Source organism: Sarcophilus harrisii, chromosome 4, assembly GCF_902635505.1.
Source record: "Sarcophilus harrisii chromosome 4, mSarHar1.11, whole genome shotgun sequence".
NCBI classification, from domain to species: Eukaryota; Metazoa; Chordata; class Mammalia; order Dasyuromorphia; family Dasyuridae; genus Sarcophilus; species Sarcophilus harrisii.
In genome coordinates this window covers 358232396-358372403 of record NC_045429.1, presented here as the reverse complement: position 1 = coordinate 358372403, position 140008 = coordinate 358232396, and the positions used below count along the sequence as shown (strand labels likewise).

The 140008-nt window shown below is 44.2% G+C and overlaps 7 protein-coding genes and 2 long non-coding RNA genes across 20 annotated transcripts; 4 read left to right on the top strand and 5 right to left on the bottom strand.

Moving 5' to 3' along the window:
- The first annotated feature begins 26598 nt into the window (after positions 1-26598).
- MEX3A (mex-3 RNA binding family member A) lies at positions 26599-32891 on the top strand. The gene is given in 3 exon segments (XM_031966750.1): positions 26599-26890; positions 26892-27112; positions 31519-32891. Coding segments are annotated over 3 exon segments (1581 nt in total). The 5' UTR covers positions 26599-26660; the 3' UTR covers positions 32649-32891.
- Positions 32892-38514: 5623 nt separating this feature from the next.
- On the bottom strand, positions 38515-57787 carry RAB25 (RAB25, member RAS oncogene family). 2 transcript variants are annotated; one of them, XM_003768088.3, is made up of 5 exons: positions 57479-57787; positions 51701-51896; positions 42308-42501; positions 39606-39686; positions 38515-39064 (listed from the first exon to the last, which is right to left on the bottom strand). In XM_003768088.3, exons 1-5 carry the CDS (start codon positions 57519-57521, stop codon positions 38937-38939), a joined length of 642 nt encoding a protein of 213 aa, XP_003768136.1. In that variant the 5' UTR covers positions 57522-57787; the 3' UTR covers positions 38515-38936. The 2 variants fall into 2 exon arrangements, with proteins under 2 accessions (XP_003768136.1, XP_031822609.1); XM_031966749.1 differs by having other exon boundaries at positions 39606-39653; positions 57479-57779.
- Positions 57788-59297: 1510 nt separating this feature from the next.
- LAMTOR2 (late endosomal/lysosomal adaptor, MAPK and MTOR activator 2) lies at positions 59298-61582 on the bottom strand. Its single transcript, XM_031966748.1, has 4 exons — positions 61395-61582; positions 60755-60917; positions 59827-59916; positions 59298-59502 (listed from the first exon to the last, which is right to left on the bottom strand). The coding sequence occupies exons 1-4, from the start codon at positions 61460-61462 to the stop codon at positions 59446-59448; spliced, it is 378 nt and encodes a 125-aa protein (XP_031822608.1). The 5' UTR covers positions 61463-61582; the 3' UTR covers positions 59298-59445.
- A 1610-nt stretch (positions 61583-63192) lies between these two features.
- UBQLN4 (ubiquilin 4) lies at positions 63193-76851 on the top strand. Its single transcript, XM_031968679.1, has 11 exons — positions 63193-63378; positions 64284-64435; positions 68680-68942; positions 69728-69990; positions 71060-71218; positions 71731-71956; positions 72798-72937; positions 73108-73191; positions 73639-73754; positions 74367-74550; positions 74949-76851. The coding sequence occupies exons 1-11, from the start codon at positions 63193-63195 to the stop codon at positions 75099-75101; spliced, it is 1926 nt and encodes a 641-aa protein (XP_031824539.1). The 3' UTR covers positions 75102-76851.
- Positions 76852-78147: 1296 nt separating this feature from the next.
- Positions 78148-80383, bottom strand: LOC100922055. Its single transcript, XR_001120977.3, has 3 exons — positions 80261-80383; positions 80002-80130; positions 78148-78679 (listed from the first exon to the last, which is right to left on the bottom strand). It is a non-coding gene; the product is annotated as an uncharacterized LOC100922055 (long non-coding RNA).
- Positions 80384-83733: 3350 nt separating this feature from the next.
- On the top strand, positions 83734-91590 carry SSR2 (signal sequence receptor subunit 2). Of its 3 annotated transcripts, none has more exons than XM_003768084.4 (6): positions 83734-83816; positions 85136-85290; positions 87155-87253; positions 88029-88137; positions 89714-89791; positions 91045-91590. In XM_003768084.4, the coding sequence occupies exons 2-6, from the start codon at positions 85136-85138 to the stop codon at positions 91153-91155; spliced, it is 552 nt and encodes a 183-aa protein (XP_003768132.1). In that variant the 5' UTR covers positions 83734-83816; the 3' UTR covers positions 91156-91590. The 3 variants fall into 3 exon arrangements, with proteins under 3 accessions (XP_003768132.1, XP_003768134.1, XP_012403627.1); XM_003768086.2 differs by having other exon boundaries at positions 83762-83796; XM_012548173.3 differs by having other exon boundaries at positions 83764-83858.
- Positions 91591-94359: 2769 nt separating this feature from the next.
- ARHGEF2 (Rho/Rac guanine nucleotide exchange factor 2) lies at positions 94360-135758 on the top strand. 9 transcript variants are annotated; one of them, XM_031966744.1, is made up of 27 exons: positions 94360-94778; positions 100872-101149; positions 102944-103058; positions 104582-104696; positions 105368-105410; positions 106706-106817; positions 122512-122656; positions 124747-124814; positions 125126-125189; positions 125646-125775; positions 126278-126387; positions 126517-126663; positions 127407-127657; positions 127872-127997; positions 128218-128335; positions 128425-128673; positions 130084-130160; positions 130408-130577; positions 130921-130988; positions 131551-131751; positions 132015-132134; positions 132478-132545; positions 132696-132731; positions 132953-133003; positions 133216-133668; positions 134003-134198; positions 134537-135758. In XM_031966744.1, exons 1-27 carry the CDS (start codon positions 94650-94652, stop codon positions 134608-134610), a joined length of 3714 nt encoding a protein of 1237 aa, XP_031822604.1. In that variant the 5' UTR covers positions 94360-94649; the 3' UTR covers positions 134611-135758. The 9 variants fall into 9 exon arrangements, 8 of the variants coding, with proteins under 8 accessions (XP_031822604.1, XP_031822605.1, XP_031822603.1 ...); XM_031966745.1 differs by lacking the exons at positions 94360-94778; positions 100872-101149 and adding an exon at positions 101200-102078; XR_004233916.1 differs by lacking the exons at positions 94360-94778; positions 100872-101149; positions 102944-103058 and having other exon boundaries at positions 134537-134704; positions 135351-135758.
- LOC116423348 lies at positions 100569-100950 on the bottom strand. The gene is made up of 2 exons (XR_004233917.1): positions 100834-100950; positions 100569-100724 (listed from the first exon to the last, which is right to left on the bottom strand). It is a non-coding gene; the product is annotated as an uncharacterized LOC116423348 (long non-coding RNA).
- Positions 135759-138036: 2278 nt separating the features above from the next.
- Positions 138037-139203, bottom strand: RXFP4 (relaxin family peptide/INSL5 receptor 4). The gene is given in 4 exon segments (XM_031968677.1): positions 138037-138394; positions 138396-138438; positions 138441-138558; positions 138561-139203. Coding segments are annotated over 4 exon segments (1074 nt in total). The 5' UTR covers positions 139116-139203.
- Between the last annotated feature and the right edge of the window lie 805 nt (positions 139204-140008).

Below are 140008 nucleotides of genomic sequence, written 5' to 3'. Positions count from 1 at the left end.
CAACCTTAAGCCATGGGCATCTTGGTGGAGGAGAAAGGGTAGAGGCCATCTTCAATGCCTGGATAGAGCAGAGCTGGGAGTTAGATTTGGGTGGGGCTGGGTGCCTGGGGGGAAGAGGGGGATGGTAAAAGGATGCTCAACTGAAGCCAGATGTGGCGTGTGTGGTTGTGTGTTCTCACTGCTGCTGGCACGGCAGCCCAGCCACTGGGAAAGATTAGTCAGCCTGCAAGGGGAAGGCTTAAAAGGGGGAGAGCCAGTCCTCCATTCCAGCAAAGGAAGTTAAGAGTTGGGGGGCAGTATGGAGAAAGTCTAAGGTGGTTGGGGAAACGATCCTGTGGACAGCTAGAATGGCAATGATCTGTGGCAATAGGGAATGGTTCATGGAATTAGACTACCTCTTTCCCATTTTGGGGTTTCTTCCCCACACCCAGAAGCTTTTTACCCCGTAGCTCTTTTTACATGGAGTTCCCAACTACTCAAGAAATTCTGTGAGTCCTTTTTTACATGGATCTCTATGTCTCAGTCAAACCGAGACCAGTTGAAGACTTTAGCTTAAAAAGGTCAAGGTCTCCCACTACATCCAAGGCCATCTCCAGTCATCCTGATCTATATCTGACCACTGGATCCAGGTGGCTCTGGAGGGGAAGATGAGGCAGGTGACATTGCATAGTTCTCTCTCACTCAAATCCAGTTCACTTGCACATCATGGCATCACCTCCCTGATGTCATGGTCCTTTTAAAGAACAAAGGACAAATAACATCTCAGTTTGATGGGGATATACCCAATATCAGTCTGGCAGAGAGATTGGGGAGATCACTGCTCTCTGAGATTTGGGATAAGAACTGGGGAGGATTAAGAAGAGATGAAGTGCTGGAACTCCCTCTACTTTAGAGTTAAGATTTGCTACACAATTTGTAATGCAAAAAATTGTTTTCATTTCAAATCTGGAAACCTCAGACCATTGTTCTTTTATCATTTTGTGTTAGTGTGAAGGTAGTGAAGGTTTGGGAGACTTTAGGGGGTAAAAGGAAGGGAGAGGCTGAAAACAGGATCCAGAACAGGAAAGCTTCTTTGGGGACAATAAGTAGACTGGAATCCAAGATTAAAAAAAAGGACATCTCAGAGGATAGGGTGGAGGCAACTGGTATTAGGTATTAGGTAACTGGAATGATACCCTGGGCAGGATAGGTATCAGGATGAAGAAGGGACTGGATGAATGGAGAGGGCTCCATCTCTTTAAAAAGACAAATGGACCCTGCAGTTGCCAGAGGTAAGGGAAAGATTATACAAGTGAATCTCTTTCTTTAGCACAATGTTTCTCAAACTATGCTGAAATCCTACAACACCCCAACTGGTTTTTAAATTAACTTTATCTTGTTTGACAATAGATATTAAAAAGAATAATTTTAGAGGATTTTGCTCCAGGAGTCTGCCAACGTTTTGTTAAAACTGTAGGATTCTACTATTTTTTAAAATTTGAGAATCACTGATCTAATAGGAGGTTAGTGTAATATATGCAAAGGAATATTGGTCCTGAGTAAGAAAGGTCTGGGTTCAAATACTACAAGAGTTAATAATGTCTGTAATGTTTATTAGGTTGTTTGTAAGGATCAAAGAAGATTATATAAGGTATTTTATACATCTTTAAAAAAATTATATAAATGGAAGTGGTGGGCAGGGTATAAGGCCTGACATGAGAAGATGTAGTTCTAATCCTGACTCAACTGTTTGCTATCTGTGTAATCTTGGGCAAATCACTTCTCTCTGTGACTCAGTTTCCTCATCTGTGAGTGAGACTAGATGATCTCCAAGTCCTCCTTTAGCTCCAAATCCTAAATATAGAATGTGTTGAGACTAACAACCTAGCAAAAGAGATAGATTGTAGGATTTTAGAGTTGTTGGGGAGCTTAGAGGTCATCTAACTGATCTCTCCCCTAATTCCAAAGCAGCTACATGGTATAATGGGAAGGGGTTGAGTTTGTAATCAAAACATTTTGAGTTCAAATTGGGCCTGAGGTACTTACTAGCTTTGTGACTTGGGGCAAATCACTTAACCTCTGTTTACCTCAGTTTCTTCATCTATAAAATGGGAATAATAATAGAACTCAGCTCCCAGGGCTATTGTGAAGATCAAATGAAATAGTATTTGTAAAATGCTTTGCAAACTTTAAACTACTGTATAAAAGCTTATTGTTGTTACTATTAATTTAGTTCAACTAAATAAATATTTATTAAGAGCCTATTATATGCCAAGTACTCAGCTAGGTTCTGGAAATATGAAAAGGGAGGTTGCATTTTACAGATAATGAAACTGAGGTTCAAAGGGAGTAGGATGATTGATAGCTCTTTGCATGGGTGTTAAGAGGCTGCCATATTTTCTGACTTCAAATGCAGTAAAGCTTTGAGATTAAGGAGACTTGGACTAGATTGTTTCTAAAGGGTTTTAGCATCTTTAAGATTTCTTGAGTCAAAGTTCTTTGAGTGACTGGAGTTTGGGAGTGGTCAAAAATTGGGATAATTCTTCCCACACTCAACGAAAAGTTTCAGTGTTTTCCCTTCATGAATTTACCACCTAATGATATTACTCCTTACTATTCCCTGAAAAAAGACACTGGATATTCCAACTTCCAACAATACATTTTCATAGCTATTCCTTTTGCCCTAGAATTCTCTTCCTTCTCGTCTCTGTCTCCTGTTTTCCCTGGCTTCCTTCAGCTAAAATTCCACCCCAAGAAGCCTTTTCTGATTCCCCTTAATGCTGATGGCTGCCCTCTGACATTACCTCCAGTTATACACATATGTACCTTATTTTTACATAGCTGTTGAAGTGTTGTCTTTCCCATTAGACTGTGAATTCCCTGATACCCAGGAATGTCTTCTGCCATTTTTTGTATCTTTAGTTTAGCACAGTGCATGGCACATAGTAGGCACTAAGTAAATACTTATTGACTTGACTTGGAACTATTAATGTAGGATTTACAGAAAAGCCACACCCAGAGAGGATTAAAAAAAAAAAAAAAAAAACAGATGGAGAGAACCAATGGAACCCTAGGCTGGCAACTCCAAGGATGTTATTTTCCAAACTTTTAACGGAAAGTTTGAAAACACACACACACACACACACACATACACACACACACATGAAAACGTGACTCACTGCCCCCCTCCTCACTTCCCTCCCCTTTTCCCCAGGCTCTATGATTTTCTCCCAAGAGTTAATTCAAATCACATTCTCAAAAATGCTAAAACAAGACGTTTAATGAGAAGGGGGTGTGGAAAGGCGGCTAAGAGACGCCAAAGGGCCCCGGGAGGAACTCTGGTTGAGAATAAAAAATGGAGCCGGTTACTACTCCATAAACAAAGTAAAGTTAGACCATTGGCAGTACCTGCCCCATGATCCATGAAGGATTTTGGGAGGGGGATGATCCTGAAGGGCTTATGGTTTTACTTCTTAAGCTTCTTTCCAAGAAGAAGAGGATCAAAAGCTTGGAAAGAATCTTAGAGGTTACCTAATACAACCTCTCATTTTATGGATGAAGAAGATTGAGTTGTCCCACACAGGTAAGCAAGTGACTGACAGAGCTGTGACATGAAGCCAGATTTTCTTAGAGTCCAGTGACATTAAAAAAAAAATACTAGTTCTCTTTATTGTATCCATCCTAGTTGCTGCTCATGGGCAAAGGTCCATAATTGGTCAGCCCAATAGTTTTCATTTGATCCATTTTTCTGTTTTGCAGAACTGTGCCTTTTCTTAATGGTCCCAGTAGCTCCCTCTCTCCTTAGAGAGCCTGATAGCTCTAGGGACTCACCATATTACTTTTGGACTTAGTGGGGATGCCTGATTGGCGTGGCCTATTTCATCTCAGAACTCATGAGCCCAAGGGATCAACTAGTCTCAGCCTCCTCAGTATAAGAGATATCCAGCACCCTGCCCCATTTTCAATGACTTTTCTTTTTCTTAACTAAGCCAACCTGCCTTCTCTCTATTATTCCAGAGCTAAACCCAAAATATCAGCTCCTCTCTATCTTCTTTGGTCTGGTTCTGACAGAACAGAGGTCACTTTTAAGGGATGGACCTTCACCTAGCCTCTCCCTGGTTGTTTTCATGGTCTTATTTTGTAAAAAATCTCTCCTTTTTGTGTTTTAGTTAGGTGCTCTCATAAGATCCCCTAGGGCAGGTAGTAGTCAAGTGAATAGTGCATGGACCCTGGAGTCAGAAGGACCCGAGTTCAAATCCAACCTCATAGACTATTTATGTGACTAAGCAAATCACTTATTCCAATGACCTCCAAAAGAATAAAAAGTTGTTCCCCCACACTTTCTAACAGAGAGTTCTCTAACAAGATTTCTCCAGGCTTAGGAATTCTTATCCCAATCCTCAAAGTATCAGGAGAAAGAGAAGGAATTGCCTCAATTTACAGATGTGTGACTATGAAGCCTATATATACCCATCCCTCCTCAGATTTCTCAATGCCCCTGGCCTGAACATCAACTTTGCACTTGTCTCATTCTCTCTCTTGCATTATCATTAATTGTGTATATATCTTATCTCTTCTTCCCTGTTGGATTTAAAGGTCTTAAAGAGTATGTTCTATCCATCTTTGTATTCCCAGCACATGATAATCATATTTATGTAACACTTTAAGGTTTACAAAGCATTTTATAAATATTATTTAATTTGATTCTCACAATAACATAAAATAAGGTATTATTATTATTACCATTTCACAGGTGAGGAAACCAAGGCAAGCAGAGATTAGACTTGTCTAAGGTTATAAAGTTAAAAGTGCCTGGGACAGGATTTCAACTCCATTTCTTTACTACAAGTCTAGCTCTCCATCCAGCTGTAGCACCTTGCAAATGGTAGGTCATTGATACACATTGGTTAAATTGAATTGAATTCTGTCATTCTACAAGTAAGGAAATAACATTGACTTTTTTTTTTTTTTTTAAATTTCTTTCTTTGAGAAGTGTATGTACATATAATTCTGGTTCAATTCTTCATATTCTGTTAGGTCTGTATGTTATTTTTACTTAGTTGCTTTTATTCTCCCCTATTTAAAAAAAATTCTTCATTACTCTATTGGACTACTTGCCATCTAGGGGAGGGCATGAGAGAAGGAGGGGGAAATTGGAACACAAGGTTTTGCAAGGGTTAATGTTGAAGAATTGTCCACACATGTGTTTTGAAAAATAAAAAGCTTTAATAAAAACAAAAATTCTTTGTTACCAGGAATAACTTGCTAACTAAAAGAGAAGGGAGGGGCACATTCAGAAATGAAGGTGATGTAAAAACAAAAGATATCAATCTTTTTTTTAAAAACCCATGATCATTTTCATATGGTTCTTTATAGTTTCTTTTAAAAATATTGTCTCATTCATTATCTCATTTAATTTTCACAACAACCTTATGAAGGAGGCAAGACAGCTATTATTATCCTAGCTACTATTCCTATAGGTAAGGAAGTTGGGCAAAATCATTTGCTCAGGACAAAATCTGATACCCAGGTTCAAAGTTTTTTCTAATCCCTGCATGTAATCTTTCCCAGAAATGAGATGATGGTACAGGAAGTGTGAGAGAGACAGTTGATGAGAGAAATTGATGCTCATCAGCTCAGCTCTTCTTAAGTCTCTCTTAGTCCTTGAACCTGGGGCCAGTGATCCAGTCCCCCTTACAGTGCTAATTGATACATTCCTTTAATTGCCTATCACAGAGAGGCAATTATGTCCCATTATGGAGCACGAGTTAATTAGTACTCATGTCTCCAGCAGCCTCTGGGCACCCCTCATCCCTAGGAGATCTGGAGAAATAAGGCAGTCATCTCATAAGTCCTTCCTACACTCAAGGAAAGGAATTTCCCCCACCATCATCCATGGCAAAAATAATCTTTCCAAATGTGCTTTGCAAAGAGGTGAGAAGTAAGGCATTCTCACCATGCTTTTATCACTAGACCTTTCCCAGTCTCACCTAATAGGGAGATAATTGATTTTTTTCAGGAAAGAAAAGATTGCGTTAAAGATCTCACAATGGTATCTATAGCATACAAATAGTCATTCTTAGAAGCCTCCCTATTCTCTAACTCTACTAGCCCCAATAGAAAGTCATCTTTCGTTTGTCTGGAAGCTAGCCTCTTCCTTCTCTAATTCTCTACTTGAGAAGCAGTTGATCTGGATTTTAGTCCAAGTTGTTCTATTAGCTCACTGTGTCACCTTAGACAAGACACTGATCTTCTTGAGAGCCTTAGCCTTAGCCAAGAAAAGGGGAGGCTGAAATAGATGATCTAAGTGACACAACAGCCAGAGTTCTGGACCTAGAGTTAAGAAAACCTAAGTTCAAATTTGATTTCAGGCAATTTACTAGCTGTGTGACTCCGGATAAGTCACATTCTCCCTCAGCCTCAGTTTCCTCATCTGCAAAGTGGAGGATAATGATTGAACCTACCTCCCATGATTGTTGTGAGAATAAAATGACATTATATTTGAAAAGCGTTTTGCAAACCTTAAAATGTTCTATAAATATTAATATTATTAAAGTCCTTCTAGCTCAAACATGTTGTGATTTCTGTAACTTAAAAGTCTTATGGAGTAGTAGAAGGAAAAATGGATTGAGGATCAAAGACCTGGACTCTAGTCTTGGCTTCCCCAAGGTCCCTTTTTCACCATCAATGTTTTCAACAGTGGAGTGGAAATAATAATACCTATGCTACTTATCTCAAAAGATTGTTATGAAAATCAAATGGAATAATGTATTTTTGCTTAAAGTGTTTTATAACTAAGAGCTTATTAACTCCAATCTTTCTACTTCAGCCTGAAGATATTTCTCTAAGTTTTGGGTGGGGTAGGGACTTTCCTCTTTTATGGCACCTGTCAGCAAGGCCCTGGAAGAGGGGATTCCCATTTTCTCTTGAAACTGGGGTAGACAAAAGACCAGTGAATGAGGAAGAATCAAACCAATCTTTTTGAAGATTGTGATGGCATGATAGGACCATGTGGAAACTCAAAAATTCTTAAGAAGGCAGAGACTTACCTCTCTCCTTACTTTTCCACCCCCACTTTCATACCCCTGCCCAGGGAAAAGGGAAGGAGATATATGTGGGGGCAATGTTGTTGAGATGCCATTTCACTAGAAAATAAGATAATGGTTTTCTACAGTAGGTTTTATGGGCATCAGACAAAAAAGTATTGCTTTGTTTTTAAAATTCCTCTTTATGTAAGATCTATGGTCATGAGCAAATAATTGTTTACAATAATTTATGAATTATCATATTTCAAATTTCTGGGCAAGTAGTAGTTTTGATATGATTTCATTTTGTATAGAGAGACATTATGATATATTGACTAGAGGGTTCAAGTTCTGTTTGTATCACTTTCTGGCTCTGTGATTCTGGGTAAATTACTCAGTCTCTTGGTATTCTAGACAACTGTCTAAAAGTATAATTTCATGGAAGATGCTAACCTATATTAGTAAAAGGAGTTTATTCATTTGGAAGTTCCCATTATGAATGAAATTACAAGTTCAGTCTCTAATCCTTCCATTCTGTGATAGCAATAGTCATTCTTATTTATTTGCCATGTGCGATGGTATGATGTAAGACCTTGATCAAGTGATACCAGATTGAGCTGGTTTCCCTACATTTAATTAGTTCTGTCTGTTAAATGCTAGATTTCACACCATTCACGTTTCATTCTTCTCTTTTGTTTTAATTCTGTAGATTTTAAGAATAAATGTTCCTCTGAGGAAAGTTATAAAAGTAGTTGCTTTTGCGGAGTACACTTCAATGACTATTAGAGATATTGGAGAGATTATTGGTGTGGGACAGTCAAACAATTCAAGAATCATTCAAGCCACAATGAACTGAAACAATCACACTCAAATATAGTTTAAAATAAAGAACTTAACTATTCCCGAAAACAATCTAATTCATTCTCTGAAAACAAGAACAGATCTTCAAAGAAACCTGGCAACTGAAAGGGTTGGCATTATTGATTCCTTTATAGGATGACATATGCTTTTCAAAATTGGAAAAACAGCCAGGAGATCAGTAAAAAAAAAAAAAAAAAAAAAAAAAAAAAAAAAAAAAAAAAAAAAAAAAGAAACAACAAGCTGGTGCTATCCATTGCTGTGAAGAAAACATACTTGTAAATGGAAAGATGACACAAAGATGTATTAAAGATTGAGAAAAGGGTAATTTTTAGCGATGAAATTCACTTCTTCATTCAAGATTATATCAAAGCTATTGTCAGAAGTCCAAGTAAATGTTTAAAAACTGTCCATCTTTACCAGATTGTAAAATATCCATTACAAAAAAATTTGGAGAATTTTAATGGTAAACTCTGACAAATATATTGATTTTAATCAGAATATTTATCAAATATATAGATAATATGAATCAGAATTTCTCCAGAAATTCCTAAAGATTAAAGTGGAATGGTAAAATACAATTTCACTCCGTGCCACACATCACAAAAGTTAAAAAGTTTATCCAAAAGATGGGAGATAAGCATGCTTGTATTGCCTAGGAACTGACATGATTTAAATTACACTGAAAACCTATAGACTATGGACAGCTAAATAGTACAGTAGAAAGACTGCACTGGGTTCAAATCCAGCTTCAGACACTTGATCTTAGGCAAGTCACTTAACCTCACCAAAAAAAAAGGAAAACAAAACCTACGAATATATAAAATTAAGGTCAGACTTGGAAAATGTCTGTTTGGCAAAGTTATCTTTACTATTCAATTTCACAGTGAAGAACTGAAGCATACATGTGGAAATCTTGTGAACTCAAAGCCAAATTATGTAAAGCAAGTGGTTACAATAAAGGGAGGACATGTTAGATAATAAAGATTCTTAAAGACATAAGAAATAAGATTCACTGTTCACTTCAATAAATATTATTTTTGCTCTGTCCCAAGTAATGTGAACTCCTCTATACTGTATTCTAATAGACAGACTTAAACAGGTAAGGAATGCTGTGGGAGTACCTAAGGAAGAGATGTCCTTCATAGATCACTTTGCTTCAATGGAGAATGTGGAAAGTGCCTTGCATTTGAAATCAAGGAACTTTACTATGAATACTATCTCTGTTTGCTGCTGGGGTGAAACTGGGTAAATCACTTAATCTCTTTGGGCCTCGGTTTCATCCTCTGTAAAATAAGGGGGCCTGCATGAAAACTTGATTCTTCATCCCCATCCCAAGGAGCCTGAGACAGGGGAATGGAGAATGCAGTGGATGAAGGAGCCAGAAAAGCATCGGGTTCCCCCAAACACCCTGCTGCCCCTGGCAACCCTTCCTTTCCTGCAATGAATCACAGCCCCACAACCCAAGGGACCCAGGAGTCCCCTCCTCTCCACAAATACCACCATTTCCATAGCAACAGGGCCTCTTTCCTTCCCTCTCTGTGACTGGGTTTTACCACCAACCCTATTTCCCCAGAGGTCTGAGTTCCTAGCTTTTTTTTTTTTTTTTTTTTGGTAATGAGTTTTGTTTGGTCTTAGCCTTTGACTCATTGGGAATCTTATTTGAATATCATATGCAGAGTCTTTTTGAGTTGCTTAAAAAACACCCAGGCTCTTTTCTCTTTTTCAGTCTCCCTCTGCCCACTAAGCTTCTGTCCCTTTCTTGTATGTTCCCTTCAGTTCCTCCCTTTTTTTTCTGAGGTGTGCTCATATCTATAAGACACATAAAAGGGAAAACTTGTCCTGAAAGCCCCAGTTGTACTGTCTTGCTTATGGCAACGCCCTGTCATTCATTTTATCAGATTTCATGTCTTAACACCCCAACTTTCCAATTCCTTTTAGTGAAGAGGCAGCACCTTGGCCAGCAGCCAGATTGGCTACGCCACCTAGAGGCTCAGGCTCAAACCTTAGTGGCTCTCCCCGGTGGGCTCCACCCCTCCACACCCATCCAGCACACAAAGTGAAACCACCTGTCCACTCTTCTCACTCTTCAGCCCTCTGTGGGCGAGTTATGTGGTGGATGACAGGGAAAAACTCAGAAGAGGAAAACACAATATCTGATTTCACAAAGCCTCTAGTGTGATGGGAGACATGCAGCTCTTGCTCTAAGGAATCACATTCACAATCTTAAAAAAAAATCCCTGCCCTTGGGGAATTAACCAGTCTAATAGGGAATGCTCCGATCACAGTCGTTAGGGAATCCATAATCTGATAGAGAAGATTGGACTCTAAAATAGAAACAAAGACAGTTTTAAATGTAGCTTTATGTATCTTGCTTGAGGAGGAGGGCTAGAAAGGCATAACAGAGTAGGATAGGAATTAGCTATAATCTGAGAGGAAGGCTTTCTGGAGAAAAGTAATATCAAGTAAGGTTGAGAAAATGGATAGAATAGTGCTGAGGTAAAATAGAAACAAAGACAGTTTTATATGTAGCTTTATGTATACATAAAAGCTTGAGGTGGGGAGGGATAGAAAGGCATTTGGAGTAACAGAATAGGATAGGAATTAGCTATAATCTGAGAGGGAGGCTTTCTGGAGAAAAGTAATATCAAGTAAGGTTAAGAAGGTGAATAGAATGAGAGAGGACAAGAGAAAATTCACCTAAAATTTATTCTATTTAGTGGACACAGCACTATACTAGGCAATGAAAAACTGAAAGAATGGAGAAAGTCATAGCATGGTGTGAGAGAGCACACAGACTTGAAGTCAGAAAGATTAGCTGAATAGAAAGTAGCTTAACTTTTTCTAGTCTATTTTCCCTCTAAAATGTACTTGATACCTAGACTATCCATGTCACAAAGCTATTCTAAGGAAAATATTTTGTAAACTTTAAAACATTATAAAACAGGGAGTCAGCCAACATTTAAAAAAAAAAGCATGTTGGCATAGTGGATACAATGCTGGATTTGGAGTCATGAAAACTCAAGTTCAAATTCAGCTCCGACATTAAAAGCAAGTCACTTAATCTTCAGTCTCAGTTTCCTTCTCTGCAAAATGGGAACAATAATATCACCTGCCTTCCAAGGTCGTTGTGAGGATAAAATGGGATATTTGTAAAGCACTTTGCAACCCTTAAAACACTATATAAATGCTATTATTGCTAAAATATTTTGATAACTATTTCAATATAATTGGGTTTTTTTTGTAATGAAATGTATTTTATCTTATGAATTTAAGAACATTACTCTGAGAAAGGGATCATAGGCTTCATCACACTGTCAGTAGGATCCATGATCCTAAAAAAAAAAAAGTGTTTTAAAAGACTATAAAATCTGCTATAGAATAAGGGATGGGCAGCTGTGAAGAGGGAGAGGGAGGAATAAGGAAAATTTAAATGCTGTAAAAACAAAGGATTAATAAAATTATATTTAAAAACACTAGAAATATGAATAATTATTCTTCTTCCTGCTTTATAAGCGACTGGTGTGAATGGAATGAATTTATCTAAGTCGAGCTGGAGGGGAAGAGACACAAATTAAAGGAAAAAGAGAGAGTGCAAATATCTATTGAAGTTCAATGAAGCAAGGAATGTGTTTTTCCTAAATGCTACATGTTTATGTGGGCCACGGCTGGCTGGTATAGGGGACAGACTGAAGGAGGAATGGAAGTAGAAGCACATAATTAGACTGAAAAGGAAGGAAAGTATATAGAAAGCCTTGTGCAGAGTTGAGATCCTCTAGATTTTTCCTTAACCTTCATCTGCCTTCATGCTATCTCTATTCTAAGATCTATAAAATATGATCTTTGTTCTCCCCCTCCTCCACTTCATCCAAAGGTCACAATCACCTCTTTAACTTTGCTTTGCTTATCTATAAAACGAGGGGAAGTTTGGAATAGATCCCTTCCATCACTTCCATGAGTTTTATGGATCTATGGTACTCAGACACTGGGGACCACCAAAGATGAGGGCTGACTTAGGACATTACCAGATATCCTCAAAAGGAATAACATTGTGTACTGGAAGAAGAAGTCCACATATACACATTACAACAGAAGTTGAGTATGAACTGTCTCTGCCCCAAGGTAGTCCCAGATATTGGCTTACACTGCCACCTGGTGGACACATAGCACTCTCCTTCCCATCTTTTCCCTCTAGAATCCCAGAATTTAAGCCAGCCAGCCGATCCCAATTTGGTTCATTCCCTCATGTATAATTTTTCCAGATATCCTGGTTCCTCAGGCCCTCATTTCTTTCATTCAAGTTTAAAATCCCATCTTGTATAGGAAACCTATCCAAATTACATTTAATTCTAATGCTGTCCTTCTAAGAGAGATCCTATTTTTCCTTTCCATATACATTCTAATTTGCCTGTTGTTTCCCTCATTAGACTGTGAGCTCCTCATGGGCAGGAACTATTTTCCTTTCTTTGTGCTTAGCACAATAGCCAGCCCATGGCAGATCTTACTAAATATGTCTTAGCTTTTTAGTTGTTGTTTTAATGTAATTAAATTAAATTTAATTTGTGATTCAAAGACCAGCTAAAGAAACCTTGGTTGCCTCCAGCCCATGCCTATTTCTGCTCTCTTTGAAGCCATTTATTTGGTATTTATCACAATAATGTGTTGTGTGTTATCTGGAAATGTGTGCTTTGTCTCCTCAAATAAAATAAAAAAGTTGGGATATTTTATACCTCTTTATAGCTCCCCATAGTAACTAGTACAGTCCTGGGTACAGAGAAAGTGCTCAATAACCCTTGTTCGAGCAGTCTTTTATTAAGTACTGTATCAGGCACTGTGGTAGGTTCTAGGGTACAAAGAATGACACAATCCCTATTCACCAATGAGCTTACATCACTTGCTGACTAACTTATTGACTCTTAGCTCAGAGATTCTAATTCCAGCCCTGTCTTTCCTCCCTAAGGAACAGTCTCCATCCCCAGCTGGCAGCAGGTATCCAGGTGCCTAGATCCCTGCCCTTCCCCTACACCCCATTCCCCCAGGCCGAAACTAGAGCTGGCGCCACTAGGTGAGGAATCCAGGGACCAACTGTCACAGCGCCAGTGTCTAGTGATGATGGGAAACCCCAGTCTGGGCTTCTCTTCCCATAAGGGGGTCTCGCTAACCAGCTGTCCTTCAGGGGATCTGGCCATCCTGCCCCTGGCATTTCTCTGAACTGTTTTCCTTCGGGAAACTGTGGTGGGGGTAAGGGATGTGTTAGACAATGGAGGGGAATAAGGAGAGAATAAGTATGAATGTCTAATGGGTTAAACCCAAACTCTTTATCCTGGCATTCAAAGCCTTCCATAATCTGACCCCAACCTAATCTTCCAGGCTTATCTCCAGCTCTTTTCTAGCCTTCTATTGCCACTTTTTGTTCATACCCCTTCTTCCTGCACAGAACTCATCCTCCAAGAAGATCCACCACCCAAATAGTTTTGACTGTATCATTTGCCTTTCCTGATCCTCAGTTTCCTTGCCTGTTAAACAAGATGGCTGAACTGATCTAAATTCTCTGTGAGTTCTCAGTGTTATAATTCTTGCTATCAGAACTACAGCCAATGAATAAATTGTGGTATATGAATGTTATGGAATATTATTGTTGTGTAAGAAATGACCAGCAGATGAATACAGAGAGGCTTAGAGAGACTTACATGAACTGATGCTGAGTGAAATGAGCAGAAGCAGGAGATCATTAATCACTTCAACAATACTATATGATGATCAATTCTGATGGATGTGGCTCTTTTCAACAATGATCCAAATCGTTCCAATTGATTTGTAATGAACAGAACCAGCTACACCCAGAGAAAGAATGCTGGGAAATGAATATAGACCACAACATAATATTTCCATTCTTTCTGTTATTGTTTGTTTGCATTTTTGTCTTTTCTTCCCAGGTTATTTTTACCTTCTTTCTAAATCCTATCTTTCTTGTGCAACAAGATAACTATAAATATGTATACATATATTGTATTTAATATATACTTTAACATATTTAACATGGATGGGACTACCTGCATCTAGGGAAGGGGAGAGGGGGAAGGAAGGGAAAAGTTGAAACAGAAGTTTTTGCAAGGGCCAATGTTGAAAAATTACCCATGCATATGTTTTGTATATAAAAAGCTATAATAATAATAATAATAAAGAACTACAGTCAAAATATATTGTCTCCCCTATTAGAATGTGAGTTTCTTGAGAGCATTTATTTGTCTAGTCGAATCCCAAGCATTTAACCTAGTGTTTGGCACATAGTAAATACTTATTAAATTTGTTTTAATTCATTTATTTATCATGACCCTTAGCCTTCTCTAAGAACTTTGGACATGGACAAGCTCTCCCTCTTTTCCTTCCCTTCTGTTCTTGTGAACAAAACTATTTATTTTCCTTCTTGGTCCTAGTCTGCCTTTTATAGCTCTGTTTCGTGTACAAGTCCCACTTATATTGTTTGCATAACAATGTATGATTTGAATTTGGGTTAGGTGCTTTAGTGGATAGCATACCAGAACTGGAGTCAGGAAGACCTGAGTAAAAAAACCTTATCTCAGTCATTTATTAGCAGTCAAGTCACTTTAGTGACGTTAGTTTCCTCATCTGTAAAATGGGGATCACAATAACACCTACCTTCTAGGGTTATTATGAGGATCAAATAAGAAAATATTAGATTTAGCTATATAAATGTTACCTCAATAATTATATTGAATGAATACTCATTCTCAACAATTTTCTATCCATATGCTTACTAATAAGACATCAGCTGAAGTAACCCTCCTTTTGGATCCACACCAGTTTAGAATCCCTAACTTTCTTGGAGGTTAAGTTGAGTGTCAGAACCAAATGTAACCCTTCCTAGTCTACCTGTCACTGGGATCTAACTTGGGATCAATGATTTCCATAACTATTTCAATCAAATTGCTGTCCTTTGTAATACCATGTGTTTTATTTTATGCATTCAAAATCATTATTCTCGAAGTGTGTCTTCACCAAATTTACAAAGAGGTCTATAATAATAATAAAAAAAGATTAAGTTCTGCTCTAAGATGTTACTGCTTTCTCCTTCCTCAATTTATGTCATATATGCATATCTCTTTAAATGTTCTATCACTTCCAATAGAAGGTATACTCCTTGAGAGTAGCAACTGCTCTTTTGTTTTATTTTTGTAACCTCAGTATATAGGAGAAGATTAACAAATGTTTGAAAGGCAGCTAGATGGCCCAGTGGATGAACTACTAAACCTGGAGTCAGGAAGACCTGAGTTTAAATCCAGCCTTAGATATTCCCTAGTTTTGTGATGGTGGGAAAGTCATTTTTGCCTTGCTTTCTTCATCTGTAAAATGGGGATAATGATAGCGCTTGATTCCCAGGTTTGGGCCCTTGCCATCCATTATATAAATGCTAACTATTTATTATTATTTAAAGGGCTATCATGAGATTAGAACTAAGAGCAATAGTTAGAAGTTGCAAATTCATATCTGATGTAAAAAACCAAAACCTTATGGTAATGAGAGATATCTCAAAGTGGAATGGGCTATCTTGGTAGGCAGTAGATTCCCCCTCATCAAAGTCCTTCAAATAAATCAAAAGACAGAGTGTTGTTATTGGGATTCTTTTCTAGGTATGGTCTAAATGACCAATAAGATAGGATTCACTACTCAGCTACTTACTGACAGTGTGACTATGGACAAATCTTGCAAATCTTTTAAAAATAGGCTTTATTTTCCAGCTCTATAAAAGAAGAGGGCTAAGGATATGATCTCTAAGGTCCCTGACAGCTCTAAATCTAGGATCCTATGACTATCCCTAGAAATCAATTAACTAGCGGTATATATTCTTTTTTCCCTGAGGCAATTGGGGTTAAGTGACTTGCTCAGGGTCACATAGTTATTAAGTGCCTGAGGCAGGATTTGAACTCAGGTTCTCTCGACTCCAGGGCCAGTGTTCTACACATTGTACCACCTAGCTGCCCCTACAGGCTATCTCCATTGTATATTGACGAGAAAACTTCAAGAAGTAAAAGTTACACAACTGGACAGAGTTCCAGAAAACTCTATAAACAGAGAAGGAAGCAATGACCTCTTAAAGGAATCGTTAGTTTTCTAGGTAGGGGTTGTGTTGCAAGTTGTTAATGTTTCTGTCCTTCCCTTCTCAAGAGGCTCTGAGTATGGTGTCTCCAATGGGAGAAGGGGGATTCTGCCACTCCCATAGGTACTTTGGTGTCTAGACAGTAATTATAGGTGACAGATGAGAGAAGGGATCTAAGACCCACACACATCATCTATCTTCTACCCTAGTCACCTAAATGGCACCTCAAGTCAGGAAGACCGGAGTTCAAATTCTGATTCATATACTTACTTAATAGCTCTGTGACTCTAGGCAAGTCACTTAATCTGGGTTTATCTCAGTTTTTCATCAGTAAAATAACATTACTTAATTCTCGGGGTTATTTTTGTTTATTTGGTTTGGTTTTGGTTTTTTTGTTTGTTTGTTTTTGCTGAGACAATTGGGGTTAAGTGACTTGACCAGGTCACATAGCTAGGAAGTATTAAGTATCTGAGATCACATTTGAACTCAGGTCCTCCTGAGTATCCAACTTACCACTTAGCTGCCCCACTTAGGTGGGGTTATTGTGAAGATGGAGTTAGTATTTGTAAAGCACCTGGCACATGACAGGCACTTAATAAATGCTTGTTTTTTTTCTTTCCCTTTATAATTAACACTTAACTATAACAATTATAATACTTATAATTGACACAATAGAATATGTGAACCTGAAATCAAGCTCAAGACTAAAACTAGGACACCAGGATTTCCCTCACTACCCCATGCCCAAGTTTACTTTTTGTGTGTGTGTGCACACACACGCAGGTATGATTGTGACTATGTTGCAAAGTTCAATATAATCAATTAGGAATTAACTTTTATTTGGTATTTTCTATACTTTCTATTAACTTGCTTTGTTCAGAGCTAAAAGAACAATGGCTAATGTCTGCAGGGAGAGAACAATTAGGAAAGACAAGTTTAGGGTTTCTATTTAACCTTCTATTCCCAAAGCTAATTGTTTCCTTATGATTGTCCCAAAAGTCTTCCTGCAGTTTTAAGATATTAGCTTTTAATTTTATTTAATAATTATTTGATTTTAATGACTTTTAATTTTATTTAATGATTATTTGATTTTAGAAGTTTTTAATTTCATTAAATAATTATTTGGTTTTAGTAGCTTTTAATTTTATTTAATAGCTTAAAACTGCATGAAGCCTTTTAGGACACCTTGTGTAAGGACATCTGCTTTCATCAGAACTCTAAAAAGTGTGTGTGTATCTCTAAACACTCCCTTCCCCCAAAGTCAGTTGGATTGATAGGGCTCAGAATGGTTTGGGTCATTTAAGTGCTCAGAAATAAGCTTTGATACTACTCTTCCTTAAACCTACCCTAAACTGAAGGTTGAGTCTTGCTCTGATGCTTACTAGTACTATGATGTCTTGCAAATGAGTTCTCCCCTCTGGACCTCAGTTTTCTCACTTTTATTTATTTTTATTGATTTAACATTTTATTTTTCCAAATACATGCAAAAATAGTTTTCAACATTCATCTTTGCAAAACCTCATGTTCTAATTTTTTCTCCCTTTTTCTTCCTTTCCCTTCTCCCCTAAAGAGCAAGTAATCCAATATAGGTTAAACAAGTGTAATTCTTCTAATCATATTTCCATATTCATCATGCTGTGCAAGAAAAATCAGATCAAAAGGGAGAAAAAAAAAAAAAAACTTTTCACCTTTATATAATAGGGATAGATTAGGTTAGGATTTATTAATCTGAATTTTGTGAACTTAATTTTTTTCATTATAAATGGTTTCCTTTGTAATCCAAAATATTTTATGGTATAAACATGTTTCTGAGAAAGGGTTTTTAGGCTTCTCCAGATTGCTGACAGGGTCTAGGGCACACAAAAATGGTTAAGGATCCCTCAACTAGATGATATGAGGGATCTTTTCGGTTTTAAATCCTATTTTTCTTTTAACAGTGATGCTGTGACAGAGTTTGGCTGGGATTTACCACAGACCCACCCCCAGCCACACAACTGGTAATGCTGGCCTAGAATACAGTGTCCCAAAATTATTAATGTAGTTTTAAGTTTTAACAGCTTGAAACTGCACTAAGACTTTTTTTTTTTTTTACATTTTCTTGTGCAATTATCTTTTTTATTGTGCTGTGTTTTTGAAATGCATATTTTATTTTATTTTTTAAATAATTATAACTTTTTATTGACTGAACCCATGCCTGGGTAATTTTTTACATTATCCCTTGCACTCACTTCTGTTCTGTTCCAACTTTTCCCCTCCCTCCCTCCACCTCCTCCCCAAGATGGCAAGCAGTCCTATACATGTTAAATATGTCACAGTATATCCTAAATACAATATATGTTTCACTAAGACTTTTGAGACAGATTTTGCGTTTCATCATCACCATCTAGTAACAGCTGACATTTAACATAGCACTTTAAAATTTGCAAATTTACAAATCAATAGATCATTTGCACGCCTGCCCCACACATATATAACCAGTGCATATACACAAACATATACAAATACATGACCTATATGCCTCCGCATGTCAGTATGTACATGAACATGAATGGAATTAACTTACATGTGTGTACATGCATGTGTACCTGCACGTGTGAATGTATAAGATAGCTAAGAATGTGATGGAAGAGGAAAAATTCTTTTCCCAATAAAAGGCTCCAGGACTTGGAGTCAGAAGCCACTTGGATTCTATTCCTAGCTTTGACACTTCCTAATTATGTGATCTTTAGTAAATCAATTCCTACCCTTTAATCTCAGTTTCCTTCTCTGCAAAATGGGATTGTACTTCAATTCAGTGAAAAAGTATGGAGCCTCTACAGACTCAGTGTTGTAAATACATGAAATAAAAGTGAGCAGTTCTGTAAGGGAGCTGGTGGTACAGTGGACAGAGGGCTGAGCCTAGCATCAGGAAGAGTTCAGATTTGACCTCAGACATTTATTTAGGCAAATCACCAAATAGTCTGCTTGCCCTTTTCCTCAACTGTAAAATGGGGTTTATAACAGCACTTGTTTCTCAGGGTTGTTGTATGGATCTGATGAGATAATATTTATAAAGTGCCTGGCACATAGTAGGTATTATATAGTAAGTACTTATTCCCTTCCCTGCCCTTGACAAGCTTATGTTCTACTAGGCAAGGGGAATATAATAAATACATAGACACAAGACCCTCTGAGAAGGAAATGAGTATAATCACTAGAGATGATCCCACCAACAATCTGCTATAAAATGAACAGGCAAAGGAGAAAGAACTCAACCATAGAAAGGTATGGTAATAGGGAAGACTGAGGTTCATCTTCAGAAAAGGATACTGAAATAAAAGCATCTCCTACCCCAAGGAATAATGTCAAATGTCATTTGCCCAAAAAGAATTCATAGAAAAACTTTCAAAATTGAATGAGATTAAGAAATTTTCTTTTTAAATTAAGACAATCCAAGAATTGATAAAAGGATTATGTAAAGAAAGGCAATCAACTAGAAAAGGAAATCCAGAATCTTAAGAAAGAAAATGACTTCTTGAAAACTAGAATTGGAGAAGGGGAAGTCAGCAAAGTTATGAGACCAATAAATAATAAAATATAAAGAATGAAAAAATAGAAGAGAATGTGAGACATCTCATAAGGGAAAAAAAAGACAGAATTGGGGAACAGGTGAAGAAGAGAAAATATAAGATAATTAGACTAAAAGCTATGACAAAAAAAAGAATCTTAATATAATAACAATAAATAATTAAAGAAAATTGCGTCAAAGAGGACAAGAGGAGAAAATAGAAATAGAAAAAAAATCCACTAATCACCATCTGAAATAGATCCTACAAAGAAATCCAACAGAAACATTATAGCTAAATTCCAAAACCCCCCAATGAAGGAGAAAATATGGACAACAAGAAAAATACAATTCAAATATGATGGAGCCCAAATCAGAATTACATAAATCTTAACAGTAGCAGCTACATTAAAAGACTGCAAGTCTTAGAACATTATATATGGAAGAGCAAAAGAACTAAAGTTGAGGCCAAAAAATATCATACCCAGCAGTTAAGCACAATCATGAATTTAAAAAAAAAAAGGGGGGGGGGAATATTCAATGAATTGTCAGACTTTCAGAATTTTGCTGCAAAAAGACCTGAATTTAATAGGAAATTTGATATATAAGATTGAAGAGAAATATCAGGCAAACATCAAAGATTAATATCAAGGGACTCAAGAACAGTGTTTATACTTTATGGAAATGTAAACCATATGTCTAAGATTATCATTAGTAAGTGGGTAATTCGAAGAAAGATTGGGGTGTAGCTGAGTATGAGGAAATTCTAAAAAACAAAGCTATGTAGGAAAAGGTAAAAAGAGTAATTAGGTTATATGGATGAAGTGCAGAAGCAAGAACTGACACAGGAATTAGATGGGGGAAGAGAACTGGTAGTTTTGGAATTCTACTCACATTGGGAACGGGTTAAAGAGGGGATAATACACATATATCTAAAAGAGTATAAAAGTCTTCTAAATTTATAAAGAAATAAAAAGGGGGAGGAATAGGTTAAGTGAGATATAGAAAGAAGTATAGACTAATGGGAATGGAAAAAAGTGTGTAAATTAACAAAAATGGGATAAAGAGGAAGGGAAAGGTTAGGTAGGAAGAAAAGATTTGGGGTAGAGAATAAGAGAAGGATCCTGGGCAGGGTAGATTATGTAATTGCAAGGTAAGGTACTGAGTACAAATAAAGTAGAGGAGTCAACAGGGATAGGAACCAAGAGATATACACAAATAAAATAATGATCAGGAGTAGAATTTGTTAGGAAAAAAAAAGCAGGAGTAGGAATTTTTGATTTCAAAGAAAGTTAAAGTTAAAATAGATTCAATCAAAAGAGAAAAAAAATTAGGGAAACTATACATCAGTCATATTAATCACTGTTGTTTTAGGCTATTTAAGACAACTAGATATATGTTGCTGTAATGTAGGAAATAAGGACTTGGTGTATTTAGAAAAGTATGGAAAGACTTGGACCTAAGAAGGATGTTATTCACCTCAGAGAAACAAAGGACAAACAAGTGTACTTACATACATGTATATGAATGTATATGTGTAAGATTATAAATATCTGTGTGTGTGTGTGTGTGTGTGTATGTGTGTGTGTGTGTGTGTGTGTGTGTAGGTCTGTGGGTGTGAGTGTGTGTGCCCTCTTATATCTACAAGTAACTGTAGCCTACTGGGGAGAGGGAAGAAAGGGGAGAAAAGGGGAAAAAAAGAATAAAATCAAAAGTGAACAGCAGAGAACCAAAAAACCTTACAAGGAAGCAAAGAAAAAATGAACAGTTTTGAATACTATGTCTGGTATATTATTGAGATTGGAAATTGAGATGGAAATTCATTGTCTATTTTGAATCCTCTCTTATGTTATGCTATGCACATAATTTTGTTTCTTCTTTTTCTATTTTGTATTTGTTTTAAATAAATAAAAATATTTTAAAATAATAAAAAGAAGAAATAGTCTCAAAGGAAAAAGAAAAAGAAGAAAGTGGGAAGGGAGTAAAGAAAAGCTTTAGACTATCTTCCTCCTGTGAGTAAAATACTTCAAAAAATTTAAAGTGCTTAGATGTTATTATTAGGTACAGCTACACATGTGCATACATGTAGCACACATTCATGCATATCTGCACAAGCCACAAAAACACACAGCCTTGCACAAAAATGCAAAATATACTTGCAAGCACATATACCTCCTAATGTGTATGTATGTGAATACAAAGCCTAGGCTCAAGCAGGTGCATCTACATGTATACATATATTATATGTATGTTTATTCATGTGCATTAACATTCCATCAAATTCCTACACCTCTCCCATGATCTTTTTTTTTTTTTTTTGAAACTTTTCAAAACATATGCAAGGATAATTTTTCAACAATATTCCTTGCAAAACATTGTGTTTCAACTTATCCCCCCTTCTCCCCACCCTCACAGTCTTTTTAATAAGAATGCCTTCAATGATCCAGCATTTAGATTGTACAAGGACTTCCCATGCATCAATAAAATATCCTTAGTCTACCTCTAGGGGACATCCCCTCTTATTATTAAAGTGAAATTTTCAAGCGCCTGCCAGGAAGGACCCTTGTCCCTGGAGATCTCCAGAGACCTCCCTGAATTTCAGTTCTCCTTCTTGGGAGAAAGAAGATTCAGCAGATGTGTTCCCTCTTTCCCATCTCTCCCCACTTTGTTTGCCTCTTGTCAAATCCCCTGGTCATAGTTTTAGTTGTCATTAATCTGCAGACTTTAATTGGCTTGAGACAAGAGAGTGGAGGACAGTTGAATCTCCAGAGCAAGAATCTGGAGGAAACTCAAGGGATCAAAAATGAGGTGGAGGGCAGGGCTGCATCTGGCAAGTGGACAATTACAGTTAGCAGCATCCACTAAGGGTGGGTCCCATTAACTGTAGAGGACTTCACCCTTTCCCACTCTTGCCCCAAGGGACTGGAACAAGCTCTGAGGATTTCTGCAGACACCTCTATAATTTAAAAAAAAAAAAAAAAAGGCATTATGTGTGCATATATGATCTACTGTAACTTTGAGCTGGCTCACATTTCTGGCAACTCTAAAGCATTTGCTAGCCTGGTCCCTTTGTGTTTGCTTTCTATACCTAATATTTTTTACCTGACTGTCCCATTTCCATCATTCTCCCCTCAACTCTCTCTCAGCCCCATTTCCTCTCCATATCCTTAGTCTTTTCTCCAATGTGAACTGTTCCCAATATGTACTGAGTCAAGAATGAACCAGAGATTTGTCAGAACAAGAATCTCCATGCAACTTTACCCTCAGCTGCTAATGTTATGTGGTCCTTTTCTCTGTCTCTCAACTGTGCTCATTTCTCCCTTCATTCCTGGGTCCCACAGGTGTTCATTTTTATTTTCTTTTAAAATAACTGGTACAGACAATCCATTCTTGGAGCTTGTCTCTAAAAAAGGCAGAATACAAACACGACCTTCTCATCCTGAAAGAAATCCAAAAGAGATCCAGACATCAGCTTGCTAAACTCTTAAGTGGCCCAATTCCATTTCCAGTCCTGGGCAGTACCAAGAGTGGAACACCCAGATCTCATTGATAATTTCATTCTTCTGTTAAAAAACAAACAAACAAACAAAAAAAACCCAATAACAACAAAATGGTTCCCTATTGTCTACTTAGTAAAGTTCAAATTCCTTTTCCTGACATTCAAGGCTGTTCACAAAGTAATTCATTCTATCCAGTTTTTGGTGTTTTTTTTTTTTTTGGCAAGACAATTGGGGTGAAGTGACTTGCTCACAGTCATACAGCTGAGAAGTATTAAGTGTCTGAGGCTGAATTTGCGTCTCCTGACTGCAGGACCAGTGCTCTATCCACAAGTGTCCCTTTAATCAATCTTAAATTCCTTTTCATGCATACTATGGTCTAATCAAACCAGCCTTATTCCTTAACCCCATCCCCAAATGTACTGCATTTCACCATTTTGGTGTCTTTGTTCTCTGAGTCCTCTGAGCCTGGAATGTCCTCTCCAATTCTTTATTCATTTAATGCTCAATTCTTTAAAGCTCAATTTATATACTACTTATTTCATAAAGCCTTCCCCTACCCATTCTATAGATTATAACTCTTTACAGAAAGGACACTGACAAACTGGAGCCTATTCAGACATGAGCAATAAGAATGGATGGTAAAGGGACTGGAGACTCTACCATATGTGGAACAGATAAAAGAACTGATGATATTTTGCCAAAAGAAGACAAAATTTAAGTGGGACTTGATAGCTCTCTTCAAATATTTGAAGGGCTGTTGTGTGAAAGAGAGATGAGATTTGTGCTGTTTGGCCTTGGATGGTTGAAATGGGAACGATGAGTGGAAATTGCAAAGAGACAATTTCGTTTCAATGCATGCCTAAATTTTATGAACAATTAGTGCTGTGTAAAAGCGGAATGGGCCGCTTCTTGGTCTTTGAAATGGAGGTTGAATAACTAGATTCCCTCTGGAGTCTTTTTCAACTCAGATTCTAAAAACTTCCCTAATCTTCTCACTGCCCCATCCTGCCTCACTCTCCACCCCCAATATACAACACTAGAGAAACCTTCTCTCTCAGACTTCATGTAACACTGTGTTTTGCACAGTACTTATCATGTAATATATATTTCATGCACTACTTTGGAGAAGTAGTTGGCATAGTGAATAGAATGTTGGACTTAGCATCATCAGAAAGACCAGAATTTGAATCCCACCTCAAACACTTACCTGTTTATGTGACTCTAGACACCCTCTCCCAGCCTCAGTTTCCTCATCTTAATAGCATCTACTTCACAGGGTTGTCAAGGGATCAAAGGAGATAACATGTGCAAAGTGTTTTATAAATTTTGAAGTGGGATATAAATGTTAGCTATTATCCCTTTTCTGGATTGGAAACTTCATGGTTCCCTCAGGGACTGTGTCTTATCTAAACTTTTAGTCTCTCCCACAATTGGATACAGTATCTAATTTATATTTTAATGTACTTAACATCTACTGGTCATCCTGCCATCTCGGGGAGGAGGTGGGGGGTAAGAGGTGAAAAATTGGAACAAGAGGTTTGGCAACTGTTAATGATGTAAAGTTACCCATGCATATATCCTGTAAATAAAAGGCTATTAAATAAATAAAAAGGAAAAAAAAAGAAATAAAAAAAACCAATTGGATACAGTATGTTTAATAAATGTCTGTTATTGAATTAACGGAATTACATTATTCTTCAATCACCTGAGATGACCTCTTTTTTAAAGCTCCCCCCCCCCCAAAAAAAATATCTCTCCAGCCCCAATTTTGAGTTACTCAATTTAGAAGTTCTTTTCAGGTCTGTCTGACCTTGATCCCTTATGCTATAATTACAAGGCATCCCTCCTCTTCCCACCCCCCACCCCCAACCCTTTGTAGGGGAGTTGGTAGATGGTAGTTCTTTCCTTCAGAAAAAAAAATAGAGGAACGCTGGGGGGGAAGGGGGGGGGAATATCCCATATCCCCCACCCCACTCCCAACCTAATTTTGTCAAATCCCAAAAAAGTCAGAGAGTCGAAGCCCTGACCCGGGACTCAAGGACCAGCGTAGGAGGAAGAAAAGTTGAATACGAAGGATAATCGTGGGAAAGAAAGTGCTGATCTTTTCTGGATTTCAGTTCCATTTAAAACCCAAGCCTGAAAGCCCGGATTCCGAGTTATCATACCTTTTGCTTCCCTCCCATTATCCACCCCTCCCTCCCTCCCTCTCTCTCACTCCCACTTTAACTCGATCACTCACTATCTTTTCAGTTCTCCGAATAGGAGCCCCCAGATTTTAATCACAATCCGGCCCCCCAAGCAACTGATCAGCTCACCTTTCTGCCTGTGGACGGCTCCTTTCGAGTCCCCCAACTTGGGAAGAGGCGATTAGGGGGTCTTCCGTCCTCGGTCCGCGGTCCCCCATTCCAGCCAGCCTGGCCCACTCTCCGTCTCCCTCTCGCCTCTTCCCCCCCGTAGCCACGGACCCCGGAGCCCGCCTCCCCCCCATCCCTCAGCTTTGTCTCTGCAGGGCGCCCGGAACGGAGGCCGGGACCCGGGCTCCAGTTCTGTGAGCGAGAGCGCGGGAGAGGGGAGACAGAGAAAGGGAGAGGGGGAGAGGGGAGAGGGAGAAAGCCGCAGTGCCGGAGCCGGACCGCTCCCTGCTCCCGGGCTCCCCCTCCCTGCTCCCGGGCCGGCCTCCTGCCTTGCCTCATTTCCATAAGAAAGATGGGCCTGGGGCCGGGGTGGAGGAGGATGGGGAGGGGGTGTTGGGAAGAAAGGAGGGGGAGAACGGCTGCCTTCTGCAAACACGGGCTGTTTGTTCACACGCCCTCTCGGCAAAATCATAGCGCCAGCTCCGGTCCGCTTTCGGCCACTTAGTCCCATCGAGATGCTGCTTTTCTTTTTCATCCGAGATAGGGATGCGGGGCGCATCTTTCTTTAGCTTGGGTCAAGAAATGTGTTCCCCCAGTCCCTCCCCCGTCCACCTCGCGCTTAGCTGGATCAGGGAAACTACAATTCCCAGCATCCCTCGGGGCCTCCGCCCCCCTCCCCCTCCCCTAGTCAGTCCCATGCTGCTCTATCCAGTTCATTTAAAACAAAAGAGTTTGAGAGCTGGAAGGGGCTGGGCTCTATTGGGGGCGACGGAGAGCCGCTGGGGGGCTTGGTGCTGGGAAACCTAGCCGGGGGGGCGTCTGGACTGTGAGTGTCTAGAGACTCTGGATCCGAAGCGGGTGGGGTGGAGGCAGAGATCCCGCAACCCCCCCGCCCCCCCGCTACCTCCACCTTCACCCCCAGAGAGGGGAAGGAAGCTGCTCTCTTGAATTTGCTACAACTCCCCCCACCCCCCCCAGGGGGCTGGGGGAGAGGGGAGTCGGATTACAGGGTGCTTGGGGAGGGGGGTGCAGGGGGAGGGTCTATCTTTCTGTCTTGCTTTCTTCACCCCCTCCCCAGTTCTTTGTTCCCCCCTCCCCACACCACACACCCCCTCCTTTCCCTTTCCCTCCCCTCGCTCTCTCTCTCTCTCTTTCTCTCTCTCTTCCCCTCTCTCTCTCTCCCCTCCCTCTCCCTCTTTCCCTCTCTCCCTCTCTCCCTCTCTCCCCCCTTCTCTCCCCCTCTCTCTCCCTCTCTCCCTCTCTCTCAGCTTTTGTTTCGCCATGCCTAGTCTAGTGGTATCTGGAATAATGGAAAGAAATGGGGGATTTGGGGAACTGGGATGTTTCGGAGGGAGCGCGAAGGACCGGGGTCTCCTGGAAGACGAGCGGGCCCTCCAGCTCGCCCTGGATCAACTCTGCCTCCTTGGTTTGGGGGAGCCCCCCGCCCCCACAGCGGGCGAAGACGGGGGAGGCGGGGGGGGCAACGCCCCCGCCCCGCCAACCGCCCCCCCCGCCTGCCCCGCCGCCGCCGCCCCCGGCGCCCCCGGCGGCGCCGCCGGCCGCCCCCCCGGCCCAGCAGCCCCAGCCGCCGGCGGCCCCGAAAGGGGCAGGCGATGCCAAGCTCTGCGCCCTGTACAAAGAGGCCGAGCTGCGGCTCAAGAGTAGCAGCAACACCACGGAGTGCGTCCCCGTGCCCACATCGGAACACGTGGCGGAGATCGTGGGCAGACAAGGTGAGTGGGGGACAGGGGGGAGGCTCTGGGACCCTGCCATCGCCGCCCGCTCCGGCATCCTCCTCCCGGGCCGGGAAAAGTTCATTCCCCCTTCCCAGTCCCCAGCGCCGTCCCTTCGCCACAAAGGGGGACCCGCCTCCGCCCCCAATTTCCAAGTGACATAAAGTTCCCTTCGGATCCCCACCGGGACCGTTCCGGGGGCACCCCCTGGATCCTCCCCTAAGACAAAGACACTACCAACAAGGGAGTCGGGGTTAGTGGTCTCGCCGCCCAGCCTGGGTTCTCAGAGGGGGCGTCCCTTCTAGGCTGGAAACGCCAGTGGAACGTAGGGGTAGGCACTCCTTTGCACCTACTCCCCCTTGGCGAGGGGGCGGGGATTAGAGGAGGGGTGCCCAGCAATCGCTCTGGCCCCCTGAGTTACACACTTTTGGGGGAGATGAAGCTTGGGAAGCTGGGACTGGGTGTCTCTTTGTTGGACTGAGTGTTGGAATGGAAGGGGGTGTGGCTGGGGGGGAAGGGCTGGAACCTGGGGGAGGGGCAGGAGGAGGGTGGGGGGGCATAGACTACAGGCGGTGGGGGATTCAGAACACCGCTTCCCCAAAGTTCCGAGGCTCTGTTGGGGGCGGCATGGGGCGGGGGCTCCCTCTAAGGAGGTCCTGGGCCTTGGATCCTGGTCCTGTCCCCCACCCCTCCTCCCTCTCTCCTTCTCTTGCTCTAGCTTTTGTTCTGGGTTGGCAAGCCCAGGGGTGACAGGAGGAGCCTGAGGAGTGGGTTTGCTGCGGGTGGAGTGAAAAAATGGGGGTTCTGGGAAGCAAGAGCTGGAGACCGATGTCTGGAGTGATTGGACTCCGGGGAGGAGTTGAACCTGAGCTGGGGGGTCGATTTGCAGAATCAATCTAGTGTTATGTGTCTCTACCACACCCTCCTCTCTAGCATCCCTAAGCTGAGAGTTGGGAGGCAGAAAGAGTCCCAGAATGAGCAAACAGGGGTCTTGGGGGACCCTTCCTTCTGCAGGTTTTCCTCTGGGAGGGAGGGGGTGCATCTGGAAATTGCAGAGGGACTTTGATGAGAAAGGGGGAAGGAGAGGAGGTGGGGCTGTCCCATCCTTGGAAACAATGGAGGGGTAGGATTCTGACTGGGAGCTGGGAGGGGGGTGGCAAAAGGACTGGAGTCCTGCTTAGTCCTTATTTTTAAAAACTCCACCCTTGGAGCATGAGGGCTTAAGGGGAGATTGTGGTGGAGAACTAAGTAAAAGTATGAAGTCTCTTTTCATCCCACCCTCCCCAGACCAGGTGCTATTTCTTTGGGAATACTTGTTTAGAAAGTTGAATTTTCTGTTTTCTTCAAAACAGAGAAATCCTGAAAAGTGAGATTGTAGGACTGGAAAGCTGACATTTTTTTCAGGCAGAGGAAATTTTGAGAAGCTCCCCAGACTGACTGGATCCCCATGAGATTTTTTTTTTTTTTTTTTGTCTCTGTCTCTATGTCATATGGGCAAATCCTCAAGTTGGATTAGGGGAAAGTCTCCGATTCTGAAAGGATAGGGGATTCACTCAACCCCATGATAGTAATACTTCCCGTCAGTCTAACCTCCAGCCCTCCTGCTGTAGTACTACTTACTAATCCCTTCCAGTCTGTTTTGAACGCAACCAAAGGGAGTCTTCACATCCAAAGAATTCTCTTCTTGTGGTATATCTCTATGCATTTTCTCAGCTAGTCCCCCACCCACCCTTGCCAGCTTCCGAGTCCCAGGATTTCTACCTCTTGTTCTTAAATCATCCTTGCTTCTTCTTCTTTCCCTAGACCTTTTTGTAAGGTAGACACCTTACACTTAACGTTCTATATCCCAAACTTGGACACAGGTGTTCCTTCAGAGGTCTTTGCAGCCATCTCACTGCCTCTGAGCAGAGGTGCTGAGGAAAGAAACCTCTGACTATTCCCCAGGTCTCCCAAATACAGAATAAATAACTATGGATATTGAAGTGGGTGGGATAGGGAGCTCAGTAGCAAGTGGGTAGAAAGGATAAAGAAGACTATTTCTAGTCTTCCTATTCAAACTAGCTTGTAGGAGGAGACTGTCTGGAGTAGGACACCGAGAGACAAAAAACTGTGGACTAGGGTAGTGGGAGAACCAGTAAATAGGAGATAATCAAAAACCTTGATCTGGGTTTGTAAGTTAAAGAGAGTCAAGTCAAGAAGTGTTTATTAAATGCCTCCGATGTGCTAGGTATTGTGCTAAGCTCTGAAAAATACAAAGAAAGGTAAAGGACAGTCTGCTCTCAAGAAGCTCCCATACTAATGGGAAAGACAACATGCAAACTATAGACAAGGTAGATTGTAGGTAACCCGGGGTAGGGGGGAGGACCTAGCTTTAAGAGGAACTGGAAAAGTTGTCTGGCAGGAAATGAGAGTTTAGCTGGGACCTGAAGGAAGCCAGCGAAAGCAGGAGGTAGAGATTAGGAGGGAAACAATTGAAAGCATGGAGGGACAGCCAGTGGAAAGTCTGGGAAAGTCAAGGTAGGAGAGAAAGGGTTCCTAGGGTTTCTTTCACTTCAGAAGTTCAGAAAACAGAGTGCACCAATGTATAGGAAATGTTCTGTGTTTGCATTGGGATGGGGAAGGAAGTGGATGTGTCTAAGGTGTGTGGATGTTGTATGTATGTAACAGGAGTGTCTATGGAGAGTATCTTTTGGCTTTATCTTAAATACACAGTTGATAAATGTAGGTTGTTTGAACATGTATATTTTGTATGCATATGTTTGTATGAGGAATTGGGGTGTGAATTTTGGATCTGTGTACATGTGTTTATGTATTTGTCAGTGATATAGTGTGTGTGTGTGTGTGTGTGTGTGTGTGTGTGTGTAGCTTGCCAGATGATGTAGTGAACTGTTTGTGATTTGTGTGGGGACTAAGGAAGCATTCCTGTCTGAGTCGTTCATATCAAGTGTCCTGTTCGTTCCCCGTGTGTCCATATCTTCTCCATAGGAAGAGGGGATACACATGGAGAAGAGAGGAGATAAGATTCTCTAGTCCTCTGGTGGGGGTGGGCTCTTAGTTTAGGTGCCCCCTCCTCTCTCTCTCTCTCACACACACACGTACTTTCCTTAGCATCTCCTTCTTTGTCTCTGCCTTTCTCTTGTTCTCCCTGTTTTGTACCCACCCTCACAGCTATAACACTTCTTACCTATCCCAAAAAGCTGAAGAGTTGCAGGGAGATCCATCTACCTTACTTTCCTCTACCACACATATCCTGGCCCCTGCTCTCTCCTCTCATCTTTCTTTGTGGGGGAGGAGGAGTGGGACGGAATTATATGTCCAAGATAACATCTTTTATCACTTCTCCCATTTCTCTATAACTGGTTCTAGGCTCATCTCTTTCTTGTTTATTTCTGTAAACTATATGGATTTGAGAACAGACAGGAGTCAGGGCTAAATTGGAGAAGTGACAGGACTGGAGTAGACAAAGATCAGCAGAGGGAGACAGTGAATGTATTGGGGAGAGTGTCTGAGTAGATTGCAAGGGGTCTTTCGTTGGATTGGAGTTCAGTAGGTAAATTGGGGCATCAATGGGTGAATATAGGAAGTTAATAGATTTTTAGAGGCTCATTGAACAGGATTGGGGGACTAACAGGTAGACTGGAGGATCAGTAAATAGATTAAGTGTCAGAAGTAGATGGGAGAACCAGGTAGATTAGAGGCTCAATGAAAGGTCTGGATGGTACATTGGGAGCCAGCAAGTAAACTGATTTGGAAGTTTTGAGTATTTTAGAGGAAAAAGAATAGATTGGAAGTGGATGTGCGTGCATATTTATGGTTGATGAATAGATTTGGAATAAGTGAATATTTGGGGATCATTAGATAGATTAGGAGTCATTAAATAGGTTGAAGACCCATTGGGAAAACTGAAGGATCAGTGAGTATCCATCAAGGCTCAATTAGTAACCTTTGGTGGATTAGTAGGTATATTCTGAGATGGTCAGTATGTGGATTTTGAGTCTGGTGGATTTGTGAGTAATTTGAGAAAACTGAATAATATTAAGGTCATTAGGAAAATTAAGGGTCAGTGGGTAGTCTGGGAGGATCACTGAATGGATCAGGGATTCAGTGACAGTTTAGAAAATATAGAAATTTTAGAAAGGTAGTGACCTTTCACTAAATGAACTTAGGAGGTTATTGGTTATTAGGTGAGGGTTAATTAGTAGATTGGAAAGATGGGTCAGATTGTCTTTGGGAAGAGTAAATAGATTGGGGATTGGGAGAGACTATAGCTGCATTGGGGACAAATAAAAATATTATGTAGTCATTACTTATTAGGTGGTCTCTTCTTGGTCCAGATTAATCCAAATTTTCTGTCTTAATAAGGTCTCCTACATTTCCTCTCTACTCTCTCTGTCCTTTCCCCTTAGGCTGCAAGATAAAGGCACTACGAGCAAAGACCAACACCTACATCAAGACACCTGTCCGAGGTGAGGAGCCAGTCTTTATGGTGACAGGACGCCGGGAGGATGTGGCTACTGCCCGACGGGAGATCATTTCGGCAGCCGAGCACTTCTCCATGATCCGGGCCTCCCGAAACAAGTCAGGGGCTGCCTTTGGAGTAGCCCCGGCTCTCCCTGGCCAGGTCACTATCCGGGTCCGAGTACCATATCGTGTAGTGGGGTTAGTGGTAGGGCCCAAGGGGGCCACCATCAAGCGGATCCAGCAGCAGACTAACACCTACATCATCACGCCCAGCCGGGACCGAGACCCTGTCTTCGAAATCACCGGTGCACCAGGCAACGTGGAAAGAGCCCGGGAGGAGATTGAGACCCACATTGCTGTTCGCACTGGCAAGATTCTTGAATACAACAATGAGAATGACTTTCTGTCGGGTAGCCCGGACCCTGCTCTGGAGAGCCGCTATTCCGAAGCCTGGAGAGTCCATCCACCAGGGTGCAAACCCCTTTCCACCTTCCGACAGAACAGCCTGGGTTGTATTGGGGAGTGTGGTGTTGAGTCAGGATTCGAGGCACCGCGGCTTGGAGAACAAGGGGGTGACTTTAGCTATGGTGGCTACCTGTTTCCCGGCTATGGGGTTGGCAAGCAAGATGTATACTACAGCGTGGCTGAGAGCAGTCCTCCCCTCTGGGCTGGCCAGGAGAACGCCACCCCTACCTCCGTCCTTTTTTCCTCTGCTTCCTCGTCTTCCTCCTCTTCAGCCAAGGCCCGGGCTGGTCCCCCAGGGTCACACCGCTCGCCGGCCCCAGCATCAGCATCCTCAGCCGTCCCAGAGCTTGCTGGGCTTCCGAGGCGACCACCTGGGGAGCCCCTCCAGGGCTTCTCCAAACTTGGGGGTGGTGGGCTGAGGAGCCCAGCGGGAGCAGGGGGCGGGCGAGACTGTATGGTGTGCTTCGAGAGCGAGGTCACAGCAGCCCTGGTCCCTTGTGGACACAACCTCTTCTGCATGGAGTGTGCTGTACGAATCTGCGAAAGAACTGATCCTGAGTGTCCTGTTTGTCACATTACAGCCACACAAGCCATCCGAATATTTTCCTAAACACCCCTCCCCAGTTTTGGCTTCCCTCCCTGCTTTGGATTGAGTTTTCCACCAGGGTCCTTTAGAAATTGGCAATCTTGTGGGGACAGGGTGTTTGAAGATCCCCGCTTTGGGACTTGGGAGGGGGAAGTCCTATGGGAGTGGGGTAGGACGTGGGTCTTTATGCCCTCCCAATGGTCCCATCTTGGGGAGATGAGGGAGGGGCAGATGGGGAATGAATGATGTTCCCTTTGAGAGTTACAACTCTAATACCTCAATAGACCCTCAAATCTGGAAGCAGCTAAGAGAACCTTTTATATTTTGCTGGGGGCAAGAGTTTTCACCCCATCACGTCACTCCATTCCTTCCCTCCCTTCACTAAGTCACCCTTCCCCTTTTCTCGGTGATTGTTGGGAAGACAGGGAATGGAAAGTAAAGACACCATCTGAAATTTGGAAGGGCTACAAAACCCCTAGAGCCCAGAATGCTTTAATTCCCCTAATCCATAATTCCAAACCTTCAGCCTCTGACCTCTTAATCTACCCTAACCCTTGTCACCTTTTCCCACCCCTAGCATCCAAAAGACACACATATATTTAGGGAATCTAAACTCCCGGGCCTTTCCTGCCATCCTACTTTGGATGAATTTTGTTTTTGGATAAGGCAGACGAGAAAACCTCTCATAGGAAATTCCATCTCTCCCCTCTTCTCTTTTAGAGAATTGTTGGAGAGAAAGGAATAATGGGAGGCTAGGGTTTGGAAATTAAACTGTCCCCTACAATAAGCACCAAGAGGAACAAGTGGGGATATTCTATGTCTCTCTTAGCTGTTACTTTCATATACTTGTCCTTTTCTCTCTAGTCTCTATAATTGTTTCTCCTTCCACTCTTCATTTGTGCTGTACTTCTGTTTGCTCTCGTCTCCCCTTGTCACTCTCTGCTCTCTGTCATACTTTCTCTCCTGTCTCTTTCATCTCCTTTCCTTCTATACCCTATCATCTCTCTCTTTCCTCCTCCTCCTTTCCCTTCTCCTTCCTTCCCTTTCTTCTGGTTAAACTCAGCTTTTGGGAAGCCATGTTCCTCTGGAGGGAGTTGGGGGAAGGTGGGAGCACGCCTCAATGACTCTTTCACATTCACATTTACTAGATCTCACCAACTGCCTTCCATTCCCAGCCCCACCCACCCCCCAGCCTCCACCTCTCTCTCCTTACAAAGGAAACACTGAATGCCCAAGAGAAACTAACCCTGCTCTCTTCGGCATCAGCAGGCATCTGAGGGGCATTGGGGGAGGCACCTGCACTCCTTGACCATCTGTTGGCATTAAATTTGTGTATCTGTTGTGTGTGGGGGGGTGGTATTCATCTGAGGGGAATGATTGGTTGGCAGCAGCACGGATGGGGAAGGAATGAAAGCTGATGCCCCCAGAGCTGGGGATCCTAATTGTTCTGTGACCTGGTAGGGGCAGAAAACTGGGTGGAGGGACAAGAGTGAGAGCCCTATCCAGTTGTGGGAATATGTGCCCCTGCCATTTTTCTATCTTCATTCATCATGCTAATCTCAGAACCTTCCGTCCAACAGTTTGGGAGTAGGAAGGTGACCTGAAGAGGGGGCCACGCAGGATTAGTTGGAGAGGGGACCTCTCACTGAGAGCTGTTCTGAGGGTTATCCGGTTGGAAGAGAGGGTTTGATACATCACCTTTTCCCTTCCCTCAGTGCCCATATCAGGGCTACTGTTGACCTCTTGACACTCCCCTAGTTCTGCTGGCCAGGCTGGGGAAGGAGCAGGAGGGGAAGAGTTCTAGATGAACCCAGAGACTCTTGTACTTAATAGGGTGGGACTATTTAGTGATCTCTAAGCATTTAGAGAGAATGTGAATCCCATTCTTCCTGCTTTGTAAGGAGGTAGAGAGATAGAGAGGCAGGGAGAAACTCCTTTCTCCCCTTCTCCTTATCATGAATTAACTCATCATCTTCCTCCTCTCCCCTTTCCTTCCCCAAGTCAGGGAAGGGAAAGGAATAAGATATATATACATATATATATATATATAAAAATCCATACTGTGATAACTTCCATCCTTCTCATTGTCATGAGCCATCCCAAGATGCGTCTGTACAATAGCAACCAAAACCAAATTGGGACCCTCCGTTGTCGAGGGTGGGGAATGGGAGGGAGGGGTGGGAAGAAGGGCTGTCTGTCTCCACCCCTTGCCCCCTTCCATTCCTTATCCCATAAAGGCAGAAGACTGTTAATCTAGTGAGCTCGAAAAACCCAATCCAGCCCCCCTACTTCTCGAGCTAAACCTAGAAACAAACTTAAACGCAGAGTGAGACAAAAGAGGAGAGGCAGGAGAGCAAGTGAGAGAGGTGTCCAATACAGAGGAGAAAACAAAAATAGCAAAAAAAAAAAAAAAAGCAGTTCTTTATAATTTAATATTCTATTTTAATAAAGGCGTTTATTACCATATAAATGTAGCAAAGAACCTGGGCTAATATGGAAAAAAGACTTTTTATTAGGTAATTTATTATATGAGAAGGATATTTTATTTTATGATAAAGTGATCCTTAAAAAAATAAAAAAACTTTAGAAGGTTTAGAATATATGTAGGGAGAGAAGAAAAAATAATACATTTGTATTCAGAGTTAAAGCTTAAAAAGTGTTTTTAATATATGTTTGGGTTTATGTTCCTTTTTCTTTTCCCCAATTTTTTCAGGGGGTGGGGTATGTCATTTGGTTTTCCAGAAGGTATTTCAGAAGTGTTTAAAGCAGGCCTGATCCCTCCCAAAACATGGGAGAGAGGAGGCAGGGGAGAAAGTAAGGTTGAGGAATTAATCCCCTCTCCTTGGCCATTCTTCTGGGAGAGTCACCAATAGGTGCAGATAATTCAATTTCATTCAGTGAGCTCTCCCAGCCCCATATCTCCCCTCCACCTCCCCATCGGGGGTAGCCAGGCTGAGCCAGACAAAGTAGGGGATGAACAAGAAATGGAGAGAGGATGGGGAACTCTCCACTGTACCCCCACACTCTGAGGGGGTTATGGGAACAATGTAGAAAAGGAGGGGATCCCTGCCCTGGGGGGGGACCCTGAATGAGGGACAAAGGTGAGAAGATTCAAGAGAAATAGACTTTTTTTTAACCAAAAAATGAGAGAAGAAAGAAGTCGAGGGGTTTAAAAGAAAAAATTACTACAAAATAATAATTATTAATAATAATTCAAATTTATTTCATATAATCCTAGAGAAAAAAGAGAGAGAGAATTACTAGTTACTGAGTAGATGATATACAGATAGCTTAAAGTTTAGTAGCATTGAGGACCTCTGGGTCCAGTAGAATGTATAAAAGACGTAAAGAAACAGAAAATAGAGAAGGAGGGAGAGGTGGCCATGTCTACCCTGAGTCCCTCCCCTCTTCAGATACCCAGTGGGGACAGTTTCCTGTCTAGACTTAGGACTTCTGGGGGGGAGGGTGGGGAAGGGAGGGAGTTAATTCTGAAAATTCCTGTTTTCCATTTGCAGGGTAAATTGGGGTTTGGGGGTAAAGGAGTTTGGAGGCTCCTTGGAAGAATAGACACTGATTTTGGAACTAGATGAGACAGGACTGGATGAGGAGAACAGGGGAGGCAATTCTTTAGTTTTTTCTTCACTCTTCTAGTCCCCCACCCCTGAAATTATGGAGGGACTATTGAGTCCTGCTCTCTGTTCCCACATTTGGCAGGCAATTACATTAGCCCATTCCAAAAGTATCTTTTTTCTCCTTGATCTTGTAAGAAGATATTGCTAACATAACTTTGAAGGTGGAAAGTCCTGAAAGTTTGACCTCCATCCCACTTTAGACCCTTTCCCCACTATATCACATCTCCTTCTCCCCACCCCCACCTGTCCATCTATCACAGTCCTGAAAGTCCCACTTCCGGGCTTGATAGGTCATCTTCCACCCCACCTTTATCTTTAACTTCAAAGTTCCACTGGGTCTGAAATGACTTTTCTCCCCAGATCCTTGCCTGATCCACCTAAATTAAGTCAACATTGCAATAAGAGGAATGGATGTTAAATTTTTAGGAAAAACTTCTGGTTGGGTCTTAGGCTTAAGGTCTCCTTCCCTAATGACACCCACATCCTGGGCTGAACCAGAGCCAACTGGTACAGAAGCAGGTGAAGGGCAGTAATCGCTTCAGAAGGACCCTGTCACCCCTCTCCGATTCAGCAATATCCACGAATCCTTAAGTTGGGATGTCAGAGGAATGAGCCAGTTTGGGGAAGCAAGTGTTGCTTCCTTCATCTCAAAGGTACCTTCACCTTGCCTCTCAAAGTAGGGGCCCTGGCTCTTTTAACCTTTTGAGACTTGCATCAAGGAGGAAACTGATTTCTTTAGTACTTGCCTCTCTTCAACCCCCCAATCAAATCAGGCCCCTTCCCTCCCTTCCTCTTCCACCACAGGAAGAATTCCCCCTTCCCAGGATGGGGTTAGGTGAAGGAGTAGCCCTGTTTCTCCCTGTGCCCTGAGAGGGAAGGGAGGGATGCTGGGTTGCTCCTCATGGCCCAGATTCACACATCCCCATCTCCACCTTCCCATTTAGTCCATCCTTTCCACCAGGAACAGATTTTTCCATCCACTCTGTGCTGTGTATCCTGGGAACCTCCAATAATTTGAGATGGTAAGGTTTTTACTCCCAGGACAAGGGGAGGGGATGTCTTCCCACTGTAGAATGTAGAAGTAGGATTGTGGTCAGACTTAATTTGAGGCATCTAGGGAAGACAAGAATTCATATTTGCGAAGGAAAAAGGAAACAAATAGGGGCAAAATAAAAATTTAAAAAAAAAAAAACATGAATGGAGTCAGGACGATGTTGCACAAAATGCAGAGAAACCAAGAAAGGGGTGGGGAGTTAGTGTGTTAAATGTGCTATTAAGAACTTAATTTTATTAAAATTATTATTACTTAAAGATCCTGCCTCTTTTCTGCTCCAACAAAGTGTGAGTGTGTGTGTGTGTGTCTTTAGCGAGGAGGGCAGGGAAAACAACTTGAGGGGTTCTACATTTTGGTTTCCTCCCTTGTCTTTCTGTGGGGACCCCTTATCCCCCTCCTTCTTTCCTTGTCCTCTCTTTACTACTTTGCCTTCCCTTCAGATCACTAAGTAGTTAATGGCCCTCATCAGCTTCCTTCCCAACCCCAACCTGTAGAGAAGACTTTAATGCACCAAAAGACATTTGGACACAGTGAGCCCTATCTTCCAGACACCTGGTCCAACTTCTTCCAGGATCCCTTCAGAGACACAAGATTGACTACTTGGGGGAGAAAAGGAAGGAGATGGAACACAGTGCTTAATCCCACGTGCACCAAAGCTGTCAGCGCACCTCTTTATTGTTGAGGAAAGAAAGTGACCTTAGGTGTCCTGCCTCCTGAACTCCCCCCTAAAGATAAGGGTCTAGGTTCTCCATCTGGCTCCTTTCCCTTCTTTCCCATCTCCAGCTGGGGTTTAAGGTGCCTGGCCCCCTGGAACCCTTTTCTCTACTCTTCCCACTGCTGTATAGGTGACCTCAGCTCTTGGCACCAATGCCCAGGGCACCAGATGGTTCCTGCCAACGCTGTTTCCTTTGTCTTGCCTTCTAGGTCCCCTTCCCTCCTCCCTCCCACCTGCCCTGAGGGTTGGCAGAGGGGAGGGTGGGCACCTCCCCGCCTCCTTGGCACCATCCCCAGACCATAGGACTCCAGAGACAGCTGGCACTGGGGGACAGCAGGCTCATGGGGAGGAAGACAAAGGCTTGGGGGCTTCAAAGAAAAGACTTTAGAGAGGGGTCTTGAACTAGACAGAGAAGGAAGGATGCCGAAGACCCATGGGTGGGTGGGAGGAGAGGGGGAAGGGATAAATACAAGGGAAGAGCAACAGGTGGCCCTTGTTACAAAACAGTTTTATTGGTTGGATCTTGTGGGAGTGGGGCACTGCTGGAGGGGCTCAAGGGAACACAGCAAAAAAAAAAGCAGGCAACAGAATCCTGGATTCCTGGGTAAATGAGAGCAAAGTGCTTATGGCCAGCTGACCTTTTCAAAGGGCACAGAAATATCCCAGAAGCTAGTTAATCTTGTGTAGAGGAGGGGGACATACAGAAATAATAGGGAAGGGGTGTGAAATTAGGTTATAGAAACTCCCCTAACAGTCCAAGAAAGTGGTCAGTCACAGACCAAGAATGCCTTTCTAGACTCTTGGGTCCCCCCCTCATCTTGTAGGGCCGAGACTCACAGGGAGAGTATGATAAGAAATTCAGGTCAAACAAAAGAAGCTTCAGGACATGGTACTCAGATCACTGGCTGTCTTCAGAGGCTGATACAGCAAGCCTTCTTCTCCTCAGATCCCAGCTCTTGGCCAGGCTGGGCACTGCCCAGAGTGATCGCATTGGCACGGGCATTGTTCTGCCGCTGCTTGGACACCTTGGTGAAGATCTCTGGGAAGGCAAAGAGTGGAAGTCAAAGATCAGATCATTCACCTTTATCTAATTCCCTTTCTGGAGCACTAGGAGCAGCAGGATTTGAAAGGAAGTTACTTTAAGAAACAGGAGGATTTGGGTAGCTGCATTCTATTTCTGGAAGCTACAGGGATCAAGACTGCTGAGTTTTTTCCCCCAGCTAAGAGGCAAATTGTGAGAAGAATGGGTTAGAGGAAGCTCCCTAGGGAAAAGGAAAGGGAGAGAGAAACGGAGGGACAACAGAGAGCTGGAAAAAGACAAAGGCAAGTTTTGAGAAGAACAGGCCAGAGGAAACTTCCTAGGAAAAAGGAAAGAAATACAAATATGAAGACAGAGACAGAGACAAAGAGAAATTAGAAGCCCTAAAAGCTGGGTGTAGCAGGGGATTGGGCTAAGATTTTGGTGAGATACAGGAGGAATGCAGCTATCTGAATTGCTAGAGACCCAATCAAGCAAAGTCCTGAGAGCAGGAAGTGGGAAGGGATGGTAGCCTTAGAGACATACAAAGACTCATACGAACCTTTAAGGACAGTTTCGAAGGCCAGCTCAACATTAGTGGAGTCAAGAGCTGAGGTTTCAAGAAACAGAAGTCCATTATTTTCTGATACAAAAAAGGAAATCAGTAATTGATATTAATATTGATAATGAGAGGAAAGCCTTGAAAATTCTTAACAACAACCCTGGTCATTCCCAGTGAAAGTAACTTGTCAGGACAATGAGAACATTGATAATAAACTTATCAGTGGGGGAATAGACATGAGAAAAATGATGTTTAAGTCTTAAATGAATCCCTATGTTATCAGATTCTTCTGTGAATCTGTTCAAATGTTAATGTATCACTAAATAGCGATGATAAACAAAATGAATGTTTTTGTTAACAATATCGATGTCACACATTTTCCTTAGATACTAGTGTATCATAAAATGAACTTTCCCAAAGAGATCTTCCTGAAGCAAAATCTGGCTCATTGCAAAAGACTGCCCCTCTCGCACTCTTCCATTCAGCCAGACTAGCCTTCTTTCCCTTCCTCACTCACTCCATCTCCTCTCCCCATACCTTTGTACTAGCTGTCTCCCCTTCCTGAAATCTGCTTCTTTCTTACCAATGACCCTAGAGCCCCTCTTTTTCCTTAAGATGCACCTCAGAAACATCTTCTATACATAGCTTTTACTAATTCGCTATGCCTATTCTCGCAACTTTTAATTTTCTCCCCTCTCAGGGTACCTCAGTATTTAAGTACTTTGTGTGTGTGTGTGTGTGTGTGTGTGTGTGTGTGTGTGTGTGTGTATGTGTACACAGATATATATTTTTAAACTTCATCTTGGGCAGCTAAGTGATGCAGTGGAGAGAGTACTAGGCCTGAAGTCAGGAAGAGTCATCTTCTCAAGTTCAAATCTAAGCATCAGACACTTACTAGCTATGTGACCATGGGTAAGCCATTTAACCCTGTCTGCCTCAGTTTTCCCATCTGCAAAAGTTCCCATCTGAACTTAAGAAGGAAATAGTAAACCACTGCAGCATCTCTTCCAAGAAAACTCCACATGGGGTCATGAAGAAGTTGGATACAACTGAAAAATTGATTCAACAACAACATAAAAGTTTATATTTATGCTACATGAATATTTTACATGTGCTTGTGGTCTCTTCCATTAGCATGTAAGCTCATTACAATTAGAGAGATGATTTCATTCTTTATACTTCTATCCCTAACACTTAGAACAGTGTCTGGCACATAGGAGACACTTAATAGATACTTGATAGATTGATCGTGTCACTCTCTACAAACTCCAGTGTCTCTCAATTACCTGTACTATTAAATACAAACTACTACATTTGTTTTTTAAAGTCCCACACAATCTGGTCCCAAATCCCCAACACTTAATACAATGGTTTTCATGTTGTTGTTTATTATTGTTCAGTCATGTCCGACTCTTTGTTACCGCATTCGGGGTTTTCTTGGCAAAGATACTGGACTGGCTTATCATTTCCTTTTCCAGTTCATTTTTCAGATGAGGAAACTGAGGAAAACAGGGTTAAGTGACTTGTCCAGGACCACAGAGTTAATGTTATCTGAGGCCAGATTTGAACTCAGGAAGAATTCAGGCAGAGGCCCAGCACTCTGTGTCCTATGGGGCATCTAGCTGTCCCTTCCCATGTAGTAAGTGCTTGATATATGTTTCATTCATTTATTCAACCTACATCTCCAGCCTCATTATATATTTGTCTTGCACTCCATGGTTCAACCAAACTGTCCTTCTTACTGCATCTCACACTGCACTCCTCGGCTCCAACTGTTTGTCCATGGCAAGAATGCACTCTTTCCATTTTTTTGTCTCTTTCATGAGTCAGCTCAATCACCATTTTTAATAGGTACTTTCCTGACCCTGAAACACTAATAGGGAATTCTTAATCATTTTTGGCATCATGAATCCCTTTGGAAGGCTGGTGAAACCTAGGGATGGATCCCTTCTCATAACAGTATTTTTAAATGCACAAAATAAAAATACATAAGAGTACAAAGGACACTAATTATATTGAAATATATATTTAAGGGGCAGCCAGGTGGTGCAATGGCTAGAGCATCAGCCCTGAAGTCAGGAGGACCTGAGTTCAAATCTGATCTCAGACACTTAACACAGCCTGGCTGTGTGACCCTGGGCAAGTCACTTAACCCCAATTACCTCAGCAAAAAGAAAAAAGAAATATATATTTAAAAAACAAATTCACAGACTCCAAGTTAAGAATCCCTGAATGAAAATAAATAAATAAATAAATAAATAATAATAAAAAAAAAGAATCCCTGAATGAATATGTGCCTCCCCAAACTATCTGGTGTTTATTTTCTGTATGTATGTATGTGTGTGTGTGTGTGTGTGTGTGTGTGTGTGTGTATACCTTACAAAAATGCACAGATACATATCTGTTGATTGATATTTCACTTTTCAGGAATGGGCCAGCAGAGCATAAATTTGGCAGGACTGTCAGGGGCTACAGATTTACACTCCTGTGTGACCCCTCACTAAGTTTGAATGAGCAGAGCGCTTTTCTGACCGCAGTGACTTGGGAGGAGGGAGCAGGACATGGAAGAAGTTCCCCATTGAGGCAGTCACAGATCCCTGAGAACCTGAGTAACTTAGAATGTGGGAGTGGGGGAACCAGGGCCATGCGACTAGAAATAGCCTCAAACAAAGCCCAGCAGAGCCCCGGGGCTCGGCCCTCACCAGCAAACATGCGAGCCTCATCCGTGGGCACCTCTCTGGCGTGGCTCAGGTCACTCTTATTGCCTACTAGCATGACCACGATGGTAGCCTCTGCATGGTCATAGAGCTCCTTCAGCCAGCGCTCCACCACAGCGTAGGTCTGGTGTTTGGTTAGGTCAAATACCAGCAGGGCCCCAACTGCCCCTCTGTAATACCTAGGAGAGAGAGGGGGAAAGGGAATCATAATTAGGCTATCCTCAAATACAAAGAAAAGCATGATGGTATTGGGCCAAGGCGGGTGGACTGTCATTCAGGAGGACTTGAGTTCAAATTCTGAGTAAATGACTTACCTACTCTCAGCCTCAGTTTGTACATCTGGGAAATGGGGCTAATAACATCTATCTCACAGGGTTTTGTGAAGATGAAATGAGATAAACCCTATAACACAATATGATGTTAGCAATTTTTTTTAAACCTGACCTGTGATATTACTAGTATAGGGGGAACTACCAGATGAGGAAACTCCAAACAATGCAGCTGGGCAGATGCTCTATAAACTGCAATTTTAATTACTTAGACCACCATGTCAGAGGCAAGATTTGAACTTAGCCAATCAAAGATTGACTCTCTATCTGCATAACATGCTGCATTTCAAATAAATGTCAGCTATTACAATTTGGAAATTTGTACTACATCTTGGAAATTCAACAATTTAATTCAACAAATATATATCAGTGCAGTCGGTCTATTAAAGGCAATCAAGATTAAGTGATTTGCCCAGGGTCATATAGCTGGTAAATGTCTGAGACTGAATTTGAATTTACCATCCTCCTGACTTCATAGCTCCACTGTACCACCTAACTGCCCCCAATCAGTCTATTTTTTTTTTGTCACTCTCCCCACTTTTTTCAATTACATGTAAAGATAGTTTTCAATATTCACTTTTATAAGATTTTGATTTCCAAATTTCTTCTCCCTTCTTCCCTCCTCTTCCCCCCATATGGCAAACAATCTGATACAGATTATACATATACAATTATATTAAATGTTTGTACATTAGTCCATTAGTCATGTTGTGAAAGAAGAATCAGTATAAAAGGAAAAAGGAAAAACAAAAACAAAAAAACCCAGTAGAGTTGATGAGGGACCCCAAAAGTCCCAGACCAATGTTGTGAGATGTCTGAAAAGAATTTGCAGGTTTGAACCCATCTCTTAATCAAGGGGCAAAGTTTATTAAAAGCAATGTGATGTCATTAATGAGGGAATTGAATTGTAAGAGAATCCAGTTAAGAGACCGAATTTATACAGCTTTCAATCATAGATATGTTAATTCCATGATCCAAGACTAGGAAGTAATCTCCAGATGAATTAAGGGTGGTCTTCAGATAAGATTGGGTATGCTCAGTTTCCAGGGGCAGATTCCAAAGCCGGAAGACCAAGGACTCATTAGAACAGAAGCCCCAAGATCAAGGGACCCCAAAATAACATTACATTAGAATTAATATACTTCAATCTGCATTTCGACTCCATAGTTTTTTCTCTGGTTATGGATGGCTTATTCATCCCAAGTCTTTTCAATTGTCATGGACTATTGTATCGCACAGGTGTTTTATAGTTAATCATCACACAATGTTGCTGCTATTGCATGCCCCGTTTTCCTGGTTCTGCTCATTTCACTTTGCATTAATTTTTCTAAAATCTGCCTACTCACCATTTCTTAGAGGACCATAGTATTCTATTACCACAATTAGTTCAGCCATTTCCCAATTGCTAAGTATCCAATTCCTTGTCACTACAAAAAGTGCTGCAATAAATATTTTTGTATATGTGGGTCAGTCACCTTACTTTTTTTTTTAATAACAGCTTTTCATGTTTCAAAATACATGCAAAGATAGTTCTCAGAATGAATCCCTGCTTTTAAGTAGCTTGCATTATTCTTGAGGTATGGCTACAATATTTACCCATACATAGATATACACATTCACAGATAGCTAAACTTAAAATCATTTGAGGCCTGAGAGAAAACTTAACAACTAGATAGGTCAGGAAAGGCTTCTCCATCTTCCCCACTTTCTCACTTACCTTTAATCTCCCCTGCTGTGTACAAACATGCCCATCTCTTCCCCCATCTCCACTACCTATTATCCCATATCTCTCTTTCCTTCTGTGATTAAACTCCTTGAGAAGACTGTCTACAACCAATGCTTCCACCTTCTTTCTTCTCACTCTCTTTCTCCTAAGCTTCTGACCATCATTCAACTGAAACTGTCCTTCTCAAAATGACCAGCAATGTCTCTTTAAGAAAAAAATTACTTCTCTGTCCATTCATTTATTTATTTGGAGGCAATTAGGGTGAAGTAACTTGCCCAGAGCCACTAACTACTGTGGTGGTGGCACAACCACTAAATTTTTGAGGTCAAATTTGAACTCAGGTCCTAACTCCCGAGCTGGTGCTCTACCCACTGAGTCACCTAGCTGTCCCTCAGCAGTTTCTTAACTGAAAAAAATCTAACAGCCCTTTCTTCAATTCTCAACTTTCTTGTCCTCTCTGCAGCCATTGACCCTGTCGATCACCCTTTTCTCCATGTTTCCATGACATTCCTCTATCCTGATTTTTCTCCTTCTATCTGACCACTTCTTCTCAGCCTCCTTACTGAATTTTCATCCAAGTCACTCTCACTAAAGGAAGAGGTCCCACAGCGTTCTGTCCTGGGAGTCTTCTTTTCTCTCTTTATACTATTTTACTTGGGAATTCAATCATTATCTCTGATCTACTTGTCCAATTCTAATCTCTTTTGTAACCTCCAAACTCACATTTCCAGCCGCCTTTCTAAGATCTCAAATTGGATATCCTATAGATCTCTTGAACCAAAAACACGTCCACAAGTACTCATTATTTTTCCTCCTTAAGTCCTCCCCTCTTCCTAACTTTCCTGTAACTGGGAATGGAAGGTTCCATCATGCTTCCAATCACCTGGATTTACAACCCTGGGAGCCATCCTCAATTCCTCATTCTCTCTTACATCCAAAAGGCCTGTCAGTTCTGCCTTCACAAGTCCCAAATGTGCCCACTTCCCTCCTCTGATGTTGTCACCATCTTGGTAGCAGCCCCCACACCTCATGCTTACACTACTACACTAACCTGCTGGTTGGTCCTTCTGCTTCAAGCCTGTCCACCCCTTAGCTGTAAATTCCTAACCAGTCCTTTAACTAAGTCATCCTGTTCAATAATCCTCAGTGGTTCCCTCTCACCTCCAAGATCAAATAAAATATCTCCTTGAGGGCAGGGACCATCCTTTGCTTTTCTTTGGATTCTCAGTCCTTAGCATAGTGTTTGGCACAAAGTGAGTGCTTAAAAAATGCTTACTGTGGTGCAGCTGTGGGTAGAGCAGCAGCCCTTAAGTCAGGAGGACCTGAGTTCAAATGTGGTCTCAGACACAACATTATCTGGCTGTGTGACCCAATTGCCTTAGCAAAAAAAAAAAAAAAAAAAAAAAAAAAAAAAGATTACTGACTGCCTAATTTTTAATTGTCTGAGCTGAGCCTTGAGAGAATACAAGTGATCTAAGAGACAAAAATTAAAAGGGAGTGAATTTTGGGGGGCAACTAGGCAGAAGTGGATTGAGCACAGGCCCCAAGTCAGGAGGATCTGAATGCAAGTCCAGCTTCACATATTTACTAGATATATGATCCTGGGCAAGTCACTTAACTCTGCCTCCAAAAAATTAAAATAAAAAAAAAAAAAAAAAAAGAGAAAGAGAGAGTGAATTTTAAGCAAAGGGAAAAGCTATGCTTATAAATAGAAGCTAAAGCAGAGAGTTCATTTAAAAGCTCCTAAGTAATCCTGTGTGACTAGATTCTAGATTTTGTGAAAGGAAGTAGCATGAAATAAAGCTGAAAAGTTGGGTTTAAGTTATACAGAGAAGGGCATTACATGCCCAGCTGAGGAGTTCATATGTTATTCTAAAGGCAATGGGGAGCCACTAATGATTTTTGAGCAAGGGAGTAGCTCCCCTTTAGATGTTGTCTTCCCCCATTAGATATAAGCATCTTGAGGTGGGACTATCTGTTTGCTTATATATGTATTTCCAGCACTTACTATAATGCCTAGCATATATTAAACTCTTAATAAATGTCCTGCCTATCTATTTGGAAGGAGACTGAAGGCAGCTAGGTGATGCAGTACATAGAGCACTGGACCTGGAGTCAGGCAGATGTTAGTACAATTTTGCCCTCATATTTATTAGTTATATGACCCTAGGCAAATCGCTTAAATTCTACCTGCCTCAGTTTCCTTATATGAAATAGTAGCACCTATTTCCCAGGATTGTTGTGAGGATAAAGTGAGATAATGTTTATAAAGTGCTTCACAAACATTAAATCATTACATAGATGATACCTATCACAAAGAATATTAATAAATGGATAGACTATATATATTTTTATTTAATAGCCTTTTATTTATAGGTTATATGCATGAGTAACTTTACAGCATTGACAATTGCCAAACCTCTTGTATCAATTTTTCACCTCTTACCCCCCACCCCCTCCCCCAGATGGCAGGATGACCAGTAGATGTTAAATATATTAAAATATAAATTAGATACACAATAAGTATACATGACCAAACTGTTACTTTGCTGTACAAAAAGAATCGGACTCTGAAATATTGTACAATTAGCTTGTGAAGGAAATCAAAAATGCAGGTGTGCATAAATATAGGGATTGGGAATTCAATGTAATGGTTTTTAGTCATCACCCAGAGTTCTTTCTCTGGGCGTAGCTGGTTCAGTTCATTACTACTCCATTGGAACTGATTTGGTTGATCTCATTGCTGAGGATGGCCAGGGCCATCAGAACTGGTCATCATATAGTATTGTTGTTGAAGTATATAATGATCTCCTGGTCCTGCTCATTTCACTCAGCATCAGTTCATTAGACTATTTTTATAGTGATTAACCACTTCATGAAATATGCTCAGGCATAACAAATTAAACTTCTGAAAAGTTACATGGTTGCTAAAGTTTTGTAAAAGAAGTATTTCACAAGACACGAATCTCACCTGGATCCATTCAGACCAAGGCAGAGACTGAAAGCACAGTACTCAAAGAGTAATGGCTGCATCAGTTGGAGAATGGCTGAATAAGTTATGAATGTTATGGAATATTATTGTTCTATAAGAAATGACCAGCAGGATGATTTCAGAGAGGCCTGGAGAGACTTACATGAACTGATGCTAAATGAAATGAGCAGCACCAGGAGATCAGTATACAAGGAAACAACAAGACTATAGGATAGCTAATTCTGACCAACATGGCTCTCTTCAACAGTGACATGATTCAAAGCAGTTCCAGTTGTTCAGTGATGAGAGAGCCATCTCCATCCCAAGAGAGGACCATGGGAACTGAGTGTGGATCATAACATAACATTCTCACTTCTTTTGTTGTTGTTTGTTTGAATTTTATTTTCTTTCTCTTTTTTTTTTCCTTTTTGATCTGATTTTTGTTGTGCAGCAAAATAACTATATGTTTGCCTATATTTGATTTACATGTATATTTACCTTCATTAATTAACATATTATTAATTAATGATTAACATATATTGGATTACTTGCCATCTAGGGGAAGGGGTGGAAAAGAGAAGGGAAATTGGAACACAAAGTTTTGTAAGAGTCAGTGGTAAAAAATTATCTTTGCATATGTCTTGAAAATAAAAAGTTTCAATAAAATTTTTTTAAAAAGTAGTAGCTAGCATCAAGAAGCCAAGGATTTTACCTAACTATCCTCAAAGGTATTGTAATCACACATTGCTAAATATATTAGAGACACAGACTAGAACAAAAATTTCAGTAGAGTCAACATAGGTGACACGACATTTGGATGAGAATTGTGTAGACCTATTAATGTGTATTTTAGAGTTTCTAAGGTGGAGAGACTGCAGATACTAACAACTAAGAAAGATGCTAAAAGAAGGTAATCCCCAACTACAACTTGGAAGAGAACTGTCAGAATAGATGTTCAAATTTGTTGTCAAGATTTTGAACAAGAGGTTGGTTTAGTTCTTCTTCATGGTTACGATTGTGGAGAGACCAAACAATTCTCCTATTTTATAGGATAGCCTCAGAAACTAGTGGGAGTCCTATAAAGAGAATTTACCATAACCACTTTTACTTATAAGAGAATTAGTTGGACTCCCTGATGGGCAGGAAGAGACTGATGGTCATTTATCACAATGGATTTCAAGCAAAAAAGACCACCTATGAGGTTTTTTTTTCCTTCTTGCTGAGGCAATTGGAGTTGTGACAGCTAGGAAGTGTTAAGTATCTGAGGCCATATTTGAACTCAGGTCCTCCTGACTTCAGGGCTTTTGCTCTATCCATTGCACCAAATAGCTGCCCCTACCCATGAGTTTTTCAAAGACAAACTGAATCAAACAGTGACTCAGAAATAGTATTTCAAGTGAAGCAGTATTTGTAATTCAGCAACCAGTCCACAGAAGGGGAGAGGACTGAAACACCTTTCCTGCCTAGATGTTCAGTGATAAATAGTCCTAAGCTATAGCTAAGATATATCATAGATAGGGAGAAAGGGAGAGAGACAAAGAGATAGAGACAGAGAGAGACACATAGAGAGAGAGAGAGCAAGAGAGAAAAATATGTATTTTACCTATCTCCATCTTATATCTATATCAATATATATCACTACACAGAGTAATAGGCCAGCCAGCTTGTAGTGTCCATGCATTCAGTTTTAGGGATGCCGTACAGTTATCCCTTCTACATCATGGAGAGTTTACGATCTGGAAAATCTGCATAAAAATTTCTCATTCTCCCTTCAAATACTAGAGAAGAAGCCTGAATTTTTTCTTTTTCTTTTATGAGGTTTTACAGTACCTTATTTTAAAATTTGGTAGTAGGCTCTGTATCATCTTAGGCTCCTACAAAACTCCCATCTAACTTCTTATATTGACCCATAATACACATATACACACACATACACATTTATCTCCTACTAATTGGTCTCCCTGCTTTTAGTCTCTCCTCACTCCAGTTCATACTCTATTCAGATGTCAAATTAACTTCCTAATTAATCTTCTGACCATGTCACAAATCCAGGGACTTCTTATCACCACCAGGATCAAACATAAAATTCTTTGGTAATTACATCCCTTCATCACCTGACCCCTTCCCAATCTTTCCAGTCTTTTTTGGAGCCAATCAGGATTAAGCAGGGTCACATAGCTAGTAAATGTCTGAGGATGGATTTGAACACCAGTCCTCCTGATTTCAGGCTGGTGCTCTGTCTACTGTGCCATCTAACTGATCCCCAAAGTCTTCTTATTCCTTACTCACCCCCATGTACTCTGAGGTCCAGTAACATTGATCTCCTTGCTGTTTCTTAAACAAAATAGTTCATTTCTCAACTCCAGTCATTACTACTGGCAGTCCCCTATGTCTGGAATGCTCTTCCTCCTTACTTCTGCCTCTAGGCAATCCCCAGTCCCCCTTAATGTTATATCATCAATTTATCCTGTATTTATCTTGTTTGTAAGAAGTTATTCTTATTTTTTCTCCTCCTTAGATCTTGACCTCCTTGAGAGAAAACACTGTCATTTGCCTTTCTTTGTATTCCCATTGCTTAGCAGAGTTGCCTAGCACATAGTAGGTGCTTAACAAATGCTTTTTGATTAAATCTGGTTTCAGACACTTAACACTTCCTAGCTGTTGGACAAGTCACTTAACCCCAATTGCCTCCCCCCCCCAAAACCCAACAACAAATAAATGCCCTTCAATTTGACTTTTCTATGTACAAGTATGTTGCTATCTTGTTCTTGTGTTATTACTGCATGATATATTTTGCTGACTACACCTATTTGCTTATATAGATATGCATGCATGTACTATTGTTAACACATGCACATAATATGTCTGGCATCTGTGATTACTAAAGTTCTATCTAGAATTTGGGACTATGGACAAATATGCCAAAATGTGCTATGGTTGATTTGCCAAGGATAGTAAATGTTTAACTAGGAGAGTATAAGAGAGATGGTTCTTGAAAGCCCAGAACCTAATCACAGAAAAGAAACTGATAACAACTTGTTAAACTAACTAAAAATGAAGTTATGCCAGGTGATCTCTGTCTGAGGTAGGACCAAGTTCTTTGAGTGAATAATAAGCCACACCCCTGGGCAACTTTTAAAGATAAATCCAGATAGAAGCCAAAGAGGAACCCAGCTTATAGAGTGAGATAAGGGAAGTGCATGAAAAGCCCTATGGAGCCGAGGCTGGAAGTTTGGGAAGAAGCAATTGTCAAAAGTATGGGGGCCAACACTCTGAGAGGGAAGGAAAATTTTGGGTTAACTAGTTATGAAGAGTATCAAGATAGATGCTGAATGACAAATGTGGATGACAAATATTTGGAAGAATTACATGTTTAACCTTTATTAATTTGCTGTCTAGCAAATCTTTTGAAGATGAGTTTTGAAGATGAGTTTTGAAAATATCTTTCCATGTATTTTATTTTTTGTTTGCTTTTTACAATAGTTTTTTTATTTTTCAAAAGACATGCAAACCATAAAAATGTACAAATATGTATAGAAGAATTGCACATGTTTATCATATATTGGATTACTTGCCGTCTAAGGGAGGGGATAGGAAAAAGGAGGAAAAAAATTTGGAACACAAGGGTGAATGTAGGAAATTATCCTTGCATGTATTTGGAAAATTAAAAAAAAAAAAAAAATACATGCCAAGACAGTTTTCAACATTCACTCTTGAAAAACCTTGCATTCCCTTTGCATGTATTTTGAAAAATAAGCTATTATTATTTTTAAAAAAATAAATGCTGAAACTGTCCCTAATCTAAAGACCACAATTTAGTAATCTTTATCTCCTTTTTCCCCTGGCCATGAGGAAAGTCTATTTACCTTCTTTTTTTTAAAGATTTACTTTGTCTTTATAAATAGAATTAACTATAGGTCTTTGCTAGTCTGGATTTGCTTGTTGGAAACAAAGTTGAAAGACGAAGCACCCCTAGAGAAGAAAATAAGACCTGAGTCTCTGCCTAGAAGCTCAGAATTTAAAAAAAAAAAAAAAAGAAAGAAAGAAAGAAAGAAAAGAAAAAATTAAGAGAAAAATAACAGATTCTTTAATATATCTTTCTGGAGCAGAGAAGGGACATATGAGAAACCCATCTAAGCAATAATGGATAGTATGGTATATGTGAAGGTAAGGGCAAATAGGAGCAGTTGAGCAACTCTACTCACTATATTTTTCTACTACTGCTACATATAAAATTCTATGTAGATAGAAGCAATTGTTATGGTTCATTTCATCTTTCGTTTCCCTATTCCTAAACATAGTCTCCTATGTGTTTCTCCCTTGCTCCCATCCCTCAAAGACCCAAGACTCACGCTGAAGTGATGGCACGGTATCGTTCCAGCCCAGCTGTGTCCCAGATTTGGGCTTTGACAGCAGCTGTTCCTAGCAGCACAGTTCGAGTAGAAAATTCCACCCCGATGGTTGTCCGACTGTCATGGCTAAACTCATTTCTTGTGAATCTTGACAACAGGTTGGTCTTTCCCACTCCAGATTCCCCTATCAGCACCACTGGGAAGAGACATTGAAAAAGAGAATTGTTTGCTGTTGTTTTAAAAATTTTTAATGGTATTTTATATTTCCAAATACAAATACACATTTACTTTTCAACATTCACTTTTGCAAAACTTTTGCAAAAAAAAAAAAAAAAAAATTGTTCCAAATTTTTCTTCTTCTCTCCCCCCCTTCCTCCCTCCCCAGGGCAGCAAGCAATCTGATATAGGATAAACATGAGCAATTCAAAGAAGAGAACTGGAAAGAGTGATGGTGATTCTGGTGCTAACTACTTACTATGCAAAGAGTGAACAGCCAGCTATTTTCTTTCTGTATCTCTGCTCTTTCTTGGTCTTTTCCTGAGTATTTCAGTTAGTATCTCTCTCTGCCTTTGATTTTCTTTCTCTGTTCTATGCTACTTTCCTTTTTTTCTGTCTCTGCAGGGTTATAACTGTCTTGGAGTATCTGGGGATGGTATGGCCCAAGCTCTAATTATGGTATTCCTAAGCACCCCTTAACTCTCCTGTCTCTATTATAAATGATTCCTATCCAAAGCCTGCCTTACTGTCTGTGAATCGCCTGTCTCTGTGACAGAACAAAGCCCCAAATGCTTTACAGGAAGGCTGAGACTGCACTTAAGTTCTAGAGATACTATGGTTTTATCCATGACAAAGAGGGACTTTTAGTCTGATTGTCAAGTGAGGACTCTCTCTCTCTCAATATAATAATAGGTTTTTATTTTTCAAAAAAATATGCAAAGATTCAACTTTCAAAACCTTGTGTTCCAAATTTTTCCTCCTTCCTCCCCTACACAACAATTCATCCAATATAGGTTACACATCTGCAATTCTTCTAAGCATATTTCCACATTTATCATGTTGCACAAGAAAAATCAGATCAAAAGGGGGAAAAAATGGGAGGAAAAAAAACAAGCAAGCAAACAACAAAAAAAGGTGAAAATACTATGTTGTGATCCATATTCAGTCTCCATAGTTCTCTCTCTGGGTGCAGATGGCTCTTTCCATCACAAGTCTATTGGAATTGGCCTAAATCATGTCATTGTTGAAAAGTCACGTCCATCACAGTTGATCATTGTATAATCTTGCTGTTGCCATGTACAATGTTCTGTTGCTTCTGCTCACTTTACTCAGCATCAGTTCATGTAAGTCTCTCTAGGCCTTTCTGAAATCAGCCTAACTGTTTCTTACAGAACAATATTCCAACATTCATACACCATAACTTATTCAGCCCTTCCCCAATTGATGGGCATCCACTCAGTTTCCAGTTTCTTTTCACTATTAAAAGAGCCGCCACAAACATTTTTGCACATGGTGGGTCCTTTTCCCTTTTTTATGATCTCTTTGGGATACAGGTCCAGTAGAGACACTGTTGGATCAAAGGGTATGTACAGTTTGATAGGAGAGCTCTCTCTTCTATAGGTTAAAGATAAATCAGAGAGGGGACCAGAGGAGCAGAGAGAGAAGGAGAAGATTGGACTAAAGAGAAGGTGCTGAAAGCAGAGCTAAGGCATTTCTTGGTGTGTGCTGGGGGTCTAGGTCTGAACCTTTTAACACCTTTGACTATGTTTAGAGAAAAATTACGGAGGGGGACAATTGTCTAATTTTTCAAAAGAGCATATAGTAAGCAAATTACGAGAACAAGGGATAGTCACCTCTCATAGCTGTGAAAGAAGGAATTTATGGCCAAAGAAGTACCAGAGAACATTATAGAATGGATGATTTTGATTATATTAAATTGAAAGCTTTTGTACAAACAAAACCAATGTAGCCAAGATTGGAAGGGAAGTAGAAAACTAGGGAAAAAATTTTTTTGATTAAAGCTTTTTATTTTCAAAACATATGCATAGATAATTTCAACATTCACCCTCACAAAACCTTGTGTTAAAATTTTTTCTCACTCCCTTCTGTCTAACTCCTTCCTCTAGACAGCAAGTCATCTAATATATGTTAAATATATGCAGTTCTTCTGTACATATTTCCACAATTATCATTTTGCACAAGAAAAATCAGATCAAAAAGGGAAAAAATGAGAAAGAAAACAAAATGCAAGCAAACAACAATAAAAAAGTGAAAATTCTATTCTGTGATCCACACTCAGTTCCCAAAGTCCTCTCTCTGGGTGTAGATGCTTCTCTTCATCACAAAACCATTGGAAATGGCCTGAATCATCTCACTGTTGAAAAGAGCTACGGCCATCAGAATTGGTCATCTTATAATCTTGGGAAAAAATTTTTACATCCAAGCATTCTGATAATAGCCTCATTTCTAAAATATTTAGAGAATTTCTAAGAACACAAACTATTCTTCAATTGATAAATAATCAAATGATATAAACAGACAATTTTCAGACAAAGAAATGTCATTTCTAGTCATATGAAAAAATGCTCTAAATTCTATTGATTAGTGAATGCAAATTAAAACAACTCTGAGGTACCACTATCAGCCTCTCAGATTGGCTAAAATGACAGGAAAAGATGATGATGAATGCTGGAGGGGATGTGGGAAAACTGGGACACTAGTACATTGTTGGTGGAGTTATGAATTGATTCAACCATTCTGGAGAGTGATTTAGAACTATGCCCAAAGGGTTATCAAACTGTGCATATCCTTTGATCCAACAGTGTCTCTGCCAGGTCTATATCCCAAAGAGATCATAAAAAAGGGAAAAGGACCCAACATGTGCAAAAATGTTTGTGGCAGCCCTTTTTGTAGTGGCAAGAAACTGGAAACTGAGTGGTTGCCCATCAGTTGGAGAATAGTTGAATTATGGGATATGAATATTATAGAATATTATTGTTCGGTAAGAAACAATCAGCAGGATGAATACAGAGGCCTGGAGAGACTTACATGAACTGATGCTGAGTGAAATGAGCAGAACCAGGAAATTATTGTACACACCAACAGAAAGACTGTAATGACCAACTGTAATGGACTTGGCTTTTTTCAACAATGAGATGATTCAGACCAGTTCCAATAGATTTGTGATGGAGAGAGCCATCTATACCCACAGAGAGGACTGTGGGGACTGAGTGTGGAGCACAACATAGTATTTTCACATTTTGTTGTTGTTGTTGGCTTTTTTCTTCTTTCTTATTTTTTCCCCCTTTTTGAGCTAATTTTTCTTGTACAACATGATAACTGTGGAAACATGTTTAATTTAGAACAACTGCACCTTTAATGTATATTGGATTGCATGCTATCTACGGGAGGAGAGTGGGGAGAAGGGAGGGAAAAAATTTTGTAACACAAAGTTTTGTAAAAGTGAATGTTGAAAATTATCTTTGCAAGTATTTTGAAAATAAAAAGCTATTATTAAAATTTTAAAATAAATAAATACAATATTGTATAGTACACTTGAACCTGTGTATATATTTTATTTTTCTTTCTTTTTGGAGGCAATTGGGGTTAAGTAACTTCTCAGGGTCATACAGCTAGTATGTACCCGAGACTGGATTTGAACTCAGATCCTCCAGACTCCAGGGTTGGTGCTCTACCAACCTCACCTGTTTCTTACAATTATTAGCAAGTGTGGCTATTTATGCCTGCTTGCACTTGTGTATATGTAAAGGAAAGAGTACAATGTGCTCTTATATATATATGTGTGTGTGTGTGTGTGTGTGTGTGTGCGTGTGCATATGTGTTCACGTACACACACATGCTAGTAAGATCTCAGAATTTAACCAACCAACATTTATTCAGTGCTTGGTATTATTTACAGAATTTTAACTGAAAGAGACCCAAAGATCATCTGCTTCATTTTAAAGATGCAGATAACTATGAGAAATACTGGGATTTAAATGACTTATCAAATCACACAGCAAATTAGGAGTAAGATCAGAAAGTAAAGCTGGGTTCTTTGATGAAAAGAATGCTGGATTTTTAAAATTAGTATCTCATTTTACAGATAAGGAAATTTAGGCATGCAGAGATTAAGTGACTGACTCACAGTAATACAGCCAGTGCAAATCTGAGAATGTATTAGAATTCAGGTCTTCCAGGTCCAGGACTATCTTCAGTACTACCTAACTGCCTCTTATTTTACATATTATGTGCCCTCTACATGTATGTTATGTGAGGATACCATGCTTGCATGTATTTGCAGAGCTGTGCATATATGCATTCATATGTCTGTATACACATGGATAGTCATGTGTGTTTGTAGGCAGATTTACGTTTAAGAATCTCCATGTATATAAGGATTCTGGGTCCTTCTGTCTGTTTTACTCCATGTGAGTCTCTGTCCCTGTTCCTCACCCTAAGCTAAATTATCCTTCCCAAAGGGAAGGGCTCCTCTTTCCCTCTCCTGGGTACTATTGCTCCTCACCTTTTCTTTCCCACTCCCACCTTTCTCAGGAAAAAAGAGGTGCAGCTTCCCCTAGCTCCTGGGTAAATACCCCATTGCCCTCTAGGGAATTTGAGCTAGAGTAAGGGTTGGGTCTGGGAGAGGCTGGGTGGGTGGGGTGGACTGGAGAAGCCGAGTCTTACAATGTACACCCTGCCCTGAAGGGAGAGTAGGGTGTAAGAGAAGGAAACCAAAAAGGATGGCCACACATGAAAACAGGGAAAGAGTGGGACAGAAATGGGGAATGGGGACAGAATCTGCACAAATAGTTCTGAGAGGGCCAAGAGGAATAAGCAACAAGAGAGAAGTGGGGAGCTCAGAACCCAGATGCCCTTGTTTCTCCAGGGTAAGAATCTCCAGCAGCTAGCACAGTACCTGGTATATAGTGGGTGTTTAATAAATGCTGATTAGAAGCTCACTCCCAAAGTCTGAAGATCATACACTTAAGATTAAGTAACCTAATTCCTTTCTTTACATATAAGGAAATAGGTCAAAAAATGTCACAGGGTTGATAAACTAAGAGCCCTAGTTCTTTTCATTACACCATCATTGTTGTTGTTTGATCATTTAGATTGCCAAGAAGCTGTAATGGTTTGCCATTTCCTTCTCTAGATCATTTTACTGAGGAGGAAACTGAGGCAAACAGGGTAAACTGACTTGCCTAGGGTCACATAGCTAGTAAGTGTCTGAGGTCACATTTGAACTCAGGTATTCCTGACTCCCTGCCTAGCACTCTCCACTATACTCTATCAACTTTCTAATAAGCCCCTTTCCTTAATAGGGAAATGCAGGGTCATTAATCCCTCTCTTGGTTTCTATTGCAAGACAAAATAAGGAGACCCACCCTCTTCTATCCCTTTATTCCTTTTCTGTCTTCCCTACCCCAGATTCCTTTCTTTCTTTGGGGTAAGGGGGGCCTCAGTGAGCAGAGGAGTTCTAAAGTCTTACCTCCATTATTTAACTACAGATTCTGGGGCAGAGGTATGTGGCTAGATTTTTTTTCTGATTATAAATCCCACTCTTAAGAAACTACTATCATTATAACTAAAAACAGACAAATAGATGCAGGAACGGTCTCTGCTTCTTGTCATGTAGAGCCCTTTATCATCTGGTGGAATGACTAGCTGGGGGAGGGGGGAGGGCTCAGTGCAGAGACCAAGGGTCTCTTATTACAGTCTTCTTAGTGTCTAAGTTTCTCTTTCTCAGTACCTCAGTTTCCCCCATAGCCCCCGACTTACCCTTGAAAACAAAGTTATAATCTTCTTCTGCTCCGTTTCCCATCTTGGTCCCGCATCGAGTGTGTGAGTATGTGCGGTTGGAGTGAGGGGTGGGTGGGTAGAAAATGGGATTAGGGCGTTGGCTCTGTGCCCCTCAACCCTCTGCTCTCTGGAGGACTTGACTTGACCCTCTTCTCATTGAGGATAGTTGGCCTTTGCAGTGGGAAGGAACAAGGGCAGGCTCCGTCACTACTGGTGGGCTGGGGAATCTCAACCACTTAGAAAGGGGACGGGTCACAAGGAGAGGACGGAAGCAGCAAGGAACAGGAAGAGCCAGGTGACTGGAGACCTGGGGCCCAGGTGGGTGGAGAGAGCAATGACGTCACGACAGGTTGGACAGGTTGGGTGTCTCTCAGGCCCTGGCCCTGGGTGGGAAGCAGGACAGATTTCCCAGGACAGGTTGGGGAGGAAAATAGGACCCCAGAGACTGAACACTAAATTAGCATCAGCAGGCTTTCCTGGTCTTTGGTAGAGCTAGTTAACCCTTGATCTTAAGTTTGTAACAACCACATGGGGAAAACAAAGAAACCTGTCCCCATAATGCAGAAGCAGCTGGAGCAGCAAGCTAAAGGGGGGTGTGGGAGCATTTGCAGTGAAGAAGGATTGTTGGTGTGGGCTGGAAGCTTGTAATCTAGAAACACTTGCTGCTCTGGAGCAGCAAGGAGAAGCTTCAAGTTAACCAGGTATAGTTGCCATAGTAAAAACCCCTCCCAGGGAGCCCAGGGAACTGCCCTCAGGAGGTGAGGCTGGATTCAGGGCTCTACCCATTTTGGGAAACAGTCATTTACAGTAGGATTGATGGCATGGGGGCCAGGTGGTTTGGTGATGGGGACTCTGGAAGGCCAACTGAGAACAAGCAATAGATAAAACCATTGGGAAAGGTGAAGAGCAAGGTAGAGAGACAGACTAAGGTAGCTAGAAAAGAAACAAGTGCTGCGAGGTAGCATATATATGTGTGCACAAGTGAGTTAGGGGAGGATTTGGAGCTGAGGCAGTGTAGCCTGAGGCCTCTGATCAACCTCTGGCCTGGACCTTAGGTTGTCTGGATTCCAGGGCATCCCCTTCACTGGCTGAGACTTCCTTCCCAACCCCATACTCTTGACAGTACATTTGAAAACAGCTTGCAGATTCCAAGTTAAGAATGGATACATCTTTGTGTTGGGAGTGGGAAGGCAGTTAAATCCTTGAAGGAAGCCAAATGTCCCTGATAGCTCTCCCTCATCTTCTAAACTAAGAAATACATTCAAAATGGGTATGCCTGAAGATAGGGGTTGGAGAAAGGAAGTAAAATGGTCACATGATCCTACTGGGATAGGAGTTAGGACATTGAGCTCCCCATGTATAAAATGTGACCCTCCCTGCTAAATTCGGGCATTCATCCAGGCTTACTACAGATTATAAGTGGAAAACCACAGCCAAAAACCTCTTGGCTCCTGATGAGAGGGGAAAGAATTTATTAAAAATGCACACTAGAATCGATCCCTTATCCATCTCAAAATCTGGGAGCAAGAAGGGCCTTTAGCAGCTCTCTAGTTCACTCCATACATAAAGGAAAGAAATTCTCACCATTAACACATCCCAGAAGTGGTCAGTTTTTCTCTGCTGAGGAGGCCAGACAACCATTCTACTTCTGGACATATCTAATTATTTTTCTTAATCTGTGGGAGTGTAAATGTGTCTCTTTGAAACTTTCTCTCATTTATACCAAACAGAACAAATCTAATCCTTCCTTTATACCTCCCCCATTGAAAAGCTCATTAAAAAGACTCTAAGACATAAGACAGATGTTAAATAGTTTATTCAATGAGATTAGAAAATTTTCCCTTCAGACCTCAGGAAAGATTTCCTGAGGGCCCTGCCCCTACCACAGGATTAGCTCTCCACCCTCATGCCCCCCTTTATCTCAAACCCATTATCCCCTCAGACTGCTATGATGCTGCCACTTGAGTGAGGGGATCCTCCAGGTACTGGACCAGGGCCTGGGCCTGTAAGAGGGTTAGGTTAATTTAGCCACAAAAACAACAACAGACAGTCAGGAGCTAGGACATCCAGACTTCCAGTTCTACTCCCTCCCTCCCTCCCCCTCCTCATAAGTTTTTAAAAGCCATATACTCCTTTTCCCAGGGAATAGGGATGAAATGTCTGAGCTCATTAATACTCACTCTAGAGAAAGGTTGGGAATAGGGAACAGAGCCCAGAACTACCAAGATGAGAGCATGAAAGGGTAGGGGTTTAAAGGAGAAAAGGTAACCCTATGACATGGCAACAACAGGAGAAATTTTTAAAAAGGAGATGGGATAAGGGATCACCTTAGCCTTCAGCATTCCAAAGCCCACAGTCTCTTTGGCGTACATACACAGCAACAGGTTTGCCACCCGAGTGATCGCCACTCGGCCCTCCTGCAGGGGTGGGAAATATGAGATACTTATTGGCCCCCCTTGTCCCTACCGAGAATCAATTTTTTAGAATGATGCAAGTTTTCTGGGCTTTACTTTCCTTAGGGAGTTGGAAGAGGCAACCTCTCACACGTCTTCCAGCTCTAAATCGGAGATTCTATTTTTTTTTTGGATCATAAACCTCCATATAGTCAGTCTCCTGTACTGTTCTCAGTTTGATGTATTTAATTCTCAGCAAAACTATATATAAGCTGTTAGGGCAAAGATCTGGGTACTGGCATTTCACACGGAATGCTCTCTGGATGAGCCTTTCATCTCTAAGGTGAGATGGAAAGTTAAAGTCCCAGGTTTATACTCTCGTTTGGGGGTCTACTGGAGATTCCCTCCCAAGACTCTTGTTTGGATCCCACCTCCATGACGTGCTTGGGAGCTTGCGTCTGCGCCTCCCTCCAACCATCTGCTCCAAATCTAGTCACCTTGTTAGGGGTGATCAGTGCACAGTGGCAACAACACTGAATCTGAAGCCAGGAGGACGTAAGCTCAGGCTTAAAGACTGTTTCTACTGCTAGTTCTTGGCACAGGGTCTGTCTGGTACTTAATGATTGTTAAATCAAATTGAATCTCAAGATGTAGGCTGCGGGGAAGGCCTAGGCGTCCAAGGTGGGCCTTTTCTGCGTTTGGGCCCTGGGCCTTCCATCTGGCTCTGGGGTTTTGCATTCGCAAAAAAAGCTTGGATTAAAGGCCCTCCTCCAGCCCTAAACCAAGGACCCTAAGGATCTGCCCGCCTGGGGAATCTAGTCTCCGCCCCACCGGGTCGGGCGCTGGCTTCTTCCCTCCATACCATGCAGTCCATCAGAATGAATTTGAGATTGTCTTCGTTGAAGGCTTGGTTCCCGTTGCGGTCGTAGGCGGCCCAGATGTTGCTGGCGATGGCTGCGGTGACCCTGGCATCCGTGTCCCCATAACCAGAATAGGCCAGCAGGGAGCCCTCGTTGTTCAGCAAGCTGGGGGGAGGGGGATGCTTAAGGGATCCCCGAGGGTCCGGACCCCTCGCCCAAATCCCGCTTTCCCCGAAAGCTATCCGCTTGCTCCCCGCAGCCCAGGGCCGAGAAGCGCCGTTGTTCACCTCGCCTCCGGGCCCTGCCCCACCTCTCCTCTTCCTCCCTCCCTCCCCCGGCCGGGCCTCGCTCACCTAACACCTCAACCTGCAGGAGGGCAGTTAGTTTCATGTTTGTCTCGGAGCCCTCCCCGCGCCCCCGGCGCAGCGGTAGGGCAGCGTCTGCACCTGCTAGGAACGCCTTCCTAGAGGGGGGTCACTGCGTGACTGACACAGCGCCCCCTTTCTTCCTCCGCTTCCTGCTCCTGGGCTCACCCCCCTGCCTGGGGAGCCCCGAATTCCCGCTCCCCGCTACAGGGCCCGACCAAAGGGCCGTCCCCACCCCAGCCACGAGGGACCCCCCGCCCGTCCCCCCAACACTTACAGCGTACTCTGCACGCCTCCGGTGTTAGCCTGGCTTAGTACCTGGGTCAGGGCCTTGGGGCGAAGCATGACGGCGGGCCGGATCCCCGCAAACGGGTGGCCCTCCCGTGTCCCTGGGGTCTTCCTCCCGGCCGGACGCTTCCCGTAGCCAGGCTGCCCCCTCAAGGCATCCTGGGACTTGTAGTCTCCAACATGAACGATCCTTGCAGCCCTCCGCTGCATAGCATCCTGGAAATTGTAGTTCTTCCTCAGCCCGTGAAGCATCTTGGGAGCTGTAGTTAAATCTGTGTGGAGTAAAGACTCGAGAGGACTTATGACCGGTTCCGGGAAAGGGGACTGCCCTGGTCCCTGTGTAAGAAGCCATTCATTTCAGCGTTGTGTGCACAAATCCTTGCGCTTCGTAAAGCCCTTTCGTATAAGTCAACAAGCATTCATTAAGCGTTTATCCTGAGCCAGGCAGTGGGCTAAACTTAAGTTGCCCATAACAACCCTGTAGGATAAGAAGGACAAGTATTATTAATCTCCGTAGGATGAAAAGTTGTAATTTGCCAAAGATCCCGCAGCTAACTCGTGCTTGAGCTATTGTTTCCCTGTCTAGTGCTCCTTTCTCTCCAGCATTCTGTTTTTGTTTACTTACAGGAAGATTAGAATAAGAGGGAAGGAGGAGGAGGGGAGGAAGGCTGGGGGACGGTGAGAGAGAGGGGAGCCTGAGGGGAGAAGGGGAGGCTCTTGCATAAGACATCAGGCGTTAGAGTCCAATAAACAAGCATTTATTAAGCCCAAAATAGCCAAGTTCAAGTCCTGCCTCTGCCATACATTGCATAAATCTGAGCAAGTTACAGCCTCTTTTCCTGTAGGTTTCCTAAGGTTATAAATTGCAGAGAAGGTGTTGGCCTGCATTGGAAAAGGGAGGTCCCTGCACCAATGAAATCACAGCCCCCCATCATTATCTCTATTAAGGGCAAGATCTTCTAGACTTTAGAACTTAAATGACTAGAATTTAGGTGACCTGAGAGACACTTTACACATAAATCCAAAAGATGGAGCGACTAAGGCTATTTGATTCTGAAGGGGAACTAGACCTCTAAGCAGGGGAAAGAGGAATGATCCTCAGAGGAAAGATAAATGTTATCAGAAGAAAAGAAGGCCACGAAACAGAAAGACCATTGTTCTGGGTCTGGTCTTTCCCAGGATAAGTATTAGTTACAGCCTGGACCATTTTCTTGCTTCTGGGGGCTGAAACTCTTATTTTATGTGCTGTCTCCCTCATCAGAAGCTGAACTCCCAGAGATCAGACACTGTCTTACTTCTTTTCCCCCAGAGAATAACAGTTACGTTAATAAGTTACATATTTAGCACCTACTAGGTGTCAGATACCGTGAATTTTGCATAGAATAAATGTTTAATAAGCTTTTCGTCCATCCCGAGGTCATATTTGAATCCAGGCCTTCTGGAAGTCTCTTTGTTCAATGAGCTCCCCATCCAGTAAGTGGCGGGACCTCAGGACCCTTTTAAAGTCAGTGACTGTCGGACTAGGTGCGTTTCCTCCCATCCGCTACTAGCCCATTCCCCTGCGCTGCCCTGGCGCCTCCGCTCCATTGGGGGCGCTCTGGCAGCTGAGGGCCCGAGAGGGAGAGGCTGGCCGGGGCGGGGCGGACGGCGGTGAGGAGGGACTGAGGGCGGGCGGGAGGCTGGGTTGGGGGAGGGCCGGGGACGCCGTGGCCGGGCCGGGCCGGGCGGGGAGGAGGAGCCGGGGCCGGGCTGGCGGGAGGGCGGGCGGCGGCGGCGGCGGCGGCGGCATGGCGGAGTCTAGCGGAGCCGGAGCCGGAGCCGGAGCCGGCGCCGGCGCCGGGAGCGAGACCGGGTCTGGAAGCGGAGCCGGGACTGAGGCCGAGCCGGGGCCAGGGCCCCCGATCCGGGTCACCGTCAAGACCCCCAAGGACAAGGAGGAGATCGTGATCTGCGATCGCGCTTCGGTGAAAGAGGTACGGGCGCCACTGTCGGTCCTGCGGGCCGCGGAGGCAGGAGCAGCGGCGCGCTGGGGGCCGAGCCGGGCCCGGCGCGGGCGCGCGGGGAGGGACGGAGGGGGCGGGGAGGGAAGGCTGGGGGGAGGGGAAGAAGGGGGGGGGGCCGGTGGCACATGGTGGGGCGAGGAGGATGGGAGGCACTTGCATCCCTGGAAACTGACGGGGGTGGGGTGAAGAGAGTCTTCCCGGAGGGAGGTCGGAGGCCACCCTGACCCACGAGGGTCCGGGCAGGAGAGAAAGTGAGGGGGCTGTGCGTCCCCGTACCGGTCCTGGAGCTTGGAGGGGCGGGGTTGGGAAGGCCGGGAGCTAGCCTTAAGCCGGGAATGGGCGAGGATGCCCCCCTGCTCCAAATCTGGGGATACAGTTTTCCCTTTAAGGCCGTGGTTGCCCCCACGGGGTGGTGGTCGTAGGCTGGCACTACCCTGGAATGGAGTTAAAGGTAACATCCCCCCACCCCCACTATTGTGTATTTCAAAGTGAAGAGTAAGAGAAAACTAAAGGGGTGCCATGGGCTTGGCATCCAAGGGAGGGAAGAAGCGTTAGATAATAGCAAGGACTTTGGGGGGAGTGTGAGATGCTGCGTCAGGGACAAAAGACCCTTTCACCCCACTCATCTTCTGGGGAGGACCGTGAGCCATACCCTCCCTTCCAGCTCCAAATTCTACTATCAAGGAAGGACTAGCCCACCAGGACTGCATCTCAGCAGAGAGGTGTACGGCAGGACATAGAGGGGCTAGATTGGAAGAAGGGTTTTTATTACCTGGGAACTGGAGCAAGGGAGTGAAAAGATTCTAAAGCAAAATCTGAGCCCCTTGCTGTGGGCCAGGCCACACTGACCATGGACTTTTGACCTGATGTCACAGTTCAAAGAGGAGATTTCCCGGAGGTTTAAGGCTCAACAAGACCAGCTTGTCCTGATCTTCGCTGGCAAGATTCTCAAAGATGGAGACACATTAAATCAGCATGGTATCAAGGATGGGCTCACTGTCCATTTGGTGATCAAGACCCCACAGAAGTAAGTTTGAGATAACTGGCAGGAATCGCACTTTGGATGATCCTTGAAAGGCCACTGGGGTCAATGTTCCTGCTTTCTTACTTATCCTGATCTAGTAGGACTTGTTCAGAGGTCAGAGAAGGAGATACTGTAGTCTTGATTGCCATTTTGGGGTTTTTTTTAGTGCTTTGAATGTAACTTAACATCCTCTTAGTCTAGCTTTAGTTCTCTAGGAAAATGGAGGCTAGTGTCTTCCTTCCTTTTAAAATCCCTCCTGAGAAGCTCAGTCCCTTATTAGCTTTCCATTTTCTTTGAAAAACATTTTATTGATGATTTTTCTTTTCAATCTATGTTTCTTCTCAGTAATTCTGTCCTCCTCTGTCCCCTACAAAATACTTTTCCACGTAATAAAAAGTGTAGTAAAGCAAAACAAACCATCATATTGGGTATGTTTCAGCCAGATACCTCATTCTGTTTTTATAATCCTTCACTTTTCTGTCAAGGAAAGGGAACTATTTTTGACCAGTTGTCCTTTGAATAGATGGTATCAGGTAATGATAGGTAGCATTTATATAGGATTTTTAAGTTTTACAAGCCATTTTATCTCATTTGATCTGCAGTGTTGAAGATAAACAAGCTGAGAGAGGTTGTGTTGCCAGAAACTATGAAGTGCTTGAAGCCAGATTTGAACTTAGTTCACACCAAGTCCACTGCTTAATATTCTGATGGCTTTCATGGTTTTTCTTTTACGTGTATTATCATTGAGTAAAGAATCATAATAAACTTTTGGTTCTGATCATTTTGCTCGATATTAGTTAATTCAAGTCTTCCAAGTTTCCTTAAATTCTTATTTATCATTTCTTATGGTTCAGTAAAAGTCTATTATATTCATGGTACTAATGAAAAGAGCATACTGTATTTGAGTCAGAACATAGGTTCGAACCTTCTCTATTTGATCTTAAGCAAATCTCTTAGCTTCATCAAACTTTAGTTTCCTCTTAGTATGAAAAGTAAATGCCCATTTCTAAATATATGATTCTGTGCTCTGATTGCTGGGCATCCTCTTTATTTCTAGTTGCTACCTCAGAAAATATTTTTATGAATATTTTTGTGTATGTGGACCCTTTTCTTTTGTACTTGATTTCCTGAGAATATGTCAATAAATCAGTCACTGAGTCATTAAATATGTATTAAGTACCTACTATATGCAAGGCATTGCTAAGCCCTAGGATACAAATATGAAAAAGAAAAAAAAAAGCCCCTTCCCTCAAGGAGTTTGCAGTCTAAGGGGGTAAGATAATACACAAAAGGAGGTACCTGATGCAAGAGCATGGTAGAAATGCACTTTGAAACTAGATGTGTGAAACTAGATGAGAAATGAACTGTTCTGAACTGATCTCTTTTCTTGCATGGAGATTTGAAGGTTTATGGTATTACCTTTCAATCAGAAGGTCAGAGAATAGTAAAGAAATGGAGTCCCAAGACTGAAAAGATCTTGCAGGATAATGATATTTTCCCAATAATGAGCTTTTGTGGCCTGGTGGAGAAGTCACAGATGTTCCAGAGTAGTGCAGTCAGGTGAGAAATGAGGAGGCCCAATACTAGTATTACTGAGTGTGGGTATGGAGGGGTGGGAGAAGTGGGGGGAATATATGTAAATAGTTTAGTCACTTTTTCTAGTCCAGTTCCAAGTTGTTTTCTAGAACCCACCAGTTCAAAGTTCTATCAATAGTTCATGAGTTCATGAATGTGTCTCTTCCCTCATATCTTTGAATATTTACCATTGATCCTGTAGACATCTTTACTTGTGTGCTGGGTATAGGATAAAACCTTAAGAGTCTTTTAATTTTCATTTTTCTTTATTATTAATGATTTAGAGCTTTCTTTCATGTGGTTGTCAATAGTTTGCATTTTTCTCCTTATAACCTTCACTTTAATACATTAAGAAATCTAATTCTAACCTCTCCACAGTAAGCACCGCTTATGTTAGTCCCAAAGCTTGACTGGAGATCTTTCAAAAACATAATCAAGAACACTAGGTATTTCTCTAAGCTTTGTAGATTTTGAAAGAAAATTAACTGAGCATGAGAACTTGAGGAGTCATTCCATTCTAAAAGTATTCAGTCCGATTTTGCAACAGTTTTCCTATATATAGTGTGAAATGTCCTTTACTACCCCTCATTATTACAAGGGTCAGATTTGCCATCTGAAAAAAAAAATCTTTACTTTTTTTTTCCTATATAAATTTTTCTTTTGTATTTTGATAAACACTGAAGAAGCTGGAGCTGTTAAACTTTATCGCAGGTAAAACTCAGAACTAATTTATTTGGTATTGTGGAAACTTACTGCTTTAAATACACAATTAATAATTAGCTGTTTTATAAACTTGTTTTCAGTTTTCATTTCAACAAACAATTACTGTAATTAAAATTATTAGAATAAAATCTCAACTATTTTTTAAAAAATCTAATTCTATATATTTTTTATATACACACACACACACACACACACCAGAGAAGGTGGTGTACTCTATGAGCAAAGTGGAACTGAATTAGCTCATTAAAAATTTGAGATGTTCAAAATTAGAGAATGTACCCCAAATAGTAGTCATAGGGATTATTTGTGTCCAACCTGTGGCAGAGCATTCCAAGCTCATCTTGAACTGATCAGCCACAGTCAGACACAATGTAACTTAACTCTTAACATAGTGATGTCATTTTGGTCCTCTTTGAGAATGAAGGACAACCAACCAATACATAAACTCATATTTATATAATACATATAAAAGTGTATACATACCTGGTGCTGTTATTATTCCCATTGTACAGATGAGAAAGAAATGAGATTTAAAGTTGAATGACTTCCCAAGATCCCAAAGTTGATAAAAGTTCTCAGGAAGATTTTGAACCTAGGTCTTTCAGGGCAGGAATTTTATTTTCTCCCTGGTTGTCTATATGAATTCCTTCTGTATTTTAGACTTCTCTCCTTTTTTATGCGGCAATTGTGGTTAAGTGGGACTTACCCATGGTTAGATTTGAACTCGGGTCCGCCTGGCTCTAGGGTTATTGCTGTATCTACTGGGCCATCTCATTGCTCCTAGACTTTTCTTTTCTAGATTTGTTGTCCCTTCTGGCCCTTTTCACTTTTCTGGAACACTGAGAGTTGATAGAAATCAGTAAATGTTAAAAAGAAAAAAAAAAAATTAGTTAAATTCCCACGCATGTGTTGGAGATTAGAGTAAGAAGGAAAAGATATTCTGAGAGTGACTTGCAGAACAACAGGATGTTGGCAAAGAGAACATGGTCTTCCCTGGCAGGATAGGGATGTTGATGGTATGGGCCAAGAACAGTGAGTTTTGAGTTGAGAGTTCTGAGGTCCAGTTTTGGAACTTTTGTTCACTATCTTTATGCCTGTGAGCAAAAACATCACTGACCTGTTTAAGCCTTGGTTTTCCCATCTGTAACATGGGTATGATATATGTACTACCTCCCACAGGAAGTTGTGAGGGAGGAAGGAACACTTACTCTGTGGTGTAGGGGATGGAGAGTTAGGCTAAAGGCCAGCAAGCCCTAGGCTCAAGTCCTATCTCAGATACATATTGGCCACGAGACCCTAGATAAAGTCTCTTAGTGCTCTAAGCCATTCTTCAGGACTCTTAAGTTACATAGAAATTGTGGATCAGGCACTTAACCTCATAAAATGGGGCAGCAAGAGAACTCACCATTCAGGATTATTGTGAGGATCAAGTGATGGGATATGTTTAGTGTAGTACCTGGCACATAGTTTGGTGCTTAATAATTTTTTTCTAACTTGGTAGAGTAAAGTCACCATGATGTCACAACTCTAGTGCCTTTCCCTAACTATGTGCTAAAGCACTAGGAATAGATCCGCAAAAGCAATATAGTCTCTACCCTCAAAGGTCTGTGTGACCCCTGGATGAGAGATATTTTTAATGGGGAGAGAATACCTTCTTCCTCTTGATCCTTTTCTTTCTTCTCCTCCCCCAGGACTTAGAGTGACTGAATGATTTTGCTGGGGGTCATGTAGTAGGTTGGTTGTGGGGCCAGTTCTGGTACTCATGCCTCCTGAATGCCATGCTCGCCCTAAGTTAGCACTGCTTTGCCATCTGAGCCTCCTTGTAAATTGGAGGGGTGGGGGGTGGAGTCATTATCAACAGGATGTCTTCTAACTCTTAACATTTTATGCTTCTATAATTCTTTGATTCCTGGGTTTCTGGTTTAGGATTTTCCCTTCTCTGTCCTTAGGGCTCAAGATCCTGCTGCTGCCACCACCACCACCACCGCTGCTGCTGCTGCCGCCAACACCACTGCTGCTACTGCTGCTTCCTCTGCCCCAGATGCTGCTTCTGCACCAGCCCCCACAACAGCTTCCCCTGCTGCCCCGGCTCAGCCGTCCACCTCAAGCAGCACTACCCCTGACACTGCTAGTGGAAATCGGAGGAACAGTGGAGGTGGTCCAACCCCAGGAGCTGGGGATGGGCCTTCTAGTGGTCCTGCATCCATACTCTGTAAGCTACTCGGGGAGAAACTTGGGAAGGGAACATTCAGATGCTTGTGTTTCATTTTGGGTTTTGTAAGGAAACCAGAGGAAGAAATGTGTTGTTCCCTGCCCTTAAATAACTCCTCATGTAGTGGTATACTGAGGGAAATGTGGTATGTTCTCAGGTTGGGGGACAGGAGTTATACCATGATTATGAATGCTGGGAGAGTAGGGAGGAGATTAGTAGGGAGAGGTTGGGGTCAGTTTGGGAAAGCTTCCTGGAAGAGGGAAATATTAAGCTTCATTAGAGAAGGGAGGTTGGGGTTTCAGGGAAAAGCGGGGTGAAATTCAGGTATTTCAGAATTAACCAGAATAAGGATTCCTAAGAGATCAGTTATCAAACATTTCTTAAGTGCTTTCTTGCTTCTAGGCACTATGTTAAACATTAGAACTACAAAGAAAAGCAAAAACAATCTCTGTCCTCAAGGAGGATCCTGAGAGAGAATCTTTTAGGCTTCCATTGCCAATCTAGATTTGGACATTGGCAAAAAGGAAGCTGTGATATTTTAGAAAAGAGCAGGATGAGGAAATAGAACAGCTCTTAAGGGATTCAGGAATACGCTAAGGAGCAGTGTGATAAAGCACTCCAAGAAGACAGAGATGGGGACACAACTTATTAAAAGGAATGGGAAGAGAGAGAACAGCCATAACCAAACCTAGAAGGAATTAGTGCTATTCTGGTGGGGAAAAGGGAGGTGGGATCTATGGCAGTATGTCCATGCTCTCTTCATGACTTGGCTGCTCTTCCTGCAGCTGGCTTTGGAGGCATCCTAGGGCTGGGCAACCTAGGCCTTGGTTCAGCTAATTTTATGGAGCTACAACAGCAGATGCAGAGGCAGCTGATGTCTAATCCCGAGATGCTGTCCCAGATCATGGAGAACCCTCTTGTCCAAGACATGATGTCCAACCCTGACCTGATGCGCCACATGATCATGGCCAACCCACAGATGCAGCAGCTCATGGAGAGGAACCCAGAGATCAGCCATATGCTCAATAATCCAGAGTTAATGAGGCAGGTATGTATGTATTTTCTGGAAGCAGTGTGAGTCCATCCAACCCCTCTGTCCTTAACGTTGCTGTCACTATCCCTTCTTTGACATATGATTTCCCTTCCAATGCTGGACCCTCAATGGGAACAAAAAGAGGAAGGATTCCAACTTTAGAGAGCTTCAGGTCTAATAGGGAAAACATATGTCCCTGGGACACATCATCACCAGCACAGATACAGAAATTGCCAGTCCAGCTGGACAGACTTTTAGATATTATGGTGGAAAGTGGGTTGAGGTGGGGAAGTCTAATTAAGTCCAATCTAGCAAATATTTTGTTAAATGCCTACTATGTGTAAGGCACTAGAAATATGGAGACAAAATGAAAAGCAGTCCTTGCCTTCAAAGAAGTTACATTTTACTTTGGGAAGGGGGAGAAGGGGTATGAAACTTACTTAGAAGAGGAAATGTGGAACACAAGAGGGTTGGGAGATTAGGTATGGAAGGGTAGAGATTATCTGTCTATAATGGGGAGAGAGTTTAATTCACTTTTCCCTGATTAATGCTGAGGTTCTTGGGTTTGGGGTGGAGATCCAGAAGGTGAAATATACCTGGTCTCTGGTCCCTGGTCATATATGCTGGGAAGATGGGGAAGGAGTTGGTAGGATACTGTTGAGGTCAATTAGGGAAGGCTACCTGGAGAGGAAGGCTACTTGGAGAGGAAACCTATCAGGCTTTCCCATCAGGAAAGCCATCAGCCACTATCCCCGATCCTCCAGGCCAAAGATGGAAGGAAGGAGGCCACATATAACCTTGACTTTTCTTAACTGGGATTTTCTTGACAGTTTACTTTGACCTCAGGTTCCTTCCCAAACTTTGTCTCCCTTCTGCTAAATCCCATTATGCCTTGGTCTCCCCTTTGCTCTTAAATAATATTGTTGACTTAGCCAGCCTGAAGGAGGGAATCTGCTCTCGTACTTCTACTGCCTCTTACTTCCCAGTTTGCTATGTTCTTCCATAAAAGGCAGGATAGGATAGGGAGCTGGGTTTGGAAGAGATGTCTTCCCTGGTCCCAACCTAATTTTCTTTCTTCTGCCAGACCATGGAACTGGCTCGAAACCCTGCCATGATGCAAGAAATGATGCGCAATCAGGATCGGGCCTTGAGCAACCTAGAGAGCATCCCAGGGGGATACAATGCCTTGCGCCGCATGTACACAGACATCCAGGAGCCCATGTTCAGTGCTGCTCGGGAACAGGTGGGAGCCAGTAACTTGTGGGCTGAGGAACTCCGGGACCTCAGGGTCTTAGAGGGTGGTTAAAGAAAAGGTTTAAAAGGTTAAAAGGTTAAGACCTTTTATATCTGAGACTCAGATGATTGAGGTGATCATCTCTTGTCATCTCTCATACCCCAAAACTCCATCAGCTGAGTAATGGTCCCAGTGAAGGTATGGTATATACCAAGCCAAAAAGTACCCACTCCATGAGAGAATATGTTAGGCAGGATCCCATGTCCCGAGTGGATGAAATTCTATGCCAGGGCTAGAGATAGAAACTAGAGCATACAGACCCAGTGATGGTGGGTCAGCAAAAGAAATAAGAAGAGCAGAAATGTTGATACCAGTTATAGAAACAGATGATGCTGGATTATCTGTAGGCCACATTTAGCTAGTCTGTACTATTCAATAGATTTCTTTCTCCATGGGGAGGGGGAAGCTTTAGGGAAAGGTTTGTTTTCATTCCTTAATATGAAACTTTTCCCTCCTCCCAGTTCGGCAACAATCCCTTCTCCTCATTGTCGGGAAACTCTGACAGCTCCTCCTCCCAACCTCTCCGGACTGAAAACCGGGAACCCCTCCCTAACCCCTGGAGCCCCTCAGCCCCCACTTCCCAGGCCCCAGGGCCCGCTGGGGAGGGCACCGGAGGCTCAGGGACCAGCCAGGTGCACCCAACAGTCTCCAACCCCTTTGGGATCAATGCAGCTAGCCTGGGGTCAGGTATGTTGTGGAGGTTCGGGGGTGTTTAGAGGGGTCAACAAAGCATCCCTTTTACCAGTAGCAGAACTTTGTTCACCCCTTTGCAGGATATTCACATCTAAGGTTGACTTCTCAGCCTTGTGACTTGAAGTCCCTTCAGGATGGGATAGAGTCAATTAGAAAGCAACCGGTTCTTATCCCATCCTGGTTTCTTTTGATCTAATCTAACAATCCAATCCATAAAGTCTTTAGCATCTAATGTATATAAGAAACAGTGGTAGACCCTGATGAAGCAAAAATGGAACAGAAAACCATTCCTGTCCTCAAGGATCTTACATTCTGCTGGGGGGAATCTAATCCAGTGGGTTTGCTTTCCTTGACTATATAAAAGGAGTTGGAAATCTCCTAGAATCATTCTAGGAGAAGGGAAACACCAATCTCCTGATATGACCCAGTCTCTCCTAGATAGATCAGCCATTCATTAAGCATTTATTAAGCGTCTATAATGTACTGTATATAGCATGCCAAACATCAAAATGATAGTGGCTCTGGCCCTGCCTTCAGAGAGCTTGTGTTCAGTTAGTAACTGCAGTCTTATGCAGATGGGGGTAGGAAGATGTGTTAACTTTACATATAGCCCTTCTTCTTCGTTCCCAGGGAGTGGAGCTGACCAGACTCAAATCCCTGATGAATACTGATTAGCAAAGCTCTGAATGCGTACGGGAAGAAGGAAACCCTTCCAAGACAATATTATCTTATTGGTGTTTTTGAGCTATGAACATAGGAATGTGATGAAAAATGAAATACAACTTCTGATTCACATCTGAATTCTTGTTCTTTCTGTGATTTCTCCTTGTTCTAGGGATGTTTAATAGCCCTGAGATGCAAGGTCTTCTCCAGCAAATTTCAGAGAATCCCCAGTTAATGCAAAACATGATCTCTGCCCCATATATGCGAAGTATGATGCAGACTCTTGCCCAGAATCCCGACTTTGCTGCTCAGGTACTGAACTGGGGGATGTGGAGCTTTGATGGGGGAAGAGCTGATGCCTGAGCTGAAAAGGACTCAGCATCCAAGCTTGCTCTTAGGCTTCAGTTCCCAGTTCTCTTCTTGGTACTTGTATAGAGCCCAAATGTCTGGGTTTCCACTTAATAGGTTTCTTCTCTCTGCAGATGATGGTGAATGTCCCATTGTTTGCAGGAAACCCCCAGCTGCAGGAGCAGCTCAGGCTCCAGCTCCCTGTCTTTTTACAGCAGGTGAGATCCAGACTCTATAGGAATGGGTGGTGCTTGAATCCCTGAAGAGGATGATTACTAAGGAAGGAATACCAGTTGTATGGGCAGAAGACCTAGAGGATGCATATAGATATGTTTATGTGGGGGAGGAGGAGCCTTATGTCATGGCGGGAGCAAGAGATGGCCTAGGACAGTATTGTCAAATTCAAACAGAAAGAAATCCTTGGAATAGAATATTGACTCAGGAAACCACAAATTAATGTTGTCTGTTGTGTTGTATTTTTATTTTGTTAAAACATTTCCTGATTACATTTTAATGTAATTAAATTCCTGGGGAGTTTTGAGGCAAGAAATTTAATACGTAAGACATAGGGCTTCCCTGATTCGTCCTCGTTCAGCTCCTTCCCTCCCCCTCTCTCTCTGAGGAGTTTGCCCCAAGCTCCTCTTTTTTTTTTTCCCCATCACCAGATGCAGAACCCAGACTCGCTGTCCATTCTCACCAACCCCCGAGCCATGCAGGCCCTGCTACAGATTCAACAGGGGCTGCAGACGCTGCAGACGGAGGCCCCAGGGCTGGTGCCCAGGTGAGGCGACTGTGCAGCCTGGAGAGCCCATCTCCTCACCTTCAGATGTTAGAACTGGAGATGAAGACTTAAAGGCCATCTCCTTCCCCTTCCTGCCCCATGCACTCCATTTGGCAGATAAGGAAACTGAGGACCAGAGGAACTTGCCCAAATTCTCTTAGATTAAAGATGGTGCTAGGAGTAGAACCTGGTTTACAGTTCCCTGTCCAGGGCTCTTGTCCATTCCATCTTGGCATAATGGCAGTTAGTTATATAGCACTTTAAAGTTTACAAAGCGCTTAATGGATTTCATCTTATTTTGAACCTCACATCAACCAGGTAATATAGGGACTATTATCCCCATTTTGCAGATCAGAAAACTGAGGCATTAAGAGACTCACGAGGTCCTCTAGTCAGTTTCTGCAGCAGTACTTGAAGCATGCCTTCCTGTCCCTAAATCTACACTCTGTTGTGTTCCGCTTGGCTTCTGTCTGTCTCCCCCAAACTCTTGCTTTTTCTTTGTGTCTCTTTTCCATTTCTCTGTCCTATTTTCATTCTAGCTCCATCACTGTGTCTTTGGTGGCTCATCTCTCAGCCTTCCATGGACTGATTTCCATCTCTTCCTGCCCACAGCCTTGGCAACTTTGGGGCAGCCCGGATCCCACCTACCCCTGCAGGAGGTAGCAGTGGCCCAGAGCCCTCCATCACTTCCCCATCCACGCCAGCTAGTGCCTCTCCAGGGGGAGGCACGGCCAGCCCCCAGCAGCAGCTGATGCAACAGATGATTCAGCTTTTGGCTGGAGGAGGAAATTCCCAGGTGTGTTTGCTGGGCTGGGTTTCATGTGCTTCTGTGTGTGTCAGGGCAGAGTGTAAAGGGAATCATAGGATGTGGGCTTGTGGGGCTGGAGGCTTCAGTGCTCTCTACCCCAGAGAAGAGGGCTCCATAAGGCGAAGGTTGGGGCCTTTGAGGCCTTTCCAGCTCTGAATCCATGAATCCAGACAATTCTTTGAGATTCTAACAGAGGCTCCATTTAAATGTTTGTACCCACTGGATTCAGAAAACTTTAAGGCAATATTGAAAGATCATTATTTTGTGGGGTTGGGCACATTGTCCTCTTTTGGGGTGGAGTTGAGTCCCATCCAGCCACTTTGTGTGGCCAGCAGTCCCCAAGACTGCTTCAGGATGAGTCCTACCAACCAGTATCTTCCCTCCAGGTGCAGACACCAGAGATTCGATTTCAGCAACAGCTGGAGCAGCTCAACGCCATGGGCTTCATCAATCGAGAGGCTAACCTGCAGGCCCTGATTGCTACGGGTGGGGATATTAATGCAGCTATTGAGAGACTGCTGGGTTCTCAGCCCTCCTAATCCCTGAGACCATCCCCTCCACTACACCCCCCCATCTGCATATGCACACCTAAACACTGACCTCCCCTACATCGTTTGGTTCCTTTGACAGCTCCCCAATCTCTCCAAATCCATAACCTCATAACCTATGACTCTTCACTCCTGTCTCTCTGGTCTTCAAGTCTCTTCAAACAGCAAGGGGAGAAGCATTTGGGGCATGGCAACCTAACCCCATAGCTCTGTCTTGAGTCTCTTGGTTCTAATTGTACATCTTTCCTCCATTCTGCCCCGCCTGACCTTTAGCAAGAAATATTTAAGCAATTTTGACCTTTTTTTTTTTCCAGATTTCCCAACTCCATCCCTGACTGCTCCCACATTCTCCATAACCCACATTTACAGAACTGAGTCATAGAATGGCTTGATTGATCTGGCTTAATGTATCAGGGAATATTGGTCTGCCCCTTTGATTACGGAATCTTTTTGTTTTTGTTTCTGGCCATACCCCAGCTTTCTTATGAGAGCTCTTTAATGACACTCCCCATTAGCCCTTTTTCCTAGATCCCTCCTCCCTAATGAAGGATTGTTAAGTTTCTGTGCTTCCAAAGGAGAAGGCAGTCTGTTTAAGACTCTCCCCCCCTTCCCCCTACTCCTATTCTGGACCCTGTTTATGGGCGCAGCCCTTTCTTGGGGTCTTTGGAGAGGAAAGGAAAAATTGTTTCCCTGTTTGGCAAGAGAGATGGCTCACTCAGGATACAGAGATAAAGAGGGATGATCTTGCCAGATATCAGAGCTGCAAACTTGGAGAGGGGTCTGGTGTTGGGGGCAATGAAGCTTCCTGAAGAGAGAGTGGATGTCCCACTGTTAGAACAGGTGAGAATGGGTAAAGAATCAAGCTAGAAAAAGCCAGCAGCCATAGAGGCAAATTATAATTTGCTAGATTGGGGTGAAGAGTGAATCTTGGAGAAGGGACTTATAAATTCTAATTAGGGATTGAAATTAGAAGGTATTAGAAAGAGGGGTAATTCTCAATACCCATTATAGTCCCTATTGACTACATAACCCTCAAGCACAGAATGTTGATGCCCCCTTCCCTTTCACTTCCCCACCTCACTCCCGCCTGACAGACACAAACACATTCTCCATGTGCTCAAGGCCACCAGGGGCTTGTCCAGGTCTGAAGTGACCAGTGCCTTTGGCCCTGCCCTGGGAACAAGAGTTTGTCCCAGGAGGAGGTGGGATTTTTTTTTCCTGCCCCTCGGGGATGTTACAAGAGGGAGGGTCCTATGTTCTAGTTTCAGAACCATCTTCCCCAAAAAGAAATGGGGGTTTGCCAGTCTGGGGGTGGGATGGGAATAGCTGGTATGCAGAAGTCTTGATGCCGAATAAGGATGAGCATGCCCTTTTGAAAAGGGGCAGGGATATCACCCAACCATCCCTTCCCCCTCCACACATACATATATACACATGTACATAATTACTCCAACTCTCTGAATACTGGTAAGTGCTTTGAGATCATAGGATAGAAGAGGGATGGGGGCCCTCAGCCTCTGAATCCTGAACCTATGCCTTTCTTACCTCTGTATTCACCCCCCCCCCCCCCCCAAGTTCTTCCTTTTGTCCTCTATGCCAGAAAATCCTATTTGAAGGAGGAAGTGGTAACAAAGTCATTTTTTGAGCCAGGGTTGGAGACCAAGATAGTTGAGAACAGGTACCTCATCCCTACCCTGTCCTTCCAATCCCATGTAAATAAATGGCGTGATCTTTGTCGTGAGGGTGTATTAGTGTTGTTTTTTGGGAAAGAAAAAGCTGGCAGAAGCCAACTTGTGATTTAAGACTCTGAAGGGGATTTTGTGGCTAGAAAGATGGGTTTTGTTCCTTCCAGAGTTAGAGGAACAGAGGTTTACATTGAAGCAATATTGTTAAATGAATGTTAGACAATAGAAACAACTCCCTGATTGTCACTGTGTCATAGGAGAAATTTACAGAAGTACTTTTCCTTATAGGTCTGACCAGGGAAAGGAGCAAGATGAAGGGAAGCCTGAGAGAAACAACAAAGTCATTGTATCCATTCCCTTGCCCTTTTCTTGCCTTAGCCAGGAAGTCTGCTTGTACATATCACAACCAACAGTCTTTGAGGGCCTAATGTACTGATTAACCAGAGTTGGATTCTAATGACAGTTTTTGGAAACAGTTAGCAACAGTTATGTTGGATCCAGTCCTGGGTTCCACATTTTAGGCAGGAGTAAGTCCAGGGGATGGGGTACAGTCTGAAGATTATGCTATATACAAAGCTTGATTGAAGATACTAGGGTTATCTTAACCTGGAAAAATGAAGACTCATAGTAGAGATAATAGCTGTCAAGTATTTGAAAAAGATTTAGGTAGAAGGATTAGATTTGTTCTATTTGGTCCCCAAGGGCAAAATAGAAGCAATGACCTGAGGTTGCAAAAATACATTTAGATTCGGGCCTAATGTTGGGGAAAACTTCTTGGCACTTAAAAGTCATGCAAAAGTTTAATGAACCATTATTTTTATGCTTTGAAGGGTTCTCTCAAGATGCTCAAGACTCTTATCTGTGGGTCTTCATTTTCCTAATCTGTAAGAGAGGTTAGGGTACTCTTTGCTAGCTCTGACATTCTATGAAGTTGCATAACTATTGGGAAAAAGATCTTTTACCAACTTTCCTTGAGCCTCCTCTCTCACCTTGAGGGATGTGAAGATAGTATTAGGGATCCTTTTATCTCCCAATGTATGACAAAAGAGTTGAAGGGAACAAAGACATGTCTTCCTGAACTAAAGTTCCTCACTTGTAAAAGCTGAATGCATTTCTCTCCCTTACTTTTCCCTCCCCATTCTAGGCTTTAATAAAAAAGCCTTGAATGCTTGTTTCCCTAAGAATAAAGTAGGAATAAGTAGAAAGACATAGAGACATTTAAAAAAAAAAAAAAAAAAAAGGTCCAGAGAGAGACAAGGGAAGAAAAGAAATGACAGCAACAGGTAAGATGAAGATAAGAAAAAAGGAGGAAGAGCAAGCAAATATGGAAGGAAATAAAGGCTCCAAAGAAGTTATCAGTAGCAAAATTAAATTTTGCTTTTATTTCCAACCAGGAAACATGTCATTTCTAACTTCCAAGCATCTCTTTCCTGGGAGTTCTTGGGTAGCTTCAGGTCATAAGGCATCATTACTTTTGGCTCTTCTGGCTCTCACCCAAGTCTCGGGTGGTAAACTGCCCTAGCTTGGTACTTCTTGACTTTGAATGACTTTTTTTTCCTTTGGATTCTGACAAGTATAGGCGCACCTGCATAAGTATCTCAAAAATGAAATTATTCTCTGGAGGCGATGGGAGAACCTGCCAGGGTGGCTTTGTTCCTTGTGAGCCCAAATATTCATTCTCTTACTCCAGAAGAACATAGAATTCTTCTGCTGGGTTGGATATAATCTCTGAGCTATGGATGGTCTGTGTGCCCTGAAGGACTGGAAGTTCATTTGGTGTTCAAAATTACTATCGTCGTTCATCCTTGACACTCGAGTCTTGCCAATCTTGTTCCTCATCGGTGTCCTTGGCACAGGAGGAAGGAGTGGGATGAAATCTTCCTCCTGGGGGTAATCTAAGAGTGAGGGACAAGGCCTCACCCTACCCAGCCATCCTACTTAAGTATGCCTTCTTCAAGTTAGGATGGCAGACAAAGAGACAGACTGGGGGAAGGAGTCAGTATTTAGTAGACTGGAGGTCAAGCTTCAGATATCAGCTCTGCTACTTAATAGTAAGTCATTTCCTATTTTTAAAGGTAAGTTTCCTCATTTGCAAAATTAGGGAGTTGGACTAAATGACCTCTAAAGTCCCTTCAAGTTAGAAATTATCTATTATCCAAACTGAGAAGGACTAAATGGGAGATCACTGGAAACTTCAAGTCATACTTCCTTCCTGTATGTAGTATGTTACTATGGTAAGGATACAGTGCCATGGAAAAAATTATGGTTACCTTTATGGTGTTTGCCATTTATTTAGGGGAACAACACAGCTACATGTAATGAATGGAGAATCTTAAACAAATAAACGGGTGTAACTTCCTTATGTGATAGGTTTCTAAAAAAATATCAACTGAATAATTTTTAAATGCACTAGAAGAATCCACTATTTAGGTGCATTCCATAGTGGATCCTTTTGTTAAGCAAAAACTTCTAGAACCACAGAATGTTCAAACTGGATAGAATCTTCTTGATTCAACCTCTCTATAGATCTAAAAACTAAGACTCGGAATCAGAAAGTGATTTGGTCTCATTAGGATGTGAGTAGAAACTGCATTTTGTCTGTGTATCCCTAACACTTAGCCTGTCATATAGTAGACAATAAATACCTTTTGAATTATTCTTGAAGGTCATACAAGTATACAAGACCAGAATCAGAACCAAAACTGATTCCTTTTTGTAAAATAGTCACTCCTTATTTGATCAGTTTTCTGAATATGGATTGTTCATTTACTGTTTTACTTAAAGAGTAGTGCATAAATGTGATACAAATTAGGTGCTGGAAAGATACTATCAAGGTTTGATCAGAGCCAAGTGAAGTCAAACTTCCTGGAGGAAGAACATTTTGAATCAGGTTTGCAAGAGATAAGCATATGGAGTGAAGGTCATCTCAGACAAGGGGATGGCTTGTAGAAAAGCCTAGAGCTGGTTATTGGCCACCAGGGGAGGGGGGGAGTGTTAGAGGGGAGTTGGTAAGCAAATTAACTTCATAGGAAATCAAATGAGGGTGCCTCAATTGAGTTGGCTAGCTGAGGAGTTTTGAAGGTTGGGTAGAGAAATTAAAAATGGAAGTTATAGGTAATTCTTGCCTCTGGTTCTCGAAGGGGAAAGAAACACTTATTGTGTGTTTGGCATGGGGGGAAGGAAGAGTGAGTAAAAAAGTTTCTTACAGTGGTCTGGTCTTGAGTGCCAAGGTAGCCTGCATCTTTGCCAAGGCTGCAGATGGAAGTCCGTGATGTTGCAAAGTTGTCCAAGAGATATGATTTTGTGTCTAGATCTCCCCATGCCTCCTTGGGCTCCTACAGGAGAGGATGAGGAAGAATAGTGAAAAGAAAAGACTTCTCAGTTCAGTCAAGAACCCAGAGTCCCAGTTTGTAGCTCCCTTGCCCAATGTCATCAGTCACTGCCCCATTCCCAAATCTCTCTCACTTTGGGTTGCTTTGACAGAAAGATCAAATTATTTGACTTCTTCATTTAAATCTCAGCATCAATAATTATTGGAAACAATTTGGCCCAGACATGGTATCCTTCCTTTCCCTACACACCTCCAAACTTAAAGCTCTTCAGTTCTGTGGCCTCATAGAAGCAGTTGTCATGGCAATGAGAGTAAAGCCTCTAGTCCCCGGGAAGCAGATTTCACAGCTTGATGAACCCTATCCCTTGAGGCTTTCATCCTTTCTCTTCTTTCACCTGGCCAGACAGACTTACTGGAAGATGAGACAGACATAGGAAAACCAGAAGGAAATGGTACATAACCCAAAGGGATATTCAGTTACAGAAGGCATAAACTGCTCAAACAGCTTGTGTTAAGATTGCCCAAAATAATGTTATGATAAAAAAAAAAAAGTTTTTTTATGAGAACTCATATTTATGTGGCTCGTTGTGATTTTCAAAGTGATTTCCTCAAAATAATCCTTTGAAGGAAGCTAAGCAGGGCACTAGATCCCAAAGATTTGGTTAAATCTAAAAAGAGATTCAGGAAAATCCTTCTTTTTAAGCTCTCAAGTAATACAGTGATTTGAAAAGTATCCCTGATTTGTTCTGCTAAATTTTGATTTTTAAATTTTCACTAAATGTTTATGCTAGGCCCTTTCCCCAGCCTTCCCTTTTGTCTTCCTATGTCATCTCCTCTGGCAATTCATGCCCTGTTCTAATGTTCTAATTAATATTCTGGTAGGTATATATGTAAAGGTAGAGGTACAAGTGCCTCAAATTTATTTTTCACTCCATTCCCTATCGTTTAGACACTAAGTCCAGAATGTCTACCATCTGCTTAAGGAACTGTTTGGACATTCCACCCAAGCCTCAAATTTAGCATATCCAAAACTGAACTTATCCACCAAACAGAGCTTCTCTTTCTGAGTAGGGTACTGCCAGTTACAATCCTCTTTACTTACAGTTTCAATCCTCTTTAACTTCCTTTTACCATCCTCTATCCAGCTTGCTATCTACAATCCTAGATTTAGAGCTGGAAGGGATCTCCAGACTTCTCTTATTTGACAAAAGAGGAAACTGAGGGTTAGGCAGACTTTTCTAAGGACATTCAGATAGTATAGGCAAGATTTGAATCCATGCCTTCTGATTCCTGAGATAAATGCCTTTTCTATTATATTGTGCTAATCCTCTCTCAGTTCTTAGCAATGTTTCCCAACTATCTCTTCTATTCAATTCCCATGGCTGGTATCCTTCTTCACAGCCTCTTCTTATCTGAGAGATTGTAACAGCCTCCTAATGGGTCTCCCTGCCCCTAATCTCCCTCTAATTCATCCCACTGACCAGTGTGCTAGATAACTCTTTCTAAAACAGGCTCTGCTACAATCACTGTCCTGTGAAAAACCTTCAGCCTATCATTGTGTCCATATTCCTAGATCTGACATACAAAGCCCTATGTCAAGTTTTGTTTCAACTCCCTTCTGACTCTATACCTTTATCTCCTTTTGTTTATTTAAACAAACCAAACAAGATGTATGGCTCGCTATTCCCTAAACTCTCCTGCCTGTACACCTTTCCTTTTTCAGCGTGTTCCCTTGACCTGGAATGTTTCAGCTAAGAGTAGATTGATTAATTGTGTCACTACATGTGTATCACCTTGGACAAATCACTTAAGCTTCCTGACTTCAGATTCCTCATTTGACAAATGAGGCCTCTGCAGACCCTTCCAGTTGATACTATGAGATAACCTTTAAAAGTTCCCTCCCAACTCAACAATCCTATAATTCTTCCAGTGCCTGCCTTCATCTTTTACCCCCATCTCTGCTTATCAAAATCAAGACAGTTTAGATATTACTTCCATGAAATGTTTTCTGATTTCTTCAAATAGATGTGGATTCATTTTTACTCTGGATCCCATGGCACTCTGTACCTCTCGTGCCATTTATTATAGTGTAGTGGGAAAAGCCACAAGAAATCTGGATCTATATGCCATCTCTGAGACTGACTTGATTACCCTGCATAAATCATTTAATTTTTTAAGTTTTCATCTATAAAATGGGATGAAAAATAATTTCATTGCCTAAGCCAACAAGATCACACTGGAAGGAAAGTGGTTGGCAAGTATGTGGGAAAGTCAGCTCACATCCTTTCATTGTTAAATTTTTATATTTAATTTTTTGGAAATGAGCAAGTGTATTTGATTTATTGTTTTGTTGATTGTCTAGATTTAAGAAATGATGAAGAAAATCTCAATAATGCATATTAAACTTAAAATGTCTAGTGTTTTCAGAGAGCTGGTTTTTAAACATTTAACAACAGACCACTGGTTTAATAAACAGTACTTGCTATACAATGTGAACAATTATTATTATATAGATTAGTACTGTTATATATAATATATGTGTGTGAATGTTGTAATTGTTATACATAATGGTGTATTATGTTGTATCCCTTACTAGATAAGATCCTTGATATAAGATACTGTATCTAAGAGTACACATAGGGAATAAAGTGTCAGAAGATCGCAATGTGTTGGGAGATTAGTTTATAAGGACTTTGAAAGAATTTTGTGTTTTATCCTGGAAGCAATAGGAGCCACTGGCGTTTACTGAGTAGCGGAGAGAAGGCAGGAATGGATTTTCCTGATGAAATAAAATCACTAATAAGTAAATTAAGGATGGACTGAAGTGGGTAAGGAGGGTCCCATCATTAAATGGCAGCTAAGGGCTTTGAGTCTATGCTTCATTAGGATGTTAAAGGAAAATAGGAATTCGTAGTCTGGAAAAGAGCAGACTCGGGATAGACATAGACACCTTCTTCAAGTGATCGCAAGCACTGTCACATCATAGAGACATTCCATTTGTTCGAGATGGCTCTAGAAGTCAGAAGTGGAGGAGCTGATAGAAAGCAAAAAGACAAATACAGGACTGGTATCAGGACAAAAGTAACAAAGCTATAGGAAAACCAAAAGGCTCGTCCTCTTCAGAAATTTTCAAGCAAAGTGGATAACCAATCAAAAGGAGTGTATTTTGAGCACCTTGCATATGTTCCAATGGTCCTGGGAAGGAAGCAAAAGAAGATGTGATTTTTATTCTCAAGGATGAACAAATACTTGTATATATTTTAGTTTTGTTTTGGGGAAAATAAAACGGAAATCCGGGAAGCGACTCACTCTTGTGACTTAATTCGAACCCAAGTCTTCGGACTCTCAAGTCAGCGCTCTTTCCATTGTACTACGACGTGTAGTATTTTGGTTGGCGAAGAAGGGAAGATTTCCCCACATTCCAAGGTTAGTGACTCATAGCAGACTGTAAGAACATCTGCAGAGGGTCCAATACATTAGATGCGGACTCACCTGAGTAAGGAAAACGGGTAAGATGAGGGTAGCTGGCTAAGATGGGGCTGGTCATAGAACTACAATCCCCATAAAACATCGCGTCGGAGGACTTCCTGCCACCCAATAGCTTCCGGCGGAAGTTAGTTTTTCGGTCCTCCCGGCGCTGACTCTGTCTTCCGGTTCTGGTGGCGCTGAAGTGGGTCTAACTTTTTCGCGGTGAGACCTGTCTCTCGGGAGGAACGGGACGGGGTAGAAGAAGTAGGAAGGGGCGTCGGGGTGGGCGGCGTGTTTTTCTCTTCCCTCAGTCCAGCTTAGCTCCTGCGGCCTGCGAGGGGCCGGGGGAGAGGGGGACACGTCGACTTGACAGCCCCTGGAGCCACGAAAGCAGTGGGGCCGGGAGCCCCCTTGTGAGGGGGAGGAGGAGGCCGACTATGGGGAAGAGCTCTGGGCGTCAGGAGGGGGTTGTATGCGAGCTGTTGGAGAGGGAGTGTACAAAGATAGTCGGGGGGAAAGAGCCGCGTAAATGTGAGGGGTGGGGGGGGGGGGGGGGGGGGGGGGGGGCGCGGGGAGTGGTGTTAAGTGTGGCGATGGGAGCAGGGAGGCTGTTAATCCCCAGGGATGTACTTGGTGATGGAAACCTTAATAATGAGTCATCCAGACTAAAAACCATGACATTGAATTCCCAATCCCTATATTTATGCCCACCTGCATTTTTTATTTCCTTCACAAGGTAATTGTACAATATTTCAGAGTCTGATTCTTTTTGTACAGCAAAATAACGGTTTGGTCATGTATACTTATTGTGTATCTAATTTATATTTTAATGTACTTAACATCTACTGGTCATCCTGCCATCTGGGGGAGGGGATGGGGGGTAAGAGGTGAAAAATTGGAACAAGAGGTTTGGCAATTGTTAACGCTGTAAAGTTACCCATGCATATAACCTGTAAATAAAAGGCTATTAAATTAAAAAAAAAGAGTCATCCAGGGGAACAGCAATTCTCAACCATTCAGATTGTATCCTAAAGCTTTTGGGTTTCGCTCTCCTCCCTCTCCCTCCTAAAGCATAGAGAGCAGCCGCCCTAAGTACCCATTCTTTGACCCCCTACTTTTGCTTGCTACAAGCATCAAGGTGCTGACATTTCTGTTCGGACTGAGTGTTAACTGATATTTACATAGTGGTTTGAGGTTTGCAAAGTGCTTTCTTTCTAAAGCCCTTTGAGTTAGTGAGAGTATTATTACTGTTTCCATTTTATAGAGTTGTGTAGGTCAAAAGTTTATGTGATTTTACCTCAATCCCATAAGTGTCCAAGATGACACAGAAAGTCAGAGATAAATAAGTAAGAACACATTCTCTGCTCTAGAGTCAGTTCTCTTTCCAGCATGGCACAATGTTTTGTTGAGTGCAAAGAGATATAGCTGAGAGCTTTTTTTGGAGGCTGGTTGAGGGGCATGAATAGCTCCAGAGAGCCGGTGATTGGATATGGATTTCTGAATTCAGTCTAACTAGCTAATGATTCTGTCTTGCCCCAAAGATGAGGCTGTTGGTGTTTGCGGTATTGTGTCTATTCCCAGCTGCACAAAGTGAAGAAGGGGCCAGACTTCTGGCTTCTAAGTCATTGCTGAATAGATATGCTGTGGAAGGAAAGGACCTGACCTTGCAATACAACATCTACAATGTCGGCTCAAGGTAATAAACTAGAGCTTTTTGGATCTAAAGAGTTCTAATTGGTTATAGTAGACATTCAGAGAAGATATAGAGAAATGAAATCCCAAAGTATGTTATAGGACTTTAACACCAGGTATACAAGAGAGCATATTTGGACTTCCCCAGGGTGGAGTTGGGGAGAATTTTATGCCAAAAGGTAGAATTCATTCAGATTAATGAATATTTGTCAAACATATGTTATATACAAATTATTTTGCTACCCCTTACTGATACAGCAATTAATTCTTACTCTTCTGGGAGAAAGGAACCTAAGAGCCATCTCCAATTTTTAAAAAGCCTAAAAGAAAAGGAAGAAGAAGTATGTATAATTACTCATCTAGTCTTGCACCCTCAATGTAATTTTCAACTGCTTACTTTGTCCACACATTCAGTTCATTTCTAAATCCTGTTGTTTCTGCCTTTACACCATCTTTCCTACATCTGTTCACCCAAACAATCATCACCCAAGTTCAAGCCCTTATCTTTTTGTACCTGGATCATTGCATTAGCCTTCTAATCTAGCCTTCAAATTCTCCAAATTCATTTGTCTCTCCCCTCCATTATGTCTTACACTCAGCTACTAAAGTAATTTTCCTTAAATGTAAGTCTATCCATATGACTCCCCTCCTACATACACAATGTGATCCAGTTGCCTCCTATGATCTATTTAACATCTTAAGTTCTTTATAACCTGTTCCTTTTCTACCTTTCTAGACTTCTTATCCTTTACTTTCCTTATCATCCAGCCTTAATGTCTGTCTCATGTCTGGAAGACTCCCTCCTCACCTATACCTCTTTCTCTGTCTTTCTTCACATCTCATTCACTTAAAATCCTGCTTTCTGCCAGGTGCTGGTCTGCCCCAGCTGCTAGTGCTTTTCCTCAAAGACAACCTCCCATGTATTCTGTATATATCTTTTTTGTACCTTGTTTTTGTCTACATATCATTCCCCCAATTGAGAACTGGGATTGTTTATCTCCTTCCCACCATCCTCCCTTCTTCCCCACTCTCCCAGTGTTTAACACAATTCCTGGCACATAGTAAGCAATCATATATTTGATTAGAATACTTAGACCAGGGGTCCTCAAACTACGGCTCTTGGGCCAGATTTGGCAGCTGAGGACGATTATCCCCCTCACCCAGAGCTATGAAGTTTCTTTATTTAAAGGCCCACAAAAAGTCCCTCCAACAGTCTGAGAGACAGTGAACTGGCCCCCTATTTAAAAAGTTTGAGGAGTTTTTTCTTACTGTCATTAAGTAGCAGTGTGACCTTGGATACCTGTATTGCTTCCCACATTTGTTAACTGAGAGCTTTGAATCACACAAGTGACATCTAAGGCTCTTTCCAGTTTTATACACTTTTAAGAATGAGGTACCTCCTCTTCTCATTTGCTGGAATTACATAGAATATCTTCTCTTTTTTTGTATGCCACATTTCTCCTTCACTTACATTCTTTACAGAGGAAAAATGGAAATCAGAAGAATTCTAGACCTTCTTTCTTTTAGGAGTTTGTTAATCTGGGGTGTTTGACCTTGTTTTTTTAAAAAATATTTTGGTAACTTTCAATAAATGTAATTGGTTTCCTTTGTGTGTTTTTCATTTCTTGAATTTAAAAACATGATTCTGAAAAGGAGTCTATGGCACCTCCCTATCCTCTCCCAAGAAGAAAAGAAAAGAAAAAAGGTTAAGATTCTCCCTTCCAGGAATTTTAGCATGGTGGTAGTCCCTGAGCCACTGTGTCTGCCCTCCAGAAGATTTTGAATTCAAGGGGAATAGTTTTAAAGTTTTTACAATTATTTCAATTTCCTTGTTTCCTAATCCTTTCTGTAACTTTTCTTTTTTTTAGTGCAGCTCTAGATGTGGAATTATCTGATGATTCTTTTCCCCCGGAAGACTTTGGTATTGTTTCAGGAATGCTCAATGTCAAATGGGACCGAATTGCTCCGTATCCTACTGACATTTTTTATTTTTATTTTATTTTACTCAAAGAATGATTCAGGGAACAAAAGGGGAAGGAGATACTGGCAATACTGGGAGCAATGCAATCTCAGATCATTTTATGATAGTTAACAGTTAACCCTTCTAGCTTTACTAAGTAAAGATAGGACAGGATAAAGGATAGGTTGAAATTTCAGTGATGGTAATTTAGGTTAGATATTAGGAAAGATGCTACATTGTCTGGGATATATAAATCTTCATACAGATTACATAGAGATTCTTCTAAAAGTTTTTATGAATAAGATAGGATGTTTGGGATTGTTTTAGATACCATCTATTTGAAAATGAGTGGGAAAGTCACTTACCTTTTAAAGCCTATTCATCTGATTTTGATTGATGCTTCATTACTTTGGATTTGAATTGAATGTCTTCTCTCTCCTTCCTTAAATATAAGATGGAGTACACAGATGAAGTCATAACATTTTAAGTGAATATTCCTCCTCTATGGTATATCACCCCAAAAATAGTTCCTGTCCTGTAGGTTTACCTCCAAACTTATGCTTGGTATACATGAACCCTTTAGGTTTTGATTATAAGAACAAGACATCTACAGTGAACAATGAACAATACTTATTTTTTTTTTCATTCATTAATTGTTAGAAATGTGAAATCTTAATTATATTTTGTGATCAGCAGTGAATTAGGCAAAGGGGCAGACTAGAGAGTTGTTGCAGTCTGGACTATAAAATCCATTCTATATGTTTCCTTAACTTGTGGGTCAGTGCCAGCAATGTTTCACATACTGTGGTCCTGCGACCCCTCAAGGCTGGCTATTTTAACTTTACCTCTGCAACCATCACATATCTTGCCCAGGAAGAAGGGCCAGTGGTGGTAAGTTTGTTTCTATGTTTGGGTTTGTTTGTTTTTTTTTTACTTGTTTGGGGGGGGAAGATTGGCGAGCGTATAATAAAGTGAACAGATATGGCTCTTATCTCCAAAATTTCTTTGGTCCAGTCCCATTTTAGTAAACTGGCCTTTAAAAGTAACATTTCCTTTCTATTTCTGACTATATATTGTTGAAAGTATACAAATTTTGAGGGAAAGTAGAAATGATGTGTTAGAGGTTCCTTGATTCAAGGAATGTTTTAAATTCTGAAAGTCTCAGAAGGAGCCATTCTAGTCATAAAAGGAGGGTATACTGACATTTCTGATCTTGTTTGTTTTTCCTCTTTATTCCTACTGCTATTAGTAGTTCAGGCCCTTATCATCTGGTACCTGGCATTAGTGCAGTGTCTTAGTAATCCTCCACTTTTTTAGTTTGCCCTTTCCTCCCAATTATTCCCCTTCACTGATAAATTGGCCTAACAGCTAATTTTATCATGATAGTTCCTACTTAAGAATATACAGTCCTGTTGCCTATTACTTGCCTGACATTCAAAGGCATTCATAGTCAGATGTAACCTTAACTCTCCAGTCTTTTTCTGTTCATGTAAATTCCTTTGAGAGCAAAGAGTGTACACTTTCTGTATTTCCCTTATATCTCTCATATTAGAAGGCATATAGTACATAATTAATAGTTATTGATTGATGTTTAAAGCAAGCTGACATAATTGAAAAGTAGGATCTTGGTCCAATTGCTGAGTGCAGAGTGGAATAAGGTTTTCCTAGAGCCATCTAGAAAATTTAGAATACTATTTGTAATCATCTCCAAATTTGTTTTATATTTTAATTCTTTCAACTAATGAGTTAATTGACTATATTCTTTATAGTTGTCTTCAGAGCCAAAATAAAGTCTCAAACACTGCCCCTTTAGAAAAGTTGTTTGCAGTGTGCTCTAAACTTTGCCTTTTCTCCAGGATGGAATGTGAATTAGGCCTTGACCTTTTTTTTTTTTTTTTTTAACTCATATTTGTATAGTGGTTTATATTTTCAAAGTGAGTTCACATTCATTTTTTCATGTGAACCATTTAAAAGTCCTATGAGACAGGGCAAATAGTACAGGTAGTATTATCCCCACTTGTCAGATGAGGAAACAGATCACAGCTTTAGGCACTGATCATAAATTTCCTCTAATCCTTTTTACAGTCTCAAAGTGAATCAATATAGCTGTAAGAAGGTCTGCTCAGTCCTTTTTTGTCAGTGGATTTTTTTAAAGGTAGTATTTTTAGATGCTGAGCTTAAAGGGCAATAGCAAAACTAGAATCCTAGAATTGACTTCCAATTCATTATCACTCTTCCTCCCAGGAGAAAAGTCATCTAGTCCTTTCCAGGCCTAAATCATGTTATATTTCTCTTCTAAATTTCTGGCTCTGGTCCACCTCCAGTAACATCCTTTTGATATAATCAAAACCTATGGGAGATGAGTATCTAATACCAGAAAACAGGGTTGTTTGGGGAATGTCTTTTTTTGGAAAAAAAATGAATTCAAAGATATGCTGTGTAATATCTTCTCTGTTCATGTTTTCAGGTTGGCTTCACCAGTGCTCCTGGGCAGGGAGGAATTCTGGCACAGCGAGAATTTGATAGGAGATTCTCTCCCCATTTTGTAAGTTTCACAATGATCCTTTCCATACTTTGTCTTTTCCCTAGCATGAGAAGACATTCAACCCTGACTTTGGGTTTCCTCCATATTATAGCCCCAAGACTCCTTATTATTCCTTTCTTGGGTTGATTTTTGCTTTATCTATTGGTTGGTCTCTGATGAAATATAACCACAAGATTGTTATTGTACTTGGAAATTTCAAAAATGGGAATTTAACTCCAATAACTTGTTCTTTCTTCCTTATCATTTGACTCTGTGATTTTAGAATTCCGAATCCCATATGAAATTCAGTAGTTATGGAGAGTGATATCCCATTCCTTAGAGCTCTTTTCATAGCCTCATTGTGGTGTGGAAGTGTATCTTGAATTTTCCAAGCTTATGCCAATGCAGCATAGACTATGACAGCTTCCAGAAAGCTAGTAAAGTTTCACAGAGAGGCTTAATTGGACCGGGTCTGTTGCCTAAAGCCAAGAAAGCTTTGTTACTAGAAGGCTGACAAGAAGGGGATATGTTTTTGGCCATAACAACACCTGAAGAATATTAACTGAAATATGCAGAGTTTTCAAACTCATAGATTCCAGAAGTGTTGAGGCAGAAAGATTAAAAAATTTAAAGAGTAGTAGCTGTATTCAAAAGCTCTAGAAGGAAGAAAGTTGATATGATGGAAACCAGGGAGAGGAGGGCTGGAGGATTTCATAGCACATAGCATACTGCCTGGCACATAGTAGGCATTTCATAAATGCTTGGTGACTGACTGACAATGGGAAAGGTTTTTAATGAGGAGAGGTAGAATTTAGAAACTAGAGGGCAGCTAGGTGGCTCAGTGGATAGAGCACCAGTCTGAAGTCAGGAGGATCCGAGTTCAAATATGATCCTTAGACACTTAACATGTCGTAGCTGTGTGACCCTGGGCAAGTCACTTAACCCCAGTTGCCTTGCTGAAAAGAAAAAAAATTAGTAACCAGAATTAGAGCCATGACACAGGGCCTAAGGACTCAGGAGGAGGTGGCAGCATCACTTCTTCAGAGGTTATTCAGAAGAGCCACAATTTCTCCACTAGTTGAGGGTTGTATTAGATGCAGCCTTAACAGATGCAGAGGATAAAGTTCTTCTGGAGAGAAGCAGCCCAAGGCCCCAGGTGGAATACCTGAGAAGCTTTCTGCACAAGACCAGTTTGGTAGTGGGATTAGTCTGCTCTATTCCTGTTAGTTGCATCTTCTCAATTTAGGTTCTAAGACTTCTGCTTCCTTCCACAGCTGGACTGGGCAGCATTTGGTGTTATGACCCTTCCTTCCATTGGGATTCCCCTGCTCCTGTGGTACTCAAGCAAGAGGAAATACGACACTCCCAAGACCAAGAAGAACTGAATATGCACCCTCCCCTCCCAAGAAATCCAGGTGCTTTCCAGATTCCAAAGGATGTCTCAATGCAATCTCTTCCTTTAGTCCTTTACCATCTTCTCCATGGCCGTGCTCTCACATAGAGCAAAGGAACAGGCCTAGGGGCCCAAGAGAGTCTCCTTGGTGCAGTTTTGAAGCCATCCGTTGGGTTTTTATATCAACAGAAACACCCCAGCATTGATCTTGAGCCCAAGTGGCCTTTTCCTCACTTTGGGGCTGCTCGGTGCAAAGCTGGCAATGAGGACTTTCTCAGGGGTTCAGAAGGGGGAACTTCAGAGGCTGCCTGACTACCTCTGGAAAGAGGAAATCAGAACCACAAGTCTCTTGGAGGCCTCCTGGTTTGGGGGCAGGGAAGCGCTTACTGAAATGGGTTTTCTAATAAAAACAAACTCCACATCAACTGTGTGTCTTCCCTTTCCCCCATTTTGGTAACCTCAGCTACCTTTGCAGTCCTAGGCCCTGACAACCATGCTTCTTCCAAGCTGAGCCACTTAGCACCTGGAGCTGTGGATCCTCATCCCAGAACTCTCCCTCAGCCTTTATTTTCTTTCCTCTCTCTTATCTCTCCTGTTTTTCCTACTTTGTCATTAGTTCTACTTTTAGCCGGAGAATGAGTTAGAGCTGTGATGGTCCAGATATCAGCAGACTTCATCACCTCAGCTGCTGAGCATTGTTCCTTCAGACATGGTTTAGTTTTAATTGATTGCTCAGTGAAAAGTTAAAAAGCTTTTCCTTCATTTCCCTGTTTTTAGATCCCGTTGTCCAAAACTTGATCTTCCTGAGTTGTGATTCATTTGTAATGGTTCATTGCTCTGAGTGGAGTGTGGGGGAGAAGAGCTGAGGTCCCTCGAATTAGCTTGCTTTTAACTTCAGCCTGGGTAAAAAAGTGACGAAAAAGCTGGTTTTTGCTGTAGCAGCAAAGTGGGGAGAAGCCACCCCAGCTCAATTCTGTCCAACCCAGGAATGCCGTGGTCTGAGAACAACCTCCCAGGCGGGAGGGAAACCCAACAAAAACCCACATTGTTCCCGCCATTAAGTTTCCCAGTTTAGATTCTGCTCCCCCTCTCCCTTGCCCAACCGGTTTAACCTTTCACTCACCCAGCAACCAGTCTCAACTCTTGAGACCCAGGAAAGATGAAAAGGACATGGAGGCAACGGGAGGCCAAGAATGGAATAGCTCTCCAGCAGCTCACCTCCCTCTTCCGAGGGTTGCAACTTGGACATCCTAGGAATGGCCAGGTCAGAGGGGGGTCTGGAGCATGGATTTGGTTTTGGCAGTTATTTTTGATTCCTTATTTAACCAGCAGAGAAAGACTTAAGATGTTACTGGGGCTTTCCGGAAGATGGGGAGGTAGAAGATAATGGCAAAAAAGAAGTGCAGTGCAATGAAAGGGGAGAAAAGAGCAATTTTGATATTTCAGTAGGGGATTGAATGGTCTCTAGGGTCTGAAAGAGGGGGATTGTTTCCAATCTTCACAGAGGACAGACTGAGAAGCATCCTTAACAGAAAGAAGAACTGGTTAGGCATTAGAACAGGTTTCCTGGTACAGGGAAACATTTTTAAAGTTGAATCATCCTGAACTAAATGTACTTTCTTGGCCCCAAACCAAAGGTTTTTATAAGTATCTTTCCTTGAAGAGCTCAAAGTACTTTGTAACTTAATTCTTCCTGGGCAGAAAAGAGATGATCTAAAGGGAACTGAAGGCATATGATCAGGGTAGCATTGAGGAAGTCAGCATTCAGTGTCATAGTGAGACTTCATCTCTTGGAAAAGTCAGCTTCCTCAGAGGCAGAGTGGAATTTAAAACTCCCTTGAGTGGTGAGGTGGAGCACCTAAGAGTCTCCAAAATCTATAGACAGAACAACTTAGCTAGAATTCTTGGCTTTTAGTCTGAGCTCTCAAAACTACTTGAGATTGTTTGTTTGAGGTGGAAGGAGGCAGGAAGCAACTCTTATTCCCACCCAGAGTTATTCTGGTGAGATCTGAATCCTAATTTCTTGAGGGTTGGAAACTTGCAACTCAGGAGGGGGAGGGGGGGGAGGAAAGGTTAATATATGTACCTGTCTTTCATAGAAGATGGTCAAAACTAAAGGGCCACTCACTAAAAGACAGTGTAGCCAGCAGTACATCTCTGGCATTTCCCCAAATCCCTTTTATTCCCTGGAAATCAGCCCTGGGCCCCCTCCTCACTTGTACGTCATCTATGCTTTCAGTCAGCATCTCCTCACCCTCACACCAATTCTGGTATCAGGAGGAGAGAGGTCCAAGGACCTCCACCCTCTTTGTTTACTGGGCTTTGGAACTATGCCTAATTGGAGGTAAAAAGGAAGTATTGACGGAACTTTACAAGTTGTTGGGACGGTGATCTTCACATGGTGATAGATATCAACCAAAATGGTATAATATAAAATAATATGTGAAAAAATACCCGGGGAGCTGGAGGTTAGTCTTAACTATTCCTGTGTTTTTGGACAAGGTATTTAGCTTCTCTAGATAGTGTTTGAGGTCTCCACCCCGAGTACTGCTGTTCTGTTCACCTCCTGCCCTTTCCCTCTCATAGATCCAGATCAGTAAGATGAGGCAGGAGCTTTCCTCTGTGACTGTAGTCTGGGAATCAACCAGCACTACCCACCACTAAACCCAGATCTTGCTTCTGGCTCAGGGAGAGAAATCAGAATACTCCATGCCAGGCATCCACTGTTCTCTTTGCCCAGAAGAACTTGTCCAAAATGTGCCTGGGGTGGGGATGGGGGAGTGAGTCAGCCCCTTGGAGAGGCTGTTATCAGGGAGGGGAGCTGGTCAAACATCCTCCCAACGGTATCCACAACAAGTTATGTGACCATGCACTCTGTCGATCCTAATTCCTGTTGGCTAGAACTAGGGCCCTGCCCAGATGCAGCAACCCCAACTACTGCTCCTCCCTGTATTTTTCTATAGCCTTAACCCTCCACCAGCTGCAATTTCTCTCTTAAAGGGATAGGACTTCTAAATCAAATGAGGTGGGGCAAAAAGTATGCACCTCTACCATATTGGAGCCTTGCCTGTAGTTGAGCAGTGAGATATAAATGTGGCTCCCTTCCCTGAGATCCACTCCTAATCCCACCCATCTTCAGCTCCCCCTTTACAAGCTCCACCTCTTCCCTCAGGAGGGTGAGTTCCATGGGCAGTCTCTTATCCACTCACTGCCCCTAGTAAATTGCTTGGCTTTATGTGTAGTCTACCCCGGGGAGGCTTCTTGGGCTGCCCTTTGCCCAGGGAGTGCCCAGGGAAGGGGATTTAGGAGTTCTCGGTGTAGTGCTGGAATCCAAGGGGTTAAAGCAGTCAAGCACGGTACTGTCTGGTGTTTGTAAGCTGGGAGAGTAAGAGTAGGAGTTGAGTAGACACTTGGTCTGGATTCAAGCAAGTCTGTCACCTCTGTCCCTGTTCTGGGCAATTCTTTGGACCATGAGAAATCCTCTAAATGTGTTCGAGAGAAAGATGCCCGGTTGAGGTGCCGAATCGGACAGAATCCTGCTTAGGCCAGCAGGAGAAAGAATTCTCTCCTGAAGAAGTTCGTCAGCGGGGGGCTGGAATAGGTTCCCCAACAACGGTGAGTTCGCTCCTCCCCTTCTTCCAACCAGGCTCCTGGTCCAAAAATAGGGGTGACCAGAAAAGTAGAGTCCTTCAGGAAGCCTCTAGTACCCAAGTAAATCACTAAATTCTTTGCCTCCTCATTGGCTTTCACCCATCTTCAATATTTGTGTGGGGGAATATGTTTGTGATATTTTTTTCTTGCCTGGAGTCCTTCAATCAGCCATCTCTCCAAGCAAATACTGTGTCTCCTCCCTGGGAATAAATGGGAAAGGCAATAGGGCCCCAGATCTTCCAGTTCTCATGCTGTTAGGCCCTTATGACTTGGGCCCCACAGCCCCACTTCTAGATATTCTCCAGAGTTTTTTTTAGAGGGAATTGTGAAAATTGTCTTCTGGGGTGAATATGCCTGGCCAAAGTCTCTTTTCTCCTGTGTCTGTCCTACAGAACCTCCGGTTGCCCTACCTATTTATCACTGTACTTGGAATCGATGCCAAGAAACCAGCCTTAGAAAGAGGACCAGGCACTTCCTCCCTCTTCCCCTCCCCCACTTCCTGTGCTATTCTGTGAACCTTTCCATGCTTGTCTTTTAGCTCCTTGTAGGGAAACTGCCCTCTCAGGTAAAGGTAGCTCTGGAGAAGTGAGAATAGAGATGGCTAGTGATCATAAGAAAACCTGACACCCACAGAGATTGATAGTTTACATTGTCTCATTTGAGCCTTACAACGTCCTGGTGAGGTAGATATTATAACTACTATTCCTCATTTTATAAATGAAGAAACTGTCTTAGATTAAGTAATTTACTTCAGTTAGCAATTGTCAGAGATGGGATTTAAACACAACAGGTTTTCCCGATCCTAAAGCCAATACCCTTTTACTTTGCTTAAGGGGGAGAGGAAGACGCTGAGATGCCTTTAAAAAAGGTTTCTAAGAATTTATGGTTAGGCTTAGGGGGCTAGGAATGCTGTCCCTTCCTAATGGTATTGAGTTTCTGGGGATCACTGCTGGAGAGCTGGTGACTGAGTCTTTAGTCTGGCCCTAGAGTGTATGAGTGGGTCACTGGCAGGAAACAAGCCTTAAAACTGGTATGGCCAGATGGCAGGTGTACTGCTACGTCCCCAACCTTGCTGCTTCCCGGAAGCAGTGCCACGTTTGTCTCATTAGCTTTGTGGATCAGGAAGTGGCTGGGTTTTTGGATTTAGGGATCCTAGTCGCATCTGTTTCCCTCTTCCTATCTCAGAATTGGGTTTGTATTTGTCGTCAGTGTTTTGAGTGAGAGGTTACGGCCAGGATCCTGAGGGTAGAAAACTAAGGTTTGTCAGTTCTTTTCAGGTCCTCAGAGATGGGGTTGTGACCCAAACGCATAAAGCTCACTGTTCTAATAATTGCAGGATGCAAAACTTCCAGTGACAAGAAAATACTGGAGCCCTGGAATAGTGGGAACAGCCCTAGGCTAGGAGAAAAAGCAGGTGCTCTAGGTGCAAAAGGACTTTCTCACTAAGTATCTAAGAGAAAATCTAAGTTTATGCATACTTTAGTCCTCATGTTAGGACATGGATTAATGGTTTACTCAAAAAGAGGAGGAGGAGTTAAATTTTGAACCATCAAAGGACTCCCCTGGCCCTGGCTCCCCAGTACTATAAAGCCTGTAGAGAAGCCTCTTTCTGGAAGGGCCCAGAGTGAGGCTGGGAGGGGGAGGGGATGTCTTTTTTAAAATTCTTTTGAAGAGATTTTAAGAACCTAAAACTCAGCCCCTAGGAGCTTCCTAGACCTGGGGAAAGACCAAGTGTCATCAGTGGGACAATGCTTGGTTATTAGCTTGATACAGTCATCTTTCTACTCTGTTGAATTTATCCCCTTTCCTACCCTTTGTGGTACCTCCATATCTCACACGTGAACACTCCTCAGCATTTGCTGGAAGCAAACATTTCTGGAACACAGCTCTCCTACTCATTTCCCCACCCAGCTTTTTAGGGAAAACGATGGAATAAGCTGGGGGAAAAAAAATTTAATTTGGGATGTGAGGAACTCTAATTTCTTTTAGGGACAATGCTTGGTTTCTTTAGGGGATTGTCTTTGTTATGTTTCTTCATTCCAGCTATACAACTTCAGGTTGGAAGTTGGTCATGTTTGGTTCTATATACTCTCTCTCAGGTTTATCTCTTCAACTGCCCAAATCTCTCCCTATACTCAAGGCCAGCGGAATATGCCGCTAGACCCAGTGACAGCTTCTCCAAGTCACTCTCACAGACTGGCCATGTGTTCTGAGAATAGACATTGGGTCTTCAGAGTGCCCAAGGCAGCATAGTGTAGTGGTCAGAGTGCTGGAAGTGCTATCAGGGAATTCCTGGTCCGAATCTAGTCTCAGGTACTACCAGCCATGTAACCCTAGTTAAGTCACTTCTTTGGATCTTAAGTGTCTTCATCTCTAAAATGGGGATAATAATAGCACCTACCTCACAGAATAATATATTGTAAAACCCTAGGAAAGAATCATAAACATAACCTATTATTTTCTTCTTCCTTCCATGTTCTGAATCTCTTCTACTTTAGTCAGAAAGTACTTTCTGCTGGGTAGCCATCCATTTGCCTTGCATTAATTTTAGACTTTGTCTTCTGTTCTTTCCTCCACAGAGGTAGAGACTGTGGTTCATTATCATGTAATTCAGGTAATAACTGATGCTCAGCCCCCCATCTCATCCTTGTTCCTGGCCCTCTGGATTCCCTTTCTCTAATTGCAACATGGAGTTACACCTCCCCCACTCCTCCCCGAACTTTCCCTTTCCTCCCCGCTGCCCCTTCCCTCCCAAAGCTTGTATCTCAGGTAGTGACCTCTTTGAGTGCCGAGGTCAATTTAGAGATAACATTCTACCTTCCCAGACTTCCCCCTCCTTTCAACCTGAGTTCAATTTAGCTAATGCCTCTCTCCAATCTGCATTCTTTTCAACTGTTGAATCAGTCACCATCATGTACTTTGTTCATTGCTCAAAGATTGTTGACTGAGTGACTAGTTCGGGTTGTTACTGAAGCAGTGGGGATATAGGTTAGACATCCAAAAGACTTCCTTGAAGTTAGAGATGGTAAGGATCACATTGAAAGGGTATGCTTGAAAATGAAAATCCATGTTGACCCTTCAGGGCTGGAGAATCTTCCTGTCTAGAGGAGGATGAATGAAATGACCTACTCTCTTCCTGATGTTCTTCCCCACCCTACCCCACCCCCAAAAGTGTTTGACAACCCAGATCTATTTCAGAACCTCCTATCTATGCTCAGCGGAAACAGCAATGTGACATGATATGATCTCATTCTGAAACTAAATAAAGCCATTGTGTGAGACCCAGCTCTGGCTACTACTCCCTTGTTCCATTTCCTAAACTCAGGAGCCTGTGGGAGAAAGAAGGGGGAGTGTTTGAGGGGAGAGCCTTTGGAAGGAGGGAAGATCAAAGAACAGAAAAGGAAATACAGCTGGAGGCCAGGCTTTGGGAAAGGAATACTGAGGAAGAATTACCAAGGTCTGGTGTGGTGGAGGAGGTAGCCAGCCCTCAATCCCTTGAAAAGTAGAGTGACACACCTATGTTACAGTATTAGTACAAAAGAAAGGATTTTCTGGGAGTGCAATGAAAAGATTTTTGCATCACAGGTGCTTGAGAAATCCCTAACTGGGCTTCAGTTTCTTCATCTGTAAAATGATGCTATTGATCAATATCTCTTACATTCATTGCAGTTCTAAATCTAAATAATGTCTCTGTCATGAGGGATGAAGAAATTTTAGGGATTCCATCTTCATGGAATCTAGAATGAGGGCAGAGGGAATTTTACTACTTGTAGGGGTTTTGGAAGGTGTTCCCCTGGATGGACCTGCATGGTATTGGGATCAAGAAAGAGTCTGGGCTTTGGGAGGAAGAGAGGGGGGAACTCTATGATATCAGGATCAGAGGCTGTAGGGTGGGGGGACCAGGTGGTTTGTCTCCAGAGAGAGAGAGAAAACAGGAAAAGATTTGGCTTCATTTCCTTCTGCTTGCCATAGCCCTTCCTATTTTAATTCTAGATGTAGAATTATGAGGTAGAGGGAAGGAAAAGCAGGTAACAGAGATAGCAATTGTTCAGTCACATCCAACTCTTCATGACCCCATTTGAGGTTTTCTTGGCAGAGATACTGAGGTAGTTTGACATTTCCTTCTCTAGATTATTTTACAGAAGAGGAAACTGAGGCAAACAGGGTCAAGTGACTTGCCCAGAGTCATATAGCTAATAATGTCTGAGGCAGATTTGAACTCCAAACTTCTTGACTCTTCACCCAGCACATCTGCTTCACTATTTAGCTACCTAGAGATCCGAGTGGAGACTCACTACTCATTTGCATTTTTATCTAGACATAAGACTCCAGTTCTTCCTCATTTGCCCCTCTCCAATCCTCTTTAGCTCCTGTCCCTTTTCCCTCAACCACAGTTCCATGTGATTTTGTGTCTAACCTTTTCCCTGAAAAGTACTTAGTTGGCAGAGATTCCTGCCCTGACCCCAGAACTATTCACCATCTTTCCTTTTCCTTCGGACCTACCTATCCTGGTTGCCAACATGATTGATTGTACAAATGGCATTAGGCTCAGGTGTAGAAAAGGAAGAAAGGTCCTTTTAGTGGCTGGCTACAATTAGCCTCCTCCTTGGCTTAGGAAGGACATGGATGGGTGCAATGACTGCACCCATCCCTTTCCATCCCTGGATACCACAGGCCAAGAACTAAGACTTAACCTACTCAACTAAGGGCTGATTCCCTGTCTACCTTAGATGGTAAACGGTCACAAAGTTGGTGACTAGCCAAGAATCTTTTTTTTCTGTCTCTCCTACATATACTGAGCCAGATATACTGGGCAGATTGAATTGGAAGGGAAGGAAAATAGATGATAGAATTATTTTTTATATTCAGGAGATGCCTGGGGTAACTAATGAGCTTGGGAGAAGCTTCCACCTTCATACCCTTGTCCTTGGTGAGTCTGGCAGAGGGAATGACCCCAACATCCTGCCTCTCAGCTCCTTGTGACCATTCTTGAAATCTCCCTGGATAGTGAGCTGTAGTCCTTAGAGAAGTAGTCCTTGGGGGCCCAGATACCTGTATCTTCATAACAAAGGACCTAAAATTGTGGACTAGGTATGTGCCATTGGTTTGGTGAATTAGTTGGCATTGCTTCATGGATTGGGACTTTATAATCCTTAATGTTAAGAGCCCTTGGAGAGGTCATGGATCTTTGATATACTCTAGTATGAGCACTAGTGCCAAATACCTGCCTCCACCCATTTCCAGGCCATATCACCTGGAATATACACTACCCCTTTTGAACAATAGCTCTAGAAATAGTATTCATATCAACCTTACCATTCCTGAAAAGGACATGTTAATCATTTGCTCCATGGCTCCAATCACCAATCCTTTTGCTATCCCAAAAGTGCTTTCCTGGCTACCATTCACCTATATATGTTGTCTTCCTCTTTTAGTATAAACTCCTTAAGGACAGGTATTGACAGATTAAACCTTTTTTTTTTTTTTTTTTTAATTATGTAGAAGAGTCCATTCTTTGCCTCAATTTTTACTTAGCTTTAATTTCTGAATGGACACTACCTCAGTCAAACTGAGACCTGGAAAAGAACCCATTGTTTCTAGGGCATCTCCAGTTGTCCTGGACTCTGGAGGGGAAGTGAAGCAGGTGACCTTGCCCAGCCCTCCCTCATTTAAATCCAATTCACTTGCACATCATGGCATCCCCTCCCTGATATCATGTCCATGACAAAGGACAAACAATAAGGACGACAGGTATTGTGATACTTGTCTGTGTTTCTATCTAATGCCCGGCATGTATTAAGTACTTAGTGTTTTTTCATTCATTCATTTGAGAGAGGGTGCAGTTGATGGGGTGAGAGAAGTCTAGCTGTGGAGAGCAGAATCCAAAAAAGGGCTGGTGCAGCTGAAACCCTGGTTAAGAAAAGATGAAACATGAAAGACATTTAGGAAAGTAGCCTGGAAGGATGAGAGTTATCCCCCTTATCCCCAGCACAAGAGGCCCTTGAAGGAGATGACCCACGCCCGCTTCCCGTCAGCCTCTCTTTGTCTTCCACCCAGGCCGGCTCCTCTGTCACTTCCATGAATGACGAAGTCCCCGAGGCCTTCCTGGCAGGAGGAGATCCAGGGTCCCAAGGGTCCCAAGGAATCCCTCGGAGATGCCTGTCAGCTGTGGAACCCAGTGGGCAGTCTCAGGAAGAAGAGGAAGAAGAGAGCTTCCAGCCAGTGTCCCTCCGAAGAAGATCAAAAGCCCATCGTGCTTTTTGTGACCCGCTCCGACGTCACAGTTGGGAGCCGGGTGGTGTGTTCCAGGATGCTACCAATGATCTACTGGGAGGGTAAGCCTCCAAGCTTAGGGGGCCTGACTACCTTGTTTCCCGCCTACCTTTGCAGAATCCTTAGACGATGGAATGGTGACAGTACCTAAGCTGTCTTGGCACTTTAATCCTCTGCCTAGAGATGTCTTCAGATTTGGGAGATAAGTAGGATGGGGAAGTCTGAAACCTCGTTCACCTCCTAAGGAACTTAGATGGACAAACCCCAGCTATCTAATTCAGAACCTCTTTTGGATTCTGGGTGTGCCTGCCTATGGTCTTAAAGACAGATTGCACTCGCAGCCCTAATTCCACTAATAATCCTTTCCTCTTGTTTTTTGGAAAATTGAGAAAACCGAAGGAGAAGAGAACAAGAGTCCCCTTTCTTACTTATTCTCTGTCAGCATTGGGTTCCATCCCTCTCTTTAGCTGCTGTTCTTTCCCTTACTTCCCAGGTCTAACATACATCTTTAATTTTGAATTTCCTAGGATCGTGGACAATGCCAGGAAAAACCTTATGGTTTATCTGGGAAGAAAGAAGTTAAATTGTTTAGGAGCTTTCTAGGGAGAGTTGAGCATAGTATCGCCAACCTTATGTTCAGAAACACATCAGCCTCCTGATTTCATTTTGGGGGCTAGCACAAAAGTAATTTCTCAATCATTTTAAATTGAGTGGACTAAATTTGCATTTTAGTAGATTTGGTTATTTTAAGGCTTTAGGGGTACTCTGGATATGGGTAAAGAGAACAGACTATACATCGCCAGAGCTGTGCACAGGTAGACAAATGGAGGCATCCCCCCTGGAAAATCCCCATCCATTTCTCCAAAGGCAGAGGAAGTCCAGGAGGAAAAGATCCAGGGTCAGACTGAAACAGTTCAGAGTAAGTGGCGACTGTAGGGGTCTGCGCTTTCGGCTTAGGCACATTTCCGCTGCTCCTGCTCCCTTGGCTTTGGTAAGTGTACCCAAACCCTGCAGCTTCAGAGCTGGATTGGTCTGAGCTGGGGGAAGGAGAACCCAGCTTGGGTCCCTGTGCTGAGGAGGAGGGAAACCCAGCAACTAGGAACTGAGAGCATGGCAGCTCCCCAGCTGGTGCCCTACAGGCCCCAGGTTCCTCCTCCTTCCGGCATAGAGGGCAGAGAGCCGGACAGTCAGGGAGGCGGTCATGTGGCACAATCATGGAAGTAATAGCCAAGAGAAAAAAGCGGAGGGGTCATGGAGTAGGAAGGGCCCCTAACTGTCACCATCCTGCCCCTGCCCCAACTTTCTCCTGGAACAGCTTGCCCTTGGCCAGCAGGGGCCGCCCTTGTCTGCTCTTTGCTTGGGCCAGTGAGGGCCGGCCTGTGTCCTCAGAGACCTCAGAGTCTAGACAGGGATGGCCTCGGGCAGTGCCACTCCTAGCGGCTCCCTGCCCATCTCTGCAGTCACTTACACTTTACTTCCCTGCCCGCTCTCAGCATTGCAATCATCCTGGTCCTCTTGGTCTTCCTTGTACAGCATCCTTGTGTCCTCTCTCCTCATGTATCCCTCCAAGAGTCAGCTCGGGTCCCTTCTGCCCCAGGCCTTTCCTGGGTCCCCCCCCCCCCCCCACTTTCTACTCTGCAACGATTTTTTACGTATTCAATAGGTTTTTGACTAGAATGTAAGCTCCTTGAGGGCAGGGACTGCTTTTTGCTTTTTCTTTTTGATCCCTAGTGCTTAGTGTGTAGTAAGACCTTAATAAATATTTATTGATTGAGCTGATGTTTGTTGATATCTCTCCAGGTGCTGGGTACACATGCTGAGAGACATCCTTAGCTAAGTGAATGTGTTTTTCACAGGAACTTGCAAAAACCCAGGGACCCCCGGAGAATTCCCTTTGTTCAAAGTCAAGAGGAGCCAGAGAGTCTTCTGAGGCTACAGCTACAGGACCAGAGTGCCCAACCTCAATACCTGGTATGAACAGACTTCTCTCCTCTGGGCACTGGGCTCTTATCCCCCAAACTAAAGATGGCAAGTCTCACTCCTTCCCACTCCCCTCCTCAAAATACAACTTATCTTATACCTTTCTGTGCTTTTGCCAATTGTCTCCCTTTTCCTTGTCTCTATATCTCTTCATTTAATAGGTATCGAGTAATTTAGAAATTAGCTTGGAGGTTTTAAAATCTAGCCCACCATTTTGTAGATAAGGCAAGTGAGGCCCAAAAGGTTAAGTTCAATTGGCCAAGAACACATCTAGAAAGTAGCAGGCTGGGATTCTGACCCATATGAGAACTAACTCCAAATCCAGAATTCTTTCCACTATATTACACTTCCCACTCCCCACCCTAGTTATTTTCTGTATCCTTTTCTGTGGTGTCTGTTTTCTCTGTGACTTTCTGGGCCTCTGTGTTTCCTGTCTTTGTATGAGTCTCTCTATCACTGTCTGATTTCATCTGCTGATTGCTCTAATCTTTTGCTTCCTAAGTTACCCACAATATTTGAAATTTGAAGGGTGAGGAACTTCTCCAAAATAGATGGGTTTCATTTCAAGAGGTATGAAACAGGGCCTTTTTTTTGGGGGGGGGGTATTCAACTGTGGACCCACAAGTCCCTCCTTGTTTTTGAAACAATCTCCTCCTTGTTGACTATGAGTGCACTCTATGAATATGCAGGTAAACATACATATCTGGGACTCTGATAAACAATAGTGATTAAAATAGTAACGGTCCACTTAGTTGGGAACTCTACCATTTCTCCTACCTCTAGGCCAATGTACCTAGAGCCTTATCTGATTTGTGCTCCCCTTGTCAACCTTTTCCCAATATTTGGGAATTAGAGAAACAATCTAGTTCACTGAGAGTTTCTTTATCAAGATAAAATGCTTAATTTATTGGAAATCTAAATCATGGAAGAGGGGGAGAGTAGCCAGCTTCAAGAAAGCCTGGATGCATTTTCTGCATCAGAGCCCATGGTTGTTGCAACCACTGGTACTTCATCCAGATATATAGATAGGCCCAAATGCCCTCATCCTTCTAATTTTTCTGCCCCTACTCCATCTAGGCCTGGGAATATCTTGCCATAGTTTATTTCCAAAACAGTCAAAGAATAATTCAGCCTTGCTTTCATTTGTAAAAAGGAAGCCAAGGCTAAGGAAGATAGACAGGTAGCAGTCTTATCCCTGACACCTACTTCCTTCCATCAGTGTTTTTGAATTTCTGAGTATATTTCTTTCTTCATTCCCTTTTTTAAAGCTGTTCTTTACTTTTCTTTCTGTAGGATCCTATTCTCCATATCCTATCTGTCCAAGTTGTGTTGCACCTAGTAGGAAAGAGGGTGAGATGCAATAATAATATTCTAGCCATCATATTAGTCAAGAAATGGTTAGCATCTATCTAGGAGGCCTACATTTAAAAATAAATCAAACAATATGTGGGGAGGGAAAGAGTTTGGTAGAAAGGTAAACTCAATAACTTCTTGGGGTGTTGGGTTGATTATAGGTTCAGAACTTCTACCATCCATCCTCTGGTCCCTTGAATGGCTCTGCCTGTGTTATCCTCTCCAAATCTGTATCCATGAGTGGCATTGATGGCTACTTAGATCTGGTTGGTGATGGTGAGTAAGGGGAAGAAAGGTCCCAGAAAGGAATATACGGGGAACAATGGATGTATCCCCATCTTCCCTGAAGTGTGGGACCAGATTGAACTGTTTTATTTGAGTCAGAGATTCTAATTAAGGATGAGGGATTAAAGAGGTATCCTCCATTTTCATATAACTTGGTCAACACTTAACCACATTACCTTTGGAGATCCCCCAAATTCCTGTACAAAACAAGGCTGCATATAATCTTTTTAGCTTTTTCTTTCATCAAAAACAGGGCCTCTGAATAGAAACATCTGAAATCTAGCACTCAGTTCATTATAGGTAGAGGACAATCTTAGCTTTCCCTTCTTTCCAAGATGGGGAATTGGATCCTAAGCATCTATCTATTCCCCAGCTTCCCCATTTACCAGAAATAAATTCAAGAACCTAAACATTGGGTACCCAGCTTCCTTTTATTTTTCCTGGGTATTCTAATTTAGGTTTAAGGCCTTTTTTTTTTTCTTTTTGCTGAGACCCCGCCTTCTACCTCCCTCCAGGAAGTCCCCAGTGCCCGCCCTGAGGATGGAGTCACAGGCACCTGTAGCCCTGGGAACCTGATCCAAGCTGTAGAGGGGGGAAGGGAGGTAGTTGTAGGTGCCTTTGTCTGGCTTTAGTCAGACATATCTCGTCTCCTTTTGTCTTAGCAGAGAATTTGCCCCAATCTTCTGGCCCTGACTTCAACAACGGGTGAGTGTAGACTTCAACGAGCCCCTCAGAAATCTGAAGGTAGGTCAACCAAAAGGGTTGGGGTGGTGGACTTTGTGACCTTCAGGGGTCACTTTGTTTTCAGAAATACTGTTCCCCAACCAAGACGACTCCTACTTCTAATTCAATTCTTATTATTCTCCAAGCATCCTAGAAACTCCTTTCTTTTTGGAAGTTTTGGAATTTGACCGATTCTTCCCTTGGGAGATGAAGAGAGGAAGTTTAGATGATTCCCACTGGTTTATACTGCAAGGAGGAAAAATTAGGAGGAAGGGAGTATCCAGGAAACAGGGATAAGGTTCAAGATGGGAAGGTCAGCAACAAAAGGCTAGGGGGATAGAAAATGGCTGGCAAAGCTAGCTTTTAGGGAAGGAGGATAGGTAGAGCCAGTGACCTTGGAGTACTGGTCAAATAACTAGCAAATGGAATGGAGGTGGTAGATATAAGAAAGGAGAAGGACTAGGTGGAGGCAGAGGGAATAGGAGAAGAGAAGGGAGGGGGCTAGAGGCCACACTGGATGAGAAAAGCTTGTGCTGGAAGATTTCAATAAGTATCATGTAAATGAGCATGCAAATCAGCACCTGTTTGAATCCCACAGCTGTGGTCTGTTTAGTAGGACAGCATTGTAAAGGGGCCCTTTAAAATTCTAAGTTCTGCTTTTAGGTCCCTTAAGTCTCCAGCTGACATAGCCCCCTCCTGGCTCCAGGCTTTGGAATTAGCTCATGGGATAGGGCTGATGAAATCCCAGGAAACTCAGTTCTGACTGGCAGTGAGCCCAGAGACCATTCTCAAACAGAAAAGGGGGGGCAGGAATAGGTCACTGCGGGTTCCCTAACAGAGATTGCCATCAGGAAAAACATGGCCCCAGCGGCACCCAAACTCCATACTGCTTCTATTTGGGGTCTGGATGGAGTCAAGAAAGCCAAGTTCTGCTCCTTAAACTCGAAGGAGGATTGGGGGGGAAGGGGAGAGAGTCTCTGGTTAACTGGGAGGAGCTTGGAGCCATCCTCTGGAACAGAGGGATAAAATAAACCAGAGCTGGGAGGTCCAGACAACTGGAAGGGGAGGGAAGAGGTTGGTATCTGTCTCTCTGAGGCTTTTTCTCTGATTCTCCTCTTACTGTTTCTCATCCACTTTCTGGATATCTTCATCTTTTGTATCTCTCTCTCTTTTTTACAAAATGTTGTCTCTAGTCTCCCTATCTGTTAACTTTCTGGGGGTGGCTTTGTTCCTTCCATCCTGTCTCTGTCTCCATCTCTCTCTCTTTATTTCTTTAGTCCCTGGGGAGGCAGCTGCAGCCAGCTGGACGTAAAGCACTCAGGAAAACGGGCAGGCCGCTCCCTTCAACGGACTCTCAGCCTCTTTTGGGGCATGACAGGCAAGGCCAAGGTAGGAGCAACTGGGAACCTAGAGCTTCATCTTTGTTCTCCCCTCCCCCCCCCCTTCAATTCCTGTCCTTGTGAACAGAGATTTTGGACCGAGTTCAGTTTTGAAGGAGCCAGACAAGCTCCCTCTCATAACAACTCACTTCTTTTCTGTTCCCATCCAGTCTACTGTCCCCCAACTCTTCCTCCCCCTTAGCTGCCAGACGTAGATAGCTGGAATCAGGGAAAGGCAAAGCTCCATAAGCTTAAGGTTGATATGGATCACTCATCTCCCTTCCCCTCTTCCCCATAGAGTTGAAAGATGAGCCAGAAAGGACTTCAGCCCTGTTTAAGGGCAGATACCCCAACTGGAAGAAGTGAGGCTAGACCATGGGCAGAACTTATAAGCGTGTATACGTGTACATATACTTGTGACTATTTATAATATCTCAGGTTGATACAGATTCAGATACAAACTTTTCAGATGTGTTGAGGAGGATTGAAGAGTGGTATGGTTCTAAAGGAAAGGGGAAGAAACCTGATCATTGCCATTTGTGTACCTCTAAATGTCTCCCAACATCTCCCATGTCAGAGCCTTCTTTGCAGCTCTTTTAGGCTGTACTAGGTGGAAGAGGGAAAGTAAAGATGAGAAAACCATTGTGTTAGCATCTTCTCACCAGAGGACTGTGGGTAGAGTGAGGCTGAAAGAGAGAAGAAAACACAGGAATAGGGGGAAGAAGAGAAGTGGGAAATAGGAAAACTTTTAAGAGAAAAGGAGGTGTCTCTCCTCAGGAAATGCAAACCTCCAGGAATCTCAAGGTCCTGAGGTCCCTGTCTCTTTTTCCCAGGGACTCGGCAACAGGCAGATAAATTCTAGATAATGTAATTCCTCTCTTCCTACAAAATGAGGTTTGTCTGAGGAAGCTGATTCTACCCAGCCTGGATCTGAAAAGGCTTGTCCCAATAAGCAGAGGGTGTTTACAGATCCAGGTGTTCAGGTGGGAATTTAAAAAAAGCTTTTAGAGTAAGTCATAATATTCGCCATCCAACATTTCCTCCCCCACACTCACTGTTTTCTACCTCTTAGTTGTCCTCTGGAGTACTCCTGTTTCTGAGTTATTCCTTTTTCCTGTCTAAGTTCTCTCTCTTCCTCTGTCTCGTCTCTTCTTCATGTATATCTATATCTTTTATCTATATCTACTTTGCTTCCCTTTCATACCTTATCTCTGGTTTTTCTCCCTTCCTGTCCTGGTCCTGGTCCTGGTTCAATGGAAGAGATCATAGGGCAAGGACAGAGCCTTTTATGTTTTTCAGGAGGTGAAGTCTTAATTAATATAAGGAGAAAGATGTGACTTTCTTTCTTTTTTTCTTTCTTTCTTTCTTTCTTTTTTTTTTTTTTTAACATGGGAATGTTATAGAATTGCACTGGTAACAATAATTACAGTTTTCTCCTTTGATATTTGAAGGCTAGAACAAAGCTGAGGTGGGGGAACCTATGATGGCTCTCTTTTCAACCTGGGCTCTATTCTTTTACCTTGTTGCTAAACCTTGTTGAGGTTCACCTCCTGAGATGTCATGGGGCATAAGGTCCACATTACCCCCTGTTTCAATGCTGGGTTGGAAAGGAAAGTATTAGAAGTGTCTATTTCTTGTGTGGTCTCTTAGATGAGCTATTCTCCCAAGGATTTTTTAAATCGCCTTGTGAGTTTCTCCTTTGAGAAAATCCGAGGCACTGCTGTTTACTGTCCCCTGGATGTAGGATACCTTGGTCTCATTAATGCCTTACATTCTTTGCCTATCCATGCCTTAGTTTCTCTTCCCTATCTCTCACTAAGGATCAGTGTAATAGGGACAGAGCCAACCATCTACACTGCCCAACTCATCATATGGCTTAAGAGCAGGTGTTGCTAAGTATAGGATCCCCTTTTCCCTATTCCCCAGCAGGAAACAATGTTTCTCATATTGAATGGGATAAAGAAATAGTGGCTAGTCTGCGTCTGGTAGGACAATAGATCTAAAAGGCCATTTTTTATAGGTAAGGAAACTGGAGCTCAGAAAAGAGAGATTTGGCCAAAGTCACACAAGTCATAAGTATTAGTTAGAGACAGGGTATGACTGAGGTCCTCTGACATCAGCACCAGTGCTCTTTCCTTGGTACCCTGCTGGGAGCTATGGCATTTTAACAATATCTGAGAGGAGTCACTGGGTAGGTTGGGAGTCCTGGGCCCGATTCACCAGCTTCTAGGTGATGAACATGGGCTGAGAGGCACTGAGGCAGAACTAGTAGAGACAAAACAACATCCACAGCTCATCCTGAGTGGCCAGAGTGCAAATTTTTAATAAAGCTAAATTACCTTTGGATTTCATGCAGATTGCCTCACCTTCCCCTCTGTCTCCAGAAGGAGGGCTCCATGAGAGACCGTGGACAGACCCTACAGTGGGAGGGATGGAGTTTGAGGGTGGGAGATAGAAATAAGTAGGGCCTTTCATTTTCCACATGTCTAGTCTGAGTGTAAAGGCCAAGGGAGAGAAGAGATTTGCTGATTTCTAGGGCTTATTAAGGATTAGGGTTCAGATTTCTGTTCAGGTATGTTCGGGGAAGTCTGTGTAAATCTGTTCTTCAGATGTTTTTGGCAACCTCCGAGCCTGCCCCATCTCTGTGGAAGAGAGGCAGAGCCATAGCCTGTCTCCTCCTCCGGGCCCCTCAGAGGGCGGAGCAGCCACCGGGAAAGAGGGGCTGGTTCACTCTGGCCTCTTGCAGGCTGTTTTTAAATTTAGCTCATTTCGTCAGGCTTGGCTGCCCTTTGGGAGAGACGGAGTCCAGACCCTGGGTCCAGTTGATGTAAGGGGTTATTGTGCCATTTTTGATGGCCCTTCCTTTAGGTTCAGGGAAGGAAAGGAAAAAAAACAAAAAACAAAACCAAGTATTTATTAAATACCCAGTCTGTGCCAGGCACTGTGCTAAATGTTGGGGAAACAAAGGAAGATAAGTGACAGTCCCTGCTCTCAAGGAGCACACAGTCTGGTGGGGGAGACAACACGCACAAGAACGATTATAGACAAGATACCATGAGATAATCAACAGAGGGAAGACACTAAAGGGTGGGATTCTAGCTGGGACTTGAAGGAAGCCAGGGATCAGAGGAAGAAGGAATGAGATCCAGACTTGGAGGACAGTCTGGAGGTGGGAGGTGCTTGGGCAAGACACTGAACCTGTTTGCCTTCATCTGTAAAATGTGGGGATACTAATATTTGAGGATCAAATAATATGTTTGTAAAGCACTTAGCACAATGTCTGGCACATCATAGGCCCTATGGAAAGGCAATTCTCTTCCCTCAATAACAAGTAGAGGAAGTCGGCAAAGGCCTTTGGTTGGAAGAGGCACTTAAGCTGAGTTTTGAATGGAGAGAGCTCCCAAACTGGATGTATGAAGAGTTTTAAATGCTAAACAGAACAGTCTGTTTTTCATCCTAGTCGCAAGACAGGTAGGGAGTTGCTGAAACTTCTGAGCAAGCAATTGGCATGATGAGACTGGAAGTCTCACTGGGAAGCTGGGCAGGGGATACCAGAGGATATGGCGGGGTGCCCAGGAGGGCCGAGTAGGAAGGCACAGAGATGAAACTCATGGCAATTTCGGTTCTGCTGCAGAGGTCCACAGCTGAGCTGGGGAGGACCTGAAGGCTGTGTGAGTGGGGAGACAGGCGTGAGGGAGCTTACTGAGGCAGAATCAACACAGCTTGACAACTGACTGGATCCAAAGTTGAGAATTGTTGTGCCCTGGACAGAAGGAGGGAAATTAGGGGTTGATTTGGGCAGGGAGATTAGGTGATTTCAGTTTTGGCAAGGTGGAGTTTGAGACATCTACAGGACATACAGGGGTGTAAATCTGGGTCCGAGTCTTATCTGCATATAGCTAACTGAATCTGTAAGAGCACTGCAACCATAGTGGGTAGAACGTGGATAAATGATCCTGCTGAGGTGCAGCCATCACAGAGAGCGGTTGGGCCAGGAAAGAGCAGAGACCTTTGGAGAAGAGTAAGGAGGCCAGGGAGTGGGCAGCAGTGGCAGAGGCTTGGTGTGAGGTCTAGAAGGATAAGGCTCTTTGGAAACAGAGTTAGTGACCCTGGGAAAGTGGTTGCTAAGGGAGGAGAACACACACTGTTGGTGTGGGGGGGAGGCCAAGCCAGACCCAGCCAATGAAAAGAAGGTTCCCAAAATAGTGGCAGGAGCTAAAACTGGCACCTGGAAGAATGCTGAGTTGGAATGGGGGGGGGGGGGAGAGAACAGCTAGCTGTTGGTCCAGGTCGTCCCCCTTTACCACATGCCGCACCCTCTCGGACCAGAACCAGGTCAATTCCCAGCACAGATGGCACACAATTGGCTTCTCCAGAAAAGTGGGACCCGCTGAGAAGCAGTCACACACTGCAAGGCGGGGGATTGGGGTTAGATTCAAGGAGGAATTTTCCTAAAAGCAAAAGAATTCCTCAGGAAGACCCTCTCCAAGGTGAGGCTACTGAGCCACAAAGAACACATTTTAGGTATTTACTGTGGGCCAGGTACCATAAAGAAAGAGAAAAAGCACGCTTCCGTTTCCGGCACTGCCAGTGAAGGGAAAAGGGGAGCAATCTCTGCTCCTAGTTTTTAACACAAGACTTAATTAAAGTATAGCAGGGGCTGTGGGACTTTAAACACCAGAGCAGACTTCCTTAGCCGAGCGGATGTTAACCTCCAGAAGAGGTCAGGGACTCTCCTCTCAGCCAGAGCCTCCCTGCTGGGATGGGGGGGAGGGAAGGGCCGGTGCCAGACGCAGCGGGCCCTCCGGGGGCTCTCGCGGCCGTGCCTCCCCCGGAGGCCCGATGAAAGGGATTCTCTTCCCGGCTACAACAAATAAGGGACCGCCTCGGCCGGGCGCTTCCCCTCTAACCTTCGGCTGCATTCTTTAAACGCGCAATATGTGGCCCTTTGGCTCCCTGCCTGCGTCCCCCATAGCCCAGCGTTACCTGCGGGCTTGGGGGAGGGGCGGGCCCGGCATCTCGCCCTCTTCCAACGGCCTGAAGTTGAAAGGAAGGAGGTTAGGGAGGGGAAGAGTGCGGGGGGCGTGGATCGGTGGGGTCCGGGAGAGGTTAGAAGGGAAGTGGAGGAGAGCGCTCCGGCTCGGAGGCTGGGAGGCTAGAGTCCGGTGGAGGGGCGCCCCCCATTCGGCCGCCGCGCAGCTGCCCCCTCCCCTCGCCAACCTCCCCTCCGCTCCTCCCCCCTTTCCCTACCCCTCCCCCCGAGCTCCGGCGGGGGTGGAGACTAGGTTTGAGGAACTGATGCTGGGTGCTGAGCTGGGGGAGTCAGACTTCCTGTCCCCGAGACAGACGCGTGCTGGGCGGACCCCTCCCCCTGCCCCCCCAACCTGACCCGCGGACAATAGCAGGACTCCTGGGTCCGCGGCCGCGTCCCGGCTCCCCCTGGGCGGCCCCCGCCCGCGCCGGCCCACGCCCCCCCCGGATTATGTCTCGGATCGAATCCCTCACACGGGCGCGGATCGACCGGAGCCGAGAGCAGGCGATCAAGGTGGGCCGGCCCGCCGCGCCCCCTCCCCTCCGGGCTTGGGGCGCTGAACTTGGGCGGAGCCGGTAACGGTGGCCCGGGGCGGGAGAGTGGGGAACTGGGGGGTGTGGACGGGGGCCGGGATTCGGGGCGCCGGGAAAGTTGAGCCGGGGTGGGACTGAGTGGTAGCGCGCCGGGCTGAGGGTAAAGCGCTGCAGAGCTGGGGTTGGGGGTCTTTTCGCCGTCCCTTCCCGGTCCCCCCATTCCGCAGTTGGACTCCCTCCCTCCCCTGTCGGTCGGCGCCGCCTCCGCTCTCCCACCTTTGTCCCGGACGGTGTCGGAGGGGGCTTTCCCTTCCAGCTCTCCTGCGGACCAAACTGCACCCGGCGCGGCCACAACAGGACTTTCCAACTGTGATTCACCCTCTCTGTCTCCCCTTCCTTCTCCCCCCCCCCCACTTCGTCTGGGCCGGGGTGGGAGAGAAGGAGGGCTCATTTTCTTTCCATTCTTCCCCACCCCCACCGTGGCTGAGGAAGAGAGTTAATGTCTTTTGTGTGGGTACTCTTCCATCCACCGAGCCAGCTGTGCGCCCTCTGGGGAGCTGCGCCCTACTCCCCCAACTTGGTGTGCTCCCCTCTCGCCGTCTTCCGGGGCCTCAGACCTTCCCTGCCCTGCCCAAGTAAGTTCCCAGAGTTAGGCCCTCCACCTCCGGCCTCCTGGGCTTTCTTCCCCCACCCAGGCACCTGTCTCCCCGAGAATCTCATTTTCCAGCTTTAAATAGAAAATTCCCACTTGTGGGACCGAGACCCAGTCCCAAGAGCATGATCCCTCCATTCCTCAGCCTGCAGGAAACGACGGCGCTGACTCTGGAGCCAGCCTACGGAAGACCCTCCTCCTCCGCCGAGCGTCCCCATTCCTCCCTCACACTGGCCGCTTTGTGGTCCGGGCCAAGACTACAATTTCAGAGTTGGTTTAATCTCTGACATAGCACCCGCCCCCGCACCCTGCTGCCCGCGGGGCCCAGGTGCTGCTTAGCCCGAGACCTCCGGAGCCTCTGCGCTGTGCCTTCGGGGGAAACGCGCCCTAGAGATTGATTTCCCGCACCCTAGACAATCGGACACCCGGGCTCCCCGCGCTCCCAAGGCGGAAGGCCAGAGCGGAGGTGATTTCTGTTGAGCCACTCCTAGGGTTTGGCCTGAGGGTCGGGTGTCCTGAACAGAACTTGAGGCTCCAGTTAGACTCCGGATCAATAGAGGGCTAGGTTGGAACAGCCTAGACCCCGGAGGGAGCAGGCCCTCCCCGAACCCCTCCGCCACCCCTGCGGCCGGGCCGATGATCCGAAAGTCTGTTTATTTTTTTGGCCGTTAGAACTGAGACCCTGGAGTGAGGCCAAGGGGGGCGGAGAGGGTTTTTTGAAACCACGGAAATTGGGTTCCACCCTAAAAAGGAAAAGGGGGGTGGGGAAGACCAGAGGGTGGGAGGGAAGGGCTTGGGCAAGCCCGAAGGGGTTCTGTGTGGGCAGAACGCCTCGGTCTTCGGTCTGGGGGGAGGAGGAGAGGGGCTGTGGGATTTGGGAACGTAGAGGTCAGATGCCCGCGGGCCCTCCCTTTTGTGATGTTTGGAATCCGAGAAGCCAATCACCTGGGGTGTCTCTATTCACACCGTCTCCTACCCGGTCCCCAGCCCCCATTTCTGGACGATATGGATGGATTCATGAGTCTCGTGAATCTCTTCACCATTGAACACGGAGCCTTGGAGGCTGACACTCTGAGGCCGGGGAAAAAAGGGGGAGACTTGAGAAAGGGTTGTGGATTCGGGCTTGTTGGAAGAGGAGGGCTCCTTCCAGAGAACTGGTTACGGAACGGGGTCTCCTTTGGCCAGCACACTTTGTCTCTCTCCCTCCCATCTAATTGCCTGCCCTCATTTTATTTTTGATAGGAAGTGGGGGGAGTTGGAAAAATGAATCTCCCCGATTTCTGGTTTGGGGTAGATGGTGGGTTAGGCATAGGTCTTTACCCATCTTTTGTGGTCACCCCTGAAGGGAGAACTCTGGTTTTGTCTTCCTCTTCTGCTACTCTCCTCTGGCTTTTCAACTGGCCTTTTTCTCTTCGGAAACACTTAATCTTACTTTAACTCCTTTTTTTCCTCTTCTTTCAGGACATCACAAACTTTTTTGCCCCCAACATCTCCCTGTTCCACAAATCTCAATTCCCTCAAGTCTCTTTCTCTCCACTCCTCCCCCACTTCCCCTCCCCCCCCCCCCCCCTCTGATTGAGTTCTTCCTGGAACAAAGGCTCCTTTTCTGACTAGGAAAGGTCAGGGGCCAGGAGACAGGATGCAAAGGATGGTGCTGGGGAGTTGGGGATCTTCTTGGGATTTCTAGGACCCAAGCAACTGGGTGTGAGGCTGAACTGAGGGTGTGAGGAAAGAGGAGAAAGAAGGTTTCTTTGTTCTGAGTGGTGGAGAGAGGTGGCTGGCTTTGTGTATAGGGACTTGAGCGCAGCTAGGGGGAGGGCTAGGAAAGCTGGGGAGGGGACTAAGAGGCCGGAAGTCCTGGAGGGAAGACTAAGGAAATTGGGGTTCCCTAGGGGAGGCTGACACTCTAGGAGCTAGGAAAACACTGAACAATCTAGAGTTTCAGAGCCGGGGAAAGGAAGGAAAACAGGCTAGAAAATCAATTTATGGGGAAAGAAGCATTAAGGTGTCTTAGGAGGAATCTTTATGGGTTGAGGGAATTTAAAATGAAAAGCTCAGGGCCCAGCTTACATGGCTTTTTAAGAAACATAACTAGGATTGATGTTAAAAGAAGCCGAGGGCCTGACTAGAGCCTCTAAGCAGAGTGTGTATGTGTATGTGTTTATATACCTGTGTGTATCTCATTTTCTTTGTCATTTCTTGATTTTGTGGGTCCAGTACCCAGATTGAAGGCTTTCTGTAAGGGAGGAGGAAGGTAAGGTGGAAACTCTGGAGTTTTAAGTAGAGAAGACAGTTTGTGAATACATACAGCCTCAATTTCAGTCCTTAGACCACAATATTTCCCACAAGTTAAAGTAAATGGAATTGTTGGGACTCTGCAGGGACAGAAATATGGAGAAAAGTAGTCCATTTCTTCTATCACTTTGTGTGAGCTGGCTTTTGTTTTCCAGCCTTGCTGAGTTTATTGAAGAATGGGGGGACAAGAGCATAGTCCACAGACAGCAGCTGCCCCTCCTTACAACCCAGCGGGCCTGCCCTGTGCCAGGAGGGCAGAGAACACTGGCACAGCTATTGTTCATCTGCACAAACGCCTGTCTGTTTGTGTTATTCCTCTCTCACCCCCTGCTCAGCCTTCTCTCCTGGCCTGACAGGTGCAGCTGGCTTGAGGAATGACTAGGGGCCAGAATGTCTGGCTCTTAAGGCAGTGTTTCCATGATTGTTGTACCTGTCTCTATCCCAGTTTTCTCTGTTCTCTTTCCCCATTCCCTAACTCACTTTGCCCAAGTGCTTCAAAGTCCCCTCTCCTTCTTTGTCTCTCTGCTCCACTGACTTCTGCTTCATTCATTTATCCACCAAATGTTTATGGAAAGCTTGTTTTGAGGCCAGTATTTTCTCTAGGATTTTTCTGTTCCTCTGAAATAATTGTTCTATTTTTCTTCCCTCCTCCAACGAACTCCTGTAGTGAAGAGATCAGATTTCAAGAATGTTGTAAGAAGTTCAGGCCTTGCTGGGAACATCTCATGCCTTCCCTTGAGGTCCTTTCAGGTAGAGATCCCTTGCTTTCCCAGATGACCTCAATCTTACAGCCATCAGGCCAAGACACAGGTGATTCCAGACCCTAGTGGAGTCGCCCTGCAGGAGCCAGGGTGCCCGAGTCCTTTTTTATAAACCAGGATCTCTCCTGAAGACACTGAGGCTATTGTTTGTAGTGAGGGGGCAGCAAGAGAGATGGAAATTAGATAGTTGAGATGGCCTCAATTTGAAGAATGAGAGGTTGAGTACGACGGCTTTTACCATCTCTCATTTCTACATCCTGGGCAAGGCTCCACAGGCCCCCCAGACCTCCCAGCTGTTTGCTGGTAGAGAGCAGGAAGCCAGGGTTTGCATTGCTTTTCCCTTCGTTCCCTTCGTCATCCTTTTCCTCATCTACCCTTTTAAGAGATAGCATGAAGGGAGAATGGCAAGAGATAATAGAAAACATCTTGGCCATAACTCACACTTTCCTCTCCCTTCCATTCCAATCTCTAGAAGGAACCTTTGGGTGAAAAGCAGTAAGAAACAGACAAGTCCAGGAGCAAGGAAGAAGGAAAGGACCTTTGAGTGGGAGATAAAGGGAAGGGAGGCAAAGAAGGAATATTACCTTGGGCTCTAAGACCCAGAAAGAAGATTGTCTATGTGAAGGTTCTTAATCTGGATTAATTAATTATTTTTTAAAAAAGAGAATTGCTTCAATTGGTTTATTTTGTAATCCATGATTTATGAATTTCTAAGCATTATTCTAAACTCAGGTCTGGTAGGCTTCTCCAGTCTGCCAGGAAGGGAATATATGTCCATGACATAAAAAAGGTTAATGGGCCTTAGTACAAGGGATCCATTCTGATCCATTAGCGACTCAAATCCCAACTCTTTTAAAGACAAGTTTATCCACCTCTCCAGCTCAGTGAATTTACAGATTTGTAAAATGAGAGAGTAGCAAGAGTTCTTGGGCTTCACATTCTCAGCCCAATAAATAGCAACTTTGGGAGAAGGGAGAACCAAATAACAAAGTTGGAAGAGGTCCCAAATATTAGCCTCTTAGGGAAATTTCCTGAATTCTAGTCTCAGCCTTGTGGTTGCTTCTCTAGACTCTTCAAGTTCAAGAGTTCTGGAATCTAGTTTTCAAAAGAAAGGCGAATTCTTGGCTAGCACTGACCCGTTAGAGAAGAGGATTGAGAGCATGGTTTTTGAAACTGGAGGAACAGCCAGAAAGTTTAAAGGATAACATGGAGCAACAAAAGACCTGGGATTTGTTTTTTGCTAATTGGCCATCGGGCTCAGCTGAAAGGGAGCTTGATTCTAACAGCCAAATGCAGTTGACTTTCAGGGAGCAGTTCATGGTCTTGGGTGGTAAGTGGGACTCATATTGTTAAGAGCTCTCCTTCCTAGCAAACCCAAATTGGTTTCTTTTCAAGGGGAATCATGGGGCACAAGATATTGGGTAGGCATCTGTATAGGTTCTGAAAGATGGACCTCACTAGAGAGAATTATTACTCTAAGTAAGTCGTTTGTATCATTTTAATGCATTTTTTTTGTGGAGTGAGATAAAAGCTGCCCCATGCAAGGAAAAACAACAACCACTAAATACAATGTACGAGTGGAATTTAGATGGCTTATAAATCTCTTTCGGTTTTAACTTTATGATCCTGTGGTCTTGAAGGGGGGGCTGGCATTACAGCAACAAAAATGAAGGGCACCTTGGGGAGTGAAACCAGAAATGAGGGGGAGAGACCTTGATGTATTTTTAACTCCACAGGGAACAAACTAGTTTGAAAGAACTGAAAGTTGAATTTAAAAAGATGGAAATTAGCATAAAAGGTTTTCTAATGATTGGAACTGGGGGACTCTGCCTTAAAGAATAGACCTCCTTTCCCTGGGGATCTTAGAGGAGAGGGAAGTGAATTGAAGGAGGTCCTATCTTACTGAGGGAGTGATAATACCGGAAGGGATTTGTAGCTCCTCCAGTAGTCTGGTTCATCCCTTCCAACCCAGAATGCTCGGGCGGGTACAAACTACCCCCCCCCAACAATAGCACTAGTCAGTGCCAGGGACCAGCTCCCTTCTTGGCAGCACCCAAGCCACTATGTGCTGTTGCTGCTGCCCACTATTTACCGAGCCAGAAAGGGGGTCACTTCAGGAGAGGGTAAGTTCCTGGAGCTTGAGGTAGGCAGGGTTTCAAGCACTAGTGTGCCAATGGATTTAGCTATCCAAGGTTTCCAGTGGACTCAAGGGCATAGATACTTGAGGAAGGAAGGGATCTATTCTATGTCTCTCTTTTCTAGGTCATCTCTAAGCCTTTTGCTTCTTTCATTTTGTCCATATCCTTCCCCCAATTCCATGGATTTTTTTGCCTTCAAAATTTGGAATGTAGAAGACAAGAGCTATCTGAGAAAATGAAGTTATTGGAGTCTGAAGATGGAGTTGGGGGTTGGAAAAATTGTGATTTGAGGTAGGAGTATGGGAAAAAAGAAGAGAGGTACCAGGGTGTAAGGCATCTGGTGTACCATGTTAGTAGGATGGCAGAGTTTATATAGCCAACTCTGATCCAGATAAAGGAAAGGTAAGGACGGATATTTTGGGGAGAGAATCCTTAAGGGTTTGAAAGATTATGAAAGAAGGGAGTCCCTATAATACTGGAGGACAGAGAGTCAGCTCAAACTGGAGGGAGATTAAATTACCGAGGAAGGATTTTCAGGTTCGGTAGAAAATGGTGGGAGTTTTCAGAATGGGGGAGTGTAAGGCCGATTTGCAACTATCAGTCGAGGTGCTATTTAAGTAGTGGTTAATAGAAGTTAATGTGCATGGAAACAAAGGTAGAGATGCAATTAATGAAGATTGTGGTGTGGGTAGGGGGAAGTAGAGTTTTTAAAAAAATGATAGATAGGAACTGAGGAGGAAGGGAAGGAAAGGAATAAAGACAAAAGAAGATAGGAGGAGTAAAGGGGGATTAAGAAAAGAGAACAGGAAGAGATAGTGAGGTTTGGAAAAGAGGCCAGAAGTGGAGAGGATATATGGGACTGTTCAGTTTATCAGCAGTATAATACACTATGACCAAGTGGAATTTATATCAGGAATGCAGGGCTGGTCCAATATCAGGAAAACTATTGCCGTAATCTACCATATCAGTAACAAAACCCAACAAATGATATGATAATCTCAATAGATGCAGGATATATGGGATTGGTGACTTGTCTCCTTGACTATTTGATTCTGGCCAAATATGGGCGACCTTTTAGAGAAAGGAAAGGGAGAGATAATGTTCTAGGATGTCTCAGGAATGTTTAGTGGAATCCCACATTCAAGTCTTGTGCCTTTATACAGCCCCTGCTTCTGACTCAAAACTTCAAGAACACCAGGAATTATAGCCACCTTCCCAGTTAACCTTCTCTGTGCTAGGGGGATTTGGACTGGGAACCTAAACAATATAATCCCTCTAAATGAGTTTTTCCAGAATCTTGCTTTGAGTCCTTAATTATACCTGACATTCATCTAAAGTTTGCTTTGGTCATAGCATTCTACCTTAGGTGCTAAGGAAGGTTAAAAGTTAATCAAAACAGGTTCCTATATATATATATATATATATATATATATATATATATATATATGCTATTTTTAGGATAAAATCTTAACAGTCAGACTGTATGATCAGTTCTTTGAGTCATTATAGATAGTCATATTGCTGTCCAAAAAGTTTGTACAGTCCTACAAGAAATAGAATAAAGTACCTCTTCCCCAAGCCTTTCCACACATGGAATATTAAAAAGTTGTTTTGTTTTGTTTTTTCCTTTTTCTGGTGTGTATGTGTATGTGTACATGTGTGCTGCTTGGAATATTTTGACGGCATTTAATATAAGATGTAGCCCTGCCTTCATGGAGCTTACAGTCTAATAAGATAAAATAGAATGATTTTTGTTTGCTACAGTAATACATATGAAATACATTAGGAAAATATAAAAGTGAAATGAGGTTTTTGGGAGAAGGCAGCATTGTATATAGAAAACCTGCTGAATTTGGAGTTAGAAAAAACGTGGATTTGAATCCCAGCTGGGCACATACCACCTTCTAGGATTTTGAACAAATAACATAATCTTTCGGGGCGTCACTTTCCTCATTCAGAAAATGAAAGGATTGAACTAGGTTCAAGTTCAAAAGCCCATGAAAGAATTATCTTTATTTTGGGGAAGGTTTAATGGGTGGGGAGGAAGGGGCAATTGAGTCAAGCTTTAAAAAATGATTAAATATTCACTAGATGAGGCAGGGAGCATATTTTAAGCCTGGGAAATAATCTGGGTGGAAGTACTGGGACTGAGTAAAGGTGATGTGTAGGAAAGAAATTTAGTTTGACCTGAGTATTGAGTGTTTTAAGATGGAATGTGGTTTAGAGACTCCTTGGATTTAGCTTTATGTAAAGCCTCTGTTTGAATTTTGCCTCCAGCTTATTACTTGCTCTGGGTTTCTGAGCCTGTAGTTCAACCGCTGTGAGACTTAATTTCCTCCTCTGAAAAATCTGAATAAGAAAAGGAACACCAGGAAACCTAGAACCTATTTCCTAAGGGTAATTGTGAGGGATAGTGGAAATTAACTTTCCTGGAGAGTTTTCTACCCTGTTGGGAGCTGGAAAGAGAAAGTCTAGGACCTTAAATGCCACTCAGTGGAACTTGAAACTTGACTGGGCAGATGGAGAGTCACTGAAGATCTTTGAGCTAAGGAGCAATGTGGTCATATCTGCGAGTAAGGAAAACTCCGGACTGTATCTCCAGCCTTCTGTTTTAATGTCTCTCTTCACAGTTAATGTCTGAGGTGAAGGTTCAGTCTGGGTTTTTCCTGCCCTCAGATCCAGTCAGCGTTTTTCCTTTTATATTATGATGCCTCTCGAGGGATTGGCATTTTCCACTCTCCTTTGATCCTTTGCTTTAAGTCTAAAGGAGAGATTCTGGGATCAAATTTAGGAGACCACTTTAGGAGTTTCTTAGGATATATAGATATATAGGAGTGATGGTGCTCTCATTTCTCCATCTTCACTGGCTCTTTGGGAGGCATAAGGTACTGGAGATTGATAGATGAGAATTCAGAGGAGATTGTCTCAGAACGAGGAAATTCTCTGAATCAGGAGTTTGGAAAATCGATTAGGCAGTGTGCCATAGTGAAACAGCCCTTCTGGAATCAAGAGAGATTTGAGTTCACATTTGAACTCTATCAGCTCTGTGACCTTGGACGAATTCCTTTACCCTGAACCTCGTTTTTCTCATCTTTAAAAATGGAGATAATACTTATGGTACCTATCTCATAAGGTTACAGTGATGAAATTACTTTGTCAATTTTTAATCTCTGGGGAAATATAAGAAATGAGGTTGAAAAGAAAGTTGAGAGTATCTAGCATTTGAGACTTGATTAATTTTGTAGGTTGGTACATATACATATAGGGAAGGATTAGACTATATTTTCTTGCATATCTATGAAGTTAAAACTAATGTAGTCATGGAGAAGGGATTTAGATTAGACAGCAGAAAGAAATTTCTGGGCTTAAAAAACTTCAGAGGAATAAAGAAAGGGATTCTTCTCTCTGAAGAGGGTAAAATGGAAAGGAAAGAGTTAATTTGGTAAAAGGAATAAAAGTTAGACTCTAGGACAGACTTTATGACATAAGCAAGGGAGATTTCAGAATTTCTTTTCCTAGACCTAGATCTAAAAGAAAAAGTGTCCCAAATTGGTTGTCTAAAAAAAAAAAGGTTCATCTTGCCTAGAGACAGGGGGATAGATATTGTGACCCCACCTCCATCCCTTAGGAAAAATCCTGTCTGGGGGAGGTGAAAGAGTCTAGTTCTAATGGGGTGGGGTCAGTACTTGAAGATTCTGCCTTCTGGTCTTGGGGGTGGGACTCCCACCCCCTCCCAGTCTGATCAGGGGAATCTCCTTGCTCCCCCTGCTGTGGCTGCCACAGTGACGGCGGTTCTGACACTGGTTGTCATGGTTATAAGAGGAGCTAACTCCCTGAGTTGGTGAGCTGGCATCCTCTGCCTTGCCTGCACTTCCCTCTTCTCTGCGCATCTTCTCCCAGCAGAGGGAACACAGAAGCTCAAGGGGACGAGGAGAGCCCAGGCCTTGGGGGTGAGGGTGGACTGGGGGTGAGGACTGTGACGACCAGAGCAGAAAAGATGAGTGGCAATCGGAGGCAGCCAAGCCGTCGGGGCCAGGTGGGTAGGGGGACCGAAGTGACTCCTTTGGGATCAAGTCCCCAGTGGTTGGAAGATAAATGGAGGCCCTTCTGGGCAGTTACTTCCTTAGCTTCCTTGGATAGGAATCACTGCTCCAAATTGCTCTCTTTTTTGGCAGCCCTCAGGCAGGACCTTCTGATCACCAATAACCACGAGCCTATCTCTCTCTCTAGACCTTTCGGTATTCTGCCCCAGGTCTTCTCTAGCTTGATTCCCTCTTTTCATCTTCCTTACAGAACCGGGAAAAAGAGAAGATGAAAGAAGCCAAGGATGCCCGCTATACCAATGGGCACCTTTTCACCACCATCTCTGTATCGGGCATGACGATGTGCTATGCTTGTAACAAAAGCATCACGGCCAAGGAAGCCCTTATCTGCCCAAGTAAGTTACCAAGATCCTGAGGTGTGCTACTAGCTTGCCCTTATCTGGCCCCTATGTCTTTGCCTCTCCTTTCCTTCTCTGACCTTTAAATTCTCTGTTTCTGTAAATTCTTAATCACTAGGGTCAGATGCTTCTATCCTCTCTTATTCTGAGGAGTGGGTAGCTGTGGGAATATGTCAGAAAAGGATATCAGAGGGAGGTGGGGAAAGGAAACATGTGGTGGGCTATCTCCCCTGCAGCTGTTGTTCTGGCTTTTTCCTTCTGCAACTCTCCCCTCCCCCCCCCCCCCCCCCCCAGTGACTTTTCTCCTCCTTGGGTTCTCAATTTTGTAACATCTGTCCCAGGAACAGCTGGAAGAGTGGGGGGAATAAGATGAAGGAAGAGAAGGAATGTGGGGCTGTAGGGGGTGGAACTAGAAAACTGCCAACTTTGCAGCTGTCCCTGTCAATCCCCTAGAGAAGACTAGGAGTCAGGATTCCAGTATTCATTTGCCCCTGCCTTCTTGTTCATTTAAGCTGAGAAAGGATTTGAGATATCTGTCTAGAGAAAGAAATGGGATTATGGGTTCCCATTTTCCCCAATTTCTAGTCCAGCTCCATTGTGCTAGAGGGAGGGCACATCAGGTTTGTGATGTGAGCACTTCTGTCCTCCTAAACCTTAAAAGTCGTTCCAAATCAAGAAGGTTCCCCTTCTCTCTGAGACCCCTAGAAAAGCCTTAAAGGATAACTACTTAGCCTTGCTTCCTAGGTTTCCTCTCCCCTCAAAAAAATATGGGAGCCAAAAAATGGTTTTGATTAAGGATTGGATTGGAAATGATGCACTGAAAAGGGCTTTTCATTCTGGTATTGAGGGGGGGAGCTTCAGCTCTTAATTCTTAGTGCCCATGGATTTTAGGGAAGGGACATTATGAGGAGAATTTAGGAGACCTCCCCGACCTCTTCCCTAGTTCAGGTGGGAAGTGGCAGAGGGCTGTGGAGGTGAGAAGGGATCCCCAATCTAGATCCCTCCAGAGATCCTGAGAAAATTCCCAATCCGGAAGCCTGTTACCACGGGAACAGAGAGAGGCGGGTGGCACTATTTTGGGAGCAGGTGGAATGCGGAGGTTCGATCCAGAGACACCAAGGGGATGGGGGTTGGAAGAAGGCTTTCTGGAGGGGACAAAACTCCTCCAATACCTATCTTCTCCTGCCCAGCACCTCCTTTCCCCTGGCCCCACCCTGTTTGCCTTGTATTTGTGGAAGTGAGCAGGGTTCTGGCTATTGTCTGAAGGAGTTAGCAGAGTTTCCGGTGTTGGTGCAGTGGGTTGGGGTGGGGAAGAGGAAGCTGGAGGAGGCAGAGTGTATGATGGAGGAGAGGGCTGGACTGTCTCGTTCTTAGGCTGGACTCTTTGACCAGCCCTGCTTCGGTGTCCTTGCCCTCCTGTCTGCCTGCTGTTCCCCGGGGCCAGGGAGAGGCAGATAGTATGGGTTTGTCCCTTTGGGAAGTCTGGGCTGCCAGGGTCTGAGTCCTGGGCGGGCAGGTTTCTGCCAAGTTCTTAAAGGTAGGAACCAAGTGAAGGAAGGAACGAGAAATATGTGGAAGCCCAGGTTGGACCCTAGAGGTCGCTGAGGTCCAGGTCCTTCCTCCGCCTAACCTTGGAGGTGCTTAGGCCTGAAGAAAGCTCTGTGGCCACGGCCCTTCCCCTATTCCCATGCTGGTGCCTGTTGGCTGCCTTTGCAGTCGCCACGGCTCTGAGCTCTCTGTCTCCCAGCTGGCTTTGTGTTCAGTGCCCAGCCCCAGGATGCCCCGCAGTAGGCCACCCCCTCGCTGTGTCCCCCCAGGCGGCTTTGAGCTAAGCCCCCAGTCCTTGTTCCCTTCTCCATTTATTCCTTATTGACTGGGAGCCAAATAGGTTGTGGGGGCAGGTGAGGGCACTCCTCATCCTTCTCTTTATGAAATGATGGAACAGGAGGCTGAGACCCAAAGAGGGGGAGTAGAGGAAGAACTTGGGGTGAGGGACAGTGGTGGGTGGGATTGTCTTCCTGTGGAAGGGAGCACACATAATGTGCCTGTTTGTCCCTTCCTTTCACCCTCATCATCCTGTCTTTCAGCTTGTAACGTGACTATCCATAACCGCTGTAAAGATGCTCTTGCCAACTGCACCAAGGTCAAGCAGAAGGTGAGAAGGCAGGGAGCAAGTGCAGGGGTTCCCGAGAAGGCCCTGACCCTATGGAGATTAAGCTGGGGTGTAGTCTCTCAAATTCTCCTCCGACCTCCCCGGGACAGCCCAGGCAGGAGGGGGGAAGGCTTCCCTCCGAGTTCCCAGGGCCCTTCTCCGCCTACTAGGAGCTTCTCTGGGCAGTGTGCTTTCCCATCTCAGGCTTCCCTGGGAGAGGTGGACCTTTACTCCAGCATCAGCCCAGGGGCCACTTAACTAGCTCTCTGCCTGTTGGGTAACGGATGTTCTCTGTTTGCCCTGCTGCCCTAAAGCAACAGAAAGCTGCCCTGCTCAAGAACAGCACTGCTTTGCAGTCCGTCTCCCTGAGGAGCAAGAGTAAGTACGACCCCCATCCCACTCCCCATCTGGCGCCCAAGATTGTGCTCTGCTGCCACCTTCAGGCCGCTCCCTCCCTCACAGTGGCAGTCCTGGAGGGCTGCCCTCCGGCTTCCTCCTGGGCCAGGCTGAGGGCTGGGACCCTGGGCTCCAAATGAGTGCTTTTTATTTTTTGTTTGTTTTGGTTTTGAGGCAATGGGTTAAGTGACTTGCCCAGGGTCACACAGCCAGGAAGTGTTAAGTATCTGAGACCAGATTTGAACTCAGGTCCTCCTGACTTCAGGCCTGGTGCTCTACCCACTGCTCCACCTGGCCGCCCCCATCCTAACAAGTGTTAAGAAAGAGGGTGACCTACACCCTGCCTTTTGTTGGGGATGTATGTGGTGGGGTGGGGATAGCCTCCCCTGTTTTCCTCACTATCCAAGCTGGGGTTTCCCTACTTCCTTATTCCCACAGCCACCATCCGGGAGCGCCCCAGCTCAGCCATCTACCCCTCAGACAGCTTCCGCCAGTCTCTCCTTGGCTCTCGGCGAGGCCGGTCCTCCCTCTCCCTGTCTAAGAGCGTCTCCACCACCAACATTGCTGGGTGAGCTGTTGGGAAAAGGAGTATTTGTCTAGACAAGTGGTAAGACTATACCAGATCTTAGTTTCTTACTTGTGAAAATGAAGGGCTGAGTAAGATGGCTTCTTGGGTCCCTTCCTTGTCTACATTCATAGGGAAGTAGAATTATTGCTAAGTGTAACATTAATTGACTAAATTATGATACTTTAGATAAATATATAAGCAAAACGAGCACTAACCACTTGTCCCTTTTCAGTCCTAAAAGTGGGAAAATGTACTTAGCTATATAAACTGATATTATTAAATGTTGTAAAATTTTATTAGATAATTAAATAAAATAATCTCCACACACACCCCCAAAAAAACAAAAAGACTGATGCCAGAAGCATTCCTGGCTTCCTTTTTTGTTAGGAAGATGGTGGAGATCTCTCCTGTGCTGACTAAGGAATTAGAGAAGAGCAAATTAGGGCTCCAGTGTTTCCCCTCAGTTTCCTTCAGTTGAAATCAATATGCTCTTTTCCTTTAGGCACTTCAATGATGAGTCCCCCTTGGGCCTTCGAAGGATCCTCTCTCAGTCTACAGACTCGCTCAACATGCGAAACCGCACACTGTCTGTGGAGTCTCTCATTGATGAGGGTAAAGAGAGGCAATGGAAAAGCTGGGCGAGAGGAGGTCCTGCCTGGGAGGGCCCGGGGCCTCAGAAGACCGGGATCCAGGCTCTGGGGAGAGGCCTCTGCTCTGAGGCTCCCTCATGCTTTTCTCCAGGTGCTGAGGTGATTTACAATGAACTGATGAGTGATTTTGAGACAGATGAGAAGGACTTTGCAGCGGATTCCTGGAGTCTGGCAGTAGACAGTAGCTTCCTACAGCAGCACAAAAAAGAGGTGATGAAGCGTCAGGATGTCATCTATGGTAAGCAGGGGCCCCAGGGCTGAGGAAGCTTCGCAGGTTCCTTATGCCATCAAGACCAGGAACTCGCGCTACATGTCCTCCCTTCCTCACATCCTGTTGAGTCTTCCTCTCCTGATACCAAAGACCCCTTTCTATGCAGACTCATTGGCCTCTGAGCTGCTTCCCCAGTGTGTACTTGGTTTCTAGGCAAGGCTCTCTCTTTGACTCTTCTGTCTTTTTAATTCAGCTCAGGGAACCACCAGCTTTTTGGTGAAACCCTGCTGTGGGCCTAGGACTCTGCTCAGTACTATGAAGGATTCCGATCTTTTGAAGAAGGACTGTGTGATGTAGGGAGACCTGGGCAAGGCCTTAGTCTCTTTATGTATAAAATGAGGAGGTTGAGGTCTCTTCTGGTTTAAGGTCTCTGAAACCATAAACCGATTAGCTACAAGCTTCATGACATGGTGGATAGAGAGCTGGACTGGAAAACTGAGAGTGGAATCCTCTCTTAGACCCTTGGCAGTTCCCTTAAAGTCTGTTTCCTCATCCATAAAATGATTCCTACCTTAAGTATAGAGAATCAGTTCTTATTTGTGACACTCAAGTAAGAAATGGATATGAAACACTTTGCTTTTTAAAAGCATTTTTGTAAATATTATCATCATCACTATTATGGCCTATAACAGACAAGGATACAAAATGCTATAAGGTCAACGGGCCTGCCCCCTTGCTCCTTGACTGACACTTTGGCCTGCCTTACCCAGAGCTCATCCAGACCGAGCTGCACCACGTGAGGACGCTGAAGATCATGACCCGCCTCTTCCGAACGGGGCTGTTGGAGGAGCTGCAGCTGGATCCAGCCCTGGTGCAGGGCCTTTTCCCTTGTGTGGACGAGCTCAGCGACATCCACACCCGCTTCCTCAGCCAACTGCTGGAGCGCCGACGCCAGGCCCTTTGCCCGGGCAGTACCCGCAACTTTGTCATCCACCGGCTTGGGGATCTGCTTATTGGCCAGGTGAGGAGAAGAGAGGGAAGGGCCTGCTGAAGAGAGGTAGGAACAGGCTGTGGAGACAGCGAGAGGTGGGTTTTTTGTTTTTGTTTTTGTTTTTGTTTTTGTTTTGCATCCTCAGGGATTGCAGGAAAAGAGTTAGGGAAAGCAAAGACTCCGTTAGAAGTAGAAAGTCCACATGTTATGGGTCTCGGGTTTGTGACGCCATCTCTCTGCCTAGTTCTCAGGCTCCAGTGCAGAGCAGATGCGGAAGGCCTATTCTGAGTTCTGTAGCCGTCACACCAAGGCACTGAAACTCTACAAGGAACTGTATGCTCGGGATAAGCGCTTCCAACAGTTCATCAGAGTGAGTAAGACTGCCATGACCTCTACCTAGAACCCCATTTGATCCTTAACTCTCAGAACTTTGTGCTTCCTTAGCTTATATGTCATCAGGGGTCAACTAAGGTCTTGGGGATTGGAAAGTCTATTGACCATCTTGGACCTCTCTGTCTTTGACCCTGTCCTGTCTGTTCTGCCCCAACAAATCCTACCCCATTTGACCTTTGTTTCTTCTGATTCTGCAGAAGGTGACCCGCTCTACAGTGCTCCGGCGACATGGGGTGCAGGAGTGTATCTTGCTAGTAACCCAGCGTATCACCAAGTACCCCGTACTCATCGACCGGATTCTGCTGCATTCCCGTGGTGAGGAAGGTTGGGCCGGGCCAGGTAAATACAGCGAGGGTGGCTTGGAAGGAGACTTTCTCCTTACTACTTCTTCTTGCTGTCCCCAGGCAATGAAGAGGAGCATCGGGACCTGACAACAGCCTTAGGTCTGGTGAAAGAGCTGCTGTCAGCAGTAGACCAGGAGGTACATGAGCTGGAGAAGGGAGCTCGCTTGCAGGAGATCTATGGGCGCACAGACCCCCGTGCCCAGGCCCCAGTGCCTGGCAAGGGTCCCTTTGGCCGAGAAGAGCTTCTGCGTCGAAAACTGCTCCACGATGGTTGCCTGCTCTGGAAGACAGCCACAGGACGTTTCAAAGGTCAGTTCTCCCTGACCTTGTGGCTTATGACCTGATATAGCAGGAAAGGCAGTTCATGTCCTACTTGGGAGATAACCTTAGAGGAAGAGTTAAATAAGTTTAAGGTTCTTGTTCCTATTGTTAACTGAGAAATAAAGTGCCCTCTGAGAGCTTCATAGTTTATTAGAGACCCCACTGGAATGCACATGCTTCTGAGGCAGAACTGAAACCTTGGGGAGGTCCCAGTTGCAGAGAGAGAGAGAAACACAGATGTATAGAAAAAAAAAGTCTCCCTTAAAATCTCAGTGCTGAGAGGGCTTTTGGGGGTTGATCTTCTGGAGGAGGGCAGAGGAAAGACAAGAATGGACAAAGCAGAGTGCCTCCAGTGGGGGAATGAGGGCAGGCTTCCCCATTCCTCTTCCTCAGCATTGGTTTTAATGAGAACAGATTCTCATTGGTTCAAATTGGCTTCACCAGAGCTAAACTGGACCTTTGTACCCCTTTATAAAACTTTCAAGCTTCTGCCTTGGATCTTGTCAGTCTTCACCAACCTCCTCCTTCCTTCCACTCCCCTCTCCCATCCCTCCCACGCAGTAACTAAGAATATAAACCATGGAGGTTAAAAATAGCAAGGCTGGAGAGCTTTATTTTCTGAAGTATTCAACAAAACACCTCCCTTTCTCCCTGCCATGCCCAAAGGTCCCTAAGGGCAGGAGGAAGATTTCTCACATTTGAGCTGACTTCCCAATTTTATAGGATTGACCTTTGTCTCCTGAAAGCCCCCAAAGTCAGAGGAATGGGAAGAAAAGGTCAAAGGAGAGAGCTGGAAAAGACTGCAAAAGGGAACTGTAGGACTGAAGAAAGATGGAATTGTTTAGCCTGAAGATCAATCTGAAATTGGGGGGTGGTGGCAGTAAGATTTGTTAAGCATCTTAGAGTCTGTAAAGGTTAGTTCTGCAGTAGAGAGGGACCTGCTGTTCTCCACTGACTGTAAAACAAGAGGGTGTAGGCATATGCTGCAGTAGGAGGGATTTAGGTTAGGTCTCAAAAAGGACCAGAGTGAGTTGGAAAGTATGGGAAATGCAGTCTAAAAAGGAATGGAGACTCTGAATATAGCAGATAGACTGGCTGGGGCATCAGGCATCCTCTCCAGAATGATAGAATGAATTTAATGATCCTTCCAAGTGTCCTTCCAACTCAAGATGAATCTGAAATTCCACAAGTTACCTTCTGCCTGCCCTCCCCAAATCCCATTCCCATTTCTGAAATATAGGAAGAATATTTGAGGAATTTAAAAGGAAAGGCAAAGATCGGGGGGATGGAGAGGAGTTAGAAGCCATCACCTAATGAGGCAAGACTGGTCCAAGGTGAAAGAAAAAGGAAACCAGGTTTCTAGTTCATCTGTTGCTGACTTGTCAACTCTCCTGCCAGATGTGCTGATGCTGTTGATGACAGATGTGCTAGTGTTTCTTCAGGAGAAGGACCAGAAATACATCTTTCCTGCCTTGGTAAGACCATATCTCTCCTCTCCTATCTCTCAGTCAGAGAGACACCTCAACTCTAGGGAAATCCTAGTCTTCAGAGTCCATTTTTTCCTTTGAATTGTCAAAATGCCAGCTTCTCAACACCTCCCACCCCGGCCCCCCACTCAACTTCTGACAGATTTTTAAGCAGTTTGAAGAGACAGACTTTCTAGGAAGTCTTAGATGCCAGGACTCTTGCTCACTCCTCTTTTCTCTTGTCTTTCTTTGTCAGGACAAGCCAGCAATAATCTCACTGCAGAACCTCATTGTTCGGGACATTGCCAACCAGGAAAAGGGGATGTTTCTGATCAGTGCTGCTCCCCCTGAAATGTATGAGGTCCACACAGCCTCCAGAGAGGACCGGAACACTTGGATCCGTGTCATCCAGCAGAGTGTGCGTGTGTGAGTATTGAAGAGAAGGCTCGAGTCTGCCTCTCCATGCATGTCAGCAGGCAGTGTTTGTTGTATTTGTACAGATTTGAGGGGGGACTGTTTAGAGCCCAGAGTAGTTCTACCTCATTTCTTAAAACAAAATTGACTGAGCGTAACCAAGACTAGAGTTGGACAGTCTGGAAAGACTCCCTAGAAGAGGGAAATATGGTAGAACCAAAGTTGAGGATAGTTCATGTGGGTGGTGTCCTGGGGAGAGGAAATAGCAGATGTGAAAGGTCATAGATCAACCTTCACTTTGGGCCTCTAGATCCTTTCCCACCTTCATCTCTGATTAACCCCATCTCCATCATAGGTGTCCATCCAGAGAGGACTTCCCCTTGATTGAAACAGAAGATGAGGCCTATCTTCGCAGGATCAAAAGTGAGCATTATACTCTTCTCATGCCATGCCCTGGGTTGTCCCACTCTAGAATTCCATTTTTTTTCCATCTCAATCATCACCTCCCAAGTGCTCCCACTCAGAGCCCTCCTCCACAAATAGCAGTCCTCCCTTGGGACAAGTGGAGCAAAACAAAACAAATCCAGACATTGACCATCTCTGAAAACACAACTCCTTCACATCTAATCTGTTAGCTCTCGGCCAAGAGGTGGGAAGCATGTTTCGTCGGTTGTGGTACTTGCACTGATCTTTCAGACTTGCTTTCCTGGTTCTGCGGACTTCATTCCGCATCAGTTTATACAAGTCTTCCCAAATTCTCAGAATCCATCATCTTTTCTTGTGGTGCTGTCATATTCCATTAATTCAGATGCCATAATTTGTTCACCCGTTTCCCAACTGACGGATACTCACTTTGTCTCTCTAGCTTCTTTCCCTCTGCCCCCACTCGGCCCCTGACTCCTGCTCATCCTGGAGCCTTCTGGCTTGGTTCCTCTCACCCTCTTTGCCCTTTGTCTCTCCCTCCCTGCTTGCCCTGTGTCTTCAGCGGAGCTGCAGCAGAAGGACAGGGCACTGGTGGAGCTGCTGCAAGAGAAGGTGGGACTCTTTGCTGAGATGACCCAGTTCCAGGCAGAAGAAGATGGAGGGGGTGGCGGGCCGCTGCCCACCTTGCCTCGTGGCCTCTTCCGCTCTGAATCCCTAGAATCCCCTCGTGGGGAGAGGTTGTTGCAGGATGCTATCCGGGAAGGTAGGAGAGCTCTCAGGGCAGCCTGGATGTACTTCCTCTGAAATACAGTGTGACCTCCAGACAGCTGAACACGCACAGGCGTGAATCCAGTGCCTTTTGCCTCATCCCTAATGGCCTGGAAGGGCCACGCTCGCTCCCTCTGTGCCTCTTCATTTTCCTGACATTCCCCTGGCTGTTTGATGCTTAGGCGCTAGGGTTCGTTCCCCTTGTGTTCAGTCCCTGGCTCCGCTTTTTCTTACCTTCTCTTTTCTTTCCTCCCCCAGTGGAAAATCTGAAGGACCTGTTAGTTGGGCCTGGGCTAGATCTGCCTCTGCCCCCACGGGAGTCGACTTTGTCCCTGGAGCCCGACAGTGGTGGCAACACCAGCCCTGGGGTGACTACGAGTGAGTGCAGGGCCAAGGGCACTGGGGGACTGGCAGGGGAAGTAGGCAGGACTGGGGGGAGGCTGTCACCAAATGGGAGCAGTTAAAGGGAGAAAATGGGAAGGGACCAAAGTTGGAGAGGGGGGAGAAGTGATTAATAAGCGGCAGGCATTTACGAGGCCTCATTGGGGTTTCTCAGGAAGTCTGTGAGGTCGATGTTAGAGGTGTTAATATACATCATGCAGCAGAGCCAGGCTCACCCAGCTAATTCACATCAGGTGTGGGCTCTAGACTCAGCTCTTCCAGCACTCTCTCCACTGGGCCAGCAGTTTGGGCCCATCTCTTTTCTCTTCTCCCTTGATAGATGGTGAAACAAGAACGTTCAATGGGTCCATTGAGTTCAGCAGAGCTGACTCAGACTCCAGTCAGAGGGTGAGTCCTTTGGGATATGGCCAGGCTGGGGAATAGAGGACAGGCCCGTGTTCATCTGGGGTCTCTGGAGGCTGGGGGCAGTGCCATGGAGGGCTAAGGAGCCAACACCTGAACAGTCTCTTAACTCCCCATTCTTCCCTTTCACTGCAGGATCGAAATGGGAACCAGTTGAGATCTCCTCAGGAGGTAAGTTGAGAGAGCAAGGTAACAGGATTGATGACAGAAGGATTGGGGGAATCAAGGCCCATGACCATTAAAGCAATTAGAGCCTAATTTAGGGTGATGTCAAGAGGTACTAGCTCTCTGAGACTAACTGATATGTTCCCCTCGACCGCTCATTTAACTCTGGATCTGAATGCATGTGTCTTATTCCCCTCCCCTCCTCCCCACCACTTTTTTGTCCCTAGGAGGCCCTGCAGCGACTAGTCAACTTGTATGGACTTCTCCATGGCCTTCAGGTAAGTGAAGGCTGACTGGGGCCTAGCGTGGTGGGAGGAAGTCTGACTCCAGAAGGGAAGTAACCTCAGAACGGAGAGCCGGTTCATGGAGGCGGGAGACGGGCAGACCCTCTGTCTGCACTCGTAGTCTGGGTGTCTCGGGAAGTTGTGACCGGCTGGCTGCTTGGCAGGAGAGTTGTAACCCAAACATCCTCATCACTCACCCCACCCAGGCAGCGGTGGCTCAGCAGGACACCTTGATGGAAGCCAGGTTGTCGGAGGGCCCTGAGCGACGGGAGAAGCTGGTGTTGTCCCGGGCCAACTCCCGAGATGGGGAGGCGAGCAGGCCCGGAGGCGCCCCCGTGGCCCCCGAGAAGCAGGCCACAGAGTTGGCCCTGCTGCAGCGGCAGCATGCCCTGCTGCAAGAGGAGCTCCGCCGCTGCCGGCGTCAGGGGGAGGAGCGGGCTGCCGAGGCAGGCGGCCTGGAGGCTCGGCTTCGGGAGAGCGAGCAGGCCCGGGCCCGGCTGGAGCGGGAGGCTGAAGAGGCCAGGAGGCAGCTGGCGGCCCTGGGCCAGACAGAGCCTCTCCCAGCCGAGGCTCCCTGGGCCCGCCGGCCTCTGGACCCCCGGCGCCGCAGCCTCCCTGCAGGGGACGCCCTCTACTTGAGCTTCACCCCCCCTTCCCAGGTGAGCAGAGCCCCTCCGTTGCGCTGTGGGAAGAGGCCGCCGGCGCACAGGCGTGGGGGGGCGAATGTGACTGGGGGATGCGGGGGCACTTGCTCGGCTAGGGCCTAGACTGGACATGTCTTCCATCCCGGGAGATGGAGAAATGGAGTGGTGGTTCTGAACGGAGTCCTTGGGTATTTCCCGGAAAAGGGTTTGATTTGGGGGGCAGAGGCGAGAAGTGGGAGAGCACGGTAGAGCTTGGACCTGCTTCCCACTGCGTTGCCTGAGCCCCCCTGTGTGGGGCTGGGCGGAAAGTCATTCTGGCTCCCGTGCCCGTGCTCTCCCCCTCCCCCAGGCCGTGCCTCAGATATGCCGAGGCCACGACCGCCTAGATCTGCCCTTATCCACTCGCTCCATTCACCGTACCTTTGAGGACAGAGAAGGGCCCGAGCTAGGCAGTCCTGAGGAGCGGCTTCAAGACAGCAGCGATCCCGACACCGGGAGCGAGGAGGAGGGCTGTAGTCGCTTGACTCCGCCACATAGCCCCCGAGGTGAGACTCAGAGGTCAGCAGGACGGGCTGGGGAACAGGGTCAGGCGTCCCTTCATGTGTCTCTGACTCGTTAGGGGCCCTCTGACCGCCTCAACTCGCTCATGGCCCTTGGAATGGTGTTGCTTACAGTTCTTCTGAAGCCACCAGATCCCAGTGGGCGGAGTGGGGGGGAGAGAAGGGCAGTCGAGTTCTCTTTGGATAGGGGTGCTCTGAGAGGCAAGTTTCCTCTTTTATTTGTGGTTGGTTGACTCCAGGCCTCCCAAGAGGCAGGAATGTTGAAGATGGTGGGGTAATTCTTTTCTGGAGCCCTGCTCACTGGTCACATTCTCTTTTTGTAGATTTCCCCCGAATGCAGGACATTCCAGAGGAGAGTGAGAGTCGAGATGGAGAACCTATTGCCTCAGAAAGTTAAAGGGGTTCTTCCCCCCCTTCCTGATCCCTTCCAGGGCTATCATTGGGGGATGGAAGAGCTGGGGGAGTAACCTTTGGATGTCCAAGTTACATAGGTGAGGGGACACTTAATAGAACTGCTGACTCTTGTGTGTCCCCCACATGCCCCCACCCCTGGATCTCCTAACTCAGGGAGAGCAGGGTTGCTTGAGGGGGTCACAAAGCTGTGGGATTTGCCTTCTGGTAGCATCCACAAGCAGCACCACAGATGCCAATTTTTCAGACCCCACCCCCACCTCCTCATGTGGAAAGATTTATTTATTTATTGTTTATTAGGTGGGTGGGAGGGAGGGACTTAAAGGACCAGGGACAAGGGAACCAAGCCATAAAGGGACAGAAAACCTGGCCCTTTAACACTACTGGGGGAGGGGGGAGGGAAGACCAAACAGGGGTTAACCCTTCAGTTACTGGCCTGTAGCCCAGCAACCCTTACCCTCATACTTAAGTGGGGGCCAAACTTACCAGAGCCCTTTAAAAAGGGATATGGATAGGGCAGTGTCCCTCCCACTACAGACCTCCTAATGCTGCTCATTCCAACCTCCATTGTAGCTCTTGGGAGTCCAGGGTGTCTGGAGTGGAGATTGGGGTGGGACCAGTGGTGATGGTGGGAGATCCATTGGGACCACAATGTTTTGGTGTTCTTTTTGTTTCATTTTGTTTTTTGTACCAAAGCTGACTGCACGTGTTTTATATTTTTAAAAGAAGATTGTAGGCAATTAGAGATGCGGACTCCAACTACCCCATGTCTCAGAAGAAACTTGGGGAGTGCGGTTGGGCATCAGTACTTGCTCACCATAATATGACTGGTGGGGAGCCTTTCCTGGCTCCTATCCCTAGTCTATCTCCACTCAGCCAATTGGGAATGCATCAAAGAGGTGTAGGAAATATCTGGGGGCCTCAGAGTCTGGTTTGAAAACCAATCTTGAATTTTGGTTCCAGGGGGGTATTAGCAAATGTCAAATACCCTCCCCACTGGGCCCCAGCACTTTTCTGATGATTTGATTGTAAAAAGACCAAGCACACAGAATTAAAGATATGGAATCCCATGGACTTGATTTTTGTTGGATGTAGGAAAATGAGAATTAAAGCGATATCTGGACCAGGAAATAATCTCTCTTTGGGGGCAGCTTCTGCCTTATGGATTGTTGTTCTCAGTGAGAAAACTTAGCCAGGTTTGTGCTGCTAAGCTGCACATCTTGAGGGGGTTCATCCATAATCAGGCCATCGTGTCCTTTCACATGGAGTTCAGTTTAATTCATCAACAAGCATTTCTTTAGCTCTTCTTTGTATCATAGCATTGGGGATACAAAAGGAAAAAAATCTTAGATTCTGTTGGGGGGACCCCCCCCCCATAGCAGGAATACAAAAGCCATGCTCTTAGTCCAACTCTCCACCATCCCATAAGCCTTTAGGTGACCTCCGGAAGATGACTCTCACCCCCACCACAAGCAGAGTGTGCCTGCTCTTGGTACGAGCTCTGCCCCATGGAGCAGCTGATCCTTTTCACTTCCCCTTTTTGGTCTTGTGTCCTTCCTGTTTCTGATGTTTCGGGTGCTAGGGAGGGGGAGGAGAGAGTCCTTCCCAGTCGTCCTGGTGCCTTTGAAGGACCCAGAATCTGAGGGTGAGGCTGAACGGAGGAGCAGAAACAGGCACAGAACAAATGAGCGTACCCCAATACAGGGGGAGGCCTTGAAGGAGACGGACGGAAAAACACATCAAACCTTTGGGGTCTGGAAATCTGCAATCCTTTTATTTCTTTGACCCTATACCCTATGGTTTCTTCCTGAAGTCTTTTTAAGTGTAATTGCCCCAAACCTGATAATGTTTGCTCCAGTCCCCCTAGAAAGGTCTTTTCCTGGGACCTTTAACACTTGGTCCTAACCATTTTACATATAAGGAAATGGACCAAGAGCAGGTCAATGGCTTGCACAAGGTCACAGCAATAGTCTCTAGAGGAAGGTGCTGGGCAGTTATTACAGACCGGTCTCAACCACCTCATGCCTTTATAGAAAGCCTCCTTTGATCCAACCCCTTCTGTTGCAGAATTGCCTCACCTCTTATTCTGCCCTTTGGGGAAGCCAGGAGTGCAGCTGCTTCCCAGGTAGAGGCCTCAGTCTAGGGCTACTTGTCTTCTGCATTCCCCCCTGCTCTTCTGGTAAATATATACTAGCTGGTCCAGGCCCAGGCCCACCCACATGGCTGCCTCCTTGGTTTAATCAATGACATTTATTTACCATAAATTAGCAGAGAAACATGAACTACTTGGTACTTGGTGCTTAGGTGTAACCTTTAGAGGAACTCCTGGCCTAGAGAAAAAGCAATACCTAAGGGTCCACAGAATTTTCCATTTTAAATTGATTTAAGAATGAACATAAGAGTTTGGGATTCAGCAGGAAAAAGGAAATTAAATAGTAAGCGAAAACACCAATTACAGTTAGTGCTTAAAAAGTGGCAAATTAGGATACTGTTTAACATTATACATTTTGCCAAAAATTAGAAATGCAGCTTGGGACTACCTGGAGATTGTCCCCCCTACTATGCCATTCTGTGGTATTCAATAATGGCCCCTGTCTCATACTAACAGAAAAAACAAGGGGATCTCCTTTATATCTAATTGGATATTGCCATCCCCTGTTCCAAGATCCTTGCAACTTAAAGGCTTCGATGGTTCCAATCTCCCATGTTGTGATCAGTAGACAATATCTTCTTGACATATTTTTCTAGCTGCTTTGGCAGTTTCTTGCTCTTCCCCCACCCCAAGAATCCACCAATTGTTTTAGTAGGTGAACATTCCTGTCATTCTTTTTTTTGAGGGTCTTCAGGCAATTAAATACCATCTTAAGAGTTCCTTTGATCTTCCTTTTGGGAGTATACAAAGGAAGCGAGTGGAAAATTATTCCCCCCAACCTATTGGCTACTCTGCTAACCCAGTTCCCACCATTTTCTAAATATTATCTAGCCTTCCATTTCCCCATCTGTAAAAATGAGGGGATTGGATTGAACCTTTATAGCCAACAGCTGTAAATCATGCCCCGGGCATTGTCCGTTGAATGTTCAGGGACAGAGGAGACGGATTTTTGCTGTAACTGCCCGAAGTCAGGGGACCAGTTGGGAGCCACAGACACTGGCCCTAGACTCCCACACCTTTTGAGCTTTGGCTACAAGGGGAAGAGAGTACCACCAGAGGAAGAGCAGGAAGGGCTAAGCAGCCAAGAAGGCTTCCCCAGAAATGGCAGTGGTGCCATGGGGTGAGGCGCAAACAGGTGGTAGAAGACCAAAAAGGTGGTTCACAACTCTTCCCCCTTCCCCCCACACCCCCGCCCGACCACTCATGGGAGACTAGGTTTTCTTGGGTCTCTGAACTCAAATACTCCACCCCAGAGGGAGGTTAAGGATCAAAGATGTCGTGGCCCGGTGGAATTTGAGACCACTCCTTCCCGGCATGGGTGCTGGGGTCTGGGGAAGGAGATGGAAGAGGGGCCCCGGGCCCAGCATTTGGGCTTCGCTCTCCCCGCCCCCCCCCCCCCCCGGCCAGGTGAGTGAGGGGGAGGGGGAGAGCCCACTGCCTCCCTGAAGGGCTACTTGCTCGGCCCCGCCCCCCAGGTAGCCGGGCCCGCTCAGGGCCTTGCCCAGGGCCCTGCCCAGGGCCTTGCCCAGGGCCCGGGAAGCAGTGCATCAGGGGGTGGAGGCAGCTGTTGCTCCCGGCCAGGCAGACGGTGAGGGGGGAGACGCAGGTGTGAAGCACCGTAGGTGGCGTCCCAGGGCACGAGGCCAAACTTGACCAGCACCCCCAGAGCGTGCCGGCGTGGTTGGGGAGCCAGCAGAAGAAAAGGGCGGCGGGGATGGCGCCGAGCGCGCGGCCCCGCCGCCCTGTCCCGCCGCCGCCGCAGGCGCTCCGCCCAAGGACGGCCAGCAGCCGCAGGTAGCGGCCGCCGTGACCCCCTGCGCCGGCCAGCGGACGCTGGGGAGGCGGGGCAGACGAGGCGGGGCAGACACGGCCGCACCCGCCGCCCGGGCGGCCAGGCCCGGCCCCAGGGCCCGGGAGGGCCAGAGGCAGGCTCCGGGGCCCGCGGCCACCGCCCGCATCCAGTACCGCGCGAGGCCGGGAGCGGTGACGAGGGAGACGCCGAGGACGGCGCCCGTCAGCACGGCCTCGCCGAGAAGGCCCCCAAAGGGCCAGCGGAAGCCCGGGGCGGACTCGGCGGCGCAGAAGGGAAAGGTGAGTGCCGGCCGCAGGCCGGCCAGCGCCAGGCTGAAGACGAGGCTGTCCGTTGTCGGACGCGAGGCCCGCCGGCCGCCCAGCACCCAGAGCGCAGCCAGGGGGCCCAGGAGCCCATAAGCCAGCGCAACTGTGACCCTAAGGGCCGGGGTCCCGCGGGGACCGCGGCCTGGTCCGGCCTTAGCATTCCCCCCCGGAGGCGTGGTTCCAAGGCCCGGAGGGGAGGGGACGCGGGGGGGGGGGGGCATCCCGGGAGCATGGCCGGCCGCTGGGCCAGGCCGGTCTGCGGCGGGAGGGCGCCTCGGGAGGCGGGGCCAGGCGTTTATGCAACTCTCCGGCCAGCAGCCCCAAGCCACACCTCCAGCTTTGGCGGGAAGTGTCCGCAGCGCCCTCCCTTCCCCCGGGTCAAGGTCGAGGATAGGTGGGGCAGGGCAAGGGAGATCCCTCCCTTCGCTAATCCAAGGCTTCGCTTTAGCGTTGCCCACCTCTTGGTGGAGGGAAGAGCTGGGAAAATTACTGGATCGGGATGGGCCCGGAGAGTGCCAGAAGATGGAGCGGAAGTGGCAGATTCTGCAATCTTATTCCTGGACCTTTTTCCAGGGGACACGACACAGTCCACAGAAATCTCGCCTCCAGCTGCCCTTAGTATGGAGTCTAGTATTTCCCCCTACTTTTGCCTGAAGTTCATCAAAAAATCGAGGGAGAGGAGAATTGGACTGGGAGAAGGGTGTGTTTAAGGGTTATCTAGTGATGTCCCCAATGGACTCACAATGACGCTTACAGGGAACAAGGAAGTGAGAGAAAGATCTTAGGCTCCCTTGCTGATCCAATGCTCTCAGTCCTGCTTCTGTCTGCAGATATCTTCCTTTACTGCAGATTTGCCCTTTTCTAGGTCTGACTCTGAAGATAGAGCTCAGCAATCCAAAAACCACCAATCCAAACTGTCCTGGTGAAAACCACCTTTTCAGAACCTACCAATGGAACAAGAAGCCTCTAATTTTTTTTTTTTTTTATTAAAGCTTTTTATTTTCAAAACATATGCATGCAATTTTTCAACAGTAACTCTTGCAAAACCTTGTGTTCCAGTTTCTCCCCCCTCCCCCACCCCTTTCCCTAGATGGCAAATAGTCCAATATATGTT

Bases quoted from the DNA above. Each gene is read 5' to 3' on its own strand.
- UBQLN4 (XM_031968679.1), top strand. From the start codon at position 63,193: ATGGCGGAGTCTAGCGGAGCCGGAGCCGGAGCCGGAGCCGGCGCCGGC. The intron at 68,943-69,727 runs GTAAGCTACTCG...CTCTTCCTGCAG, and splicing joins TGGTCCTGCATCCATACTCT to CTGGCTTTGGAGGCATCCTA. The intron at 69,991-71,059 runs GTATGTATGTAT...TTCTTCTGCCAG, and splicing joins ATCCAGAGTTAATGAGGCAG to ACCATGGAACTGGCTCGAAA.
- RAB25 (XM_003768088.3), bottom strand. From the start codon at position 57,521: ATGGGAAACGGAGCAGAAGAAGATTATAACTTTGTTTTCAAGG. The intron at 39,687-42,307 runs GTGAGGGCCGAG...TTTTTGTATCAG, and splicing joins TGAGGCTCGCATGTTTGCTG to AAAATAATGGACTTCTGTTT. The intron at 39,065-39,605 runs GTTCGTATGAGT...TTGCCTTCCCAG, and splicing joins CTTCGAAACTGTCCTTAAAG to AGATCTTCACCAAGGTGTCC.
- ARHGEF2 (XM_031966744.1), top strand. From the start codon at position 94,650: ATGTGTTCGAGAGAAAGATGCCCGGTTGAGGTGCCGAATCGGACAGAA. The intron at 105,411-106,705 runs GTGAGTGTAGAC...TTATTTCTTTAG, and splicing joins GGCCCTGACTTCAACAACGG to TCCCTGGGGAGGCAGCTGCA. The intron at 126,388-126,516 runs GTAAAGAGAGGC...GCTTTTCTCCAG, and splicing joins GGAGTCTCTCATTGATGAGG to GTGCTGAGGTGATTTACAAT.
- SSR2 (XM_003768084.4), top strand. From the start codon at position 85,136: ATGAGGCTGTTGGTGTTTGCGGTATTGTGTCTATTCCCAGCTGCACAA. The intron at 87,254-88,028 runs GTATCCTACTGA...CTTGTGGGTCAG, and splicing joins AAATGGGACCGAATTGCTCC to TGCCAGCAATGTTTCACATA. The intron at 89,792-91,044 runs GTAAGTTTCACA...TTCCTTCCACAG, and splicing joins GGAGATTCTCTCCCCATTTT to CTGGACTGGGCAGCATTTGG.
- LAMTOR2 (XM_031966748.1), bottom strand. From the start codon at position 61,462: ATGCTTCGCCCCAAGGCCCTGACCCAGGTACTAAGCCAGGCTAACACC. The intron at 60,918-61,394 runs GTAAGTGTTGGG...CCCTCCCCCCAG, and splicing joins GGAGGCGTGCAGAGTACGCT to CTTGCTGAACAACGAGGGCT. The intron at 59,503-59,826 runs GTGATCCCTTAT...ACCCTCTTACAG, and splicing joins TTGGAATGCTGAAGGCTAAG to GCCCAGGCCCTGGTCCAGTA.